Raw genomic sequence first — 121,896 nt, 5'->3', positions numbered from 1 at the left:
ATACTGGACTCGAACTTGACTTTTAAGAAACATATCAAGAAAGTATCCAATACCGTTAAATTCAACTTGCAACATTTTAAACAAATTAGACCTTTCTTAACTGTCAATGCTGCAAAGTCATACCTCTACTGTATGATTCTATCCCACATTGAATACTGTTTGACAAACTGGTCGTTTGCTTGTGCCACACACCTGAAACCTGTAGAACAGCTGTACAAGAGAGCTATCAAGGTGTTTGACAGAAAGCCTTATTCATACCACCACTGTACCATCCTTGAGAAACACAATTTCTTGAGTTTTGACAATTTTAAGTCTTTTAAAAGTATGTGTTTTTTTTATAAATGTTTACATGGACTGGCCCCCCCTCCCTTAGGGGAATTCATCCACAAAAAACACACTGGACGCTGCACTAGGTCAGAAACCAGAGGAGACTGTGAAGTCCCCGTAGACGGACCACTTTCTGTCAAAAAGTTCTATCAATTAAGGGCAGCTCTTTGTGGAATAGCCTCCCAACTGAGTTACGGGATTGTCCCACTTTGAACAGTTTTAAAGCTCAACTAAAAGAATGGTTGAGAAACAAACAAACGTGCAATCACCGCTAAATGCACTTCAATACAGGGGCATCTCCTCTTGCACTTTATGTAGTCCTTTTATCTTCTCCTGCACTTTATATGTCGTAGCTGCTACATTGTACTGCCATGTGGTAAATGCTTATGCTGCTCATGCTCTTTCTGCATATCATGTATTTATTTTGCTATGTATATAAATGTCATGTTATTAAATGTTGTATGTGAGGGACTACGGATGGAAACTAGCTCAAAGCTAAAATCCGGCATGTTTACGTTTTTAAAGCATTATTTGTTTTAAATGTTCATCAATGTGCACTGTCTCGTCAAATAAACGATTAAATGAAAAAAAAGTATGTTGCATTCTAAACACAAATTCAGTAGTGACTTTTTATTTGAAATCAACTTTTTTCTATTAAACAAATATAATGATATATCATTATAGCATACATTAAGTGAGATAATACTAATACTTTTAGTTATTAAGGGCTTAAACACACAAGTTATCATATCAGAACAGATAAGATAGAGTGGCGCTGACTCCCTTACCCAAAACATTCCCCAGCTGCTCTGTCACTCGGCATTACTGTGCATGCACCACCAACACACACAAATTAACTGTGTGCCCTCATATCCTTATACAAAGATGACCCATATAACTAACTGGGCATGAACCTAAGACGTCCATGAGTGAGGTATAAATGACTCCTTGAAAAGTGTTTTTCTTAGATAACAGAGATGTGAGTCTTGCCTCTGGTTCTGTTTTTTACATTGATCTGCCTTTCACAGTAAATAGCTTCAATAGATGACTGCAGTTCCTCTGAATAAGCTGATAAGAACAATGCTTGGGATGCGGGATCTTTCATCTTTTTTGATGAAGTGTAATATATTTATTCATATTTATAAGGCTAAGCAAAAACAGGAGAAGATGGGAAGAAGGGGGATTATCATTGGTTTGATATATCTAAGTGGAAATCTGAAATCATGGACCAATCGTACACTCTGTCAGGATATAAAACACCACGATACCAGGCATAGGATGCAGCTGCTGAGAAACGCCTGTCTTTTAGTTTTGTTCTATTTACTTAGTACCTGTCCCCTCCACCCATCTGGTGTCCGGCCCAAGCCAGGACATTGTAAATGATGTTTGGTAAATGGAGCAGAAGTACAAACACTGCAATCTGCTCATTTGTCCTGAGAAAGCTGCCGGACCGCCGTGAAAAACGCAGTGACCCACACACATTTCCATTCAGGCCAGTCACTCGAACACTGCATGCCTCTGTGAATGGAGCGAGAGGAAAAAAGAGAGAAGTTAGCTATGATAGGAAGTCTGGCGAGCAGTTTTTGCAAGTATTCAAAAACTTGTTGGCCAAGACTTTGAATAACAATATTATTATTATTATTATTATTATTATTATTATTATTATTATTATTATTATTATTATTATTATTATTATTATTATTATTATTATTATTATTATTATTATTATTATTATCAGTGTCTGTTCTTGTATTTGTCATTAGAGCAATGACAATGGCAAAGACCTTACCACTTCATGAATATAAAGCCTTCTGGGTTGAATATCAAACCTCCAGTTACCTGCTGGGCATCATAAGTCATGTAAACAAGAGACAGAAAAACAAAAAAGGAGAACGACCACAAAAAATAATCTGGAAAGAAAGTCAAGGAGGAAATTAAGAGATAGAGAGAGATCAGAGTTTGTCTGAAAAACACAACCAATGAAAGTCAGGGCAGAGGTAGCTGTGCTCATCCCTGTTTCCATGGCGACCCGAATGTGCTGTCAGTGCAGTGACGTCAGTTCGAAGCATTGCGTTGCGGCCGTGCTGACATGAGTCACACGTGCCAATGCCCAGCTGACAGCACTGAGCATACGCCAGCATCTATTCATAGCAGCTAAGTGACACCGGAGAGGGACACAGGCCGCCTGGAGGGTGGACCAAAGATCCAGGTGCCCAAAACTAGGTGGGCACTGATGGCACCTCTTAATGGAGGTGGAATGGTATAGGTTATATAATCTTTTCTCTGATCTCTGTCCACACTGACAAAGTGACATCTGGCCTCAGTTACCACAAAGCTGCCTGCTTTTATAAGGTCTCTAAACATATGCACATGCACAAAATGTGCGTATGTGCATGGAAAACATACCCACAAAGAGAGAAACTAATCTACACCATCCTGGTAGGATGATGAAGGGTCAAACAGTTTAGGGTTCAAGTTTGGCTTTATTTGGGTGCACTCACCAGGTAAGATGCAAAATAGCATATACTGTACAAATTGAGAACATACTGTGGATATGTTTGTGAGAACATGCTACAGAAAATATATCCGATAGAGAACCAATCCAGGAGCAACCACAGCAAGTAAGAAGGGTGTTGTAGTTTTGGGATAGGTTTTTTTCCCCAAAACAGCCAGTTCCTACTAGAATAAATCACGAGTTTGTAGTTTATTTATTTCTAAGGACTCAGCAGAATCATGGGGTGAGGGATCTTTGTTGATTCTCTGTTATCTTGCTCACAGTCATTGCTATTTAACTTTAGTCACATTTCCTGTTTTGTACTGGGATGTCTTTAGTATTTGAGTTGAATTGTAATTAATTAAATTTCATTTTATTCTGTGTAAATATAAATATACATTTTGACGCCCCTCTTCACATCAAAGCTGACTGTCACTTTACAAATAAAAGTATAACATTTAAGAACGGTTGCACTGACAATAATTACTTAAAGTACTCAGAATTCAACAGTAACTCTATAGGAATCCCATGGACTATGCAAAATGTATTTTTATAATTATAACTTAATAAAATAATCCAGATTTTTTCATTTGAGACAGTACATATTTGTGGTATTTCATATTATAAATATAATTAAAGCAGAGTCTCACACTGTTCTGTACTACTTCAATCAATAGAAAAACCTTGACTTTTGCTAGTTCATTGTTATCATCTTTCTGAGCAGGGGTGCGTTTGATGCCCATTTTACTTCACACTCACTGCCCAATATGTGGTACAGTTGGCAAGGGGGTTTGGAAACACCAAGTCAGTGCCTCCTTTGTCAGCGATTGTTCAAGCTCAATTGGTACTTCTGTAACACTGCTTTGTCTGTGAGATCAGGCAGAAGAATAGCAGAGGCTCTGAGGCGTAGAGAAGCTCATTGTGGTTGGTCAGCTCCCAAAGTTAGATGTCATTGTGGTCATTCGATGGCTGGTGTCAAAGGCCATTGTGGCTCCTAACATGCCACAGTAGAGAGTACAGAGTTGAGTGAAATTGATCTGAACGGGGACAAAGATCATCGTTTTGTGTATGTGTGTCGGTGAGTTTTGCATTGTTTATTTATGTCTGTGTTGAGTGCTGTGTCCTGTGTTTGTTTGTAGAAATCTAGCCGACGCAGGCCTTTCACACTGGAATCAGCAGTTTGCCCCCTCAGAAGAGAGACTGACAGAGAGAGAGAGAGGTGAACCAGTTGCACGCACCCATTATGCCCCTATTGTGCCCATTTGGCTGCATCAATAGTGCAATAGCAGAGGACACTGGCAATGGAAAATTGCTGTTCAAGACACTTTGAGATAAAGGTCCAGTCCATAAAGAAGAGAGGGGACAAAGAGCCTAATGATTGAAGAGAAGTGGGCTAAATACACACACACAGTCATATGACCTTCACTGTGTACTCAGTGTCAGCAGAACACAGGACACAAAGTACGTAGAATAGAACTGAAGCAATCACATTAGTAGTGCAGTCAAACGGTATCCATCTTATGGCTACAGCATGTTCCTGGTTAGTGTGCATTTGTGTGATGTCTGCATGCCTGCTGACCAAAGCCTGAGGACAGTTGCCTAGGACTTGCATGCACATTGAGGTAGGAGCAAGCCTGGGCAGGTCGCTCCGTTCCCTTCACAGGACAATGGCTGTTTCAGATGCTTGGCTGAGCAGGAGTCTTAGAGAATCTGTGAGAGACAAAGGGGGCCTCTCACAGCCTGACATTTATGCTTTTGCCAAACTCAAGACAGAGTAAATGCATACACCGAGAACAGCACTTCTGCCTTTTAGAAATGCTGATTAAGGATTTTCTGGCAGCTCAGAGAAACAAGTTGACACTAGGCTGAATTATAGGCCAGTGCTTTTCTCATTGTTGTGTCATTTAACCTCTTGCCCCTGCTTGTTTCTAAGGGGAAGTTTGATACTTTATAATTAGATATGTGACAACTGATTGCATCATTCAGAAGAGAGGCTGTAGTTTTACTGGGAACAATATCACTAACAGAGTCAGAAAGTTTGGTCAAGTTCACTTGTGGAATGCTTCATGTATTCAAATCTGACCTATGGCCCTTTGCTGCATGTGGACCCCTTGTCTGTCTTTGGCTGTATTAATAAAATGAAAGAAAGAGAAATATCCAAAAACTAAACTAAAAAGAGAAGAGTTTAGGCAGTAGTGGATGATTTCAAAACAACTGAACTTTATAGAAATGTTTCGTATTTATAATGATGAGACTTCATGACACTTAAGACAAACTGGGTTACTAAACTGTCTAAATAACAACAGACAGGGCACACACATGGCAGATGTCGGAGTAGTGATTCACTGTTTCTTCTGTACTCCTCAGTTTCTGTACTGAACAATGGCTGTGCGCAGAATCCTCTCTGAGGTTGGGAACCTGCTTACACACAATACATATTTACTAAACTTGTGCATCCACCCAAATAGTTTCAATTGGGTGCGTAGTTGTAATGTAAGGAGAGAAAACAAAGGTGAACAATGCTATTATACATCAGTGAACAAACAAGCAGGTTCAGTAGGTATACTTGATGAAGTACAGTGTGACCGACAAGGAGAACCTGCTATAAGGTACAGAGACGACGAGCACCAGCTCTCTTGAAGTGCGTTTGAGCAATACTTCACATTATAGAAGCCTATGTAAATGTATATCACAGGATATAAAGTTTCACATTAAATTGTGAAAGACAAAAATAAATATATTTTCAAGTAATTATACTATTCTCTTAATTGATCTTGAACTTGACAATGTCAGATTGCTATTTCAGTTTCCCAACGCCTAAGGTTATATCCTTGTGGATTTCTTAAGACGGAATGACAAGTCGCAAAAGATGCACAAATATGAGGCTGTTGTGACACAAAAATCACTTACAGAATATCATAACCCAGTTATATGGCCCTATAGGAATATGATGCAGTGTTTGGCCTGGAGGCTGGCACTGTCTCTACTTTATGAATGAATGGGTGTGGCACTGTGGTGACTAGCAATGATGCTGTCGTCACTGTGCTCGGTGATAGGCGCTGGGCAGGCTGCTGTGGGTGAAGGCTGGTCTACAGAGTAACATAACTGCGCTCTGCCATCGGACAGACAGCGAGAGAAGGAAGGGGAGGAGAGGAGAGACAGCAGCTTCAGCTCATTCCCCATGCGAGAACTTAACTTCTGGCGAGACATTTGGTGAGATAGGATAACAATGGTAGAAGAAACTGACTTTTAAAACAGGAGGTGTTTGTTTTTTTCTAAATATGGGAAGCAGACAAATGAAATACAATCATTAGAGATGAGACAGATGCGATGGTGATGAAATACATGCGAGCTGAATGGTGAAAAAAATCCCTTCTACATTTGTGATGTAAAGTAAGAGTCGATTCATTATTTAAGAAAACATCCTGCAATTACGAGCAGCACTGATGTGTAAAAAGACAGACAAAAGAAAAGTCGAGATCCCCTCCTCCATGTGCTCCCTTCTTGAAGGTGTGACAGACAACAAAGGGACGTGGAAAAAACTCGCATCAGGACCACAAGCGGACACCAGACAGATCGCAGAGCACAATAGCGGGGAACGGCAAACAAGAGCATGTCTGCTGCTTTTGCAATATGCAGCAGTCTACATGTAGCCTAATTACATTCCTCATGGCGTCTCTCGGCTGCAACAGTCGGGAGTATTTTTCTGCTGTCAGTTTTGGCAGATCTTCACCAAACACGCGCATTTAGAAACGAAGCCGATCATTTGAGGACGTTCAAGTCCGGAGCAAGTGTTAACACATGTGAGTTAGGGTTAGATGTTGTCATACAGAGGAGGGCTCTGAAGTGATCGCATGTGTTTGTGCCTTGCAGTTTATTTGGGAGAAACAACGAGCGCTGCCCAGTATTAACTGAAGGGAAAAAAGCAGCGGAGAGGTCTGAACTGAAAGTGGACGACGAGGGGAGAGAGACCTGAACTGATTCCAGAGGTGAATGTCTAACAAAGGTAGGAGCCACTGAATATCACAAATACTTTGTTTAAACTTGTAAACTGTAAGATATAGCACATCCAGGGCAGACCACATGTGGACAGGCAGGCTATAGGGTTGCATAACGGTTCAACAGGGTTGTTCACACTGTTGTTTTTCACTTATTGACGACCCTTCGGTTGAACTTGATTTTAACTTCTGCAACGGACAGCTTATGGGGAAAACACCCCCAAAAAGTCGTCGTAAGACATCTTATAGTTGGACTGCCTTTTGTCAGACGCCCACAGTTGCTAAATCTTAAGAAGTTATCAAAACACATCTTTGCATAATGACAACTAGAAAAACCAAACTTTAAGAAATCAATCAATTTATGTAAACCCAAGACTGAAATCAGCACAACATGAGACAAATCATGTGGTTTCTGATCTAAAGGGGAAGTTTTATTTTATGGCAAGTCAACTTTTATTGCCTGTTCCGTTTTGAGTCTTTGTTTTTTTTCAAGAAGGGAGATATTGAGTTAAAATGGCTTACGCAGAAAAGGATTTTCAAAGGATGCAACACAATAGCACAATGTGAAGAAGTAATAGGATTTTCGAAAATGGGAATATAAATTTGATATGAAATCTTATAATGACATTTTTTGTATTATATTATGATGCAAGTATTCAAATACAGTATACACAGTCAACATTATAGTTGTTAAATTATATCAAAATACTTGAATTGCCTTAATCTCAATATCATATCAATATCAAGTAGTACACGCTCCCTGTGTTTCCCTGTGGGAATATTTAAACAAGGCTGCATTACATGACTTTCTTTGGCTAAGCCCAGGTCTGCTGTACCTTAATTGGGTTTCTCTTTGGAGATGCAGTTATCCATCAGTGAGTAAGTCTGTGCTTTTTTGTAAGTTTAGTTTGCTTTGCTTGGTAAACCACAGCATCAGATATCTCCGCCACCTGCAGCCTGGAGAGGTGACCTCCAGGTTAAATGCATAGCTGAGGAGTGGAGTCACTCAGAGCCAAACAGTGGCTGCTGTATATGCTAAAACACACAGGTCAAAGCATGGCAGGACACCTGGTATCTCTGACGACAGCCAACACAGCATCCAGTTATCAGCTACACCAACAATGGCTACAAGAGTAGAATAATTCCTAATGTTTTTTTTGTTCCTTCCTCTTCATTTTGCCTACACTGCGAGCACAGAACAGATGGTGGGTGTGGGGGGATGGTTGATAGAGCTGACATCAGTTCCTCCGCTCTGTCCCACTCCTCTGTGTTTTTCTATCAGCTGTGGAATTTGAACCATTCTTCCTTTGGGGTGAGGCACGTCCCTCTGTCTGCCCCTGCTCAGAGGAGTAGGTTGTCTCCAGAGGAGGCTGTGATAGAGTCAGTGTGTGTGTGGGTAACTGGGGCTTTCCAGTAGAGTTGCACACCAAACATTCCTGGCTGCTGGATGGCCAAGTCCACACAGCTGGGAGTCATATAAGAAGCTGTGTCTTTGTGTGAGTTAAGCAATATCACACACATTTGATCACATGCATACACATGCTTGCTCTCAGAAACACACACACACATGTATGTGTGTGAGTCTGATTCGAGTCCCCACCTCCCTTCAACTGGTCTCAGTGTGACTGGGGGCGTTGAGATGTGTGCATGGGAAAAGTTGAATTGTTTGTATGTGCATGGATATATGCCTGTATGTATGTTGACAAAGATGGGGAGTTGGAATTGAAGTTTTAAAGCAATCCGTATTGAAAGACACACATCCTGGACACCAACCAAAGAGTCCTCTTTTTTACCAGCACCACATGATGTTTGTCCTCTTAAGTTTTGGAGAGAGAGCAAACATGGTGGGGGGGGAGTAAGAGAGAGAGAGAGAAACAAACCAAAAGGGATATAGAAGCAAGTGATTGCGCTGGTGATGGCAACTGTACAGTTTGTTTCTCTCTTATTGGCTGCCTTTTTGGTTGTTTTTTAAACAGTGTGTCAGTGAACAAAGAATGTGTTTGCGAGAGCAGAAAGCAGAGCGAGGGGAAAGTTAAGGAACGTGTCGCCTTGTGTGTTTTGAGTAAAGGGGCGAAGAGAATAGAAGAGAGGCGAAGATTGTTTTGAAAATGACTAAGAAATATATGAGCTAGGAAGCTGAAAGAATAGAGGAAAAAGGAGTTCAGATCCAAGAGGGACACGAAAGGGGCTTTTTCTTAGGAAAACAGGGCAGGCTGAGGGAGCGAGAAAGAGAGCAAGTAAGAAGGAATATGTCAGCTGCTATACTGCATGACTATTAAAATACAAAATCAGATGGCACACCTCACATCTTTCCCCATTTCCTCTTCTAAATTTAAGACTTAACATTTTAAGGAAATGATTTTAGAAATGTAAATAGAAACAGTTAAAGTTTCTTTATCTTTGTCCCGTTCAATAGCTTTAGAACAAAAGAAACTAATTCCACATGTTAATCTCCTTTGAACATCTGTCTTAACTTCCTCTTATGTTTTCCGCTGCACTCTCTCTGTCTTTACTGTACATATGTGTGTGAAACTGGATGTGATTAGGCCCTTTTACAGTGAGCAAATACATGTCTATAGTTTTGGTCTCCTAAACAATACATTACATTACATTTTAACTAAAAAACAAACATGCCTGCAACAGTTTTGTATACATACTCCCAATGTCATGTATGTGGGAAGTAACACATACCTTTACAAGGCCAGACATCTCATGAGTGAGGCAAAGAGCTGTTTGTGTGTGGTGAGAGAATTGGATAAGAAGGTGTCGTGTCGCCAGCGAGGACAGGAAAGGGCAAGAGTGCGAGAGAGGAGATAAGATAGATTTAGGGGAGCGTGTCTTCTTTGGGTCAGGGCCACTTATAGCGCCGGGTCTGACAGGGGGTTGTGTGCAGAGATCCAGAATGGCTGCCCTGATAAAGAGGCGTGTTACACAATCTCACTGTTGACACAATATAAGGAGAGAGTTCTGGACCTCATTGTTGGTATGATCAGTGCTTTATGCTTGTAATACTTGTAATTTATCACCTTATGTCCTACAGCTTGTATGTCACTCTTCGCACACTAGGAAACTGTGCCTCCTCACATGATCACATTTTGACATTGGATGGCTTCAAAATGACAGATAACCTCAGGCCTAATAGGGTCATGGCCATGAGCTGAAGATTAATGAGGATTTATTACACACATTTACACATTTTTAATCATTAACAGCACACAAAGGCTGACTATTCCTCCCCTTTACCGACACTAACCAACACACACATTACATTACATTACATGTCACTTGTTAGATGCTTTTATCCAAAGTGACTTACATACTCAATACTGTGGGCAATCCCCACAGGAGCAATTTGGGGTGAAGTGTCTTGACCAGGGACACAACGACATGCTGACTGCAGTGAACCTGTGACCCCCTGATCCAAACACGAATGCTCTATCCACTGCGCCACACGCCCCCCCACACACAGTTCATGTCTGAGGGTCTGTGTGTGTGTTCAGAAAGAGACAGCATGTTATGCCACACACAACAAGAGGCACAGCTTGGTTGCTTGGCTGTAGCTCCTCTCTATTTATGTGCATGCTTGTGTTTGTATGCTTCTCTGTATCGTGGTGTGTGGATGTATCACTGCAACACATATATCCTGCTTTGTGTCTACGTGTCATTATGCATGCATACTTTTGTTAGTGTGCATCTCTTTATACAATTTGATCCTGGGCTGTCTTTTTCTTTAGCATCTGGTCCTCATGTTTGTGGCTGAAAGCCAATCCCCTTGGGCGAATTGGCTCCCAAGTCACATGACTAATGATATGCCAAATAGATACTGAGTGTATGTGTGTGTTCTGCACTCACAGATTTCACCCCATAGGAGGTTTTCTGAGGGCTTCTTAAAGGTAGTATATGGCGTGCTTCAAGTGTTATGGGACGATCGAGGTTGTGCTTGCATCAGGTGTGTGGCGCAGTGGACTAGTGCGTTGGTGTACGGATCAGGAGAGCACAGGTTCAAACCCCACTGCAGTCAGCATGTCGTTGTGTCCCTGGGCAAGACACTTCACCCCAAATTGCTCCTGTGGGGATTGTCCACATATTGAGTATGTAAGTCGCTTTGGATAAAAGCGTCTAACAAGTAACATGTAATGTAATGTAATCTTGTACATGAATTCTTAAGCTGACCCATGCACTAACCACTTCCCATGTCTGTGTATGACCAAACAGCCCCATATGTCTGGCTTCTGTGTTGTACACACACATAATCTCTCGCCTCTCTCCTTTTCAATGCCTGCAAGCCTCGTCTGTTCGTCTCTTCATCTTCCTGTTTGTTTTCACATCTTGTCTTCCTGTCTATCCACCTGCCTTCCTGTAATAACTCGCATCCCATCACACACAATATTCAGCGGTGGTGGCTTTTATTATTCGAGAATGAAGAAACCCCAATTAGCACCCACAGCGACATCCGTTTTTGGCTTTGCTTGGCTGTGAGAAATAGAGTTTGTTCACAGTTCATTTTCTTGTTCATCCAAAAAAAAAGATAGAGAAAGAGTGAATGTTCTGGAGTTGCCATTACATGGGTTAATGTCACATAGATATTGGCCTTTATGTCATTTTAGTACTGACTGCTGGTGATAATTGGACACAAATGTGATGGAGAACATTGTGGAAATTATGTTTTAAAGGTTTTTTGTGCCCTTTGTTGTACCTTTTATGTTCTCGTCATTCTATTTTCCTGCCCCACACCCTAACAGCATCACAAGCATGCATCCAAAAATCATCACACCCAAACCCATACACACACAAACACAATGAGTCACACAGAGAAACGCATTATGTCCCGAACCCACAACGCCTTTATATAGACATAAACACATTGACACATGCATATGCTGTCTGCCTGTCTCTGTGCTAGTAAGAGCTGGAGGCTTTAAACTAATTAGTAGTGAGAGAAACGCCCAAGGGTGCCATTCCTGCTAATCAGGGTCAGACCAGTTTCATTGTTAGCCGAGCAACTCATGAAACCACAGAATACTAATCTGTAATTGTGTCAGTGTGTCGGTGTTGTCCAAAGTTTAAGGTGTTTCCCTCCATCTATTTTTATACATTCTTGACTTCAAAACCGCCCATGTGACATTAGATCGAGCGCTGCTTGATTTGCAGCTTCAGGGGACTGATGCAACCTGACTGACACTCTCTTTTTCACACACACACACACACACACACACACACACACACACACACACACACACACACACACACACACACACACACACACACACACACACACACACACACACACACACACACACACACACACACACACACACACACACACACACACACACACACACACACACACACACACACACACACACACACACACACATATTGGTTTGGTTAGCCAGTTTCAGCTTGGATCTATTTTTACCCATTGCATACCTCAGGAAACTTTCCCATAATTCTAACAAATTGAAGGGGAGAAAGAAAATGCTCCATTATGGCTGTTATGGTTTTCTGTTCATTGCTTTTCCCTTCGCTGCAATGATGAATAAAACAGTAGGTACAGACTGTTTATCTAAAATAAATGGTTAAAAGTCATATTTATTGGACATGTTGAGATCAGTATATGTTACATTTTGTTTATTAAAAATCATAGGTTATCTCAGTGCGTCTCATTTAATATTTTTCTTGTCTGAATGACCACTGTTACAGTAAAGTAACATCCACAAGAACTTCCACCCTGTTGCTCCTTGACCTTATTCATATGATAAAAGCATGTGTGGTGGTGCTGCAGCTTGGCAATGAATGACATGTGGTCACAGTGTGAGATGTCAATTGTATGCCGGTTGTATCACCAGGCCCTCTGCAGCAGTGCGGAAATAACCGGACACCAGTATAGATTTTTCCATCACACTATTTTAGGATGCCTCCTGTGCATACTGTATCAGTTGTGTACTACAATGTACATGCATGCATGTGTCTCCTAGTTTTACGATATTCCAGCAATGGGAGGTTGACCTCTATTTGAGAGAATTAAGCAGTATGTAGGGCATTGCATTCCACTGCTTTGAGGCAAAATCGTATCTCTATATTTGGGGATTTTTGTTGCCAGCTGAAGGATTACATGGTTCCTCTACTATCTGAGAAAATGCTTTGACCTCTCCGGGTTATGAAAACCCACTCAAAGCCTGATTGGATAAAATAAAAATGGCATTGCCATACAGATTAATGCATTGCTGTTTTACTCTGTCAGTGAGAGGTTTTCAACTCACAACAGGTTTGTTTTTGTTTGTGCAAGTGCGATACAATAAGAGGAAATCTAACTAACAGCATGGATAAACAACATGCAATTGCTATTTGAAGTAAACACAAAAAAGGACCTTCCTGTTATGCCTCAGATCTCTATGTGGTTTATTTGTCCGTCTGCGTCTCCGTCTGTCTGCGATTTTTGCTTTTTAGACTCCTGTATTTTCCCTCCCCTCCATTTCCTCTCCTCTATTTATGGATCTTTGAGCAACAGTTTTTTTTCAATAGAGGCAGGCTCATACTGTATTTATTCGCCTGATACCAATAAAGATATTTAGGATTTGTCGTGTTGAAAAAGGATAACATATTGGTAAATATTAAACACGTTTTATACATTTGATCATCAGAAAGTTGTGACCACATTAGTATAAATAATTTACCGTCAATTCAACTTTACATTCAAGCAAATACATACTCCAATGTACTACATTTAAATATCTGGCAACATACAGCATTGTATCTTATCAGCTAATAAAAGCAGCACACAAGTGTAGCATTCAGGCTGCAGTTCTCAACGTGGGAGAACTCATTTCTGCTTTATTTCTTCTGAATATTGAATATTTGCATGTCCTTTAACCTCTAAAAGTTATTAATTTGAAGCATTAATAACGTTTTAGTTGAACTTGTTGTCACCACTGGCGGACACGTGATCCCTGTGATGAGGGGTTCCAGGTAAAATTTGCTTCATTTTAACACAGTCACAGGCCAAAAAGGCTCTGAATCCCTGCTATACAGCATGTTGCAGAGTGTTCTGCACTGACTGTGTCCAGTGTGATCTCTGCTTCTCTGTGCCAGACTGAAGTCCAGAGGTGTTTGGTTTGGCTCCAGTCTCTGTTTGATCAGGCTGTTTCTGGAATACTGACTGACCTGTTCCGAGCGAAATGCATCTCTCTCCTTACACACTAGCATTTATCCTTGCTGCTACGTGCCCTTTTTCCTGGTTACCATCACATTGGTCGGAATTCTGCACAAATGTGTGATATTTTTACAGAATTATAAATGTAACAATATTGACGTTGCTTTTGAATCCATGTATTACCAGATGAGTGCAATGTAAATGTAAAGGTTCAATGTTTGAAAGCTATGAGAGTTGATTTGCCTTCCCTAACCTTTTCCTGTTTGTTTTCTGATCTCAACCCCAGTCCAAAGTTTACACTGATACATCCTCACCAGAGTGTGAGAGTATCTGCAGACATGGCTGAGGTTCAGAGAGGTTACCAAAATTCCCAACATCACCACAGGTAGCAGTTGGGTGTCAGCACCCAGCAATAGATTGCATGCATTGTTGAAAACCTCCTGGCAGGTGACAAATTACAGTACTATGGTGTTGACCAGCCATTGATCTGCTATTAATGGGCTGATCAATAATGCTCTTAAAGGAACCTTATGGTATACAGTGCTCGAGAGCATGTTAGGCAAAATGGTTACCTACACTGAAACAGAAATATAATCTGCGGCCTTTTTGGATCAGTTGATGCTAACTTTTTACCGTGTATCTTGTATTTTGAAGTTTTTATGGATTATTCTCCTATTTCTTCAAATGCATAACCAAAGTTGAGTGTGGACTGTCATAAAATGACTATAAATAGAGCATCCATATTGACGTTTAATTGCAAAGTATTTCAGTCATCAGTTAATACATTTTTGTACTGTTATTTGGAAAAATAAATAAATCATAGAATAGGAATGATCTTTTTTATATATTTAGGCAAATGCTACAAAAGGCCACGCTAAAGAAAACTAGAAGAGGCCTGAAAAAATATGAACATCGAAGTTCAATGGTATTATTATATGCCATGTATTTACCTTTTCCACACCGCACTAACGAGCTCAAGGGACAACATATTTAAGGCACATTGCAGGTGGTCCATGGTAAGCTCCCCTCTTATCCCTGTGGATTTGCTGAAAGGCATATTAAGACGTTACAGGTGAATATATCAAGTGGATTATATGTAAATCACTTTCAAACTGACATTGAAGCCACAGTTTATCTGTGGAGTAACTGTCTAATAATATAATCAGATGTGGCATAAAGATCATGTTTGGTGGATTACACTTGCTAAACTTGTAAAAGTCATGATGTAACAGAGATTGCTATGCCCTCGTTGAGTCAAAATACCGCCATCAATTACTAATCCTGGGTCTTTTCTTTATTCTTCAGTGTTCATTGCGATGCTTTGTCTTTGACGTTATTTCTGGTCAGACCTTTGACCTAATCACCTAGCTCATCTTCATCACTATGATGCCCCCAGGCCTGCACAGCCAATGAATCCTCGGAGCCTCCCAACAGGCACTCCAAAGTAATTAAAGTAATCTTTCACTTTGCTGGAGCATTTGCCACATCACTTAGTACTTGTGCGCCCTTATGAGTCAAACAGACACTGTTTAAATCACCATCATTATTTGCTTTCAATTTTGGAGAATATTTTCTCGTGTAAATCCCATAAATATAATGCCTACATGAAATGCTGTCTTTTCTGTGCATAAAATACATTGCTTCATTTACAAAAGAGACACACTGCAGGTTTTTATGATATAATTATAATCAAATGTCATAATTTTCCAGCCAGGTGAACTATCGCTTTAAGAGTTTGGACCCACAGCTGAAGAGAGCCTTAATAAGATTAGCCCTGCCATTTGACAGCCACAGCGTAAGAGGCACCTTTACTGACCTCTGTGTCTCTATCCAGCAGAGATTGTGCACTTGTATTTGTTTGTACCTGTATGTTTTATCAATTGTGTTGTAAAGTGGGTGAGCCTTTTTATTTGTGCTTGCATATATGATTAATTTAATGCAAAACCAGGAGTCAGTCATGCCAAGACTTTTCTGTGTGTATATGTCTGATGTATGAACTTTGGAATAACATGACATGCCTGTGCAGCCTCAAGTCAGAATGCAGAGGGTATTATGTCTGCGTTATGCACAGTTGGTCTTTATCATTTTTGTGCCACTCAAGAATTTAGAGTATCCACTAAACCCTTGAACCTCTCCAAACTCCCTGTCCACCATGTGTATCGACAGGCACTCTCTTGTCTTAAGCTGTGATTTTGGATGAAACAGGCTTAAAATTACAGGCAAGAATGACACTAACAAGCAAAACAATTGTCAGGATCACTGGACATTTTCACCAAAATGTTTCCGACTAAGCACTCAGAGATGTTTCCGACCATGCTGCTTGAGGCCATATCTAGGAAACCGTAGCAACATGAAGGCTGATGGTGGCAGATATGATGTTGTTGGTGGTGGTTTGGCATGCCAAATGCCACATGACTCTAAATGGGCAGTCTGAGGGCAGCTAGCTGTGGACAGTGAGGAATATGCAGCACTGTCCTTTTCACCCCTGTCACTGCCAGGCATCTCACAGGGAAACATTTAAGTTGGCATTAATATCATAATCAGAGGTCTGTTTATTCTCAGATGGACAGCGTGCAGTTAAACACAGAGCAACACACCACACACACACACACACACACACACACACACACACACACACACACACACACACACACACACACACACACACACACACACACACACACACACACACACACACACACACACACACACACACACACACACACACACACACACACACACACACACACACACACTCACTCACTCACTCACTCATTCCACGCTCCAAGCTTCCCTTAGGCTCAGCCATTCCCACTTGTATCCAGCTCCAGGAACTCAAGTCACTTCACATTCCCGACATATTCCACCATCATGATGGCCCATCGTCACCAGCACAGACTTGACCTGCTGTTACCTCAGTATTGAAGTCAGTAAACACAGACTCACAAACTGACCGTCATAACATTTTCTGCATAGTATGTCACCATAAAGTGTTAGGCTCTTTTTCTTCTAGTTTTTTGTTTAATAGTGTACCTCATAAATATTTTTCTTTGAATCCATGATATGTTTTGAGGGCATAGCTGATGCAATATTACAACTGCCTGCACATCAGACCCACCTTTACAATTAATAATTGATTTGTTTCCTCCTTTTTTCAAATGTTGCAGAGTTTGTGGATAAAAGTAATAACTTATTATGGATGTTAGAGAAACAAAGATACTAACATTTGTAAAATTAAACAACTTTCTTTTGGCAAATGTGTTGATTTTGAAATGTTTTACAGTCTTTGGCCTTCCAGTAAGAATAAATAAAGGCAATACCAACAAAATACAAGGGTTAGTAACCTGGTCATTAATAGCCTTTTTATAATGACATACATTAAGCATGCATAAAGAGGTTTTCAAATGGACTTTGTTTTAACAACAAATAAAATGTAAGGTACTGTATGCATACAATCTCCACTGAAAACAAACAAACAAACAAATGTAAGAAATTATTATTATTATTACTGTAGAAGATACAAACTTGAAGAAAACAGAATCATATAAGTACATCAGGTTTCATAGAGCCAAAACATTTCAAGTGCTACTCAACTAGCTTTAGATAAGCCAGTCCTTTATTAGTATATAAGTGCTTTGTTAGTCATTTTATTGCTCGAAGTGGAGTCGATCCATTGTAATGTTTTTTTTTCTGTTGTAAGCAATGGAGTGATATTTGTCCGTTAGGATATAATGAGGCAACAACAGCTGCTCACAAACATGTGACTGTAGATAAGACAATCTACTGATAACTTAGAGTAAACAATCCCTACCTCTCACACTTGCACTCTGTCCGTCTGTCTCCTTCTGTACCTTCTCTCAGGCCTTATCTAATGTTGAATGTTTTTACTTAAACTCACACTCTAACATGGCCATCACCCGTCGCCAAATAGGCCGGCTGTTACAAAACACTCTGTTTCATGCCAGGGGGCGGATTTACAGCACCACATCTCTCCACGTCAAAGTGTGTGTCATAGATTGAATAGATTTGGGTTTCTGTGTATTTGTCAGTCTTCCATGTTCTTATGTGTGTGTGTGTGTGTGTGTGTGTGTGTGTGTGTGTGTGTGTGTGTGTGTGTGTGTGTGTGTGTGTGTGTGTGTCCGGGATGCAGGTAGAATTGAATCTCTGATACTGTTATCAGTATCATGATGCTGGGGGCCTGTTGGGAAGACCCACTGCAACTCTGACCTACTTATATTAGTGTACAGCGCTGCATGTATATGTTTGTGGATTGTTTGTGCATTTGTGTTTGCGTGTACATGTGTGTTTGTTTTATAGTGCTTGGGACTGTGTGTATTTAAGGCAAAGTCTCTGTGGACGTGGGTAGTGTGAGAAGCTGGGTGTTTTGACAGCTTTAGAACAGTTCCAGTACAGTGCTGAGGCAGGGGGTGTGCAGGCCTGTTGGGTATTTGGGCGAGCTGCAGGGGTGAGTTTAGGGTCAGTGGAGGAGTGGACAAGAGGGAATGAGATGAGGGGAAGAGTTTTATTTCAAAGTGCCCTACGGCCATTAAAATGATACCTGATATCCATTGCTTAATACTTCTCTATAGGAATTCAGAGCACATCTATTATTGAGGCAATGCCTCTCAGTTATTAGTGATAGCAGTGCAAACAACTGCAACAGAGCTAAAAGCTGGTTGGGAACAGTTATCAGCGGTAACACAAGTGCAGTGCAGCGACAAAGACTCACGTAACACATGCATTCTATGCTCTGGATGGCATAACTCCACTATATTTACATAGCAAATAGTTGTTTGATACTTTACTAATTCCCCTAATGTTGTGTATCGAACCTTTCATATAACAAAAAACTCATGATATCATCTGAAATCAATCCATCTGAGCCAAAAGTTATTAACGGTCTCCATAACCTGCAATAGTTCGGTTAGAACAGGTTAGAACAGGTATCACATATTTTAAATGATGGCTCATGGATGGCATAATGGGAGAAAGCAGAGATAATATAAAAGTATTTCAGAAGGGAATCAGGAAACCACCTTGTTATTTACTGAACTGGAACCAAATGTTTTCATCGAATTAAAATAATTCAATCTTTCCAAAAGACTTGAGGAATATTGGATGGCGATGAATATACTGCAGACTCAACTGAATATTTGTCCAAGCAGCAGGACACTCCTTGTTGAGGTAGTAATGCCAAAGAATGATCTCAGCTCATTCTCCCAACTTTAATCTCACCAAAGTGTAAAAGCAATGGGAGTAGACTTCCCACACAGTTAATAAAAGAGCGATAAAGCTTGTAAACAAAGCCACTCAGTCCTTTTTGTAGTACTGTAGCTGGAAAGGCCAGACATAAGATCAGACTAATGCTTGAGAGTTCTCTCCCAAGTCTACCTCTCCAACAAAGGTGCCGCCTCTCCCCATTTCTAAGCCCTCTCAGTGCCAGCGCTGTTGAACCCCTGCTTTCCTTAGAAGCATTCCAGCCCATCTTTCATGCTGTTTCATTCTGGCCATGCCAGCCAGGTCAGGGGCCAGAGCTTTCTCAGGGCTTGAAGACAACACTGGACAAATAGATATAAAAAAATACATCTCCACTCGGTTGCAAATTTGAACTTTTGTTCACTTTATCGTGTTGTTGATTCTTTGTTATGCATGTATGCTTTAGCAAAAAACACATGAAAACACTCCTCTATGAAATGTGGGGATAGATTACGGAGCAGAAGGGTCAAGTAGTAGGTTTGTGGTTTGCTATGGCCTTATTCTGCTTCAATAAAATGGTTGCACTGTATGCCTATAGTCTGTCTACCACTGCTGATCGATGCTAGATCTGTCACAAAGATGTAGTCTATTGGTGCAGTGGCCCTGAGTGACAACACTGACATATTCTAGCAAAGTGCTTATACCTTTGATTCAGAGGTCAGTACCACATTCTACCAGTAGATGGCTGTCTTCAGTCTTCCACAGTAATGAAAGGAAAAATATCAAAATTGAATTAGATCTAATGCAATCAAATTCTAAAATCCACATCTAATCTCAAATTCCAGGCATGGCTATAATGAAAGGCAGATGACTCAGATGAAGGTTTCTGTCCTAAAAACATGCCCGGGCAAGGTCTTCAGCTGGATAACATCACATTTACAAAAGTTGAAAGTGAAAATTGTTTTGCTGGCAGAATAGTGAGGTATTTTCACCTCCTGGCAACATGGCAGCATTTTTCCTCTCTGGTACAGCTAAACATTCCAAAAATGAATTCCCAGATATCCAGAGATCTTGGAAAAATGTGAAGGGTAGAGAAGGCAGTGTATTATCCACAGCAATCCATGATATGCCTTTTCTCTTGGCTCCTGCATTGGCTTTTGTTGCAACACACAAGTGTTGCTATGTGTGGTAGCTAGTTGCTATGCCTGCACAACCAGAATAACCACAGAAGAAATATTCTCGGCACTGGCCTTGACACATAACTACACAATTGAATATTTATCTGTATTGAAGTTGGGATTGACGATGACAAACATGAATGAGCAAAGATTCAAAGAGAAATCAATTATTGTCTTTAATATGATGGATATTTAAAGTTTTCCAAAATGTTTTATTTTATTTGTAGGCTATTCTTTTTTTGGTAAATGGTTGCAATCCTTCTTTTGTAACCATCCCTCGTGTTTAAAACATAATGAGACATAATAATGACAGAATCTACAACCAGCACAGCGGTGGATGTGAATGCTCCACTAACAAAAGGCAACTTGCTTTGCAGCATGTATTGAGTTAACAGGACGGAAAGAGCAAAGTTTCGGGGCGGGGATACTATCATTTCTGAAGGATATGATTGGCTCCTGTGTCCTAATCTCTTATGATACATTTAAGTGGTCAATTTCAGCTCCAACATCCAATGCCTTAAATCTTCAATCTAACTTTTTTTGTTCAAGAACTTTTGTCGAGTGATATTTATGTCGAAGAAAGCTACTTGGTGTCTGTCGTCAGCGCCAAGTCACACAGCACAGCAAAACTGACAATACAAAAGTACATTTAGACGCTTGGGGTAGATTTGTATCGAAATGAATGCACAATCATTTTTTAGATAAGATTTTCTCACCATTCATGTCTTATATGCTTTATATTATACTCCAGAATACCACGGCTGTGTGTCGGTGGGGTCTATTACACTAGGGAGGATTTAGGGGCGGCATTGTACCCGAAAAGTATTTTTTCTGATAGCACCTGAACACAACACAAGATGAGCAGGGCTACTTGTGTCATGACGCGCAGTCCTTGGAGGCGTGACTCTGAGGAAATCAGCTGGGGAAACAACAACAGAAAAGGAGGTGACTCAGACCAGACATATATTTAGTCCGGTCATGTTTACATTTTTTTTGTAAAAAGCGCTCCGATTATAAATAGGCTAACAACAGCATCTTATCAGGTCTGCAGCAGCGAGTGTGTGCTTGCTGAGGTCTGAGAGACGCTGGATTACAGAGGCAGCGAGGGGAAGTGAAAGGTAGAGGATGTGACAGGGCAGAGGTCCTGCATTTATATGAGCTCTTTGACAAACAGCTGGACCCCTGCGACCACCTCTGCATTCTCCACGCGTATTTGTCCGGTTTCACAGACCGGCTAATCCCCCAGCAGAGTGGCATGTGGGTCAACTCCGGAACCGTCGGAAGGTAGGCACCCCTCCTGCAGAAATACTGGGTCACATGCTCCCAATGCGATTCTCGATGTGCACAATGCAATCCACACACAGCTTGTAATGTCCTTATCTCTAAAGATACAGAAATCATTAGCTGTAGGTCTATTTCATTCAGTGTGACTTCATCGTACGTAGTGGGCTTTTAATCCCCTCTATAAAGTCTCTGTAATAGTCTCAAAGGCTCTTATATTGACATATATAACATTATTTAAGCAACGAGATGTAACTATGGTAAGTATTACTTTTCAACCCACGCGTGTACACTGCTGCTTCAGAGCGTTTCGATTCAGTGTTGTAGTGCAGCGGATGGGTTTGGCACATTACGCAAGAACCGCATAATTTGGGATGTAGGCTGAAATCAACCTGCCTTTTACAACATAGATATGTGTCAAATGCTTATTTGCCACCGCGCTGGATGCCAAGTGTAGTATAGGCTGCTTTTTATTTCTCCACACAAGGATGCCAAATATAATGTCTGATTTGATGAATCGGTTTCCCAAAAAAATATGAATGAGCCAGGTGGTTATGAATGGCTGCGGGACAAGGCAGCGCACGAGGTGCTTTTCATTGAGGAGTGAAGTGATGCTTCAACCCAGGAACAGCAAGAAGAGGATACATGTGACAAATCAGGACAAAAGATAAAGTTCAGAATATCAGTTTTGAAAGAAAGCATCTGCACTGCACTCGCGAACGCACGCGCATGAATACATGCACTCACATACATACACACACTGTAATCCTTATCCTGTGGCCTTGACGTCATCAGACAGATTGTGTTACGCAGGTGCCTGTGGCTGGTGAAGAAGCCTTTCACTTTTACCTGGATATAGATAAAGTAATAATATTCTACAAGCTGTTTATCAGACTTTCACTTTATATTCATTAAAGGTGGGGTAGGTAATTTCGGAGAAACCAGCTCGAGTGCGCAAGAATTTGAAAATACACAACCGGAAAAAATCTGCCACTTCCTTACAGAGCCCCTCCTCCAACACACACGAACGCGCACATGACCAATGAGGGCACGAGATAAGTTTGTGCACAGATGGAAGGCTGACAGGCAGGTAGGCCATCCAGTTATTTTAGCCGGGCCGGCTAAAATGATTGGTCGTGCTTTTTACAGTACTACGGCTTCCACAGATGAAATGTTTATGTATTTATTGTCAAAGCATTTCATATATTCATTGCTATCAGGATGTTAAGAGCATTCCATGGAATATAACAAAAAGTGTTTCTGAAATAAATTACATACCCCACCTTTAAGCAATTAATCATATATGTAGGATGTGGTTGCATAAACAATTTGGCACACCTGCCTTGCATATTGTCCAATCTTTGTCTTTAGGCCAATGCACTTATCTCCATAAAAGATACCTTTTATTTGCCACCCCATTGTGGCACATCCTTTTGTTAAAAATAACAACCATTGTAAATGTCTTACATTTTAAGCATCACTATATTCTTTCCACATTCTGGTACAAATAATGTTTTAGTTTTGGTTTTAGACCTTCTATAACTACTAGTGTTAATGAATTAGTGATCGGGGCTGTCATTGTGTATAACGTCAGATGGATCTGGGACAGAGCTATTTATTGTCCTGGTTAGGCCCTATGCCCAACGCTGTGTCAACAGCTTTGAGATAACAGTACAGCACTGACAGGCCCACATGGAATAGTCCACCAGCATTTTATGGCTGCCTTGAATGTTCTGACCCCTGTATCAGGCTGTAGCAAAAGGTAAACAGGGCAATAGACCATGCAGTTGTGTGTATATTTTATGCTTTATGTGCATGTCCTGTTCTGAACCCAGTATGTTATTACATGGAGCGTACAGCATTGGTAAAAAGTAGAGAAGAATGTGAGAAAAAGTGGGAGATACGATTGAAAAATAGAGAATATGGTAGATATTAAACAGAGAAATTGCATGGATCAAAGTAGATAATGGAAAAAAAGGGCGTGAAATAGAAAGAGAAAAAGATAAACAAGTTGAGACACAGAGAGAGAGATAGAGAGAAAGAGTAGGTGGAAAATACGGACAAGGGAGGAGGAAGATGGGGAGGGATAAAGGAAATGAGGGCATCAAGAGGAGCCTTCCTGTGTATACAAAACTTTATCGCAGCAGTGAGCAGAGAGGAGGATGGCTTTCTCAAGCAGGCTGACATGCTGCTCCCAAATACCCTCTCATTCATTAGGATTGATGTGTACATATTGCCGCCTGCTACGGGCCATGCAGTACCATCTGTAGTGGGTTAGGCAAATACATGCCGACATGCATGTGTGTATGCATGTCTGCGCTGGTGTGTGTGAGTCTGAGGTCTCCTGTTGTCAGCCATCCAGGGAGCCAAGCAGAGGCTACAGACCACATTATATAACTAGTCTGTGCCAGCTGCGCCTGTGGCAAACCCCCGCATAACACACCCACATTTTCACTTCCATGCTCACCTAAAATCATACAGAAGTGCAAATGAGTAAACATTTCCCCTCACGTTAGCAGACTTTTGATAAAAAAATATAGAAGAATTAGGTTGCACACATGACTGCACATATAGCCTTCGTTTCTTCCAACAATTACACATGGACACTTTGACTATGCAGTCAAGCCTATGATAGTGTAAACCCCATAGCTCTGTGTGAGGGCACAATTGTTAGCCCATGTATAAAGTGGGTTATTGGGGTCATTTATTTTGCAAGGCAGGCTGGAGGGAGCAGAGAGGCAGGCGGGTCAGTCAGGTTGATGGTATGAACTCTTGCCCCCAGGAAGAGGAGAAAAAAAGGCGGATGGGGGCTGTGGAGGGCTTTAGGATGAGCGGTGGCTGCTAGTGGATCAGTAAAGGTGTTACATAACAGAGGAAAGCAGACAGAGGGGGAAGCAAACCGGATGTGGGGCAGCTGTCTGCTTAATGCTGCTCCTTGATGGCTATCCAGAAAAGATTGAGGTAATAGATAGATAGATAGATGGATATACAAATGACCAAAAGGCGAGAGGATGGCATGAATTGGTGTGGTTTAGTGGGCACGTCTGGGATCTAAGCATACAGAGCTAGACAAACAGAAGGATGAATGAAAATATTAATATAAGGGAAGTGTTTTAAAAAAACTAAAAGTAAAGATGACAGGAACTGTGCAAGGAAGTAGAGCTGTAAGCCATCTCCCTATGAAACCCCCTCTGGCCTTAAAGCAAAGCCGTACTGGGACGCACAGTATCCAAATTATGCATGAGTTTCTTTGTCTGTCTGGTCCTCCTGCTCCAAACACACACTTGCACAAAGACACTGACTCAATTTGTGACAATCCAGATTAAACCAGAAGGTCGGCGTATGTGTGTTGAGTGGGTGTTTGAGTTCCTGTCACAGCGTTCCTAGCACTGTGGTCTTGCCTACACCCATCAATATGTCACTATAAGAGTCAGAAATACATGCAAAAAAACTGGGACAGAAACTCATCCTTTCTTCACGCACATAATATGATTTTACATGCCAACAATATTTTTCCCTTGCAGCCTACTGTGCTGCCTTGTTGGGAAACTGACACTGGCCAGCAGATGAAGTCTAGACGTCTGTGTACAGTTTACTATAGGTCCTTGGCTAAAAATGAAACCTGAGCTTTGCAGCTTCTCTTTCCGCTCCTCTGAGCTGCATGGCTCTCACAGACTACTGCTCATCCTTCAGTCAGGCAATTACCAAACATTGTTGAAAGCTTGTGAAAGTTCATACCAATTAAATATAAACCTGAGAGCAGGTGCATATATTTTAGGTGCAGTGATGTGCAACAAAATAATTGTGTTATGGTAGTTGACCGATGCATGACCACACTCTCGCTCGAAGCCCGATGCGTAGCCTCAGATGGAGGATGATATCTGGGAGCTTGGAACTGTTGATCCCCCCCGAGAAACTCTCCACACCACCAACGCCGCCTCCTGGTTACATCACTGCTCACATCATTCCATGCCTCACAGCCCGGCCCTAAGCTCATTACCCGAACACACACACATGCATGCACACACACATACACACACACACACATGCTCATATATGTACTGACTTCCAGACTCCCTCGGGTCAGTGGTATAGAATGTTAAACTGTCCTCTGGTCGATTTTATCTTTCTGTTAGAGAGCCACACATTAGAGAAAAGCAGCATCAGCAGCAACAGCAGGAAAAGCTGTAATATTTCCCCCTGGGCAGCCTTGGTTATTGTCGCTCTTGCCCTTTGATCCCAGTGGCATGACTGACTGATTCTAATGCTGGGTTAACAGTCCCTCTCTTTCTCTCTAAGACTCTAATAATCCCCTCCCTGCCTTGTCTCTATTGCAATCCCTTTTGCTGATCTACTGTTGCATTGGAAGTGCTAGGATTAATACTGTGCATCCTCCCCCTTTACTACATATTGTGGATGTTGCTGAACCATTTATGTATTATGTCAGGATTCATACCTCATACCCTTCATCTTTTGGCTGTTGTCCTAGTGCAGCATTACAGCCTGCTACATTTGCGGTGACCGTCCGGCAGATAGCTGTTAGATAAGTGCAAGGTTGTGGTAACTTTTTATTGCTTCTTCTATCTTTTTACTCCTTCAGTTTGTGTCTCTGAAGCTGTCGCAGCTAGGCAGGGGGCAATGGAAAAAGAGTATTTATAAAAAGGCACAGTCTTTTCTGTTCCATATGGACCATTCGGGAAACGGCAACCTTGACAGACACTTTTCTTCAGCTCACATAGACAAAGGTAGGCTCTCTGTTCTGACATAATTGGGACTACTTTTCACAGGAAATATGTTTTTGTTGTTAACAAGGGAAATCATTGCCTGAGGTCTCTGTGGTAGAAATATGTTATATATTGCAGCATTAGCATTATGTGGTCAGAGGTCTATAGTGACATTGACAGCAGGTCAAGGCTGTTAAGCTGGATGCACACATGGCTCATGTGTCCTATTATGAATGGATGCCATTTTTAGCTGCTGGTGTCTGTCAGTGCCGGACTTAAGTGTTGCACGTCAATGGAATAGCAAGTGAAGGCCTTTATGAATGTTTCAGATGCTCTATTTATGGAGCCTTGGGGTGGGTCTTTGAACTAGTTGCAAGAATGGATGGACTGATTAGCTGGCTACAGGTCTTACTGTGTGTGTTTGTGTCCGTGTGTGTTGGGGGGGTGGTCTGGTTATGCAATACAGCAGATTCTTCCAGGATCTTTTTTTTAAATGGGTATTAACATGTGTTTTGACATGTCAGAAATGTTTGTAAGCAGTTTATAGAAAGGGGATTTTGATAAGCTTCATAGGGTTATATGGTTTTAAAACAGGAAGTCAGTTGAGCTGTGTACATTGCCCCATAACCACTTCTGTCTTGTGTTATGGTTAAGTCTGTTGACAGGTTCTCTGCTTACTGTAAATGTAGTTGATCCAAACGGATGATGCACAGCTCACCCTGGGCTCCTGAAGGACATCCATAATTATTAGAATGCATCTTTTTTTGTGCTGCATGCATTGGATGCCATCCAGAATAGATAGACGGAAAGACTGACAAAAAGAGGAAAGGACAGTGAGCTCAAGGGATGTCTCTCTCTTTTTTGTCTTTCTCTCTCTCAGTGCTGTTACAGAAATAGCTCTGCAGTCCCTCTATTCCTCAGCCTGTAAACCTTGTGTTCTTTGAGGAGTTTGGCAGAAGCTTCCGTACACTGGTCAGTACAGCTATGGGGGCTTAGAGCCTTAACAAAGCTTCTCTGTGCTGGACTGCAAAATTGTTAAAAACACTGTGCCGAAATGCAATGTGTGTCCTGGGATTCGTGATCAATGAGATTTTAATTGACCATGAATATTGAATTAACCTCTTTTCTTTCTCTCTGTCTTTTTTTTTCTACTCTCCAGGGCCCTCTCCATGGATATAGACACAGACTATGAGCGGCCCAATGTGGAAACCATCAAATGTGTGGTGGTAGGGGATAATGCAGTAGGCAAGACCAGGCTAATCTGTGCCCGGGCCTGCAATGCCACCCTCACACAGTATCAGCTGCTTGCCACCCACGTGCCAACCGTCTGGGCCATCGACCAGTACCGTGTATGCCAGGAGGTGGGTGCGCACACACACATGAACACACAGCCAAACACAGTATGGAAAAAAATCACATATAGACAAACTCTGGCACATATTTTGACCTGGTGCTGTGGCTAATTGTGTTTATTGCATTTCTATCACAGTTAAATGCATCTCTTTTAAGGCCTTTGAAATCCAACTTGATAACAAATGTTTACCATGCAGTTCGACATTGTACATAGTCTTTTTTCCTTTCAAAGGGCTTGCATAATTACTTAATTTCCTCTAAAAACTCCAACACCACAATGAAGTGAAGACCTTTTGACCAGCTAACAGGGATATGTGTCTGTGTTTGCAGGTGTTGGAGAGATCTCGTGATGTAGTGGATGAAGTCAGTGTGTCCCTGAGGCTGTGGGACACATTTGGGGATCATCACAAAGACAGAAGATTTGCCTATGGCAGGTGAGCGGATACAAAAACATTTTCAAACATTTTAGCATCGAGAATCTAATTGACCACCTTGAAACATGTTCGAAAATATAGCTTTGTCTTGGCTGAAGAATTTGTGAGGCATATATACAATTTCCTTTGGCCACTATTTGACCAAATTAATTGTTGCGCAGTTTTCGAGAAGTAAGTTACAATGAGAACGGATCTAATCCATCACACCTACGTACAGTAAACATGCTCGCATAACATTTACTTACCCAAAAGTTAAGTTTTTTTGTGTAATCCAGCTGCCACGCTTGAACTCTGCCCTCAATCTGTTACATCCTTCCTCCACCAGACATGATTGGATCATCGCTCTATCCTCTTACTCCCTGTCCTTTCATGAAATCGCCTTTATTGGCATGAAATGCAAAGTACTTATTCCCAAAGCAAAATCAGCAAAAACCAATCCCAACGACAGAGACCAAGCTTGACCACATGACAGTGACATTGAAAAGTGAATATACATTTTATACATTAGTTCTACATTGCTGAGGCATTAAAACATATTTATTAAGTAAAGTGGTACACATTTTTTTGGTTTCTTAATTTCACCCATGTACGATTCCATTGCATCTTTTTTAAGCTACCCTTCATAATTTAATGTGTCTCTTAGATAGTCAGAAGCCATTACCAGACATCCAACATCCACACACATGCATGTAACTCACAGTGTGCAATCTGTGAGTTCTGTCAAGGGTGGGCGGAAGCACTTTGTGTAACATGTCATCCTGTCACCTTTTGGCGGGTGCATCTGCGTGACAGAGGGTGACTTTGCGCATTTGAAGGTTGCATGTTCAGTTTTTGGCTCAAATTCCCTCCCCTCTGTTGTGTTCTCCCACCTTTCAGTTTCTGTACTTTTTCACAGTGATCTGCCTCTGTTTGTGTGTGTTTTGACGTGTGTGTGTGCGTGTCTGTCTGCATGTCCTGTATGCTTTGTCAGCCTGCAGTCAGCTGATAAAGACACAGTGCCAGCTCAGCTGTTTTCGGCCTGCCTGCCTCCCTGGAGTCTGCAGCTCCAGGCATCGTGCTCCACCTCTTCCTCCTCCTTCTCCTCCTCCAGCCTGCCCCTAAACTCCTTTACCTCATCCCACCTCCCTCATCACTGCGTAACTCAACTCCCATCATTAGCCTCCTGTATACCCATGACACTTTGCTGCACCTTAACCCTCTCCACACCTTCCTCCGCTCTGTAGCCTTTTGTTGATATCTACACTCAAAACATCACATTGTTAGACGATACCTAGACTATCACATGCTTTTTTACATGAACAACACTGGCTAGGAAACAAAGCCTATCAAATCAGCCTAAAAACAGTCAGTCAAATCTAATTTAAGCCCTTCTGAAACCATTTTTTCAGTCGGCATAAATGTGTTTAGAATCTAATTCTGTTGCTTAACTTAATAAGTAAAACACTTGCATATTGCACTTGTAAGCATTCGTGAAGGCTGTCTTTATCATACTGTCACAGACTCAGTGACAATGAGGGTTGTCATGCCAGGCTGTGTTGGAAGACTTATACAAATGTTTGCACGAGACCCATTCAATCTATACAGGAGATCTGATTATATGGAACATCTGTGCTGTATTTATGTTTGTGTCCCTGTGTCCAGACAAATGTTTCTTATATAATCTGACAGCTGATGACCTTTGTAGTTTGGATCCACCACTAACATGCATGCATGCATTAATGAGCTGTAAAACAAGCCACTGGTGGAGTTATTTATTATGCATTAGTTGGGGTGGTAAGCTATTGGTGGTAGTAATGTTAACCTGTTTGCCTTATCATTTGACTTACATGCGCTTTCTCATTCAGACAAACCTACATTCAGTATAAATACACATCTTCAGTGAAGCAAACATCCAATGCTATTCCAAACAAGTTATCCTATCCAGATTGTAGAAGGCATAAACACGCCATATACATAAGTACAATTTGTAGGTCATCTGCGTTGAACTGCAGGTTTAACTTGAAAAAAGCTCTGCGGTGCAAAGCAGCAGAACTAATGGGTGATTCTAGTACTCGTTTTTAAGGCATTCAAATAGGTGCTTTCGAAAGATAGGTCAATACTGGACAGGTTTAAAGCCTTCAGGGGCTCTTATTAACGAACAGTGTTATGCTCACGTAGAGGCACAAACTATGGCAGTGGTTGGAAAAAAATCATTTGACCACGTGAACAAAAGCACGGACACATAACATGACCTCAAACACACTAAGCCATTATAACGATCCCTTGACAACGTGCTAATGTGCATTCCTGTGTGTGTGGGTGTGTGTGTGTGTGTGTGTGTGTGTGTGTGTGAGCTGTGATGTAAAGCTTTGGTATTGTATATAATGTCCTTGGGAATAGGAGATTTTCAGAGATTACATTAGTGAGAGTTCATTTGAACTATGGAACCTTTGTCTGCAATTTCAAAAACAAGAGTGATTTTGTACTGTGTGCCATCATAATTAATTCAACTTGTCATTTTTGTAATGCAACTTAAGTTGTTTTATAAAACATCTCCAAAGATGCTCCTTTTTTTAAGATTTAGAAAAACTCGTTCTGACAACACAAAAAAGAGGGGAAATTTGAAAGAATGTTATTTTTAGAAATGTTATCTGATTTAAAAGTAAAGTCATTAAAGTGAAAAAGATAATAAACAATATTATGGCAAACAGTTAAGCTTTTGTATACTCCATATGTAGGCCATGTCTGCTGTAGAACAGGTATTTTACCTGCCCAATGCAAACAGTGCTTAAGTGGTGTGTATTGATGCTGTCAAGTTCAGGATGTTGTTTAGCACCTCAGATCTTCTTGTGTATACAGCATGCCTGACAAATATGAAAAACAGGAAGACACACTTCAATATCTGCAGGCTATCAATGATGGCTTTTGTAGCACACAAGTTACGTAAGTGGGCCTGGCGCTGCAGGGGTCAAAAGCCCTGTGTTGTGTTGTTTTAAGAAGTAAATGATTTAGGAGTTTTAGAATCTCAACTGTCAGCATTGTAATGGTTCTAAATAAATCCATCTCACTGTCACAGAGCTTTAATTAACATTACCTAGAGACACATGCACACACATGCCATGGAAAAAACAGCACCAGATAACAGCTGCAAGTGCTGTCTGCTTGCTCAAACACATTGGTTGAGGAAATGAATTTGTGTGTGTGTGTGTGTGTCTGTGTGTGTATCCTGATCTATTCTTAGCCTTCTTTTTGTGGTCCATGTAGCCTTGGAGGGCTTAGGGATATTTATGTAAGAGAGAGAGAGAGATTGGCCTCCCAGATCACCAGTCCAGAGGCACACACACACACACACACACACACACACACACACACACACACACACACACACACACACACACACACACACACACACACACACACACACTCTTGTGACCCCAGCTTGCAGTAGATGAACAAGCTTCTTTCATAAACATATTACATATTTTAACAAAAACTGACAAGATTTTGAGTGACTCAGGATTGCCCCCGTTTTCTCTTTCTCTCTTCTCTGTTCCCTTTACTCCATCAAAGACCATATGTCTTCTCCCTGTTGACATCTCTCACTCACAACAAATCAGCTCTCTTCTGCCTTTTTGGTCCCACCTTATCTATGATCTATATTAGTATGTAAGTACAGGAAATCAATACTTCTTTATCTCCCTCTCCTTTAGGTCTGATGTTGTTGTGCTTTGCTTCTCTCTGGCAAATCCCAATTCCCTGCGCCATGTACGCACCATGTGGTTCCCGGAGATCAAGCACTTTTGTCCCCGGACACCCATCATTCTGGTTGGCTGCCAGCTGGATCTGCGCTATGCCGACCTGGATGCAGTTAACCGTGCACGACGACCACTAGCCAAGTGAGAAGCCTTCTTCATCAGGCATTAACAGGCATATTCATATAGGAAATGCGCCACCCTCAATATTTTTTTAAGTGAGGGTTGCGTGTGTGATTGCTCCAGTAAATCTAGATAAGTATAAGCTTTGTAACCATTGTTTGGCTGTGAGTAATTTAAATAATTAACTTCCATCCCAATTGTTCCATCATATCAATAAAGTAAAGTTAGATCTTAAAATGTGTACTGAGATGAAGACATCACAGTATTGCTTTGTGCAAATTGTATAAAAGATACTCACTTTCTGTTTTCTTGTACTTCTTTTTTGACTTGCAAACACTGCCTTCTTTTACATCATTATCTCTTCCTGTCCCACAGACCGATCAAACCTACTGATATCCTTCCCCCGGAGAGAGGCCATGAAGTGGCAAAGGAACTTGGGATTCCTTACTTTGAGACCAGCATTGTTGCCCAGTTTGGAGTCAAAGATGTTTTTGACAATGCCATCCGAGCCGCCCTCATCTCCCGTCGTCACCTGCAGTTCTGGAAGTCCCACCTGAAAAGGGTCCAGAGGCCTCTTCTCCAGGCCCCCTTCCTGCCTCCCCGCCCACCTCGCCCCATCGTGGGCATCCCAGACCCCCCTCCCACAGATGGCGAAGGCCCAGATTCCCTTTTCTGCCAGCCACTGTGTACAGATGTTCTTTTTCTTCTGCATGGTGGTGCCACTCGCGTATTTGCACACAAAGTATATCTGGCTACTTCCTGCTCAAAGTTTAATGACCTCTTTACTCTTGATCTTGGTGGATCCTGCATGGTGTCACGGGGGGAGGAGCAGGAGAGGAAGGACAACTTGGAGAGTGGGGAGGAAGATGAACAGAGCAGGAGAGGAGCCAAGGAGCAAGCTGGGCGCACCAAGAGCCTGGACATTGATAAAGACGGGGCTGATGGAGGGGTTCGCGGCCTGAATCGCCCCCAGCTGCTGCAGCAGGGCTCTCTGAGGACTTCCCAGAGTGATAATGCACTCCCCTCTCGAGCCCACTACTCCCTGGGAGCACTAGGGACTGGCCGTGCACTTTCAGGATGGGGAAGGGGGTTCCTGAGTGTGTGTCTGGAGCATGTTGATGATCCCATGACTGGACAACCACGACTCATGACTGTGGTAGCCATGGATGCACTTATACAGGAAGAACCATTCAAGGTGATAGACCTAAAGATGACTAAGATATATTCATGCATTATTGGGTAAAATAATATAAATCTGTTGATGTGATTATTACAGATGTTTTTGTTGGTGTTTCACAGTTGTTCCAAAGCTGTGTGTTTGCTCTGGTTTCAGGCAGTGCTTCAGTACCTGTACACAGGCAGTCTGGATGAGGGCAGGGGGGATCTGATGCAGGTAGCCACCATCGCAGAGCTGCTTGAGGTGTTTGACCTCCGGATGATGGTTGCCAATGTTCTCAACAGAGAGAGCTTCATGAACCAGGAGATCACCAAGGCTTTCCACGTCCGCAGAGCCAACCGTATCAAGGAGTGTCTCAATAAAGGGACCTTTGCTGGTAAACCAGAGTGCCAACCATTCAGCGCATTAATACTTTCAATAGCATTAGTGTGTGTAGATGTTTTCCATATATGCATTAGTAGGTGCGTGCATGTGTGGGTGTATGTGTGTGTGAATAGTGGAGGATTAAGAAAAGCTGATGGAGTGAATGTGCATGACTGTTTTGCTAATTTTCAGCATTCTTTCAGTCTCTGAAAATGTACACTCTGTACATTTGTATACATGTTGTGAACATTTTGATCATATATTTGACATAGAATATTTGCTATAAAATATTAACTGTTTGTTGTGGTCGTGGTTTGCCAGTTTTTTACTTCCTTTTAAAGCCATTAGGTGATTTAATGAGTGTCGTTTAGTCTGGTCATTTGTTCGCTCTTGTGTGCTTCCTGTGTCTTGTGTTTGTGGGGTATTGTCTGTCCCACTAAGCTGTTATGTATGCATGTTTTCACAGTATTTGCAGGCAGAGCCAAACATCAGCTGTCTCAAAACAAAGCCCGTCTCACATTCACTTCTTTCTGTACTTTCTCTGTTCATCTTTATGGTTTTAACAATGGGATTCTTTCTTTTAAAATGCTTATAGGAAATGATATTGATAAACAAAAATATCAGAACAATTCTATAATGAGATCTGCTTTATCCAAACTTTATTCAAGGATTGAATAGAAAATATATAAAATCTTTGCTTACAGATTTAGCCCATTATGACATTTTAACACTAACAGGGTTGTTCTCTATCAACATGTTCCCTTCCAAAGCTCTAGACCAGAGTCCACACAGGATTTACTGCTTGACCTACTACCCTGCGCCTGCTCTCTTTCCCTTACTCTGTGTCAAAAGCTGTTCTGTCTTTCTGTCAATTTATCTCTCTGTCTGTCTACCTGTGTCTATGTCTCTGTGTGTCTGTCTCTCTGTCTGGCCTTCTGCCTGCCTGTGTGTGTGTCTGGACGTCTGCCTTGTCTGTCTTTCCCCCTCTGTAGCTTGGGCTTCTGTGGCACTCCACGAGATGAATGCTCTTTTCCACCCCGGTTTTAGATGTGGTGTTCCGCCTGGATGATGGCTGCCTCCCGGCTCACAAGCCCCTGCTCATCTCCAGCTGCAACTGGATGGCTGCCATGTTCCGTGGCTCTTTCATGGAAAGCTACATTGAGGAGGTGAGTTAAGACAACTAAATTCATTTAGGCGAGTTACCTTAAGTTTTGAGCAGGGATTTAGTTTCTGTTTCCTTAATCTTTGGAAGAAAACTCACGTCAGACTTTAGGGGACATCGCACAGTAACATATAATAAAATAAGAGATTAGGCAAAGGTGAAGGGGATAAGGTTGTACTCTGGAAATGTCTGACCTTCAAAACATTGTACAACCTGCACATGTGTACTTCTGGTATGTAAAGGTTTACTGCTCCGGATGCCTAAGGCCTGTTATCAGATTGACGTACAAACCATTGTTTTACCTGCAAATGTGGTTAATGTTCTGCAATTACTAGACCCCAGGAGGTCATGCATACACAATTAGCACATATTGAATGTACCAACAGGAACATTTACATGTACAAAAAAACACTTATTCACACACCCTGTGATAGCAGATGTTGAACTAACCCAATCTCAGTACTCAAAGTAGGCCCAGAATAGTACTTCTTTTGAGATCAGAATCCTGTAAGTGGCAGGTCTGGTTACTTCAGGTGTGCTTTCACCTGAGGATAAGCTTCAGGTCGTCTTCTGCCTCCTGCAAGGCCAGTGCCTGTGCACCGGACCTGACCTTGTCATAGAGGAAGTTCATGTCTCCGTCTGTCTATAGGTCGGAGCTCCCCGGACTGTGTTGCAGAACCAGATTCCCTGGGGTATGGTTACTTTCGAGGTCAGCAGGATTTTGGTTACATAGATTCAGGCCCTCAGAGGGATTGGAAGTAATCAGAGAGAGACAGACAAGTAACACAACTGTTGCATGGTCAGTTTAAGTTTAAAGCTCAACGTTATTGAAGGCATGTGAGAAGAAATAAACCATTTTGTTTTCATGCGGATGGCATGGATGGTTTTTCTAAGACACACCATGCTAGTGGGAGTGAAAAAAGCAATTGCGGCTATTGTGGACGATGGTGAAAACAGGACATCAGCATCAGTGAGGGGGCACAGTGTTTTCTGCCGGTGGGCTGCCGGTGTCTATGGTTACTCTAAACGCTTCATGTCAGTGACTATTGTGGCATTGTTTATGGCCTGAGGCTGGCAAAGAAGGCAGGTGCCCTCGAGACAAAGACTGAAAGGCAGAATGCACAACAAGCTGTGGGCACTAGTATTTATATTTTCATGTACATTTTCTTTGCTAATTAGTGAATGTGATTTTTATATGTAATCCAAAAACATGCCAGATTACCAGATTGTAAACTGGCATACCTATCATGTTCACTATCAGGCACTCATCTTATAAACCAAAGCCATGATTTAATATTATTGTTTAACTTCCATTGGAATCATATCTAAATGATTGGTTTTACAGTTATTTCAGGTAATATGTTAAAGCCATCTACCTCTGAACAAGCAATCAGTTTTATACAGGAGAATATTCTTAGACCTATTCCAAATAAACAAAACATTTACACTTCCATAGAATTTATCAAATTTAACTGGGCCTGTTTCATTCATTTTAGGACAAGAACATGAAGAATAAAACGTCATTAAACAAGGGTTAACATGGTTTTATATATGTGAATGATCTCAACAATAATAAAACTGTTGCTTTAGGTTCAGGAAGATTGTTATTTAAATCAATTATACAGAAAATGAATAGAAACTGTAACTATAACTGTGAAAGTAGCATGTGATCAGCCAGCGCTATGCTATTTCCTGCTCATCTCACACTTCCTTCCCGGTATTTTTAGGCTCACACATTTCAGTGTTCATGCGGTTGTGTGATAACAAGACCAGTCTAGTTTTGTGCAGAATTGCATTAAGATAAGTGTTTAAAAGCAGGATTATCATCAGAATAACTTGCAACATTATAGACACATTACCAAGTAATCATCTTTCTGGATATCAGTCATAGTTAAAAAGGTGTTATCTATGGTGTCATAAACCACAAGTCAAAATAAATGTTTACGGTTTGTGTGGACCGTTGTACAGTCTCACCACTGAGTGTGTCATGGTACACCCCTGGATTATGTTCCAGGTGTGTGGTTTTGTGTTCATCATCGAAGTGTGCGTCCCAGTAGGGTGTTACAAGTTGAGAAGTCTGTTCCTTTCTTGTTCTGCTCAAGAAAAAAGAAGAGACTGCAAATTTGACAGGATTTTTTAATCTCTGAAGACTTTTTTCACAGTAAAAGAAGAATAAGTCTCATTCTTACTCCTTAAACCTTGTACCATCCTTATCTTTGGTGGTGGCTGTGTGACTATGCTTCTCTCTCACCCACACATTATTTTAAATATTTTCAACTCATTACGTCTCTAAATGTTCAATTGCGTTGAGTTTAAAGTTTTTTAAAGCCTAAGTGATGTCCTTGAAGGGCTAATCTATTGTATCTGTTGTTATGCAAATAAAATAAACTTGCACTAAACTAGTTATTGAGCTCTAGTACAGCAGACCAAGAGAACAAAAGAACACCTGTCAGCACAGCTCATTGGTGTTATCCATAAATATCCTTTCAATGTGAATGTATCCACTCACTGTTGCTTCCTGGCCTCAGCTGGGGCTTCATGCTCTAGAGACCACCCTTGTCTTGGTGTTGTGACTTTTCAGTCATAACGAGAGGTTGCGCCAGCTGACATTCTCTTAATTGGCTATGGTAATGGAAGTTGAAGAGCGTCTCTGTGGGGACACTCGGAGGGAGAGCTCCTGGAGGGGGGCCGGTCATCACTTGCCTCAGCATTAACCTTCCTTTCACCCTTCCTGGGGTTAGACTGCATTATCTGTCGCTGAAATGCCCGGCTATCAGTAATTAGGCCTGTATGAAGGTCAAGCTGTTTTTTATGCATGTATGTATATCTCTACCAAGTGGAAAAGTGGGACAAACAAAAGAGAAGCATGACCAGGGGGCCTTTAGTAGCTATGGTCTAAATGATGGTATGGCGACATCTAGAGGTCATTGCCTGTGATTGCTTTTATGTGGACTCGAATTTGGCCCTTTTTACCCACTTTTAAATATATGTTGTATTCCCCTTTACTGACTTTAACTCTGTGTGTCTGTTGTAAAGTCATCACTTACAGTTGCTAACTTTTTAAGTACATCTCTAGACATGCTGATGCATGTATCTCAGGAGAACAACGAGTCTATGCGAGTGCTTCCAGGGTCAGATAACAGGGTTGCCTTTGTCTGCTTTGGGCCATATTGACAACATGCTTTCCACCAAACATCACTTTTATCTGAGTCTAGATCAAAGAAAATGGAACCAGAGAATGTCTTCTGCCCTTTACCTCCAAATACCCACTGCACTGGTTTCTTTGATAGTACTCTTTTGGACCATACACCATTTCTAGCCATTACATTAAAGCCTACATTTAAGTCCATTATTTCCACATTGACCTACAGCTCTTCATTACTCTTCATTTTTGTTTTGTTTGATCTTGGTCTTGTCTTCAGGTCTCCATCCCTAACACCAGCGAAGCCTGTATGCGCGGGGTGTTGGAGTTCCTGTACTGCAGTCTGCTGACACCCTCTCCTGGGCTGGAGCCCATGGAGCTCATTATTCTCGCCAACCGTCTGTGTTTGCCCCGCCTTGTCGCCCTCACAGGTAAAGACTGCATCTGCAGTAATAGAAATGTTGCAAAGAGAACTACCTATTTATTTGTCTATTTCTAACAACATGTGGCAGGACATGGTTTTGAAAGAGCTTTATTTCTGTTTGCACAAAATGCCTTTTATCAATGGCTTAAAATATTGGAAGTGCAGAGAGTAGTGTTCAATGCAGACTGCAAGACAGACCCAGAATGTATGACTGGAAGATACAAATGTGTCATGTCAGTGGTGCATGTAAAAAGTTATATTGACATGATTATGAACATTTGTGCATTTTCAGAACAGCACGCTGTGGATGAGCTTCTCCAGTTGTCAGCGAAGGGAGGTGACATCGATGGACAAGTGTTGGCTTACCTCGAGCTTGCACAGGTTTGTTCATACAAAACTGTCTATTTACTTTTATCCCATTGATCTTAATATGTTCAATCGTTTTTTTCTTACCTTTTAAAGGCTTTTTCTTCTAAAGCTGTAAAATAACATCTTTAACAAGTATTTTTCTTCTGTTTTTGCAGTTCCACAATGCCAAGCAACTATCAGCTTGGTGTCTCCATCACATCTGCACAAATTACAATAGCATCTGCCGCAAGTTCCCCAAAGAAATGAAGGTCATGTCTCCAGGTAAAGTCACCTCCCCCTGATAATCTGCCTTTCACACATTCAGCTTTCCCCTCAGTTCATCTGTTACACATTTTGAAACTTGTTGAAGCATTTGGTTGGAGTGGGAGAGATGTTTTTTTATTTGTTTGGTAAAACGAAAGGAAAACATAATAAAAATAGTAGTTGAAGAATCCCTCATGAGCTGTTTTCTGTCTAACATCAGGTACATTATAGACCACATCAAATCAAACATTTCATGAAGGTGTGAATTCATTTTACTATTAGGTTGTAATGTGTTCCCAAGGAAGCAGAACTACTGCTCGAAAGTAAAACACTTTGATCTCATGGGTTTAATGCGTAAAATAATCTTTAGTGGCCTCACCTTATTCACTTGTCCTCACACCTTTATTGCTGTTGTGCCTTTGTCTCGTCTTTTTTACGTCATTATTATTTCTTTAAACTTTTATAGCTTTATTATGTAGTGGCTCTTTCATCCACTCTTTTACGGCATCAATGGATTATTGAAGTGACACCTGAAATCCTAAATCCTTCATCTTTTTGATCACCTTTTCTGTACATGTCTTTGTCCCCCTCTCTGTAGATAACCAGAGGCACTTTGAGAAGCAGCGCTGGCCTCCTGTGTGGTTCCTGAAGGAGGAGGACCGCTATCTGCGCTCACAGAAAGAGCGCGAGCGTGAGGAGGAGATCTTACGCAAGCAGCACACCAAACGGGGCTGGTGTTTCTGGAAACATCCGTCCTCCTCTCCCCACGTCTCCTAAATGGTTTCTCCCATACTGTTCTTCATCCTGACCCGGATCATCCTACCCCTGAATAACTAACCCCCTCTGTAACACATACAGAGGATGTGGCTTTGAGTCCTCTAGCAGTGGCGAAATGACTCTCAGTGCTACTACGCCTGAATGTCAGCATGTTTGGGGGAATGTATGTGCCTCTTTATAATTGTGGGTGACTTCATGAGTGCATTTTGGTAAGCTTGTGTGAAAAGTTAGGATTTAACTAAAGGGTATGTGCGTTGATGTGTGAGTGTATGTTTGCGGTTGGAATGATTGAGTAATGCTTCCGAGTTTATGCTTCCCAAACGCCCTGATCTATAAGGGCAGCAGCGTTGCATTGCAGCCCCTTGTCCCCTTCACAAGAGCTCCGCCCCCCCACCAGCACTCACAGTGTCCCAGCCTTTGAGTGATTGGACAGGGACCAAGGGCTCTTTATCTCTCTCAGTCTCCTTCCTTCACATTGACCTTAATGACTATACACATTAACCACTGCTGCTTCTCTCGGGAAGCTTACCTCTGCCTTCACTTCTACGCAGACTGTTAGCTTGCACATGCAGACTGGTGCAAAAGATCCTGCGCTCTAAAACCAGCACTGGAATCCCAGGAACTGACACTTAACAATGTAATTATTATAATTTTGATATTATTTGGTCTTTTTATCTGCACCTTCTTGGACACTTATCAGGGGAAATGACACACACTACTCCCAGGAAGTGAACCTTGATTACCATTGCAACGATGGGACTGTTCATCTGGAGCCTAAGTTTGGTAACCCTAAACCTGTTGGCAATTCGGGATGCTCCAGTCAGAAGGCTTGATCATAGCTATTAGCCTCCAGCCTAGTATTGAAGTGGTCCTTGGTGTCCATCATCCACCCCTGCAACTCCCACCGCCTCCTCCTGCACACCACATGCGCATAAATGAGAAACACAAGCTCTCCTTGGTTGGATTCACCAATCTGCACTTCAGAGACATTCAAAGTGACCACTCTATAGCAATGATGGGAGTAAAGAGGGCTCGCCTTACTCGATGCCTCTGCCATTGAGGAATGATGGATGCAGTATTAAACAAATGTGCGTGTTACGTCCATTGCACCTCAGCCAGCCTGCCTTTACACCGCTACACCACTAGGGGCAGCACTGCTCAGGGCCCCGGCACTAACCTTCACACTAACAGGAGTTTTTGTGCCTGCGCTTGCGTCACTCTAGTTTAAGTTATTCAGTTTAGTATAACTTAAATCCTTGCAGAGTGTTGAGAGAAAGCTAAAGCCCAGTGTTAATAGTGCATTTTAAAAACGGAGTTAATGTGACTATTCATTTTCACGTAATTCTGAAAACCAAAGCTGTGATTGTTTTGATCGTTTTCTTTCTCACTTCCCTCTTTTCTGATTCCCTGCTTCCTATAGGGATGGAGGAGAAAAGAGAAAGTGGCTTGTGGGGGATGGAGGCCGTATGGTATTTGAATCCCTTCTCGTGGTGTTTTCAGCCTGTGGTGTCAGGACAAATGTATAACTGCTGGACATTGCCTTCCATTTCTTTTGCTGGAATTGAAAATGGTGCTTAAGACACAATAAGACAGTGTGCACATGAACAAACACACAAACATTGGATTTTATGTTCACAGTTTAAGCGTCTATCTAGTTGTTTAGTGTTGACCTGCGATTAACGGGCAAAATATTAATGATGGTATTCAACTTTGTCATTGTTTGACCTTACATTTTCTTCTCCAAATGCTAACAGTCTCTAAGAGGTCTAATAGGTTGTTCATTTTAGAATGTGCAGATTTCTCATTTTACATACAGTGGTAACAACTTGAAAGGGTTTTAAATCCTACTGAATTCAAAAACATTGGTGTGTTTGGTTATGCTTCATTGTTAACCAGGAAAATTATATTACCTTAGATTGAATTTGAAATTGTGAGGTTCCTCTCAAAGGATTTGATATATTTCTGCAGATGAAAGCAAATATGATTTTCTTGTTAAGGGTGCTAATTTCTTTGGGATTCATCACTGAATGTGAAAATGAGACTTTGCGGCGGCAAGTTTTCTATTAGCATGTTGTTCTATTTGTGGGTTTGCACCCCTCAGCTTTAGCCAGGCAACGGTAGGAGATAGAGAGATGGTGTTAGACATGTGGTGCGTTCTGACGATCACCATGGGAGGTGTGTTAAAGTCATTGTCAGCTACAGAAATAGAAGTCAGACAGGATCCCACGAGACCCAAGTGAGATTGAGCTGATTCCTTTCAGAAAAGAGTGAAAGTGGTGGAAAAATTGAACAAGTCTCAGCCAGCATTACATGCAACCTACATAATTTGGATTTACTACTGTTTCAAATTCATCCCATTGCAGTGCTTTGGGAATTAAGAAATAAAATAAAATAAAGGCTTGGACAGTTTCTGATTGACTTCCATGGGCACCTTTTAGTTTCTAATAGAAGGGGTGGCTATTAGCTTTGGCTTATTGATGGTTGGTATGACCCATTAAGACTCTTCTTGTGGTCCGTGTGCCTTATAGTTGGACAAAACAAAAATTAGATTGGGATTTTAGCGAGATCTTAGTTTAAACACGCAGACAGGTGCTGCAGTGTTTGACATGATGGATACAGTATACAATGTACACGATAGTTCAAGAGCTGTAAAATGGATGACCGTGTTGCTATATGCACTCTTAGCCATTATAGTTCCTGAGGGGATTTTTGAGCCAACTGGAGCCATGCCTGTGGACAATAGTCAGGCCTGCTGCTGGTTTATATGCAGACAAATGGCCTTAAATGAAACTCTTTGTAGAGTGTAGTACAGTAGGTTTGACTAATCATATAGCCTTGAATAAGCATGTTTTCCAGATTGGTAATAATGTGGATGAACAATGACACCATGGTTGGAAATTTCCACTGTTGATTGAGAGGTAGTGATACAATTGAACTTACAGGTTGATTCCTATACTGTAACTTCAAAACCACTGACTTTGAGAAAACAAAGCTTTTTAATGAGCACTGGCTGGCCTGTGTGCTGGAAAAGTGCTACTACTTTAACATTGTGGTTAATTTGCATGGTGGCCTAACTTTGTCATTATAATGACACTTGGTGTTGGAATGCACTTTCTTCTTTTTTTGTATATGACTATACCTTTCTGTGCTTAGCATGAATTGTTCCTTATGTAAGATTGTTTTTAAACCTGATGATTGTAGCATGATATTTCCACTTAAGTCTTTCAGAATTTCCCACAATTTGCTCAGTGATGAGCTGAAAAACACGACAATGTCCAGCTTCTTTACTTAAGTAGTTGATAACAAACCCCACAGTAGCTGTGGCTTTATGCACAACTCAGTGTTAAGAAATAAACTCAGCACAGCTCAAGGTAGCATCACTAATTATAAAACATGCTGGGACATTTGCTTGAAAAAAGGTAATGCAGAGGATCTGTTGCTGCTGTGCAGCTGTCCCCATTATGCTGTTACTGTATTTACTGCAATCAATTAAGCCTGTTCTTGTGATTTGTAAGATATTGGGTACAGGGCCAAACCTGAAAACCATCATAGCAACATTTAAATTTAAATCATGCTCTGTTATGCAAATATTTTTAAGAATTTCCCAAATGGCTAAAGGCCAAGTGTAATGTCTGGGTTTAGCCTGTATGTATTGACAGATGAATGGGGTAAAACATGATGTATGTTTCTGCTGTTAGACAGATGCATGAGTATATACAGCAGCGTTTCTTAACCTTTGGGTCAGGACCCTATTTCAGGTCACTTGGTATGCATTTGATGTCGTGGGACATTTCTTAAACTAAAATTATATTATTTAATAAATTATCATAATCAGTATAATATTTATTTTTAGAGATGTTAACCTCCAGTTCATGACATCTTAAGAATTCTCTAATAAATATTGTACATTCAAAATGTTGGGATAAAGAGACGGGGTCATGGGCCAGAAAAGGTTAAGAAACCCTGATATACAGAGAGGGAGAAACAGAGATTCTACATTTGAACTTTTAAACCTTGTTGGTTTTATTCAGCCCTCAGTTTATGCTCCACACTGACCCCTACAGGCCAAAGCCACACAGAGAGTGGGAGATAAGGTTTTGGTATTCATCCTGATTGTCTTGTTCTATCCTATCACATCCTTTTTACTGTCACATTCTCCTCATTTATTTTAAGTGGAGCTTTTCTTCCTTCTCCGCAGGCCTGGCCTTCCTTTTTAAATGTCAGGCCTAGTGATTGAGAGAACACCTTGTTTGTAGTCTTTGGTGTGTCCTTTCCTGTGCCTTCAGTGAAATCTCACTCTTTTGGCTCTGTACAGGCTGGCGGCGCTGCACCTGCAGCCTCTTGGGCTCAAAATAAAGTTGATCAAGCCAAGAAATACCCACCTAAGCACAGAAATAAAAGTAGGCAGCTTTCTTTAATGTACATTATCTTAGCACTGGCTATTTGGGTCTTAGTGAAAACTTCCAATTATGACACAGAAATGGAGCTTTACAGCATGGTATTTCATCTATGCTAAAGCTGCGCAACTTAAATCATGAAATGACCAAGAAACCCAGCAAACCAGCAGTTTTAAAATAATGTTTTGCACTCTTTCAGGTGCCTGCACTTTCTATTATGTAGCTTAATACATCATTTTTGATAAGTATGTTAAGTCTTTATATTTACCAGTTTTCTTCATCCAAGTAAAAATATATTATTTCTTTTCCACTTTTGTGTGATATATTTCTCTCTAAGCCAAATGTAATAGTTTACCTTAATGCTTCCACTATTTAGCAGCAATGTATTAAGTTGCAATCCGGCATAACATCAGATGGGGATCATATTTGGACTACTGGTTGGATAAAAGGCAGATATTAGCTGTGACAACTATATATATTATGCTTTAATTATGATAGTTGTTATCCAAAGTACAGTACACTGTTGTCATTTTGAGTCACAGCTGGATTTAACCGTTCACTTTCTAACTGCCACCACACTGTATTGATATACTAAGCTAGTGTATGCTGTATAGGATTGTAAGCACAGAAAGGAGAGAGAGAGTGTTTGTATAGACACACGACATGTGATTAATCCCAGGTCTATATACTGTCATTCTGAAGTGGAACGTGTAAACTGTATGTATTGTTACAAACTTTAGTTTCCATTGACTCGTACATTGAGTTGTATTAACATTTACTGCTTATATAATTGTGTGTATTACAACAACAGGCAAAAGAAAGAACACACCACACTCACAAAACTATTAAGGGCTTTCAAGAAAACATGCAACAATCAGAATGTTTTGCTGCTGTTGCAAAAATGTTTTGGAACTTCAAATTTGTAATATTTTTCAACCACTGTGATTTGTAAAAAATTTAAAAACAAATAAGTTAGAAAAAAGTTGTTTTCCTTTTATGCCATTTCAGTATTTTGATGTTTGACATGGATTTTATTAAACTGTTAATCTTTTGAACTTGTCTGATATTAGTTTTTATTGTGTTTTCTGTATAATGTATTTCTTTCTGATATAAAAGTCTGTTCTTTTCTGGACTTAATGATACTCAATTTCAAGATGCAATTCAATTGCATAATTTAACCTTTATTTAGGGTAAGACCCACAAAACAATATAACACATTAACAATCAACATAAAATCAACTATCAACTCTCATATCCTACATACAGTGTGTTAAAATCCTAAAACAAAAATAAAAACACCAACCATCAATAATCAATTGTAATATTGACAAGGAATAACTATTTAAAGCATTCACAGAACTCACCATCACCTTTATTCATTAAGGAGGAAATGTGAAATGATAAAAGTAAATACAAAATAAAACTAAGGCAAGTTACGGTACAAGTGATGATGGATTTTTGGCGAAACTATATTGCAGTAAGTGTCTCTTTTAACAGTTCAACATATCAACGGAAAGCAGGACACAGTATAGATCCCCCTCCTGAACCCAAAGTCTCCCACAATGCATGCAAACTTACACATTTGATGCAACTCTGCCACCTAGTGGAAAGAAACTGTACTATGATTCATATAATACATTTTTTTTTGGGAATAGATTCAAAACCTATTCTATTTGTTTTGTGTATGTATTGCCACCCAGGGTACAGCAGTTCAAGGTCTTCTGGCAGCCTCTCTACGATAAGCAGGGGATTCTTTGAATGATTTACAATACCCAGAGGTTTAGGCCCTCTGAGATGCCCAAAAGAAGATCATTGATGGTAAATGTTTTACTTCACAAGAGTTACCTGAATTAATTCATGTTGAGGTGTACATGGATATACGCATGTACATCATCATGCTTTATTGATTGATCTTGATTGTAATTCAAATACAATTAGGATAAACATGTGAAACACCACAATCATCTTCTATCTTATCATCAATGCCTTATTTTCTCAGTAGTCATTTTAAAAGATGTCCTCGAAATATTCTAGGAATTGCACTGTTTTAAATGTTTATACTTTGATTTTATTTTGACATTTTCTTGAAAACGGAATCAGATTGAATCAGCAACTCTCATGCAGGGGTTCCTTCAGCACATGCATCATCAAGATCAACATGCTGTGAGCAGAGACTTTTAATAGAGCAAATCTGGTGAGGGATCCCAGAAAGCCACAGAAACATGGGGGAGTGGGCCGGGTGTTCCCATGGTGATGTTTAGTGATGTGGCTGATGATGAGAAACTTGATGAGGTAAGATGGCGGTTGTGGGAAATTGAACATGTGTGTCCATATGCCATCATAACACATGTGTTTGCATGTGTGTTACAAGACTTCTGGGAAAACACAGCAGTAGACCTGCATTAATACGCCTTAACAACCAATGACGTACACCAGTTCCCTCTTACTCTAGTAAATTGAGATATTTACTAGAGGGTGTTCTACAGCGGAGACCTCAGCATCATCCATGGTCACGAGCATCGGTTTGAACACTGATTACAGACCTTTATGCTGGGTCAGCTGTTTGATCTGTAAGCTGTGTTCAAGTTTCCCAACAACCTTGCCCCTCCTCTCGCACTGCAGCATCGGAGAACACAGTTTAAGATTCACAGACACGTGCTGACATCACAACATCTGGCTCTCATTTAGCAGGGCTCCCCTGGGAGTAGATAAGAAGATCTGAATCTGAGAGAAAAAGAGAAAACACTATCCAACAGTCCAGATTGTGAATGTGTTAGCATCTTCATTGACCATACAGATACGATAGAAGCTAAAAATAGATGAATCTTCGACGATGCTTGAGAAAGAATATGATGATTTAAATATAATACAGGATGTTTGATTTTGGACAGCACTTTTTTATGTTCACAGTCTTAGCTGATCAAGGGTAGGATTGTATTTGAGCAGAGCTTCAAAGTTTCCATGGCCACAATCATAAACCTTACACACATACAAAATCACACACATTTCGTGGACATTTTATAAAAAAAGTGGACCAAACTTAGAAATGAGGTCAGTGGGTTAAGGAGTGACCGACACATTCCTTCCTCTATTTTACCGTCCTTTAAGTGTCATCTAATCTCATCTGCTTGTTGTTGGTCCAGACCTCCCGAAGCTCTGCTCCATAGACAAAACTGTCTGCCCCCCCCAGCACGCACACACCTCTAAATCAAGGCCTCTCAGAGCAAAGTTTATGAATACCTTATCATCCTGACACCACGGTCTAATTTAAGGCCTGTTTCGTATAGGAGGCGGACATGGAGTTCCTTTTTTAACAAAGATTTGTGGTCTCTTTCTTTTTCTGCATAACCCTGCCATTTGCTTATGCTTGTCATATTTCACTTTAGCAAGGCAACCTCAAAGACTTGAGGCGGTAAAAAGCTTATGTTTATTAAGTTTGAAACAGTTAAGGTGAGAATGAAGCAGAATGCTGTTTTCTCAGAACCATTGTTTGTGTTTACAAAGAAAGTGCACAAACACACACACACACACACACACACACACACACACACACACACACACACACACACACACACACACACACACACACACACACACACACACACACACACACACACACACACACACACACACACACACACACACACACACACACACACACACACACACACACACACACACTGAGGCTCAAGGGGAAGATATCTCAAGTGTGTGAAGGCGCATAGCTGAGCAGTGATCTCACCTGGCACCCGATGAGAAGACACCCAAATTCAAAGAAAATGTGCAGACCTCTCTCTCTCTTTCTCACACGCACACATGCACACACTCTCACATAAAAGTGCATCTATGGCCATGTATTAGTGCATTGTGTCTTTTCCCCCCCTCTTTCCAACAAGTATCTTTGTTTCCAACTTTGCCACATATCTCTGATGCTTCTATTTCTTGTATCACGCCGGTCTGATCTAAATCGTTTTTTTAAATCCAAGTCATCTGCTGGTACGTTTGTGAGTTCAGCTATCAGATAAATGTTCACAAAACACTAGTGACACACTCCTACTCACTTGTATCATTGCCACTTGAGAGCCTCACCAACATCCATAGTTTTGAAAGATTTGTCAGGCTAGTCGAACACTTTTTACTCAGTAACAACATCACATAGCAAACATACATTTTCTGTCCTGAGCTTGACCCTAAAAATCTGCCATAACAAATATTTACTTCCTAAAACAGAGCTTTATTTATTATCTATTTAAAGTAATTCAAAAAAACAGGAAGGCAGAACAAATGTACTGTGTAATAAAACATAAAATAGTTACTATAATGCTAAGGCGGCAGGTTTACACAGGCGACATTGCTTGATGGTCTCCATGGGATGAAAACATAGTATATGCAGCACGGTCTGACTTGTTTGAAATACAACTGGCACATAAGGTACTCAAAGGTCAGGACACATTCCAGCTGTTCATGCTGTAAAACAGTAAATTCACAAGACGATGGGTTAATGTCATAGGAAAGGCTATATTTATGACAACTTGAACAGAAGATTACAACTGTTCATACACGCAAATATGAAAGCACATGCTCACACATAACGAGTAGGTCAATTCTGGCCTTTCATGCAGAGAGGAGAAGTGGAGAACATGTTATTAGAGAAGTATTGGACAACAAGGGGACAAAGCTCAAGCTGTGACCCCTCAACCCAAACAGATCTCTGACCTTTTGACCCCACCCATCAGGCCTGAGCACACATAAACCTGCCATGCAAGCCACGGCACATGGAAAACAAGATTTGAACCAATCCATGCCTAAGTGGTTAGTTCAGAGGTAAAAAGTTATTTTGTATGGTGAAATGGAGGCCAAATATGGATAGCGATAATTTGTTGTATGATATGTAATGCCAAGCATCATTAGAGCAACAGTCACATGTAATATAACTTGTTCAACAACTCAATGAATTGTCTCAGGGACTTGCTGATGAGTGGAGATTTAAAAGTGGTCTTAGAGACGGTGGGAGGATGTTGCGTGTGACTGGACCACTCAACACTTTGTCACCCACACTCTGTTTAGACTATGTCAGGAAGGCAGGAAGCTGAACAAAAAGGCTGTGACAATTAGAGGAGTTTCAGTAAATAAGGAGAAAATCCCCACTAGCACACACAACACACACACACAAACATCTCCAAATCCCCATTGGACATACAATCATTCCCACATTTAGACCCCATCTCCAACAACAGCTGCCACCGCACCCCAGCAAAGGAAATGCCAAAGTCCTCTGAAGTGGAGCATAACAGCATTGCAGTTCACATCCACTGTGAAGAGCTAAGAGGCTGGAAGGGCAGGAGAGCCTCTAATAGCAGGAAGTTGTAAGAATAATAGCGGCATGGGGATGTCATGCCCCCTGTCCCTTTGGCATGCAAGCTTTGGCCCAAACACAAGAATCTGTGTGCTTGCTTACACAGCTAGTGTAACATTTTTCACACAACTTACATTATAAGAGTTTACCAGACGTGAGCTCAAAGGAAAAAAATGTTTACTTTTCCAAACAAAATAAGTTTGGCTTTACAGTTGAACAACATTGTGCCAGAGTTGTGTCACAATTTTTACTTTTTTGAAAAATAACGTTACTTTTATTGTGTTTTGTAACACCAAAGATATTCTTTATTTCACAGATGCTACCCTTCTCTAATTTATGTTTAAAAAATGCTTTGTATTTGCAGTCTATAATATTTTCCCGGACTCATCATTAAGAAACTGTTATAATCTTAAAGATGAATAATGTACCAAAGGGAGGTGACTACAAAGAAATGGAAACTCTTTGCCATAAAAGGAAATAGTTATTTTCACAAGAGATAGTGCCGGGTGATTGAGTAAATCCAATATTGACCAGAGGATTACTCATGAGCCACTGTGAACTGTTTTCAGATCAAATTGTAGCAATACAAAACATGGCATTGTGTTTTAAATGTTAGGAAAAGAGATCCGAAATCAAATGTCATTAAGCCAAATAAAGCCAGAGTCTGACACACCAGATATCTGTCCTGGATTATCTAAAAATGGCTGTTAAGTAAATTACAGAGCTCAGGGACATTCCCATAATCCAAGACCTTAAACCCCCATGCCACTGACCCACAGTCCAACATCAGTGTCAGTGTACATGTGCAAGTATGTGTGTGTGTGTGTGTGTGTGTGTGTGTGTGTGTGTGTGTGTGTGTGTGTGTGTGTGTGTGTGTATGTGTGTGTGTGTGTGTGTGTGTGTGTGTGTGTGTGTGTGTGTGAAACAGCCCTGTTTTTATGTGCAGCCTGCTTCAGACTCAGTTCCCATGAAATTGTTCCTTCTCTGGCTGGTTCAGAGATTGTCCTGCACTGTAAATGGCTTGTCTGGAGTCTGCCAAGGGCCAGTGGGGGCCAATTCAAAGGTAAAAGGAGACAAAAGAGACTGACAGATCCTAAGCTGTTGCTCTGTCCCTGTAGCCTAACACACATCAGCAAATAACATTGTGTTTTGACCAGGCACGGGCACACAAAGTGGGCTTGAGCCCCTGCCCTTTTTCTTCCTCCAGAGAAAGTGCCCTTTTCCCCCCCTTTTTTATTTTCTTTATAAATGAATATATATCTACTGCTGTTTGCGCACAGTTTCCCTTTCCAAAAATATATTGATTGAATACAAAATATCAGGCAATTTATCATGGGCATACAGGCTAATGTACTTTAAGGGGAGACACTTAAAGTGAATACAGTAAAATGTGTCTCTAATAACGTCATCACAATCGCCACATTGATATGCAAATTAGGAGTTAACTAGGCCTAATTCAAATGCGCTAATTTGCATGCAGTTACCAAGGCATTGCAGGTGAAAAGGATCAAACTAAAAAACACATCACCTCACAACTTCCCCAGATAGTTACTTACGTCAAGTCAGTATTTTCACCGGAAATGTTATGTTTAAATGCAGATTAGCTTTAAATCTATAGATGAATTCAGACATGGTAGTAAAACGAACACAATTTATATGTGTTTCTTGGCAGTTTTATTTCCATTAGAGTGAAAGAAAATATGGAAGCAAAATAGACCAAAATAACAAGTACTGTATAGGCTACATGAAAAAACGATCTTTTTGCCTGTAATGTCTTAAACAGTAACTTCATAATTTTGATTGTTGGCTGCTCATTTAATAACTATTAATTTTACTAGTTTGTTGTCTGCTCTTGTGCATTGTGAATACTAAATAAGACCATTGTCTCTGTGTTAGCTGATTATTTTTGTAGAATTCTGCTGAGTATTAAACAATTACGTGAGTTTGAGGGTATTAAAATAAATTGGTCAGTAAGTCAGAGATGTGCAACTATATTTAACTTTTTGTTTTAAAACATTTTTTTATAAATGATTATGGGAAGTGCCCTTTTTCTCACTTGAGCACCCGCCCCCCAAAATGTCTGTGCACGTCCCTGGTTTTGACTCAATCAAAAGCTCAGCCTTTAGAGTAGTTGGAAAAATAACCATAACTATAATTAGCAAAAAGTAAAATAATATTTTAATCAAATGTTTTTTGGGTGATAGAACACCAGAGTTTATTAAGTGAATATCAAGATAAGCAGGATGCATGAGACAGTTATGATCTGTACGTTTTGCTGAGCAATTGCGTTTCCCTGCAAATGACCCAGCTAGTGAAGTCATTATGCTTTCCACTCTCTCAACGGGAGGTGGGGCTTTATAGTGAAAACGTATTCCACCCCTTGCACAAAGACCAGTGTGCAGTCACAGTCTCCTCCACGCTGTGAGTGCGCAGCGTCTGCACAGATCGCTCCAAACTGGAACTTAAACTCACTTTGCATGAACCTGCACAACTTTTCTGCTGTTTTCTCGGCTGTGAACGACCCTCGGTGTTCCGCTGTGGCTGTTTTTAATCAGATATTACGACCCGAAAACCGTCGGGACAAGTGAAGATAGAAGCAGCGGGAGTGGTCTGGAAACTTTTGCCATCATGAGCAAGCAGACGGTCAACCTTGATACCTACAGCCTGTCGTTGCTCACGGCCAAAGAGGACATCCTCAACCCCCGTTCCTCCGCCAACTGGTAAAACATAACAACTAAATTATTTCTGCCTGCCATACCAGAATGCTATTTGCATGCATCTTGATTTATAAGATTTATAGCCAACTGTATGCGTCATTATAATGGGAAATTAGGATTCAGTAACTTTAATAAAACTCTCATGTTCTCCATCTTGTTTTACTGAGTGAGTAGTAGCATTTTAAGCAGGTTCGCTGTTGCGTAAACAGAGTCTTGATTACAATTAATCCAATGAGGGAGACGAAGGTGGCCATGCAGGGACAGCACGCAACCTGGACTTTCTTTACAAGTACAGTAATGACAGATGCATGCACTGGGGTTAAGACTCCCCCATCCACTCGGAGAGCTGGTGTGTGAGGTGTGGATTGCCGTAGATTACGCACGCCAGGCGGCTGGTGGTGTGGCTCAGAGCGCAGCACCTGGCCGGCGGCTTGCAGTCCAATGGGTCGTGCTCTCCATGACTTTGCTATTCTCCCCCAGGAGCTGTGAGGCTTCATTCTTTGTGCTGAGGATCATGTTTCCGCTGATGTGCTGATCTCTGACAGGAGTTGTCTTTCAGGGAGAGGCTCTTTACATTTGACAGACAACATAGTACACTATGCATGCATGCATGAGTACCATCCACATAATAATAATTGCAATTTTGAGCAACTACTGAAATGTGAATTGGTAAAGGTTATGAATGAAAACAATATTAAGAATAACCATTATTCAGACTACAATCTGAGTATAAACAACACAAAAAATAGCTAACTGTTTCAACGACTATGATTGGTAGACATGGAAACCTGAAATGTTTCATTCATTTTGCTCTGGCATAATGTGAGACCACGTCCTGCTGTTACCCTATCACCTGACACCTATCCATCTTTCCAAACATTACCAGTCTCCCTGTCTCATCTCCTTTCTTCATTTTTTCTCCTCTAGTGTGTGGGGTATTCATCTCCAGCTATAGACATGATGTCATTGGCTATTCTCTGCTAGCACAGAGAGAATAAGTTATACAATGACCCCGCACTTTCCATGCATCTACTACACTTGATGTGGAAGAGGACTGATTCTGTCCAGCTCAGTTTCATCTTCCTCTGCTTCATATATCTCACTGCCACAGGGTTTTAAAGCCCAAAATCTTCCTACCTTCTTCCTTTTTTCATGACGTCATGCAGGCTTGAGTAAATAGTACTCAGAACACTATGGGTTAACTTTTGACAAGTTTAAATTGGGGTGGAAATAAGTTCCCCATCCAGGCAGAACATGCTTAGTTTCCATTCTTTCTTGCATTTGGAAAATGTTAAAAAGTTTCCATGTTCAGTATCACTATGGAGGTTTTGTCCCATTGCAACATCTCATATTGATACTTCACTGATCCAGCAGTTTCTCATTGGAGAGCATTTCCCTAAAGTTTCAGGGAACAACAGATCTGCATTGTGTCTTTGCCAACCCACAGCCTGTGAAACACATTGACACAATACACACAAACAAAAACACGTACATGTGCTTCTATCCACCACAAGCACGTGTTTGGTTTAGCTTACAAGAGAATAAAAAGAAAAGACGGAGAGAAATCCCCCAACATTTACTCCGCCCACTTTAGAGGGTGAAATAGCTCTGCTGGGACTGAATAGAGAAGTGGGGGGACATGATGATGTCATGATTCCCACCGTCAAACCCCCGAAACAGACAACAACCAGGAGTGTGTTTGTCTGAGTGAAGGGAGTCTTTCTACATGCATGTGAGTTTGCATGGGCAAATATGTGTCTGTGAATGTGTAAATGCATCCTGCCGAGACTATTAAAGAGAGTCAAAGGCGTAGAGAAGTTTGCATGGAGAGGGGTGGGAGTCTTGTTTTGTTGAATGATCCCGCCCCCACTGTGTGGCCTTGAGGTCCCTGTGTGTATTATCTAATGACCTTGTGTCTTGAATGGGAAACAGACCCATTGTGGGGGAGACTATGATGAAAAGAGGAGCAATTTCAATGCATCCTTCATTCAAACCTCTCTGCTCAACATACAGCCTTGGAGGTCTCTCCTCAGACTTCCAGACCATGGAGGACTACAAAGTGTCTCACTCGTAGGCTGGAAATGTGCACTGTCTGCATGTGTTTTGTGTTAGTGTGTGCTTTGAGACACAGAAAGAAAGAGAAACATGTCCCCGAAAACATTGTCTAATAACTCAACAGGAAATACTTTTTATTCTCAGCTGTAGAAATTATGATTTAGGTCCAGTTTACACCAAAATAAATAGCTCAAACTAGCACTTTAGTGGCAACGGACACACAAATGTTTGTAGTTTGTAAAAAACTACCCTGACATCTTTCATATAAACATTTCCTTTTCGTTTTGAATGAAAGGAAGTTGTGTAAAACTCAATTCAATAAAATATTTCAGTGAGCTGTTGTACACAGTTTCGTAATAGCCAATAAGACCAAAGCTACATGCTCCACCGGATGTGTCCTCCTGCCAAGTATCAAATATAGTGCAGCACCAACTTAGCGAAGCATGATAAAGAGGGGGAGAATCAGTTTGGGGTATGTTTACAGCATTGTTTCAGCCTTGCAAAGCATATCAGATGTGAATTTATATTGAGTTGTGGAGCAATTTGACCTTTTTTGACTTGGGTGTGTGCTGTATCCAGACATCTTTGGGACTTTGAACACACCTTTTTCATAAACCCTTTTTCTTGCTGTCCACACTTTGATAATGTGTGCTGTAAGTGTTTCATTATGTTCTCTTGCAGGAATTATACAGTCAGCAGTGGGTGACACATAAAGTAAATATCAGATTTCATTGTAGTAACTAGGGATGTCCCGATCACCTTTTTTTGCTCCCGATCCGATTCCGATCATTTGATTTTGACAATCTGCCGATACCGATTTTTCCCGATCCGATCTTTATGCAATGCATTAAGAGGAAAAAAAAGGTAACAGATAACGGCTGGTCATCCAACGCGATGAATTCAGCTATCTTGGCTGTTCTGGGGTAGTTTCTCTTTCCTTTTAAAAGTCTCTGAAAGTGTCGGTTGTTTCAGTGCCGTTACCTGAGTGGCCGCTGTGTACTCGTCGTGTTGTTGTTGGTGGTGTTTGTATTAGATTGGTCATGTTGAACGTAGCTCTGTTCTTTCCACCACGCGGAACCTCCGCCTTGCAAACATTGCATCTGGCTGTTACACTGCCTTCGCTTTCAATTTTATAATACTTCCAAACTCCTGACATTTTCTCTGTCCCGACTCCCGAGTCACCAGCTGAACGTAGCCTCTTGTTAGCTTACTGCTACTATTAGACACTGCGCCCACTCTGTTGCCAGATTTGAGAGAAATAAGCAACCAGGTCTATGAAAACAAGCCCAAAAGAAGCAACACATACATGATGTTGTGTAATTTTAACCCAAAACTAAGGCCTCAGGATGACTTTAAGACGTGAACATGGTCATTTTTGTTTTGTAACATTAAATAAAATGTATAAAAATATTTTATAAAAAAAAAAAAAAAAAAAAAAAAAAATTCCGATCCCCGATTTTTTTTCTCCCGATCCCCGATCACGTGAAAATCACGTGATCGGCTCCGATCCCCGATCACGTGATCGGATCGGGACATCCCTAGTAGTAACTGAGTCATTCAGTTTAGACAGAGTATTAAGAGACCAGTCAATCTTGTCTTCATTCAGTCCAAGTTAAAGTCTACTTCTGTTTGAATGAAATGTTCTGTAGCCATATTTAATAAAGAAAACAGGGTACTTACATTGCACATTAGATTATCAAAGGTTGTCATATAAGTCTTACTAGATTGTTGAAAGAGAGAATACAATTTATATATATTTATATAATAGTAGTTACTAGCCCAGGTTTAATTTTAACAGGTAAAGACAGTTCTTCATTGATTTGAAAGTGTAATTGCTTTCATAAATGTTAGGAAGAAATAGATGTTGGAGGTTAAGAATTGTTTGTGATGGTCGTTACTAAGTAACATAAATGCCTAAAAGGTATTATTTAGAAAAATAAATTCACCTCTGACAACTTAATTTCAGAAACACTGTATTTCCAAATTGTTGTTCTTTTGCAGCTGTTCCAAAAATAATCTTAGAGTATAATATAACATATAATTTAGCCCTCTGAATTCATAAATTATCTGGCTATAGATATTTCTTTTTAATTTGTACATTCACTGATCTTTTTTTTTTTTAATGTTGTGTCTTAGGGAAACCTAAGTAATGACTCTTACCCAATTTCATTGAAGAAGCAACACAATATCCTCTCCTTTCCAGGCGCCTGATATATTTTGAAAGCACCATCCCTTTGATAAATGGAGGTGCCTTTATTTCAGCGTCGGCCCGGGGTGTTTGTGCTGCTGCTACTTGCCAAAATGTCCACAGGCTCATGCATGATTTACCAAGACCTAAAGAGTTCCTGGGTCTAAAGTTACGCGCTACAAGGGAATACACCTGTGGTTGTGGGGAGAGGACAGGAGGGAGGAAAGTACGCAAGCTGTCATTGTGTGTGGATGCACATGCTTAGTCTTTCTGCTTGTGTATAGGTGAGGTACACACAGTATTGTTGGGCCTATTAGTTGACACTAGAATGTTATTGTACATTGAAACTGTATTATTTTCTTATGGGCTTATTGATTTTGTTGTATTTGATTAACCTGTCATCTTATTATATGATCTCATATACAGTATGATCATGTGCAATGCAACTATTATATTTAGTAGGTTCATTTATGGTCAAGCTCACTCAGGCAGTTAGGGCAGCTCAGGGGTCCTACAGGTGAGACGCAGAACGGGGCAGAGGCATCAGTAATTAGACCAAGCCGAAATTATCCAGCTACGTTGCAGTGAGGTGCTTGTCTTTCTGTAATTCCAGGTAAGCAAAGATGTATAAAACTAGTGACACAGATGTGCAATGAGCAAGTAAGTGTAATGAATGAGCGGTAATGCTGATTTGAGATTTAAATCTGAATTTTTTTCGTCTATCTACCAGTTGAGAGTGTCCAACAGTGGTCCACCTGTATGGATGAGTAGTGTAACCACGTATGTATTTTTGCTAAATACTGTCAGTCATTGGGTTTTTCGGGTTAAATTACACGTGGACATGATATTTGAATGTTTATGCAAGTTTAAAAGTGTAAGGCTACATGAATGTTGATACAGGCTTCATTAATTAGACCTAGCCGACAGCGTTGCACTGATGTGATGGCGTTTCTGTATTTCCAGAACGAAACAAAGTAACACATGCACATCAGGAAATCATGTTATGTGCAACATGTGTACAGTATTGAATACAGATGGAATTTGTGTCAGTTATCTTGTTTGTAAAGATAAACAACCATTATCATCACACTGTTATCAAGCAGTAACTCACTGTCTGAACTTCCCTGCACTTGGTTCTGCTTTTTGTTCAGTTCCCTAATTATCCACAAACACTGTCAAAAAGACGCTCAATGGCCTATCAAGGCTAGCTGTCGAAACATGAGCTGTTGTGTAAACCTTATCTAGCTTTGTAAAGGTTATCATAGCTTTCTGAGTTGAAGAAAATTCTTCTGATCACCTGACTGTGGAATCAGACGAAAAACAAGCAGTCTGGTTGGTTTCCTTTGGCTGTCAGGATAAGGCTTCAAAGGCTGCACGCTGTGTTGTTGTCAAGCTGAAAGAAAAACAGTACGTTTGATCGATCCTTGATATAAATAGAAATATCTGTACATATGAAGTCAAAGGTTAGTTACAATGCCTCTCTCACTAAATCTCTGTCTCTGTGTCTGACATAGATCTGCCATGGTTCCAAAAAGGCATTCATCCTATTGCTTATTGTGAGAGAACAGCAACACAAACACATGGTTTGATGTATGTTAGTTGAAATATTTATTGGGCCTTAAAATCCCAAAATGGGACTGCTTTTCACAAAGCCAAACTGTACAGGAACTTGGCCGAAACTTGGCTTTTATTCTTGCTTGACACTAGGGCACTTGAAATCCAACTACTCCTGACCATAGTGGTAAGCCATTCAAGGCAATACAATGCGGACAGAAATAAAGCACTTTTTCGTGTCCCATCAGATCACAGACATATCCTTGTTACATAAATGTTTAAAAAAATGCATTTGCACAGAGCTAACAGTTTACATTTGAAAGATTCAAGGTTTGCGCCTGACAACAGCCCAGTGTAGCTTTTGCTTTCTGCAAAGGGTGCCCTCAGCATACAGTAGCTGCTTGTGTGATCCTGTCTGTGGGTGGCATGTGGAAGATGATAGCAATGATGGCTATAATGGCTGTTGTATCTATTTACATGGACTTAGAGAAAAGCTCCAACAGTAATCACTAAACAACTGCTTACTACTCCTTTAAACATTGTTTAGGTTCATTGGGAAGATGAAGCTGCAGTGTAATAGTAGGTCTCATGCACGAGGAGACATGACTTTAGAAGCTGATATTGTATGTGTTTATTGTGTGTGTGTTTCTAAATGTTTGGGTTCTGTAGCATTCAAACTGTTGGTTGCAAGACCACAAATTGAAACTGTGTTGCAGTGTGACTTGTAGTTGCCCCATAGAAGTAACACAGTGTATGTAATTAATGTTTCATGACTTAGTGGCACTGCAGTTGTCACTGTTATTATTATTTATGTACATTTTCTATCGTTAAAAACATAACTTCAAGATAAACACAAAATAGCTTCTACCTTGAATAACTAATGGTATCCAGGAGGTTTAGCATCCCTGGTTTTGCTATAATAAACGTTTTATGTAAAGATGCCTGTGAACAATAACGCACAAAGTATTTTGTGTCGTCCCAACATCTGACCTTTCTATGAAATACTCCTTTTGTTTGTTCAAGTTTCTCAGAACCGTTGACCTTAATTCAGATGCCCTCTGCACATTGTTCCTACTGGAAATGGGTCCTTTATATGCCTACAACAGTGAACACAACAAATACGTTATTGTTTCTATTTGCAGTTCAAGATCTAGGCTGAGACGCTCTGCTGGAAAGTGTTGGCTAAGTGTTTGTAAAGCCAGTTGAATCGCTATGAAAAATGTCTGGATCGAGGTGAATTGCTTGTTTAATCTATCTAATGGGCCTTGAGTGTAGCAGATGGAGTGGTATTTCCAAGGGTGTGTCAGATAGCTGTCTAAAAACATCTGTATTTTAGTGTTTCTGTAAACCTTGGCAAGAGTGTGTGCCTGTGTGTTTCTTTACTGTGTCTGTGTGTGCATGAGTGGGTGTTCCTAAACCAGCTGAGGCACACTTGGGGATGTCTAAGCCTTAGAAAATGAACCAGATATGTAACCTCTTGTCTGAAATGTCAAGTTTGTCAAAGATATTATCCCTGAAACCAAGCTTTAGACACTCGCAGTACATTGCAACTCATATTCTAGCATTGCAGATATGAGGGTTACCTATTAATGTACGCTTGAATTGCAATGTGCTGAAGCAGGAGAGTGCTCTCTTGTGCTTTGCTCCCACAACATTCAGAGTAGCTCCCACACAACTTTCTAATTAGTAAAGATTGAACTCAGGAAAGATGGTCTTAGAATAACATCTTAAGAGGGTAATGTCTTTAAGATCCTTGTGGGAGGGATGACAGTGCTGTTTCCTTTATTCCGGAAAAACAAAAACAAACATGTGATATCTAAAAAAGGTTGTATGAGTTCTAATGTCCATAACTTATTTCATGCATCTTCATCTCTAAGTTACTGAATTAGCCAGAGCCTGAGTGAATGTTGTGAAAAGAGTAACCAAGGGCACGCTGAAACGTCTTGTCATGTTCTGTGTTGCTGTGTCTCGTCTTCTTGCGAGCTTGCACAACACCAGCAGAATCTGACAGCCAACCATTTTTTTCTCAGACAATAACATTTATTTGACTCTTAATAACACAGTTATGAGATTCTCAGGCCTACGCATACTGGCACTTTCATACATAATGAATACAACAGTGCATTGACACCTTTAATAAGGACGCAACCGTCTCTCATTCCCAGAGCTCTCCTGACGCTGTGAGGTAGCTAGACAATTTCTCCCACTTCACCACAGTTACAAAGAAGGACCGTGGTTAAAGTCATGACATTCTTAGGGTTAACTATTTGGGCCTTGAATGGGAACTTTCTTTTTTGCTGTGTTGTTTGTTCACTTGCTGGTGGTAGAATTGTGTTGTGGGTGGGAGAGGAGAGTTGGGGGTGCTCTGTTGTCCTGGCGACTCCGGTGGGAAAGCTATGTTGTTTGTTAAGAGAGAGTGAATGAAGTGGGGGAGATGAGTGCAGAGGGACTGAGGAGGCTGGAAAAGGGGGTAACATTGAATGGGCAAGGACACTCGGTAAGAAATATAGAGGAATAACAAGATGAGAAAGTACAACACGTGAGAGGAGAGAGAAATAATGGCAGTGAGTGTAGAGAAGTTCAATGGGGTGGTCTTGACAAGAGGTTGTGGAAAAGAAGAATGATTGAATCTGGAGGAGTGACAGAGCTAAGAGAAGGGAAATATGAGAGCTCAGGTGGAGGGGTGACGAGGGAAGAGAAGAAGATCAAAGCGTTAACGGAGGCACAAGAAGAAGACGGGCCAAATGAGGTCTAAGTGGGTCTGTGATACTTGAGAGTTGACTTTGTTTAACGGAAGGAAATGGTTGACGATAAGAAACCACATGACTTTAATGGTCCCATAACAACTGTGATATAGTGTGTGTGTGTGTGTGTGTGTGTGTGTGTGTGTGTGTGTGTGTGTGTGTGTGTGTGTGGGTGTGTGTGTGTGTGTGTGTGTGTGTGTGTGTGTGTGTGTGTGTGTGGGTGTGTGTGTGTGTGTGTGTGTGTGTGTGTGTGTGTGTGTGTGTGTGTGTGTGTGTGTGTGTGTGGAAACAACATGCACAGGAAATGCCAGACTGATCCCAGTGGACCACAGATTTAGAGGATTTATTGTCCCTCATTCCTTTTCTCTCCTCTCTTCTCCGTGTAGTCTTCCCTACTGTATGTCAGGTGTAAGAACATGTTTGTTCCTTTTCACTCCACACTTCACTTCACAAACCATAAACCTCCCTGTAAGAGTCATAACAATTTACCCCATAAGGACCCCTGGTAACTCCATCAAGACACTTGCCCCCAATAACCACATACTCTTCTGCCCCCTTGGAAACCTCTTATACACTCTGGCTGTTTACCTTTGTGCTCCATTGTTAAAAGTGTCCCACTTTCTTTACTCATTGATATATCCCCTGGTGCTTTTCATTGCCACCCCAATGTGAACCCTATCTTTGAGTAACCTTTCTCCATCCTAAATAGATTTGTCATTCCTCACCATGTGGCCCATCACTCTTGAGCACACGCCCGCATGACACGGTACTTTACATACCCATCTATTATTAAACCCTAAACATTGATGTCACTACTGTTTTATCCCAGACATAATGCTGTATTTACTGAACAAGAGGAAGAAAGTGGTTACGTTTTGAGTCTAAGCATACTTGCATCATTTAATTATCAGCTCTTGTATCTATGTAGCACACACCAGCAGAGGTCTAGACTGCTTCCTCTTGATATACATCCTATACCTTTGAAAAGGAAGAGGCGATTTCTGTGAATCTCTAAAAAACCAGTGAGACTTAACTGCTCCAAGTGTCAGTCTGTTCAGGGTTTAGGAAATAGTGCAACAAGTCATGGCCTATTAAACACATTGTTTGCATATCCTGCGTCTTTCTTATACACACACCTACACTGGAACTAGCTTTCTTCAAGTTTGGTATTATATTATACAGAGAGAACTGGTCACAAAGAAATTGCTACATGTGCTCTCCATTTTTCACCGTACATTTTAATTGAATTCCCATGTATCTTTATAATAGATTGATCTTATTTTCAACTCTCTATTTGTGCAGTGTAGTTAGAATATAAAGCAAAACTATTTGTAGATGATGGGCTAGTGTTATCTGTGGATTCATGGCTGTAAGACGGGACACACTAAGTGTTAATGCTGCGTTTTGTCCTTATTTGTAGTTGTTGTACATTATGAACTGACTAACGTCTACTTTACAGCAGCATGCTTGTTGTCTGTCTCTCTCTTTGTCCATCCCCCGCTCTTTTCCATCTCCCTCAGCCCAGAGAGGGCTGTTTTCTCTCACTGGTCCTTGGCACTGATTTAATTACTTATTTGTTTAGTTTGTCATATTCTAAACTTCTCTGGCTCCGTGTTTTGCTGAGAAAAGAGATTTCCCTCCCTCCCATCCTCCTGTCAGCATTCCATACAGTCTCACCCCCCACTCACTGATTGTGTATGCATGCTCTGTTGTTTTACTTTTCCATCCACGTTTTCCTTCATTTAATTTAGCAACACTTTCTGTTCTTTCTTATAATTTTGTACTCCATTGCCTCTGTCATTTTCTCCAACTATTTGCCATTCCCTTCAGGCCAAATAGCTTCAGTGGTCTGTAATAGTCTCCAGGGAAGTCTGCTGTGTCCTCCACCCAGTCAAATGTTGTACAGATCAGTCAGTATTATGCATTGGGTGGATCTGAGCAAGTATTTTAATGGAAACTTTGGCAGTAAATGACCATACAGAATACCATGAGTAATGCGGTTATGTTATATTGTAGTTTCCATAAAATAGTACATTAGCTCAATGGCACACCTTCTAATGGGAAATGTTATCCTATCAAATCAAAAGTATTAATATGGATTCACGTTGGATTTACAGTTTAATTTTGGTCGGAATGGTCAGAGCCTAATGTGGAGGTTTCTGTTTGTTGCCTTTGTGGTCAGATTACTGCAGGCGCCTGAATTAATCACAAGTTAAAGATCAGGATTGTTTATTTTGAAATCTCATTGAAGCATAGTGGCTCTTACAGATGCATTGTTCCTTTTGATATTAAAATGAAAGCGTCCTGAGTGTTTATTCTCAGAGAATATAAGCCTTTCATCCACAGAACCATTGGTATAAATTATTAAACCAAATTTTGACTGAAAGAAATCTGTGTGTGAGTGTTCCCAGTATAGGATATCCTTACAGCTTGGCCAGTATAAATGCGGTTGATTGGGACTTGGCACCCATTGATTATGGGATGGAGGTTTCTGTGCTGGGCACCACCATCACATCATAACCCAAATGTAGAGCCTCTGCCAGTGGTTTACATAAAGCCTCTCCCTGAGCCAGCTCGACTGTTCTGACAAAATAATACACATGAATTAGACAGGACATTATATGGTGGACTGGAGTTTGAAAGTATGAAATTATGCTTCTGATTATTTGTCTTGCACAACTAGTCAGTTTCATATACACACTCCTTCTCATGGGGCATTGCTTGATTGCAATCTCAGCAGGAGAGGGAAATGTTAAGCATTGTCTTCAGTTGAAATGGCAGCAAAGGGATATTACACTTTACCTTATAAATCACGCTCTGCTTAAGGATATTTGGCTTGATCATCTGTGACTCCACCCCCCAAATCATTGCCAGTATCCTCAAACCTCAAGTATTGTTTTTTATTTCTGTCTGCTCTATGACTTTATCAGCAGTTCACCATAAGCAAAACATTTGAATATACATTTTGTTTCTCCATTTAATGAAGAACCAATATGCATTTAGGGTAACACTTTATATTAAGGTACACAAATTCACCATCAACTAGTTGTTAATTAACTTGCATATTAGCAGTATATTGGCTCTTTATTAGTCATTATAAAACACTTATTAATGCCTTATTCTACATGACCATATTCTACAAGTAATAGGCCATTGGTTGAGAGTTTTTCCTCGAATAGTAATTCTCCCATAATAACACTTAACAAATATGATCTATTCTTATGTAACAAGACATGAAACTATAAGTGTTAATTAAGTCTAAATAACTCAAAATAAGATTTTTATATCTAAGGACATGTTCCCTATTTTAAAGTGAAGTCTTGTTCATAACCAATAAGCTAGTAGTTTGACTCTAATTGACCTGAACAGGTTCCCTATTCTAAAGTTGCCACCTCTTCACACTTTGTAAATACATTATAGCACACAACTACTGAAATTAACCTCAACAGTACATGAACAAAGTAGGCACACGTTGAAATATCTGTTTTTATTAATGAACCACTAAAGAGAGGTTCAGACACATAAAAACAGATTTTATGTATTTGTGATCATACTGTGTGACCTGCTTGTATGTACTTACACAATAGGTGTACTGTTCTCTCTATGTGTTGTACTGTCTCAGTGTGAACATAGATCAATGAGCCAGCCAAACTCTTTTGAGAGCCAGGGAATGAGCAGCCATGCTCCTTTATTGACTTATTTGCAGTTCACTGACATTCAAACGGAGCGAAAGTCAAACTATAAAAAAAGAAGTTACAAGTTTAATGATCTCATACATGCAAGTGTAACATACACAGATTCACACATAGGACCGCTAAGTGTAAACAAGGTAAATATAGCTAATGCTAGCTGTGCAATAAGCCAACCCAGTCTCACGGCATTTCGTGTTATAGTCACGCAATTTATTTAATCTATTGATTCGTGTTCACCACGTCTTTTTGTCCGGTCGGGTCTTGGAAGACCAGAAGCTGTGTGGTTCATAAAAACATTTTCTTACTCAATATCTTACCCTAAGCCAAACCCTAACCCTTTTATTTTAAATTGTATAATATAGCCTATACGTTTTTTTGCCGTCCGCGAGGAAAATAAATGGGGCTCAGAGCCTCAGAATACTGAAATCTATATTTAAAAAATACATTGCTTCTAAAATCGTTCTGTGTCAGAATACTGAAATTGAAAGGATTTTTATCTCTTTTTCCTTCAAATTTGTTATTATTTACATTGCTTTTAAAATCGTTCTGTGTGACACAAAAAAAATGCGAAAATGGTGTTGGTGAACACGAATCAATAGATTAATTTCGTGACTATAACACGAAATGCCATGAGACTGTGTTGAATAAGCATGTATACAGGCTAGTATGGCTAACGCTAGCGTGCATGCTAACGCTAGCGCGAATGCTAACGCATTTTCTCATTGAGTTTAAACATCTCCAAATGTCATCACATAAACACAATACACAATTACTAATCCTTACAGTGTAAGTGTAAGGCTTACACTTACACTTACAGTCATTGCTTTCTGACGGACTTGACCCTTTTACTATTCAGGTTGCATAGGGAAAATTAGTAGTAGTCTACTGCCATGCTATTCAGTTCACTTTCTCCTACTTCCTGTACCCGGTTTCCTGTCTAACCTTCAGTACAAATTTTACAAAAATATAAATGTGCAAATATGAAACATACAGGTCAATATCACCTTGCTATTGGTAGCTGAACTGTCAATACCCCAAAACATATTCTTAGATAGAAATACCAAATATTTTGTTATTTAGACACAATTAACACTTATAGTTTCATGTCTTGTTACATAAGAATAGATCATATTTGTTAAGTGTTATTATGGGAGAATTACTATTCTTGTGGTACTACTGCCTTATTAGGCCCATATTGAGCAGAGCATATTAAGACCAAAACTCATGTACATAACTTCCTTACTTGCAATAAACAAGCACTAATTAGAGGGATATTGAGGAAAAACTCTCAACTAATGGCTTATTACTTGTAGAATACGGTCATGTAGAATAAGGCATTAATAAGTGTTTTATAATGACTAATAAAGAGCCAATATACTGCTAATATGCATGTTAATTAACAACTAATTGATGGTGAATTTGTGTACCTTAATATAAAGTATTACCACATTTAGTTTTGGAAAGTAGAGGAATGACATTTCACTTAGTTCATTTTAAGTTGTCCTTAAAGTTTAGGAGACTTGGTGCCGTGTTTCAATCCCCTCCTTCTCCATCTCGTATTAAGGGGCCCTGTTGCTCGGTCTGTGGGGATTACAGTGCGTACAGCCCACCCTCTGCAGGGCACCTGACTGAATCCTCTGCATCTAGCCATGAGAATGAGAACCAAGACTATTCCTTTTTCTTCCAGTGTTGTTTTTTTATTCGTAGCTTTTCAAGAGACAGTGTCACATCTTTATCCTTTTTTTCTCTGGCACTCTTTCTAAGCACTGAGAGGTTTTCACATACACAGCATTCATCAGCAGCAATCTTTTATATTTTGACATCCACACTTCATCACTTAATGAAGGACTGAGAGGGTAAAACGTATCGGGGTCACTGCAGTTTTAAGTATAGGAGGGGAATGTGGAAAATGTTAGACAAGTCTTTGTGTAAGGGTTTGAAAACCAGAACAATGTCAATCTTTATGAAAATGTCTTTATTCTTCCTTTTTGTTTATGCTCCCTAGCAACATCTGTCACCACATTACAATTTCGAACGTGCCTGTGGTTTACCATGCCACATTTTTCAGTCCCGATGTTTACCGTGATGCATCACCTTAGCACACACTGTACCACACTGTACAAGCCAGACACATGTAGTGGCAATGGCATTCTCCCTTTTCTTCCTATTCCCAGTTTATTCTGCTTTAATGCTCGAAAACTCTCTCATTCCGTCACTTTCTCGCTATTGCTCACATTTCTGAACCCTTACCCATAAACCTCCACATGTCTCTGCAGTCCAGACGGACGGAGGAATGTGTGCACCACTGGGGTCGTCGCATGCAAACTATATGAGTAACATGCCGGACGGGGGGGGGAAAGAATGACTTTTTCAGGAGCGGAGTCTGGCTGGACTTTTTTTGCCCATGTTTGGCGAGAGGATATGAGCGCTGTGTGCTCAGGGGACGTCTCTGAGTTACCCCCCCCCCCTCCTCCAACAAAGCCAGAGAGGTAGACGGAGAGACTAAAAATAGCACTGGGAGCCCAGGTCAGCTTCGAGCCAGGAGTAAGAAGTTGGGGGGCGATGGGGGAGGGGAACAAAAACATATGATGTAAAATTAAATGAACAGAAGGAGGCTTGTGGAAAGGTAGATGTTATGAATATCTGAAAGAAGTTAGAGCATGAAGTTAGCATTGAAAAGACTGCATTGTCAAAATCCCAGGTCTTGACAAACGCCTTACACAAGTTGGTGAGACCACGGGGGGATGTGTGTGCAATATCTTGAAGAGCAGGGGGAAAAAGGAGCAAAATAATGATCTGATGGAGGGTGTAATCTGGGCAGTGAATTCTGGTGGGAGCTCCCAGCCTCTCATCTATTTTCTCATATCTTTCTCTTCATGCACAGTTTATCATATCGCTACAGCGTGCATAACCACAAATCTCTCATATCTCCCCCGCTGGCAAACATGGAATGAATAAATGACCTGTGAGCCCACAAGATCTTCCTGTCAGAGACACAGAGGGTATAAGTGTGGAGTCGAGGGAGAAAAGATGAAGATGAGATATTGCTCTGGTTTGTGAAAGAGGTATGTTGTGCCACAGGATTTAAAGTAGGAGGGGAAGAAATATGTGTTGTAGGAGACGAGGGTCAGAATAATGAATTCCGCGAAGTAATGATGGTGAGATATCAACAGAATATATGAAGAGTGTAGGAATGGTGAAGTGAACAAAGGAATATGAGAAATATATGGTTGTGGGACTCAAGATACGGTTTTATGGTTTACTTTTTTCTTATTGTATAACAATGCACGATTAAAAGAAAGCATGAAAACACAATTGAATAAGAACACAAGGAATGAAAAATCTCTTAAAAAGTCTCTTTAGAAATGACAATACAAGAAAAGTGTGTACGTTGTGTTCAAGTATTTTCCACATAATACTACACTTTGATGGTTCTTAGTTTAGCCTGGTGTAGTGGAATGCCTGGTTAAGTGAAAACAAGTCCTTTTCCAGTCACAGCTCACCATCTGCTTCTGTTATATCCATCTTGAAATGGTAGAGCGTAGCATGTTTGGTGGTATTTCAGAGGCTCAAGTAGTCCAAAACAAACAATCCCTATTGTTACTGGCATATAGTATACTTTGTGTGTGTGTGCATGACTGTGTTTATGTATGGGTGCCTTTGTGTATACTCTCACATGTCTGTTGGCTGTTTATTTGTTTAATATCTGAGTGGCAGGCTGAACTAATTATGCACATATTTGATAGTTACTTTAAAGCAAGTTGTTTCAGATTTTGCCACCATTGTTTTTTCTCTTCTCATCTCTTCCTCCCCCATCCCTCCCTCCCTCTCTCAGAGCTGAGGTCATATTTGGCTGGGTTTGGTGTGGGCTGGAGTCTGTTTTTCTCATCAGTCAGTGTAGCTCTCAAGAATGCTACATGTGTGAAGGAAAGGGGGTTTATCTGGTCTGTTGGTTATGAAAGTCTGATTTTAGTACGGCTGCTTCATCATTACAGACACAACGCTAATCAAATGGAGAGAAAGAGAGAAGGGCATGCAGTTGGCTAACTTGGGTGTGACTTGTAGCTACACAGCTTTAATTGAACTATTCATATATTAAACTGCACTGTAACTTTTATTCATGTATTTCTTCTTTTAATGTTTATTTTATTATCTTTGCTTTTAATGACTGTTTTGAAATGCCATCTTCTTAATGTCTTTCATTTTTGTAAAGCACTTTGAATTGCCTTGTGTTGAAAAGTGCTATATAAATAAACTTGCCTTGCCTTGCCTTACACATGAGGGACTGTAAAACTGTTTCTGGATTCATTGTCTTGCTCAAGGACACTTCAGCAGGGTATACACTTGTGATGTGAACCTGAACACTTACCGTCTTGTGAAGTGAGAACTGTCCCTCTGTGCTCATTATACCACACTGCTGGCATATCTTTAATATCGATCAGTGGTTTCCCACAGAATTAGATATTTCCCTCTCTTTCAGACAGTGGCAACATAGTAGAAGAACATTAAAAAATATATATAATATCAAGAACTCTGAAAACTGAAAAAGTAGAGCAGTTTCAGGATTGTTTCTTGATGCCATCATTACACTTTATTTTGCCAGTTTATTTCAGTGATACGTGTCCTTCCTGTGGATAGAAAAGAGAAGATTTAACAATGTCAAATAAGGCAGGAATTGTAGGAGGTGATCAGCTCTAATAATACATTTAAGAAATATATATATTTTTCAATTTTTTCTTAACTTTCTATTTTGTGTTGCTTTTGTAAAATCATTGCTTTTGAAATTCCCCTCACCTTGGTAATGTCCAAGACAGGGATTAAGTCAAGTCCTGTGGAGACAAATGCCTGAAAATAGGATATTTGCAAATCCATCCCAGTGAAAGCTCTGGCAGAACAAAGAGTCTCCCTCAGCACAGTGTACCTCATGTGCAAGCCTGTTCCAGGTGGGTGGAGAATTTGCGCATGCAATTAAGACTCCTTCAGAGGCATAGTGACCTTTGACCTTGACGGCTCGTAAATGGTGACCTTTAGGAATGTTTTGAGGACCAAGGATTGGTAATTGTGGATTGGTGTCTGAGCTCTGGATGCCGGTAGGCCTAATGAGGGAATAGAGTGTGTTGTTTATATAGTTACTGTGGCTAGACTAATCTCTGAGGAGATATGTGAATGATCCGGGCGACACAAAGCTCATATAATGCCTGGGAGCGCTTCAGAAGGTTTCCATGACTTTTTCATATTCTGACGAAATCTTATTTAAAAATACTTGGTTTTGCTTGGTGCTATAAGGAATTTTAAGGAAACGCCTGTTCGCATTAACTGAAGAGGCATTTTTAAGTTGCTCACACATGCAGGGTCAGCTTGCAGATGGCTCAATTGGGCACACAATATAGTTATTGTGTCCTCAGCACACTCACACACATACCGATTGACTTTTGTCGCTCTTTGCTCTTTGGACAGACAGAGACTTGTTGTGTCAGGAAAAAATAACAGAGTGATTCAGAGATCCTAACTGAGTTAGCTGTTTTCTTGTCAGCCTCTTTGCCAAACTGCTATTGTTTTTAATGTAGATTTTTGTGAGAGTAGGCCCAAACTTTGTTTTCTATTTGTGTCTCATTCTCACTGTCTCATTCACTTCCTGCTTCAGACACACATCCATAAACACAGACCAGTCACCTTTGGCCCATTGTAATAGCTGCTCATGGCCTTACACTCTTTCCACCCCGCTCCAGATGTTATTGACACACCCCAGGAGTCCTGCAGAGAGAAATTTACGGAGACACGCAGCCAAACACACACACACACACACACACACACACACACACACACACAATTCTTCTCTCTGCATGCCACCTCGTAAAGTTACTTACACACACACGCACGCACGCACGCACGCACGCACGCACGCACGCACGCACGCACGCACGCACACACACACACACACACACACACACACACACACACACACACACATTTGCCCCCAGTTGTGCTTCAAACACACAGATAATTCAGGATGATGTTAGAGTCATGTCAAACAGCACGTGGGTTCGTTTTGGACTCTGAACTGTTGGTTTTGATAACATGCAGGGAGACGCTTGGCCTTACAAGCCCCAAAGTAAAAATCCTATTTATCTTTTGGTTTGTTTTTCTTTGGTTGATTATGAGACCTTGGAGATTCTGCAACAAAGCTAACATCTTAAAACAACACTGCGCTTAGTTTGTTCAGCAGTAGAGTTATATCTCACTGATCTCATGGTAACACATCATGAGTTGTTGAGTTGCCACGGTGACCTGCAGTTTGACTGACTGCAGGGTGCGGTAGGACAGGTTTTCACCTGCAAAATGTCAAAAACCCTGTAGCTGTGAACAGTACTGAATGCATTTGTTTCACAGTCAGGAGCCATCCATCTGAGTCAAACACTGAATGAAGGTCATTGTGTTGACCTTCCTGTTTTACGCATGTACTGTAAAGGCCTCTGGGAATGGGAAAAAAAGTAAACGTATGCATGTGTCACAGCTGAAGATAATTCATATTGGTTGGTGCAATGTAGAGAAGTGTGTTATGGTTAAGACAAAATGTGTGCGGTAAAACATCTGGCTGTGCAGGTCTGTGTGTCCTCTGTGAACAATAAAAGACTGAACACATGGCGTACGCAGCTCTCTACATCCTCAAGCTTGGATATTGAAGTTTTAGGAACACAAAAATCAAGCAGTCGTTTTGTTCAACCTGTGTTTTGTTGACACTCATCATTACAAAGGTTTCTGTCATGTCTATGTCACTCATATTGCTCAGTAGCTGACCTGTGTGTTTCTCTGTGTGTCCTCAGGGCAATATTCACATATGATGGAGTCACCAACAAGCTCAAGCTGGCTGACTCAGGAGGTAAGATGGATTGTAATAAGTGGTGTGTTTGTAATGCTAACTTTGTATTTCTAAGCCCTGCAAAGAATGACACTGACAGGATTTTGACTGTAAGCCTAAAAGGAATACACCTCACCTCTTGTGTTAAGAGAACATTCTTACAACTGTTGAGCAAAAATATATCATGTCATTGCATTTGTTCCCTAATTTCTAACAGCGGGTGGTGTGGCAGAACTGTCCGGCAAATTTCACATCTCCAAGCCTCAATACGGACTGTGCAAAGTGGGAAGTGTGGAGACAGGAGGCCCCCGGATTGCTATGATCAACTGGGTGAGTGGCAGGCTGGCTCCTGGGGCTTAGCACTTGTAAGCACAAGCTTATCATGTTAAAGAAACACACACCAGCACAAATTACAGGAAGACACATAAACCTATGAAAACAGCAGGTACACCGAGGTGCTCACAGACTTGCATTCATAAAGATTCAGCAATGACATTTAGCAGTTGCAAGACAATGGGTTTAACATCTTAAGTAGTCACATACTGAAAACTCTATGGACTCATTAATCTGTTAAATGCTCTGTAGAAAATCCTAAGCTTCTTGACTTATTCACATTCTATAGTTTTGTTTTGACATGGGCTTATTTGGCATCTGACATGTGGTAGGATGTATTATAACTTAATTGTATGACATCCAAATCTTTGTGAATCGCAGAGCATGTCTAATATTTGTATTTATCAGTGTACTGCACTGAAATGAATCTATTGAATTAACATTTTTTGCAGGTCTGTAACCTTGATTTGTTAATAATATATATATATATATGAAAATAAGTCCAGTAAAATAATTCTGAAAGGGTTTACAATGACACCAATCTGCTGTTATATTGGTAATATCGCAGCCATATTAAAGGAAATCAGTGTCAAAGATTATTTTCATATTAGGTTTGTAAATACTCAAAACAATACCGATGCTTTGAATTATACTCCATAATGAGCTAATATTTGAGCTTCTATGTTTTCATTATCAAAATGGGGAAACAGAGATTTTACCACAGCAATGTGAATCCCATTGTTTTAGTGTTATTTTAGTCCACTCCAAGAGAGGTATGATATGAATGTAAGTGTCCCCATCCTGTCTTTGTCTGCAGGTCGGTCAAAATGTGGATGACTTCCGAAGGACAGAATGTGCCAGCCACATTCCAGCCATCAAAAACTTTTTCAAGGTGCAGTACATCATGACGTGCAAAATCCTAAATCACTAACCCTTGTGCGCTTCATCCATTAGTTTGTCTATTTGTTTAGATTCCCATTAAATGTGCATTAAAGATGACAGAATTGCAGCTTTGATATTTGCGGTCAGGGGTGAGACTCAAGTAGTCATGTTCATGAAAAGAATATACCTGTCACTCAGTGTTTTCCGAAATTCCTGCTAAACAAAAAACATTTCTGTCCAACTTTCCCCCCCCTGGACTCTAGACGTTGTGCTCACAAACTCTATATTTACTCACGGGAGTTTACTTTGTATTGTTTTGAGAGTTTCCTGTCCTCAGTCCACTTCCTGTTCTGTTGCAGTGTTGGTCATGTGATTGGTCTATCTGCCATGTTGCTATCAGGGAGAGACAGCTACATTTGGGCTTAAAAGCTCCATTGTTTGCGGTGCTACCTGAATTCACGTCACAAAATCAAGTCGTGACATGAAGTGGAGGGAATAGAAAAAAGCTAATTCATCTATATTTGTTATGATTCAGGTTCATGTGTTTTTTATGAATAGTATATAAGCAACTCTGTCCAACTCAATGTTAACTGCAACTTCTGTCAGTGTGTGCTCCTCAAACTGTTTATTTAGTGTTGCAGCAAACTATGAGAGGTTCTAATGACCCCTAGGTTTACTAGTTTCCATATAAAGGCATCATCCAGTCAACTGCAGAAGCATCTGTGGAATGTTTGTTGTTTCTTGTCCCTTTTTTTTTTAAACGGTGAAAGTCAAGACTGGGATTATGTGAGCCTCTGACTGAAAGCGCCTAACCCCTCTGTGTGTGTGTGTGTGTGTGTGTGTGTGTGTGTGTTGTGTGTGTGTGTGTGTGTGTGTGTGTGTGTGTGTGTGTGTGTGTGTGTGTGTGTGTGGTGTGTGTGTGTGTGTGTGTGTGTGTGTGTGTGTGTGTGTGTGTGTGTGTGTTGGTCCTGTGTGCATGTCATTACATTGCATTTAGCATGTCCTGTGTGCATATTCATTTGGGATTAGAAAAGTGTACAGAAATAATTACATTGTAAATATTACTTAGATTAAAGAAATGTGTCTATCCTTCAGAGAATTGTGGGACCCTAACCTTACCACACATACATACACACAGCCACACACACTACTCACTATTGTCACCACTACTTCTCTGCGATTACGGCAAAAAATGGAACTCAATCATGACCAAACTGTTGTTCTGAATAGTTTACACTTTGAGAATAAGAAAGAAACGTTTCTTAGATTTATTATATATCTGGTTCATATTAATAGACAACATATTATCACCTTGCACCATGGCCATCCCTGCCAAGCATATGGATTGCATTTGCCAAGACTGTAGTGACATAACTGTGCTATCCTGTTTCCTGTTCATTCCAACTTTACGAGCAAACGTGGCGTTTTCACACATTTTTAAGGCACAGTAATCCTCTTGACTCATCTTTCCCATCAAGTTCATTGCTCGTAAAGAGAAACAAATGTTTAAACGTGCTTCATACAGTATGCCGGTAAAGAAAGCATTGTTGAAAACGTGTAAAGCACAGCTGTCTGCGTCATATCTCGCTCTGTAAAATCATCTGGAATTGGCGTGTGATTAATTCCTGAAGAAATATTACTCACAGCAGTTGGATAATAATTTATATTTATCTTCAAAAGGATTTCACATCCACATGGCAACAATTAGTACACCAAGAAGTGACCCACTGTATAGAGATTCAGTAATTGTAGATACCTCACAGATTTCTCATGTTTTAAAGATAACAGGCATCAATTACTCCAATCGCCGGCTCCATGTATCTGTATCTTGACAATTTTAACTTAAGAAGCAATGTTTATTGATTAATTTAAAAAAAGTCGATCAATTAATACGTTTATTTTTAATTCAAAGTATTTTTTGGACAATAATTGTGAATCTGGCACTTTTAACAATGGTCTATTTTGACAAAAGGAAATCCAAACTTTATCAGCCAATGCTCATGCCAAGTCAAGGACATGGCATTACAAAATACATTTTGTGAAAACTCAAAGGCTTCTTGTTTTTAGGCCACTTCTACATAATTCTTTTGTGAATTAAAACATAATGAAACCGTTTTTATATGTTCTCAGGGGATGTTGGAGGGGACGTTGGATATATATGAATATTACAGCAAGGGAATTCAAGGTTGTATTTAAATGTTGTCCACAGAAAATAAACAGACGCCACAGCATAACAATCCTGACTCACAGCTAAATTCATACTTGACCTTGCAATGTACGGGAAACAGAACTACTGAGATAACCCATATACATAAATCGACTGATGTGATGATAACTGGGGGCTCAATTAACTTGTTTTCTTGGAGTCTTGGCTTTCATTGCCTTGGATGCAGTTAGTTAGATTTTCCCTTGGCACTTAGTTGGTGTGTTTTTGTTGTTTGCCTTTTTCCTCTTTCAGTTCTTTCACGTTGTGTTCCTGGCTTGCTATGCTGCATGTCCCAGCTGGCAGTGAGGGGCTTTTGTTAAGGCGAGTCTGCAGCGGCAGATTTGGAGACATTACATTCTGTACTCCTGGGTGGCGTTAAGTAATACAAACTTTAATATGAATAGGGTGCAGCTGATTTCATTGTTCTCCGATTACACTAGAATAATAACTGAATAAAGTGAGTCAGAAGGGTGTGTGTGTGTGTGTGTGTCAGATCAGATGTTGGTGTGTCAGATCAGATGTTGATACTGTGAGTGATACACTGGAGGAGAACATGATCTAATACAGTATTATAAAGTGTTGTACAACTGGAAAAAAGCAACAAGTGAAGCTGAATAATTTTTCTTTAATTTAATCAAATCTATACTTTAATTAATCAAACATTTCAGAAGCATAACCATATTTGTCCACGAAAAGGCCTGGCAGAAAAACGGTCTTTTTCTGTGGAGCATGAGATTTGGATATTAACAAAGAACAATAATGCTGCTGTAAACGTGGAGCAAAGCAACTTGTGCAGGTCGAGGCACTAAACCCTGAAGCACTTCATCATTCTCGTCTGTCCTGTCGCCCTGACACACACTTAAGATCAGAGGCTTTACTTTCATGTCAACCAACATAGGCCTCTTTGCTCCTCCTGTCTTCATTAAACTGAGGAGCTGTCACTACCAATGTGGAACATTATGTCATAAATATACCAATGCATAATCGAACTGCCCATGAATCACCTAACATTATCTTTTTATATTTAAAGAAACTTATTCAACACAGTGATGTACACAATTTAACAACATTTTAATGAGGAATTCTTTGTGCAATAATACAACTTATTATAATTCAGTAAACTGGGTCAGACTTCAACTTGGGACGCTTGAGTATCCCCACATCCACGTACTGCATCTGCCTGAACAGACACACTAACTCCTGAGGAGGAGACAGTCTGTGTGATTATATTTAGCCTGTATTTCGCAACCTGTCTCATCACCTTGGGATCCTTAGATTGTATTCTTATTCCCATCGTCATTTTCATCTCCAAGGTTTGCTACAAATACTTGATTCTAAGTCAACATGCCCGTTGGACGTTATGCAGAGATGTTTCCTTAGATATGGGGGATTATGCCTCACGTGCCTGAATAAAGCAGTTTACTGTTGAAGCAGCAGTAAAACATCTTGCCAATTGGCATGTGTGAATACTTTGCATTTACAGCAAACCACATGTAATTGGGTGGAAACAGATGGAAAAGAACATTTAGGGAATTGTGAGAGACAATCTTAGGGACTTTATTTAAACTTTAACACTTGTGATTTACATCTTGAATAAAATAATACAAAAGGAATCCAGGTCCTGAAGTGCCTCAGTGCTGTTAAATGACTCCACAAGAGTTTTAAAAAGTAAGGTACATATTTAGAGATCATTTGCGTGAAGAATTGTCGAAGCATGGAAGAAAATATCTTATTTGTCCTGCTTTTTCATAAACTATGAGTATAGTGACACCATCACTAACCCTGGCAGTGTTTGTACCTCCTGTACCTCATAAAAAACAGTTCATGAGGATAAAGGGTTGGTGTCATGTGTAATGGGTAAACTTGTTCTGCTACTGTGGGCTTTTTGTGTAGATTGTGGCTCTGTCTGTTTCCATGATTTTCCAAGACTCCCTGGCAGAACTGTGGACTGCTTGTTTGGTGTGTGTGCAGTTGGCAGTGACAGCTAGAGTGATACGGATTATACACTGCGCTGACATGTATTATAGGGCACATTGAATGCTCTGTTCAGTGTCAGTGTCAGCGGTGCCACTCAGATAAAGCCGTGGTTTCCTGTTGGAGGCAGACAGACCTGGCTCTCCATCAGAAAAGCCCGGACTTACTATGAAAGGAAATCATTCTGAGGTCCTGCCCACATACATGAATGAGTTCAGCTTATGTCTAACACCTATCCATCCCATAGAAATAACATAAGTAGAATACTATGTTATTGTTCTGTGGTTTTTGAATATGATCTGTTGATAGTGTTTTTATTTGTTCATTTAATCGTTTATTTGAACCGGAACAATGCACATTAATGAACATTTTAAACAAAATAATGCTTTGAAATGTAAATGAGCCGGATTTGAGCTTTGAGCTAATTTCCATCCGTAGTCCCGTCACATACAACATTTATGAACATAACATTTATATACATACAAACAGAAATACATGATATGCAGAAAGAGCATGAGCAGCATACAAGCATTTACCACAAGGCAGTACAATGTAGCAGCTACGACATATAAAGTGCAGGAGGAGATAAAAGGGCTACATAAAGTGCAAGAGGAGATGCCCCTGTATTAAAGTGCATTTAGCGGTGATTGCACGTCTGTTTGTTTCTTAACCATGCTTTGAGTTGACCTTTAAAACTATTGACAGTGGGACAATCCCGTATCTCAGTTGGGAGGCTATTCCACAATGAGCTGCCTTTAACGGAGAGGACACTTTGTCCAAAAGTGGTCCGTCTGCGGTGGACTTCACAGTCTCCTCTGGTTTCTGACCTAGTGCAAAACTCAAGAAATTGTGTTTTTCAAGGATGGTACAGTGGTGGTATGAATAAGGCTTTCTGTCAAACACCTTGATAGCTCTCTTGTACAGCTGTTCTATTGGTTTCAGGTTTGTGGCACAAGCAAACGACCAGTTTGTCAGACAGTATTCAGTGTGGGATAGAATCATGCAGTGGAGGTATGACTTTGCAGCATTGACAGTTAAGAAAGGTTTGATTTGTTTAAAATGTTGCAAGTTGAATTTAACGGTATTGGATACTTTCTTGATATGTTTCTTAAAAGTCAAGTTCGAGTCCAGTATGACTCCAAGATACTTGAATGTCTCTTAATCTCCCTTTAGCTTGATTTCCAAGTATTGAGCAACTATTGCATGTTAAGTAAGGCCCTTTCTTTCTCTACTTTTTTGCAAAAGCACAAGCTTTCACACCCTTGTGTTCTTACTTTCCCCATATCACACCCTATTTCCCCCTACTGCCATCAATAACCATCCAAACCAATGCATTCCTGTGCTCATTCTGAAGCCAGGGAGTATTTTCACTCTCTTACAATCCTTAAAACTGAAGCAGTTGCACAACTGTTTGGCTCTGAGTTTGCATAACTCCAAGTAAGACCAAGAGAAAACCACCAGAGGGACTATGTGTACTTGTGTATGGATTTATTGTGTCTACAGAATGTAACGGTGGAATAAATTCACATATGTCTAAATCTATGTGCCGTCTCTTTCTCTTTCCCTTCGTGTTTCAGGAAGCTCATGTGTTCATTAGCGCAGAGAAAGTGGAGGATGTGACAGAGGAGAATATACAAGCTGAGCTCAACAAGGTCCAGGCCAATGCTCCCACCCAGTGGGCGAGAAGGAGCTCCAGGTCCGCTGACAAAGAGGACTTAGTGGTGAGTCTACTGCAATACCGCGTCGGCCCATCAGATGGAGACAAAGACTTTCATATACACATTATGACATAATTCAAGACAGAAACGTACCTCCTTAGTGACTTCAGTGTTTTACTTTTGCTATTAGTATGTTGTTTAACCATGCTCATGAAAATAATAATCATTAAAAAAAAGCTGTTCATATTTTGACATTTTAAGAATGTGTGGCTCTGCATTCACTATTCCTTTGTATTTCATAAAGGGTACCAACTACAGAAAAACTAATGCTGCCATGGAGATGAGACGTATAAACAGAGACTCCTTCTGGGCCCGTGCAGAGGTATGCTAAAGTATCCATCTGTTTGGCCACATTTTAGAGGCTTAAATGTAGCTACCCTGCCGTTTACTCTTTCATTGTTTCCCATTGTTTTTTGCAAGCGTGAAGAGGAAGAGAGGAAAGACGATGATAAGAGACGAGCAGCAGAGGAGAGACGCCGCATTGAAAGAGAAAGAGTTTTAAAAGAGAGGAGGGATGCAGAAGAGAGAGACAAGAGGATGAATGAGAAGCTACAGATGATTGAGGAGCAAAGGTGAGAGCAATGGCTTTCAATACTGTCCTACAGTATAGTGGCTTTATTTTGTGTAAATTGAAGGAGCAAAGTCAATTAAATTACACAGTAAATGCACCAATGATTATTTATTATTTATCTTCCTGTCTCGCAGGAGAAAACGGGCAGAGCAAGAAGAAGAGCTAGGCAAAAAGGAGAAATTAAAATGGGTGAGTGAAATGATGTTTAGCTAAACCTTTCAATGATCGTCTAGCTTTGGCTTGTAAAATGATTGCAAATGGTCCATCAAATGGCTTTGGGTAGTGGCAAAATGGACACCTGCTTTTCTGCCTTGTGGCTTTCCAGTTTGGTCAGATATGTCTGAAGTCATTGACCGCTGTGTAAGAACTGGATTAACCTTTATCCTTGAGACGTTTGATTCCAAAACTATAATTGTTTCTGAGGATATTATAACTGAACCTTTAATTCATGACCCCCTTCATCATCATATAAACTGCTATATGAACAAACAGTGGAGTTATTAAAATGTACAGGGGAATGTGGACTATGTACCCGCTGCTGATCGTTCAGTTCGTAATGAGACATTTAATAGATGCACAGTTGATAAGAACATTATCATTTAGCTAATTAACTTGTCACCGATTCCTTGCCGCACGCACTGAATGGTTGCTATGCATATTCACGGCTTGAAATAGCGAAACATGAGAGACACAACGATTATAGAGTATTATGAATGCCAAAACATGCCAGGGTTGTTGGTAGCATGTTTAAACTGTGCAAATAGTAAACAAGAAACTGAAAAGAAATCTCAGTCTGCAGGTGGGTTGTTTGTATGATCATAGTTTTAGAGGCAGAGTTACACATTAACCTCCGGTATTTGGTTCAGACTGTATAGTAATACCTGTGCGAGGTGAGAGTAATGGTGGTTTTACTTGTGTGTAGTTTAGAGATATTAGATGCCTAAGAGTAAAGCAAAAGAAACTGCTTCGGATATATTGCTTTGTGTCAGCAGTTTTCAGATCATTAATTCAGGACTACATTTTGAAACATTCAAGTTACACTAATCTCAGGTGTTGTCATCTACTTTATCAAATAGTTTAAAATGAAGAGAATGATTGCTGTTGTGTTTGTGCACTGACAGGAGCATCAGCAGAGGGAGCATTTCGATGACATGAGGGCTCGTCTGAGAAGGAGTGAGTCCATAGAAAAAGCAGCAGTAAGTGAATCTACTTTATGTTCTACTCTGTCAAAGACCTGACCTGTCTTTAGAATGCAGTTTTTTGTTGAAACCTTCTTAAAAACTGGCCAAGTCTGTTTAAAAATGTCAATTTAATTCTTATTCTGTATGTTTCTTGACCTGCAGGAGGCAGCAGAATTAGTGTCCCAGCGCTCCATGAACCCCAGGGAGTTCTTCAGGCAGCTCTCATCATCATCATCACAGAGTCCCACCAGCCCTGGATCCTCCCGCTCTGGTACGTTCACTGTGTGAGCTTCAACAGAGAGAAATGCTGAAACTGTTGAAGGTCCGGACGAGCTTATTAAATCACAAAGATCAGCCCAGACAAACTGTTTTCTCTCTCTCCAGGCAAACCCTTCAGACGATACCAGCGCAGCCTGACAGACACAGCCTTCATCTTCACTAAAGCAGAGGACAGCACGTCTTCCTCCCCTTACAGCTCACCCCTGGTCTCCCCATTCTCTCGGGCTGCTACCTCCCCCATCTATCGTGCCACCTCTCCCCCTACAAGCCCTAATTTCCGCCCTGCCACTTCACTAAGGCCCAGAGCCCCCATGTCACCGCCTACATCACCCCTTCGCCCGGCCCCTCCGGTCTCGGCCCTGCCCAGCGTTCCACAAAGTAAAAACCAAATTCAGGCTGTTGTTGAGCCCAGACCTCCGTCACCCACAGAACCCTCTGCACCTCCTGCTTCCCCTGATCTCTTGGCTTCATTGTCCTCCTGTTTAAACAAACCCTCCCACTCCCATGCAGACGCCCTCCCTTCCTCCCCCCCAAACACCCCAAACCAGCCCGAGGACTCAGCTTTCTGCTTCGAGCCTGCTCCTGTTCCCGAGAGAATCACAGGTAAGCGAGATGGGACACAAACAATTATATTGGGATCTGATAATACAATGTTATTCCATTTATTAGGTAATTATTATTTTCTCTCATTGCAAAAACAAAAGGGTCGTGCTGCAATGTGAAGAAGAGCAAATCACTCTGCTTAGTACCTTGCCGAATACATTAATCAGCTGACATTTAGAATTGATATGGTAATATTATTTCATTAAAGGCTTAAGTGACTTAAACGCTTTTGAAATAAATGTATTCCACCTACTCTGTGTAAAGCAGCCCGCAGCTTTAAATCAGTGGCCTGTTATACAGAAGGCTTAGCATATTTTTCCAGTCACAATTAAATATTTCTAGAATAATCACACACATATATATATATATATACACTTTCATTCTACCAAATCTTCTCTGTAATGTGCACCCAGAGAACCAGTCTTTTGTATTCCTTATAGTCATAGTGTTTCAACCAGTTCATACACTGGGTGTTTCTCAATCGCGAGTAGGCTTGCTTGGTAGCACATGTCTGCCGAGCATCTTGCTTCAGAAGCGAGTCAAGTATACTTCCTGCCATTCAGAAAACAAAGAGTGGAACAGGCTAGCAAGTGTGCAGGTGTGCGTCATATGAGAGGCCCCGCCTTACATTTTCCGCCACAGATTTTGGAAATTGGTCCGTGCGCAAAGCATTGTGGGGATTTTAAGACCGCGGAGTCTACTCATGTTCAGCCTCGATATTTCTCCAAACGGAGTACGCCGGGCTCGGTAGATTTCCAAGTATGCTGGAGATTGGAACAGTACTTCGGCGGCACTCGATGACGTAGTATGCTTGAAATAGTGGCTCTGCAGCAGCTTTACTCGCGATTGAGAAACACCCACTGCCTTTGTTTTTGTCTTTTAAAACAATTTACAACCTTATCAAATTCCGATATCACTTTCCAATCAACAGACCTCAACACATCCACTCATGGGCACACTGAGCTGGTCTCAGAAATTGCCTACAAAGTACAGGCTGTACTGGTGGAGGAGGACGAGGAAGAGGAAGAGGAGGATCACGAGGAAGAAAAGGCTGAAACACAACAACAGTCTTGCACTATCATCGCAGAACCAGGCGAGACTGAGGATCATGAGGAAGAGGTAGAGGAAAAGAAGGAGGAAGAAGAGGAAGAAAAAGAAGTAGAAGAGGACAACAAAGAAGAGAAGGAGGAATTACAGCTTACAGTGGACCATCCAGTGGAAAAGCTGCAGGAGGAAGAGGAGGCAAAGGAAGATGAAGAGGAGAATGACCAATCAGAAGACGGCCAGGATCCCTCTGACATGGCTGTGCTTTCAAAGAAAGAGGAAGAGTCAACAGCTACAGGTAGCCCTTTTTTCTTCTTCACATATCCTGTTATTTTGACGGTATTAACCTTTGTGATACGCTGTCAGACAGCATTTATATTTAAATGATGTCCCTGCAGCTTTCCATAAGTTGAAATGACATTTGTATAAAGTGCACAATGACCAAAGGTTACAACCATTATTTCAGATGGCGAACCCATTTGTGAAGTAAACAACCACGAGACTGTGGTCCTGTCAACCAATGGGATCACAAATGGCGAGGGCACAAATGGACAAAATGGAATAGGTTTGGCAAATCAAATGTTCAAACAATATTATACAATGTAGGGTTATTTAGCGATAACTAAATACATTAATTACCTGTGCTGATGGATCTTTGTCAATGCTTTTTCCTCTGGTGTTCCTCAGGGCGGTCTCTGAGTCCCTCTGACACAGAGCTCAGCTCACCAGAGCTGACTGGGAGCTACGATCTCCATGGCACTGCAGAGGAGGACGACGTCATTGAGGAAGAGGACCAGATCATCTCTGAAAATGGACAAGAGGTACTGTATCTACAAACGCTTTGTACTTGTACATTGTTAGTCCGAAACTCAACATTTATTTTTAACGGAAATTTGCTATTAGAAAAATGTATAGTTGAATATTGACTTCTAAGTCCAAAGGTCATCATTGATCATATTTTTCTTATTTTCAAAAATGTCCTATGAGAAAAACAAAAGTCTGTCCCTCAATACTTTCCTAAATAAGATTTAGATATTTACAAATAAGTGACAAACATATTTTTACTTTGAAAAGGTTCATTTAAGTTTTTTAATTACTTAATACTGTAGTTTTCAGCGAACAGAAGTATATTGTACATGTGTTTGGGACAATTTACTACTAGTTGGTATTTAAAGCACCAGCGTTTGTGGGATTTAAAATTAACTGCAATGGGATAGTGAATAACTTTTTGAATAGGCGACTATTCAGTAGTTTTGTTTAAAAATATCAAATATGACAAGCTTTAATCTTTCAAATGAAAGTTAATAAATACCAATATTTCCATGTTATTCATTTAGTTTGCCTTGTTAGTTAATCAAGAGATGCCGTAAACATGATTACAGCTTTTTCTGATTCCATCTTCCTCTTCACTTCAGGTTTCAGCCGAGCGACAAATGTGTGTCCGAGCGTTGTATGACTACCAAGCAGGTAAGCTGCCATTTACAGGATAATCGCCACACATGTGCAAATAAAGTGCCTCCACTTAGTGTAATTACACTGTGATTAGTGGGTCTTCACCATGTTATCTTGCGGTTCCCACAGAGGACGAATCTGAGATCTCCTTTGAACCCGGTGACATCATAAAAGACGTGGAGACGGTGGACAAAGCTTGGTGGAGGGGGTGGAGCAAAGATGGACGCCAAGGCTTATTCCCTGCCAACTATGTAGAGACCATATAGGCAGGCAGAGAAACACACACACACACACACACACACACACACACACACACACACACACACACACACACACACACACACACACACACACACACACACACACACACACACACACACACACACACACACACACACACACACACTCAAACTCAGGGAAACCATCTCCCCTTACATTTGTTCATGTTTTTATCTTAATCCTCCCACTCAAACTTTGTACTCTCTGTTTTGTTGGAAGGATAAAGAACAATGTGACTCTGTTTTGTAGAAAGCATAAAGAAACGTGTGACTCTCTATTTTTGATGTTTTCTGAGCAAAACAAAATATACTCACAAGTATGCAGAAATTACCCAGCCTTATTTTCTTGGATGAAATAGCGGAGACCTTTTCTTGGACCAAAATAACTTATTTCCTTTTGAGATAGAGCAGGAATGTTGGTGGGAGGGATGCGATCACGATGACAAAGGATCAGAAACGTGCTTTTCTTGTGACAAACACAAAGAGTTTTCATAGTGTATCGTCGTTTTTTTTTATCCAAACATATAACAAGCATTCCATTCTGCTCACATTTTGCTTTGTGTGTTACATTGCTAAAAAAATAATTGTACTGCTCTTGACTTGTATATATAATCAAGATACATGTATCAGACATCATCTTATAATCACATTCCTGAGTTATTTTGTAGCACTGTTTTGTTACTGTCTCACAGAATATTTTAATTACCAGAACAGATAAACAAGCAGAGGAAAAAAAGGCACTGTGTTGACATCAGTGTTTTGTTCATATGGTGATGTCCGTCAACAAATTGTGTTATCACGTCTCGTCTTAATTTTTCCTAGATTTAAAAAATGAAAGCATTCACTCGACACACGGATGATGAGAGAAAATTATTTCTATTTTAATCTCCTGTAATATCTTAATAATCTACACTGTATATAAGAATGTATAAAAAGCATCAAAGATCTTCTCTTTTCTATACTTTGCTTGTATGTTGTATGCCTGTTTGATGGTGTGTATGTACTTTGTATTTACTCCAAACTTACAAATATACAGCATCAACAAACTCAGTTTTAAAATGTGTGCCTCCTGTTTGATTCTTCCTATTCACATTTTTGAACAACCAAACAAAAAACTGTAACCGATATTATCATTTTTGTCAGATGTTTCTGAGTGTCCACGACCTTTCCAATTTTTATTTATAGCTTCTCTAATATGTTGTCATGTTAATGGGCCAAGACCTCTCCGAATTTAATTCCCAACAAAGAATAATTCCTTTAAACCTTCAGCAGGAATTCTACAATTATTCAACATTGCACATAATAAACCCTAAATACGTAATTTACATTAGATGCTAATTACTTTATAAAGCAATTGAAAAACAATAAATACTATTTCCATAGCACAAAAAAAGTAATTTATAATTATAACTGTAAGAGCCATCATAAGCAGGTGTTAGCTGGTCTCAGATAACGAATAGCACACATTGTGTCCAATGCAAAACAACTGTAAATAGCTTGTTTGATGATATCATTTTCAGAAAAAAGTACAGTGCATAACTATAAGTACATTTTTAAACAACGTTTTTCCTGAGTAAACTTAATTTCAATGAATGTGTTTTTCTTATTGTACTCGACTATTGCGTTGATTCTTGAATACATTTGGTAGATGAAGAAAATGTTGTGAATTGTAGTGCTGTGTTTGCCCCTATAGGTGGAGACATAGCCTTTTCCAATAAGTCTGTGGCAACACTATTTAGAACAAGCTTACTGAAATGAACAGATTCCTCAGGACAAAAGGCAAAATGTTTTGACAGGCAGAGAGGAGGCTCATTGTTACATACATTTTAGAAGCGGGATATCCAGACATTTCCAAAGCTAAAAATTGCTAATGCTGCTACACCTCAAACAGGATTTTCCCCTTGGTTAATAATGATTGATTGAATATGACATTAATATTTCTCAACCATACACCTTTAATATTTATGTCAGGGCTGGGTTACGCTCTTGTAGTGCCAGTTCAATAACAGTATTTGGCAGATGTGCCTCTGTTCTGAAATAGAGAGGTAATGTTTGACATGGGTCTCATCCTGCGTGAACTGATTCCTGTTGACAGACTAACTAAATCTATCCAGGAGACTATTCTGTCGAGGTTATCCCACAAGGCTAATCATCAGTGATATGTGTGAAAAGGTGATGAGCCTCTTATGAAATACTAATTGGGTTGCCAGGTGAATACCGTGAAAAGCTCAAATGAGCAAGATTGAGAGATAAACCCTAATTTAAGTTTTTAATAAGGAAGCAAAAAAAACATCAATCATATAGAAAATATAAATTTAAATTGGTGTGCATGAGATAGATAAACAGCCATAGAGTAACTGGTAGAGAGAGGCAGATGTGCACAGAGAATGTGAAGTCAAATTGATCTCGACAGTTGTGTCCCCTCTTCTCTCTCTTCGTTCCCATGGTCATCCCATCAATCCAAGAGATCCCTTGTCTCTTCAGATTAAACAGAGTGATAGGGAGACACCAGCTAATGTGCCAGTCGACTTTCCCCTTCCCCATGCCCCTTTGTCTTTAGGCTGTTCATTCCTTCTGTGACCCTCATCAGTAACAAAAACCCTTCGACTGGGGTGCTAAACTAACAGAGAACACCCCCCTCCCTCCTCCTGACTTTCCCGTTATCTCTTATTTAACTGACAGAGCCTATCTGACCAGTGGAGGACTGACAAGTGTGGGACGGCCGAGGTGAAGTGGTGGTAGGGAAGTGCCACTCATTGTGGTGTTATCAGCACAAAGGCCAACGACAGACACCTAATCTGACCTGGCTGCTGATGGCTCGTGGCTTATTGGCCGGGTTTCTGCTCTGAAGCAGATTCTGGCAAACCTTGGAGGGAGGATAAGCTCAGACACACACAAACATATCCACATAAAAAAAGGTTACACACATACATGGACAAACAACAGCAAACGCCCACTATTCTTAGCCTCCATTTCTGAGGTAACCTCATTCTCCTTGCCACTCCTGAACCCCTGCCTGTCATCGTCTAACGTATAGTTTGCTGCAACTGTGATTAATTATGTGTCAGTTTACAAGAGACAAACATCTTACCACAGCAGTCTGATAACTCTGTGTTCAGCCTTCCTTCTTTACTGTACTGTTGCTGCAAGGAAAAGTGTGCAAGGGTGAGGAAATGGGAATTTCTTAATGACTCATTTTGCAGAAGGAAACATGAAGGTCACCTGTCTGTCCTAAAGGCTTCAGGTTACCATTCCAATATGTGTGCCATACAGCTGCCCAGTTGGATCTTCTTCACTCCTAAGAGCTTTGAAAGTTAAAGTACCCACAGCTGTCTTGTGTTCACAAAGATTTGGCAGAACTCCGGCATAGCATGTTTATTTTTAAGACTTAAGAAGCTCCTGTTTCTGTCTTCCCTTGCCGAAATAAAGATCAGTGTTTGTAAGCACCTGAACGTCAGAGCATTCACTGAGAAAATGGCTCTCATTTTCTTCTTGGTTCTTTGTTCTGCAGGGGCAACAGTTACCACAGGCAACATCTCATCCATCGGATCAAACATCACCCGCAGGCAATAGAAACTCCATTGCAACCCTTGGTGCGATATCAAAATGTGAATCCACAACTGATGCTGTTTGCTTTTGAGGCGATCTCAAGGCTACAACTGTTATCTGGGATAGAATAAGAAGAAGAATTTCTCTAAACTGTTATGCTTCCTCACGTAAATCAGCTTTAGCTGGGTGATAATTCCATCTAGTGTAAATCTTGATTAAACCTTTGCTTTTAGACATCTCTCTTGTTCTTGACATTGTCATTTTCTGTTTTCCCTTTAAAGATAATCTTCAAAACCGCTGAAGTAGATAACGCCTCGGAAGCTCCTGATGGCTCCAGCCAAGATTTTACTGTCAGCATATTAATCGGCCCATTAACTTCTGAAGCCCTCTTTGGCAAAGCTCCCTTTCCCCTCCATTGCCATCAAAAAGCTATTTCCCTCGGCCAGTCCCACACAACCCTAACAATGAACAGAGGATTAGAACATCTCTCTGTGTTGAAGCAAAAAAAGAAAAAAATGGATTTTAAAGAAATCTCTTTTCACCAGTCATCGGTGGAGACTAGTTGGCAGCATTTCCTCAGAGGGATTTTTCTGACAGGATTCCCAAGAGGCGCTTTTTGCTTTTACGATACAATTCTTGAGCTTACAATCAGCTAACATGTGGCATTGTGATCCAATCACAGATATTTTTTTCCCCCCTCAGTTCGTAAATGGTTAAGTCTCTTAGTCTATTGTGAAGGATTCTTCAAAGTGGTTGGGAACCACAGGGGAACATTGGTAGTTGTTAATTAATGCAGCAGACTCCGTACAAATGCTTTATTTTCCTGATTCGAAAGATGAACAAAATAAACCATGCTTGGAATCTATAGCAACAGGCGCGTCCAAATCGCTTACGTCATCTCCAAGCCGTTATCCTGGACAATAAAATGCTGTTGTTTCTCTAAAAAAACATAAGTGATTTCTATAAACCCTGCTGTGGTTCCAGAAGAAATATCACCCTTTCTGGTTGAGGTTTATTGGATTTTTTTTCATACCAATCATTTATGTTTCCATTGAGTAAATTGACGTAAGATGTGTTTTGCTTAAATGACATTTTCTGGTCTTTATGACTATCATTGAATTTGAAAGAAATGGGAAACATGACAGCAGCTGTGGTAACCGCTGAAAGGCATCTAGGCAAAATGGTCCAAGATGAATGATGGATAATAGGGTTTAATCTTAAGATTTTCTAAATTGCTTTCAATCCAGTAAATGACTTTAAATGTTCTGGATTGCTTGTAATAGTACACATTTTCATATATTTTGTTAATATAAAAGCAATTTTAAACCGTTCTTTGAAGAAAAAGTGTTATATTGTCAAGTAAATGATGACTTTAAACTGAAGACTAAATCGCTTTCAGAAGTCACCAGTCAGCATGTGAAGGAGGGTTAAGTCCTGGTGCTCAATAATGATGTGAGCTGTCCTTTAAGACTAGGGGTGAAAGCCCTCGTTCTCCTGGTGACTCACTCAAATACACACGCACACACACACACACACACACACACACACACACACACACACACACACACACACACACACACACACACACACACACACACACACACACACACACACACACACACACACACACACACACACACACACACACACACACAGGGTTTCAACACACACACTGCCTGTGGCACGCACCACAATCACTGCCAGATGCTGTGACTTTCTTTAAGACAATTCATTTCACAAGTATCTCTGAAGGAGCAATGCCGATGGTGGCATTTGAGGGAGACAAAGTGCATAAGTGTGTGTGCGTGTGCGTGTGCGTGTGCGTGTGCGTGTGTGTGTGTGTAGTGTGTGTTGGTGTTAGTGAATGATGGGGATATGCCGGTGGCAGTGCATGAAAAGGACACATATGAGATCAGATTGAGTTGATACTAATTCACAGCCTGGCCTGAGGACATTAAGCAGGATAAAGTGAGACATCTTTTCTCACACCACTTAGGCTAAGCCCATGGGGACACGTTGTTTATTTCTTGGCCGAACTACATGATTTCAGGCTACAATTGTGGTTAGAGACACAGAAAAAATATATAAACAAGTAGCTGCAAAAAACAACACAGGGAAAATTACTTTGAAGTTTGAAGGTAACGGACAAAAATGTGTACAACCCAATCAATTTACATTTTTAACCCTGCAATATAGGACATGTAGAATAATTTGTGCTTACACTGCTGTTAGGATGATTGTGATGTTAACCGTGCAGATTTATAGTGGATGAGACACCCAGAGCCAGCCCTTGGCAGGCCAGGCGCGGTGCCCGCCCCAGGGGAGGTGGATGATGGAGAGCAAACAGCTAATAATTAATACCATGATTACACAGGCTGCAACAACACAGGGAGACAAACCTTCACACACCCAGGCAGGGACCTGACCAAGACTGATAGCACAGGAGCACGTAAGTACACACACACAGATGCAGATGCACAAATATACAGACACAGAAATGCATGCACTGTACCTGTCTCTCTCACACACACACACACACACACACACACACACACACACACACACACACACACACACACACACACACACCACACACACACACACACACACACACACACACACACACACACACACACACACACATACACACACACACACACACACACACACACACACACACACACATAGTAACAGCAACCAGAGGCAGCACTGACTCAATTAATACCACAGCATCTAACAACTGTGTGTTCAAATTTAGATCAATTAAAAAATGTAAAAGACACACTGGAGCATTAAAGGAAAAAACATTAAAATAAATCATTTTATTGTTCTGTTTCAATTTTACCATGAGTGTCCTGCATGGAAGTTAAAGCCTAACTTATATTATTGTTTAATTTTTGGAGATGTACTGGTGCTTGACTGTTAACAGGGCACCAGTCGCTCTCTGTCAGTTTGGCGGCTTTAAGACATTTAAGGTAAATAAATCCCCTTTGCCTACCAACCTTTAAACCCTACCTGCCATGTGTATAGCCGATACTATAATTCAAAGGCTAAAAGACCATAAAAATGTGTTTAGGCTGTAACAATACCGCCCCGACCCTCCTGTATGTGTGTGTGGATATTACCTCCCAACCTATGTATACAGCCATTACCCAAGCCACACAGTAGGATAACAACATAAAAACGTCACAGTCACCCTCATTAGCAGCCAGCCTGAAGTTCTTTTGATTTGTACGTGCATGCCGTGGTCTGCGATGGCTTCCATATGGGCACCCCTTCATTTTTTAATTTAAACAGCATCACGTTACTCTGAGATGAGGTGATCCCAATTTCTCCAAACCTCAAGTATGTTTCTAAATGTGCTAGACATGTCCAGGATTTCCTACCATTTGAGGGGATACAGGGGCGGTGTGTGTTTTCACTACAATGCGGCTTGCCGAACTCCGTCGTAGAAGGAGCGTGTGTGTGTCAAATCCAGTGGGAGAGAAAGACAGGTTGTGCACAGTAATGTGTATGTGTGCATGAGAGAGAGTGTTTGAGTAAAGAAATGCCAACCATGGAGGAGCAATGCAAGGCCCAGGACTCACAGCCCCTGGCCACCACTTCCTCCCCCTCCGTGCCACATTGACTCTGTTTCCATTACCACAGTGGAAGGAACAATAAAGGGCTGATGTGTGGATGTGTGGTCTACACAGCAGAGGCCTGGTCAGCCAAGGACGGATTTGTCTAAGCTATTGAGACCTGTGTGTGTGTGTGTGTGTGTGTGTGTGTGTGTGTGTGTGTGTGTGTGTGTGTGTGTGTGTGTGTGTGTGTGTGTGTGTGTGTGTGTGTGTGTGTGTGTGTGTGTGTGTGTGTGTTTATTGAGACCTGTGAGTGTGTGGCTGTGTGTGATACAGTTACATGTGTGCATGTGAATGGTCTGACTAAAAGACTAAATCCCAAAGTGCCCTCCAGAGTGAGTTTCTCTACCACACACTCCACCCTGCCTGAAACTCCTCCATTGGACTCCTTTGTCTACTTCTGTAACATAGTGACATCACTATGTAACACTCAAGCTTCTATTTGCTGCCGCTCCGACACATTTTGCGTGACAGGTTAAGGGGCGGGCGGGTGCCAGCTGACCAATCAGACCAGACAGGGCTCTGTTTTCAGACAGAGGGTGAAAAGAGGTGCTGCAGCACGGGCAGTATGAGACAATTTAAGATTTTTAACATTAAAGCATGTTACCATTTCACAGCAGAGGCACAAAATACAAATATGAACCTCAACATTAGCATAATATGTCCTCTTTAAGTTAAGTATTGACATCTACAGTATGGTTTATCTTTGATTTCATATGGGTCTGGATTTGGTTGTAAACCTGCTGCTCTATTGAATTAGATTAGAATTTTAACTGGGTGTGATGACAAACAAAAATTAGCTTATGGTACAATGAAGAGTTTCTCATCCCTTTGTTTCTTTGTTTGAGGAGATGATGACACATTTGATCCTGTCTCACAGTGTCACATGTCAACCTCTTCATGCCCTGTCATTCTGACAGCTCACAGCCCGCGAGGCAAAGGATCATGGGTGCTGTGTCAGACACAGCGGGGAGGTCGGAGGAAGGCAAGCTAAATGTACGTTGTGTGTTTCCGTGTGTGAGCCTATGCGTATGTGTCTTTGTGCGACTATGTGTGTGTATGTGTGTCAGTCTGAAGGGATGGATGCATGCCAAAGGCAAGAGCAACACCATGTCAGAGTGCTAGCAGACGATGCCCATTTCAGATACACTAATTCAAACAGTCAGCTCAGCCATGAAACCATTTCCTCCCATGATTCCTCCGCTCCCTTCCTCTCTGCTCCATGTGCACCAGCAGAGTATTGCAAGGTAAAGCATTATGTTATCTTAACCTTTTCCACAAAACAAAAAACTTGCTCTAACAGCTGTAAGAGCAAGCTTTTCCATTACCTTATGATTAACAGGTTGTAGCCGCCATTAGAAGATTGAATATTGAGCTTCATGGTTTTTCAACTTTTAAACATGCTGTATAGAATCAGATGGAAAACATCTAACGTAATAGTCAGTGGAGAATGGGGAGATCTAAAATGTTTGTATTTATGCCCAAAGGTTTTGTGACCCATCTCAAACATCTTTTATAACAAAATACCAATATCTTGTGACGTTGCAAAACTGTCCTCAGAATTAGTCAGCGTTAGCGAGTTTAGAGTTTTGAAAGCAAATCATTTTTACGAGCTTGGAGTTTTGATGGGGCCTGCTGTATCTTTCTGAAGATCCCTTCATTGATGTGAAAGCCCCCTCAGTGGATAACCTATCAAAGCTAATGACCATGACACTGACGTTGATAGGGGTTGTGGGGGATATGCATTTCTTGACAGTTTCTGCATGTACCCTGCAGAAGACTTTTTCCCCTTTCAAAAGTGCCTCAATTTTTGTATTCATTTTTTACTTAATATTGATGGATGGTTCTTAAAAATAACTGAGATTGCAGATATGTTAAACTATGAGTGTAAAAATGTATTTATTTCCATATTTTAATCAGGTCTGATTCACTTTCCATGATAACCTTTTAACTTAGCTAAGTTTGTCTGTCATAAAGTTTCAGCTGTAACCCAAAATCCAAATTTGAGCCTTTTTCTATTTATAAAATATGCTGGTTTGTCCTTAGTGTCTGCTTGTTTTGCTACTGTTGTTTAACCTCAGGTCCAGCTCCCAACCCATAAGGGGATAACTATCACTTAGACTGACCAGCTTCTTACATGGCACACAGCCTTTTACTTCACCATGACCATCCATCAAAACATATTTGCATATTTCTATTGGCTGAACATTCTTTTTTCTTCTCCACACACACATACATACACAAGCAGCAACGGAAAAGAAAGAACCAAGTCATTCATTTTTCCCACTTCATGGCAATACTGTAATCTGTGGAAAATGTCTTATTTTGTAGAGTTGATGATGCCGTATACAAATGTGCGAATAGAGATATTAAAATAAAAATACAATTCTGAATGACAGCATGTTAGAATGAATGAGACAAACGTCATTTCAATGGTAGCAATGGTATTAAATAATAAATGGCCGGGCCTAAAGCGTAATTGCCCATCAGAGCCTGGAACATTGCACGATTATAAGATCGGTCCAACAAAGACCATTCTGTAGTTTAAACCAGAGAGCAATCATATTACATACAAAGCTAGTGTGGAAATTGTGATGGCCTCATACAAAGATATGAATAGTAGGCCCATAATAGTTGTGGCTTTGCCTGAATGATCCCTTTTGAACCAACAGTTGGTTATAGCATTGCCTTCAAATTGCTTTAGCTGTCCGCCACTGTCAGACAAAAAGAAAACCACCTACTTTCAGTGTTTGGTCAAGATATAATGCGTTTCACAGGTGTGGGAGTCTTGGGGTAATTGGTTATGGGCAGCAGCAACTGGGGCCCCTGTGTACCACCTGGAGAATCATGTTACCCTGCCAACAACCACCCATTTACTCCCAAAGCACCCACCCAGAGTTACACACATACACACACACACGAACACACAGTAGTCACAGAAGGATGTTCCTTGAAAGCAGAAAGAGCGATAACTGGCTTTTGATGTGGTGGTATAAATAGTCCTCACACTGCACAACATGTTCTGTTTTGATGTAATTATGGCGCAGGAAGAGCCTGGTTTAGCAGGAGCGCTCTTGGGCAACCGTTGTTTGGTCGTAAGCAAGGGATTTGGTGAGAAAAACGGTTGCACCTGGCTGTGCTTGGTTTGTTTTGGAGTAGGGAGGAAAAGGAAAGACGTAAGGAGTGTGTGAGACAGACATAGAGCAGGAGAGAATGAGGGACACTCTTTCTAATAGCACATAAATGCACACACACCAACTGTTTCAGGAACACCTGGACTAAAACCTGCTGTAAAGTGGAAAACAACGCCAATTTAAGGCTCAAACAAGCTGGGGCTCTCGTCCGAAATGGATCATTTAGGCCCCGATAAGTCACTAAGACTCACTTGACAACACATTAAATTGATTACATTTACTCAAATCCCCTGATCGCAATAGAAGAGGCTAGTGAAAAAGATGAGGAGATATTTAATTGGAAGACCTTTATAAGCTGATGGAGGACAAAATTATGTAACGCTTACTGTGCTAAGAAGAAAGGAAGAGGCCAAATGTGACGTGAAATACTTTCCCCAGGTATCCACAGTGACAGAGAGCACACTATTTTAATGTGGCCTACAGTTACACTGTCCCAAAGGGTATGATCCCAGTTTATGAAACCTGATTGAGGTCTTCAGGAAGAAATATGTGTGCTGAACACAAGGGGGAGCACTTATCCTTTCCCTGTGTTTCCCAGGCCCACAGCCTGCCATCACTTCAGAGCAAAGCAATCTTTTCCAGTCCATTGTTCCCTCTTATAAATCATAAAGTACTAAGTATGTGTGTGCCTGTGTGTGTATGTGTGTGTTTGTGTGTATGTGTGTGTGTGAAAAAATACTGAACAGAACCAGTCTACTCAACCTAATCACACACACTGCATACATATGGAATATATAAAGAAGCAACAAACTTAAAGTTTGTTAAAAAAAATGGAGCACTTGAACAGACCGAAAATCTGAAAAAATACAATAACAAAAAACAAACACTCGACTGAAATACTGGAATGAAAGATGTAACCTTTTCAGGACATGGAAGGCAACTGTTTTAATTCCAAAACACAATGGAGCTCAACACGCTCCCTCTTAACACTTGTTCAGGCCTGTGGCATTGAACGATTTGAATTCTTACTCTGGTGAGTTTCCCCCCTTCGTGAATTAATTAGTCTTTGCCAAAGCGGGCCACATTTGTCATTCGAATTTATGCTAATGAGTGCCGAGGTCTCGTGGAAGAGCTGATAGGCCAGAGCAGCTGCTCTGTCCTTGCGGGGCCTAACTGTCTCCCCCTTTTTAACTGCTCCATCTCTCTGTCTACTCCTCTGTCTGGCTCCTCATCCCATTTCTCTCTTTCAGGTTTTGTCTGCCTCTCTGCCCCCTCCCCCTTTCCCCTGTTCTCCCTTCAGCTCCTTCTCCCACTCTCTCTCTTACTTGTCTCTCCTCTTGTGGCCTTATCATCCCACCTTCTCCTTTTCTCCAACCTCCTGCTGGTCCTGGGCTCCATGACCTGTCAGTGGAGGGGAGACTGCCCGTGTCCCAGGCTGATAAGGCAGCTAATTATCCAACACTTCACACACCAGGGGAAGTGGATCGGCAAACAGACAGCGTGCTATATGGGCTGCAAAAACAGTGTCAGACTTATGCATGCACCACTAGGAAAACAACACGAGAACACAAGTTTAAAACCTACATAGATAGATAGTAAAACAAATTGTAAATAACTTGAAATTGGTCAAGAATAAAATGGGGGGAAATGATTCAAAGCAAAATCAAAAATACCTAAACAACTGGTTGCTCCTATTTACTCCTGTACTTGTATGTAACTGAAAGCTAGTGGAAAAGTCAACGGCATATCTTGGCAGCAATTTTAGGAGCTGAGCACTCCAATTAAGCCTAGAAATGGGCAATTTGGTGCTCTTTCTGCAAAGTCCAAATTGGTACCATTGAGGGAGAGGTCCACATTCTGTAATGGTCTATTTTGAAGTTTGCTTCAAGTTTAGTGGCGAAGCGGTTGAGAAAGTGTGTTCGAGGACAATCCAACCAGGAAATATTATGCATTTTCCTTTTTTTGTCTGCGTAGCAAATAAAACACTGTTTCTGACCTGGGTTTCAACATGGTTTTGTTTGGTATGTTACATTAAAGAATAACACATTGAATAATAATGGGGCTTTGATAAGGCTTCCTCCTATTACATTTTAGTAACCAACAGAGGATGATGGAAAGTTTAGCATAGTAACTGTTCACTATTTTAGTGAAACTATTATATGGACCAAATTTCACATACTGTAGAGCTTCTAATTGGCTTAGCATGGGATGCTGAGCAGACACCATATTTATATTTTTTAGACTTAATCAAATTACATTGGGAACTTTATGTGTTTATCATATCGTTCCCAACACCCTAGAGTGTCTTCAGTAATTTGGCTCAGATACCATCCACCTACTCAAAGAGAAGAGTGAAGACTAATGTCATTTCGAGGGGATTATTGTGATCTTTCAACACATCTTTGGGGGGTTAAGCATGTTGTTAAGGGGAGGAAGGGAAAAGCAAGAGAAGTGATAAAACCCTCCGCTGTTTTAACTTTCACATTTTCTCCCCTCTCTCTCCTCCTATCTCTCTCATTTTCTCCCTCACAGCACCATAAGACATATTATGTGCTTGTCAAGATGGATAAACCCCTCAGCCAAATGTTTAGATGAAAACAAATAAGTAGGAGACGTTCATGTAATCGCTTCTGCCAGAGAAAGGCTTTAAGAAGAACATAAACACTTTCTGGAAATGTGCCTCGCATGTACTAATTCCCTCACGCTTTTGTTTGAGTCTCATTCAACTTCAGGACCATTTCATACTGCGCCATGATGAGATGTCACCATCGGAGACACGCTTAAAACTACTTTGCAACACGGTTAGCAGCAGTGAACAAAAATACGAGATCATATTACCTTGCTGCTTGTAAAACTGTCATGATTATGTTCTGGGGAATTAAGGAGAAAATTCTTAAATAAACCTGGCTACGATCACGAGTGTGCAGAAAAATATTTTTAAAAACAGGATAAACCGCCACTACTTTTGAAAATGATAAAACTCAGAGAGCTACATTATCAGTTCACGGATGCTCTTTGTTTGTTGTGTTTTTCTATGGGATGGCTGGGCCCTTTTCTCATGAGAAAAGTTCCCAAACTCTCACAATCCTTCCGTCCAACCCATCTAGTGAAGTTCCCATGGTGGTCCTTAGACAGCTCACAGACGAGTGCTCCAACTGCTTCAGTCAGATGGGGACTTTGCTTTGGTCGGCACACCATAGTGTGACTTCAGAATTATTGACCAACTGCATGCAAACTACTGTTTATAAAAAATCTAAACATTTTATTTCTCAAGCATAAATTATAAATGTTACTTTAGTCAAGGGTGAGTGAGAATTTGTGGTTCAAGTCACAGTTAAATAAAGAAAAAGTAGGTCTCAGCTAGCTCCCTTTTCCCTTTCTACACTGGGTCTGATGCACAGATTGTTTTCTGCGAGAAAAAATAAAACAGATTGAGCAGGGAGCTTGAGAGAGAACGATAGAGAGATAGAGAAAGAGGGAGAAAGAGAGAAAGAGATAATAGATGAGGAAAAAAATATAGTGACCAAGAGGATGCTCACGAAAGTTCCTGAGAAAAAGCTCTCCTCTTGTTAAATATTAAAGCAGTAGGACACTCAACTTTCCTATCAACTTCCATGAGCTTCTTGAATCCACTCGGTGCGTCAATGTCTCTCCTGAATCCAGGCCTGCAACTAAAAGGTCTGTATCTTTACCTTGCTTCAGTGCTTACAATTACAGCTTTCATGCAATGTCTGTATCAAATGTCACATCTATATCAACAAAACAAATACACCTTACATGACTTTTTAACACTAAATCTACAATCAGTTTCTGTTTATACAGTGAAATGGCGCAGCTCGAGAATTGATTTCTCCACGGCAATCAGACGACTAAAAAGAAAAAGAAGTCCATTTGATGTGGTTAGAATTTTAAGGAAAACAGTTAAGCCTGATAATGGGTAAATCCCCAAAACTAACACTGAGCTTGTTAAAAGGGAGCACTGAAAAGTCGATGCTTTGGACTAGCCTGATTTCAAGGTGATGTAATGCACACAGAGCACAAATAGCAACTGGATGAAGGGCTGCGGCCCTGACCTCTGTGTCTAGGGAACTCATTTTCATAGTAACTAAACACCAATGAAATATCTTCCCTAGGATGAGCCAAGCCAGAGCACCAACCGTACAATAAAAGGGACGAAAACATGCTGAACAGGAAATCATTTTGGGGATGAAAAAACAACATGTTCTGATGACCCATTCAATTTCCTCTGAACAACATTCAATATTTTACTTATTAATTTAGAAAACTCTGTAGTACATTTTTGTTGAAATGTTAAATAAATAAACTACATGTATGTGAACGTGCTTCGTATATCAGTGCAGTTTATAGAACTGATAAAAAGCTTTTTCTATGAGCTTCATTTGGTAGTGCTGAGCAACTGCCTTTATACGATACGCAGATTACCTGTCGGAAAATATCTAACAAAATTCCAATCAAACAAAATCATCCTGAACTGTAACTAAATCACACATCGATTCAATTACTCCTCAATAGGACAGATCCAATAATTGAGCTGTGGACAACCATGTAAGCCTGGTTTTAGGCCTGTGGCATGTTAACTAAAAAGCAGGCAGAGCGAGTGAAGCCTGCGGGCCAGCTGGCAGGGCTCTAGTGTTTGTGTTGTGCTAGTTGGGATGTCAGGGCTAGAGTGGGCTGGAGGGGGCTGGAGGGGCAACAGGAAGACCAGGCCTCCTCCGGACTTGGCTGCTCCGACTAAATGGACCAGATCAATCACATTGGACGGCCCTGTGACAGTGAGTTAAGGTTCTGCAGCACGGCACAGCGTTTTTGGACGCAATGGCCCTCAGCATGGCTAGCTGACTGGCTGGCAGACGCACACGCCCATTCCTCTCGCTTTCCTTGGGCTCACCAAGCAGATGGCGATGGCAAGGACGGAGGCAACAAGCCTGCCGTCAATCCCAAACCCCCATCCATTCAGAGACAAGTGATAAGATGGATTAGGCTGTGGGAGAAGGATGGAGTGGATGGTGTGGGTGGAGGGTGGACTGGTGTCAGCCAGGCCTGGGCTCGATCACACAGCTGGGCAGGGATGGCCTGGCCTGAGGCTGGATCTATGAGGCGTGGCACTGGATAGTGGTTTGGGGATACAGTGTCAATGGAGGTCCCAGACAGTGGTGCAGCATGGTAACATGTCTGAGGTCTGCCTGGCACGGCCTCTGTCGGAATGTGTGTGTGTGTGTGTGTGTGTGTGTGTGTGTGTGTGTGTGTGTGTGTGTGTGTGTGTGTGTGTGTGTGTGTGTGTGTGTGTGTGTGTGTGTGTGTGTGTGTGTGTGTGTGTGTGTGTGTGTGTGTGTGTGTGTGTGTGTGTCCCTCGAGGTAGTGCCAGCTCTGTGTTTGGTGGCATCCAGAGACGGGGCAGGGCTAGCCTCATGCTGTGACACGCAGAATTGGAGAAAGATATGACCTACATTGCCATAAGAGAGGGAGGATGCTTAGCTTTCACAATGTACACAGGATTAATCTGATGCTTAATGTGCAAAATAACTTCATGTACAATTGTATTTTATATAAATGTCTGACCAGCCTACCTTTTTCCCATAGAAGTTATGGAATAGATGACTTTTTTCTGCAAAGTTGTTGTTCAGCCTATTATATTTCAAGGTTGGTAGCATTTATTTTCATAAATGGTATCAACACCACCAATGGTAAAAGATGCCATACGTTGGATAATTTGACCTGATTTCCAGTGACTGTGTCTAAAGAAAAGATCAACAAAGCCCCATGGTTTTGCAGAAAAAATAATACAATAATTCAGTTATTCCAGATTGTGTGCCGTGGTAAGTATAATGCTCTCAATCCATACTGTTGAAAGGCGCATGAAATGCCATAGGCATTTTATTCCTAATCCAGATTTGATCTGATTCTTTGTTGTGTTACACAAACTGGGGGTTGGGTGGTTGGGTATTGGCTTGTCAAAGTGCATTGTTTACTTTCTGACAATGCATCCTCCCACTTATTTCTATGCAAGTGGCACAGATTGTTTTTATTCCTGAGAAGCCACATTTCAAAGCTCCAACATACTCCATTACAACATTACATCGGTTTCTGTGCAAATATGTAATGTATTCATGCAATGCAAGCGATTTTGCTGGGTTTATTGATTTTTCTATAATAATGTTGTCAAATTTGTAATTATTATTCAATCCATGTGTATCAAGATAATCTAATCCAGTTATTGAGCATCCATCATTGCTTTCAATGTGCAGTACATCTGTTTCACATCATTAAATGGACTGAAATGAATGCCGTTGCAAAATGATTTTAAACCATGCTCAGTGGTTATATTATTGAATTCTGGTAATAGTTCTGGCCCTGCAACATGAAAATACAAATTGGCATCTATGATCTGTTTCATGGTTAGAGACAATTATATCCAGAAAAAAAAGGAATTTCAAAAGGGCAATGTTAAAGAACATAAACAGACTGTTCACTGAATGTAATTGCAATTTACATTGAACAGATCTTATAGAACTAAGCCTTTATTGTTTTTTCACTCTTTCCAGCTCTGTAGTTTACATTTCAATTGAGACCCTATGGAAAAGTATTCAACTCATATCCACCATTAACTTTGGATGATGACCAGCACAGACCAATGGGTTCTAAAACACATAACAAATATTTATCAGAACCGTCACAGTGTCTCGCCATGCTCTGGACACTGTAACTAATTGGATATCCTTTTTTGTTATCACTTCTCTCTTGGTGGTTGAAATGTAAACAGGGTGTTATGAAAGTGCCCTTATGGCGTGGAGGGAAGCGAGCGAGGCCGCTCTGGCACTTACACGGCATGCCTTATAAATAAGTAATGGTACTGGACGTGTAGCGGTTAGTCATAGAGGAGGAAGGTCTGCGCATCAACCCCACCTCTGTTTGCCTTGTACATATTTCATAAGATGCTTGGGTGGAGGGAAGTGGGAGGTTGTGGGGCATATGGGAGGGTGGTTGAAATAAAAGGCAGCTCGCACAGGCTCCTCTCTGTTCACTGTCATGGGTCTGTTACTATTAATAATACCAAGTGTCCTCTCTTTTCTACTGATACAAGTTCATGGTGTTTTTCTCCTCCCTGCCTTCCTGTATTTGACAACAAAATAGAGCCAGCTGCCGCTGCACCCGATGTAGCCCAGGGAGAACACAGTACAGGTTGCACAGTGTTAGTTTAAACAATTAAGACAACGTTTCCTTTACAGACTCCAGATGACCATTTTCTCAAGGGCTTTGATCAAAGTTGGCATGGAAAAGTACACACAAGCATTCATAGTTCATACTGAGAAAGCCATACATGTGTTGTATGATGTGTATTTTTTGGGGTGTCACTCATTATGTTTACCCTGTTTATTCTTATTTGTATTAGTTTACAAATACTAGCTCAAGAATTTTTTTTCCAGTTTTGGTTACAGTGGCATGTATTGATTAGAAACTGTAGTCCATTTTCTTACCACTCCATTCACAAACATGTTGTCAATTAAATGGAGCTATGAATCAGCTTGAAAGTTTCTAATGATTCCCCACCAATCAATGACCTTCGTGATAACATAATGGAGGTCATGTTATCTAAATAGATCAGGTTTCGTTTACAGTTTACTCAATGCTCTAAAACACCTTGAATTATTGATTGGAAGAAAGGAATTAATTCTTAAGATCAATTTTATTCAAACAATAACTTAACAAAATACTACACGCAAAAAGTAGGAAGAAAGCAGAACAACATTCATTGAGTGGCCTCTCTGTGGAAAGAAAATATTACGGATGTGACACCAGTTCACACAGTTACACTTCTTTAGGTCCTAATAATCCCTCTGACACCCAGAGAAATATATATTTACAGGAAAATATGTCAACAAATACATCTACAATCATAGCTTTTATTCCCTATATTTCCATAATGAAAAAGATTGTGTCTACCTTTGTCTCCAGCTCTAGTGCTCTAATGCTGTCCCCACCAGCATGATTAATGGCTATGCTACCGATCAATCCCAGACAAAAGCATGCGCTCATAAAAATGTTGATCTTGAGTAATGTTGAGGATAGCATCCACTAGTAGAGTAGAGACAATGAAGCTAACACAAACACATATATGAACACTTATTCTAAGTAAAAGTCCTCATCTAGGCCACCGTTTCCTTATCAGAGGCACACGCAAGAATCCACATTTCCTCTTTCCTTCCTCTATCTAATTTTTCTTGATTTAATTTGTTAAGAGTCTTTTACATACAGTTTCCTTTCCTACCTGCCCGTTTTTCTACACAATTTAAAGTATTTTTGCTAGAAGAGTGAGTGAGTTTACCTGGCTTTCTCTACTGTGGTATATATATACATTAAAGCACACAATCAGGGAAGATTACCTAACCTGTTGCCAGGTTACTGCTAGCCTGCAAACACTGCCTCTCAAGTTGGAACAAAGACGGAACAGATAGCTAGCAGAGCCTCAGCAGCACACCTCTAAATATAAAGTCTTCATCTCTTGTCTGTTTGCAGTTCTCCCCCCCCCTCTTTGGAGGAGGTTAATGGGAGGCGATGGTCGCACGGTCTGTTGCCAAGGGCAAGTAAGCCTCAGGCCAACATCTGACTGTCCTTTATGTGTGTGTCTGTGTGTCTGTGTGTGTGCTTACTGTATGTGTGTACCGTGAGCGTAATCGACCAGTATATCTACAATGTGAGAAATAAATCTACTTTGAGGACAAATAAAGCCCATTTTATGCAACTCATAGAGACTAACTAGCCCTAATAATCACAAATTACACACAAACAATGTGGATAGTCATGTTATAAGTTCTTAGGTCATGTGAGGACAGCCTATATGCAATCCTTAGACTGAATACAAAGGGGATACTCACAGGATACTAACAGGGAACAAGATTTGCCCAGGGGCCACTATTGCAAACTGACACAAGGCCAGGGGCCAGTTATGACATTTGAGGCTTGGCCCAACCTATGCCAGTGGGTTTCATTCCCAGTATACTGTATATGTATGCCATGAATACTGTATGTCTGTGGTAGGCAGATAGCATAAAGGGTCTTTATATTCCATTTATGAATCAACAAGATTTATTGGCTCTATTTTAAAACTTATTTCATACAAAAATCCCATTGTGAATCATCTTATTTTCATTGTGATTTAGAAAATGGACAGTGTGCCGTACCTTATCTGGCTCACAGGACGTAAGTTTAAGGCTCAAGTAGCTGCATGCTGTTCAGGGAACTGCAGTGTTTGGCACCTTCCAGTTGGATTGATCTTGTATTTCAGTTCTTACCTTTTTTAGTACAAAATGTTATTGTTTGTGTACTGTTCATCTGAGATAAAACTTACATTTTATCAGAGCATCAAAGCTGGTATGTTAGGTAAGTCAACAGAAGTGTAAGTTTAAGTAAAGTGCTGTGAAACTTAATGTATGCTGTTGCTGTACTGTACCTAGCGTCGAGCTATGTGGGTCAGACATTGTGCTCCTGGGGGCCAATTGTAGCCTGCAGCTGAGGGTTTGGGCTGAGTCAGCATCTGCAGTCCACTCTGGGACCAGGATACAGCGCTGTGTTCCGCTGTGACTAGGCAACCAGCCTCAATGTTATGTGCAGACATGCAACTGCTTTGCCTCTCTCTAATTTAAGTCTGGCTGTGTCCCACTTTTACTACATGCAGTCAGGAGGACAATACAGCTTCATACAGCTGCGGCATTGTTTTATCAAGACATCCTAAGACATTCACAATAATATTAGGATTTATGAAAATGTAATAATATATTTTTTTTGAAGAACTCATCACACTATTTCCTACCTTTTTGTCCTTTTCAACCATGTCACCTAAATTCTTCACATGGTCCTTTGTTAAACGTTACATTCTAACACACAGTGTCCTTCACACACACACACATACACACACACACACACACACACACACACACACACACACACACACACACACACACACACACACACACACACACACACACACACACACACACACACACACACACACACACACACACACACACACACACACACGCGACCAAGTCCTCCTGCTACAAAAGTTCAAATCAGATGAAAAGTGTTGTCTAACGGATGCAGAGATTTGAAAGGTGCGGACGAGAGCTCATATTGAGTTAAATTCTTAATGCTGGGGATGACAGAGAACTGAGTTGTTAGGGTGATGAAAATGGATATATTGTGTTCAGTATCTTGCACTGCCGAGCCTGTGATTAATAATAAAGTTTTATTCATTTTTCTCCATCTATGCTTCCATGTGATGAAACCTCACACTGACGTTTCCCCATTTCTTCTTTATGATCAGATACATGCAGGTGTCAGGAAGTCCAGCAAAAGGGTTTTGGGTTTTTTTCAGAGCTTTTTTATAGTCATCAAAAACACAGAGGTAAGGGCAAGTTGCAGAGCCTTTGTGCCTATGAAGAGACAGAGGCGTGTGGCAACATCTCCATAAAGCCAGGACGGTGGTCAGAAACATATTAAAACCGAAGAAAATGTAATGAATTAAAATTGAAAACATACTGTAGATAGTATTGTGTATAAAGAAACAAGAAAAATCGCCTTTCTCTCTTTCTGATCAGGTAAGGCCACATTATAGAGATATTACTTTACTTCTGAAAGGTTACTCTGGAAAAAAGGCCATTACTTTATCGCTCAGCTTGTGGCATTTTGAGCCACCTCTGCCTACCCTACAATTACTTAATTCCATCAATTCCATCCATTGCTCTTTTTCAGCTGTGATTTGAATAATTGTACAGTGAACAATTTCTGAGCCAAGTGGAGTGCCTTGGATAATGCTACGGATCATTGTGAATGGTGGGTAATTGAGAAAGCTTTTCGAGTCAATTGAGGTTGATAGCATTGGCTGTCCATGGTCATTTCTCTCTCTCACTGAATCAACACATTGGTTATGATGGACACCAGGGAATCATAACGTTATTTAGCGACCTGTGGCAGTTATTTGAGCAATTTAGAGTTCAAATATTCAATCTAACAGGGGCACTGACCTGTGCTATCAAGTATCTTGAAACATCTTGTAGACTTTTTCAAACATGTCTACAATCAGATTTCTAAACCTTAAATGTGAAAATGATTGTCAATATTCTTAACAAATACTCAAACCTTGTATCTTTCTTACACACACAAATGACCCACCCACACAGAGGGAGGAAAAAAAACAAGCTATATAGATTTGTCATCTTGAGCACAATGCGATTAAATGAATCAAGACAATGACACGCAGCAGTGTTTACAACATTTCATTTACAACTGCCACTCCATCAGCATGCCTTTATGAGCCCTGGAATTCCTTTTCCGTGTGGCTTTGCTGATGCCTTCGTTTTGTGTGTGTGATAATGTGTGAATGAACAGATCACATCTCAGAGGCCGCCCGATTTTTACAGTTAGTCCTGATGACAATGCTGTGGTACATAAATTACAAACATATTTTTTCCAGCCCTCCCCACCGGAAAAACAATTTGTTTCGCCCAACATAAACACAATGCCATAATAAGAGCTCATTATGAGGCGACCAGATTCATTTTGTCTGTAACAGGAGAAAATACTCCAGAGATTTAACATGACAGGTACTTTACAAGGATAAACATTTTCCCTTGATGCAGTGCTGATTTTCTACATGCAGTAGTTCTATTATCAATAGCATTTTACTGAATTATTAGACAGAAAAATAAACTATGTTTGTGCCTCTCCTTTGATGATAGATGAGAGTCATCAAGCACTTAATTCAGTTCCTATGGTTACATCTCAGATCAGTCTTACTCTGGGTGATGTAGTGGACCAAGGAAATATTTGCATGTTGATTTTCTGTATGAAATGTACGGCTAATTGCTCAAATATTGTGATAGGACTGTATTGTGACAACATATAATCAAAGTAACCCAGATATAGTGAGTATTAAATGCTCTCAGTAGACTTAGAGGTCTTTGGTCGATTAAAATCAAAGAAACTGGCGCTTTCCTTTTGCACCCCCTCTGTGCCTTTGTGTTCCTCTAAGCCCTTGGTAGTCCTCAGCAGACAAGTGCAAAGGGCCGCTTGCAGTTACTTAATGCTCTTCAGTAGAGAATTTATTTTAGGAGGAATAAAGTGCATCATGCCAAAAGGAAGACTTTCTGACCCACGATCTGCTTAAGCCTTAACCAAGGGCACAGTGAGTTACGGCTCCCCACAGCATGGTGTCATGAAGAGAAGCATGGAGGAGTAGAGGTCTGGGGAACAGCGAGGCGCGTGGCAATCGATTTCTCTTTGGGAGAATCCAACACAGACACTGTTGTCGCCTTACCGATTCCTCTCTTGCACCTCTCTCTGCCCTCTACTGCTCCCTAGTCCTCCTCACTTGCAATTTATTTATTTTGCCTCTCTTCATCTGGATCTCTCTCACCTCAATCAGGCCCTCCTGCCAGCTGCAGATCTGGAGGGGTTACTTCACAGTATCTTCTTGCTAGAATTCAACAGCCTAGCTTTGTGACGCTGGCCTGACCCAGCCCTAATTAAACACAATTAGAGAAATCCAAAGGACTCTGGCATAATCCTCTGGACTGCAGTAGGAGCAAGAGAAAGCACAAGCAAGAGGGATAGTCGAGGGAAAGAGGGTGACTTGGCAGGGGAAGGGACAGCACATCCCTGCAGAACAAAGCCAAGCGGAGCGTCTAATGTATCAAACACATGGATTAGCGGTTAGCTGGGAGAGCTGGGGCTGAGCGAGAGCCTGTGGTTTCCAGCTTTCTTGGAGGCTGACTTGGCCCAGTGAGAGACAGGGGGCCCTGGTTAGTCTTGTGGGAGGCTGGAAATCCATTTTTGAATGTGTAAATTGACAACTGTATAAAGATAAGTAAATATATCATAATTCTGTCAAGGAGGATTTATTTTAGTTTAAAAAGACAGGTGCTGTGATTATTAGTTTACCACATATATGTAACCAAAATCCCATGATGAAACACCGGAAAAAGGAACGACGGAGAAACAAGGAAGGACTGCAGATTGATTCATGCCACGCTGAATAGAGGCACACTTCTTAGTCCGCTTTCCGTGAAAAGTAACATTAATACATATTTTCCTTTCCACGTAGAGTTACTCCACACTTTTAGATGGATTGAAAATATTATCTCTCTATAATTCAAGAATCCATGACCAAACGGGGTCACTTACGGACAACCGTTTCAGAAATAACTTCTTAAATTTCAATGTATTAACGAGTAGCTCGCACAGAACAGTAACTGTGAGCCTGTTTCTTATGATCATCTTCTCACCTCTCCTATTGTGTTACAAAGGCTGCAATATTTTCATAACCGTGGAAAGATAATCTTGCACTTGACTCCCAGTATTGAGTCATTTCAACAGACCCACTTTTGGCCATGTATTATTCACGGGTATTCAAGCCCCACTCTGGCCCAGGGAGGAAGTGCTCCCTCCCAGTCTCCGTCACAGGATATCAGCCTCTAATTCATTATTCAACATGCTGGAGCAGGGCCACTCAGTCTAACTCTCTGAGAAGCTGCCTGGACAGGAGAGGATGGTGTGGGACTGCAGAGGCTGGTCTGAGGCCTCCAGTGATTTCCCTTTCTAGATGGACGAGTGGATGGATCTTTCTATCTGGGTTTCGGATCTTGTTACAGAATTGATGCTGTGTTGAACTCAGCAATCACAGTTGTTTACTCACCTGATGAAGACGATGATGATGCTGTTAGTGATGATAATGATGCTGCAGCTGTGGCTGCTGCCAGAAATGATGGCGATGATGATGAAACTAATGACAGAAATGTTAAACTTTGAAAAACGTTACAATTAATATGTACAATGTTTTTCATCGTATTGCGATCTTAACTTATTCTGCATCTGCATCATCATTTACCAGTGTGAACGCAGTAACACAACTTCTCTGATAAGCATTGCCAGACAGATAAACTACGTAATGTCTTCATTCAACTTTTAAAGGAAATTTGGAATCTTTTATAGACTTTTAAGGTCAGACAGGCATTGAGCAAAATATACTTCCTCAGTCCCTTTATGTTGTGTTTTAGGAGGCAAGTGGCAGGTTGTACTGATAAACTGATATGATATAAAGAATTTCACAATATTTGAGTTTTGCTTCTCCAAAGATGTTATGTTGCATTGTGCAAACATGTTGCTATATTTTCATACAATAATCACTACATCATGTTAATCTCATTGAGATTGAAACAAGGTATACAAAATGGATGGATTATATTGTACTGTGGTAATATTGTGACTGCCCTTTTTCCGCAAATTCTCTAATTTACTAAATACCTTTTAATTGGATCACCAAACGATGAAGTGAAATATCATCAGACAAAGGTAAACACAACATGTTCCTTTAGAGGTTATCACAGCAATTCCTGAAAAAGCAGTACTTCTTTTCAGCACGTTGAACCTTGTTAAACAATAACAATGCCTGATCTTACTGCAGATTTTCTCGACACTGCTATTCTCTTTTCTGAATCTTTCCACTCTTTTGATATTAAACTGCTTTCTCGCTGTCAAGAAAAAGTAGAAGTACAAATAAATAAGACAGTAGTCAGATAGAACTGTTGGTAGATAGATTCACACTTTTATATGCATCTACAGTACAAACAAAAAGGCAAAAAATATCCATTAAAAGCCATAACAGCCTACAAAATGAAAGTTTCCAATCCACTTTTGTTAGTGTGAGGAAAGTGGTTAAGAGGTCATATTTGAGGGCTTGGAAAAAGATCAATCAGTCTGAATTAGGTCAGTGCCATGGAGGTCTCGAGAGGTGGACGACAGCAGGGAGAGTATCTAGTTTTGGGTCATCTGTGCCCCTGACATAGCTAGCTGCATACTAGTGGGCAAACAACAGACCACCATTCATTTCTGGGCTTCCTTCCTTAGATTTTTCTCTCTTGCTTTCTTTTATAGAGCTTTGCTCCATTGCATCGCCATCATCCTTCATTCATCCTTGATATCTCTCACTTCCCATTCTCATTTCCCTTCTCTGTCCCATTATAATCACCCTCTCCATATTTTAATCACTCCCCACTAAAACCATTAAACCTCCTCTGTCATTTGTTGGAACAATACATTAAGTCAATTAATATACACTCATATATTTCTTACACTCTCAGACATATTTGTGCTTGACAGTTTAAGTCAAAGTGATCTTTAAGGAAATATATAATACACAATTTTCAACTTGTTAAATCAGTAAAAATGTATATATGGATACATATGTGGAAACATTGTCTACAATTCAAGTTTCAAAGTTGGCTTTTACCATGACTGATATTTAAGAGTTAGTGTTGCTAGGAGACTCCTTCACTTTTCCTTGTGTGTTAACAACAGGGACATCACCCTCTTATAAAAAAGGCACACAGCATCATTGGCTATGTTTCATAAGGAATTTAGGATATCTGCCTCATTCCAAAAGACATTCTTTTTTTATAATAAGTAAAAGTAAGTCTGCCTGCTAATGCTTGCACACATTCTCACTAGGCCTTTTTTGGGGCATGTTACCCCAAACACCTGCTGTTGGAGTCATTTTAGCAGCTCCTGCACACAGTGCTGTGTCCCCCTCCAGGTACTGCAGGTGTAGGTTACAATTTTCTTTTTTAATCTATTTTTTACCTCCACTGTAACTTTATGAAGGAATGAAATGTACACACATTTTTTTCCGAAATTAAGCATAGTCAGGTAGAGAGCTTGTATTGGCTAATCGGCATCAGCTGTTGGCAATATGCTATAGTGATTGGCTCATGCAAAACTGTAACGTCCAACAATTCACGAAGGTGTATTGTACAGAAAATAACGTCACAGTTTTGCGTTGCTTATTGAAACGTTGGCTGAAAGTACGGTTTATCGTTTTTTAACGACTTTATGTGAAGTGAATAATCGCGGTGCATTGCGCATCTATTGCAGTGGTCAGTTTACTGTAAAATCTCCATAACTCAGACTCCAGGACAGAGGCCCTTATTCCTGTGTTTGCTGCGGAGCCTCGACCATATTCCTGGAGATGGTTCACCTGACTTCGACTTTGAAACAAAGTAAGTGGGCTTTTCGCTGCTGTACTGTCTGTGTTTTTATGTATTACTAATGACATGCCATGTGTTGGCTAGCTACATGTTGTGTTAGTTTGGGTTTGCCAATACGCTAACCATGGCTGCGTTGTTGTTATTTCTTGGGTTAGCTTTGCTGCTGTGCTGTTAAGGTGAATTGGTGATCAAATGGGCACCTGTGCCATGCTACATGAATGCACACAGAAAGATTCACAAATGTATTTCAGGATGTATGTGAATGACTCTCAACAATAATGCTGTATAGTGTATAGTTATCATTGGAACAATATTAAGTTAATTACATGTATTTCTGATGCATATAGGCCTACTCATATTTTTGTTTAAAATATATTCACAAATCTATGTATTTTAAGTATATGCAATTACATATTTTAATGTTACAATTATAGGCTTTACAAACTTTTGGTCCTGCATTTGGTAACAGTAACTCTACGGTATGTGTACAGTGAAGGCCGCTTAGTATACATCCTGTAAAACACCTTACATTCAGTTATTATTATTATAGTGATCTGGCCTAATATGAACAGAAATGTTTTGGCATTTATGGCTTCTGCATGCTGCAGGTCATGCTGTGCTGCTGGTTGCTCACTATTTTTATGCTGCTGAATGTCTGTATTATTTGCAATGTATAAGTGGAATCATTTGCAATGAATGTGCATTTAAAATCCAAATGGTATTATCCAAAAAATGTAGTTTATGTAGTTGAGTGTTGTGTTGTTTGGCTTATGCTTGCCTTTTTGCTTATGTCCACAGAGACATTTTGAGTACTCTGCATGTGTTGTCTTGGTTTAGGGCAATTCCCTTTGGGTTTTGGTTGTTCACATCAGAATGAAATAGCTGAACTCCTGCGCTTTGCTCTTATGGTTAAGTAGATAGGAGAGAAAGCCTGGCTTCAGCAACATATGTTTTATTACAGTCTAAATACATTTTATTTGTTAAATCTATTCCCATAAAGATACCATGAGTGTAATAATCTCGCTCAAACATCAGACCTTTTTGTTTTGCTAAATGTATGCTAACTGTAAAGGCTTCCCATTTGGTATTACATGTTCAATCCCTTGAAGGGCCTCTGACTAAAAGAACTGTAGTTCAGAAGTTCACAATGTATAGAAAGTAAGATATTTGTTTGATATGAATTGATGCCGATGTGGTTACAATTTAAGTAAGAAGGAATAGCTTGACAATATCTGGAATATGCTGATTTGCTCTCTTACATTGAGTCAGATGAGAATAATCTCCACCGCTCTTAAGTATGAACCTAGAGCCAGGATAAAAATAAGATTAGTTTAGTTTAGCATGAAGACTGGATTACAGAATGAATAGATTACTAGTTACTGAATATACATAAAAGCTGTTAAACCCCTGTTTCCAATAAGGGAACCTAATAACCTGCTTGCTTTTAATTCTTCACAGACTTGAAAGCGGTGATGATCTTTTAATCTAAATCTGAAATAACAAAAACAAAAATCTGAAAATTAGGTCTTAGTGTTTTTCACATGTGTAATAGATGACATTCAGATGGGTACAAATGGCACGGTTGAGGTAATAATTGTGGTTTGTTTCACAACTGTCCCTGAGCATCTAAAGCACAGGTGCAGTAGGGATGGGGGCAGGTACCAGATGTGTCCCAACCACAGCCTGTTTCTGAATAGATAGGGATAGGCATCTCCACTTGCCTCTCATATCATTCATGGCTCATTAAGTCCACATTGTACACTGGACATCTGCTCTGCATTTGTGTGTACAATCTTTTACTCTCTGTATTTTTTATACACACTATAAACTATTTAATCTCTTTCATCTCTGCTCACATTTCAAAACACAGAAAAGATGCTCTCTCATTGCATTTTCTGCACACGGGGGTATTTGATGTATAGCTCTAGCCTCGGATAAGTGCATAGAAGAGATTCAAATGGGATTGACCTAATTGACGGTTGGGATAATTAAACCTACACTGGTTTAAATGATCCATGTCTTAAGTGGGAATGATCTGAAGAAGATGTTTCCACTGAATGTGTCTCTGTTCTGAATTTTGCAAACCTTTCCTATAATATAATTTCTTCATTAATAAAGTACTGCATTACAAGTTCTTGTTCCACACACAGTCTCAGAGAGGTTGTCGGGTGGCTAATTAACTAGCTGTAGGGCTTTGACACCGGAGAGCATGTGTTGTTTTCTTAGATTCAGATACTTTAATGTTAGAAAACTGTTTGGATTTAGGTTGAATATTAAGAAGGAAAACCTTTTGTATCCTCTGCTTTATGCCAGCTTTGACTTGTCCAGTATAAAACCAACACGTACATCTCCCTAACATAACTATGTGTCTTATGTTTCTTACTTTTCAATTGTTTGTCACAAGCAGATATTTTAGAAAAAAATAACTAAATGTGTTGACCGTGAGGGTTTTTTAGATGTATTTAGGGCGAAGTTAATCTTATGTTAGCTGAGCTTTTGAGGGGTTCTTGTCAAATAAAACTGTTCATTCCGGTTTGAAAGCCATTCATTTTATTGACATCAGCATTGTCCTCACAAAGCAAGTTGCTCAATGTGCTCTCAATTATCCAGTGGGTTTATGAGGCCCCTTAAATATTGTATTTTTTGTCATGAGAAGCTATTACATGTTCATCTATTTGATAGTCAGTCTACTTGTTCAAAAGAGTTGATTATTCACAGCTGAATGACTGTCCTTTTGTTGGAGCAGGTCAGTGGTTTTGAAACCCCCAAATATATTAGTGGCCGCATAAGTATATTTCTGTTGACATGTTTTGACATTTTTATTTGTATTATGATATCATTGTTTTCCTTCTGTGTTGATGGAGTTAGTCTATGCAATAGAATCACAACCTATCAAGGCAGTAACGGATCATAAACAGTGTGTTGTCGAGATTATTAAAACATGGCTTGCCTTTGAATATGTTTCTAGTCTGAGCAATGGCGTAGGAAGTGGAGAATAGGCCGCTACCCCGCCCCACCTTTTGCCCCTTGTCTGATTCGGTGATGCTTCCTAAATGAAAATATTATGCAAAAGATAATATTAAAATAAATTATATAAAAACAAATCTTTACAAACATATATAATATACCCATAAATAAAACCAATGGTCAGTAAAGCAACAATGTTTTATGAGAAAAGCGTTATCTTATAACTCACTTCTCTAAGAAGTTAAAAGAAATGATTGATAATGTAATTTCCTCACACAAAAAGTTTCAAGTAACACCAATCCATTCGCCATGTACTTTATAATCTTCCCAGTGCTCATTAAATAATCATTGCTGTGATCTTTTTTTTTCAAGCAACATGTTCAATTAAGTGCAAATAGACTGTGAAATCATAAATATTTGGAGTTCTTCAAGCACATGATAATTAAATACATCAGCCATACATTAATAAATTGTTTACTTGCCTTAGCAGGTTCCTTATTGCGCTAATAGGGCATGACAGATTTTGCTTGTTAATAATTCTGCCTGTTGCCTGCTAGAGATGATGGATGGGGTGCAAACAGCTGTGGTATCAACATGCATTTCATGTAAAACAGGGACATGAAGACATGTGGTGTCTGTGTGTGTGTGTTTGTGTATGTGTTTGCACTATGCGTTGTTTGGCACATTTCACGGAGGGGTGTGTGTTATCCTTGTCTTTTGGAGTCAGACCCGAGGCTATGTCTAATTGGAGTCTTCACACTTTCAGGCTTGACTCACACTGACACGCTCGACCTTGGCTCTCCTCTCTTTGCCATGAAAAGGGAAAACAGTGACACAGAAACATTCCTTCTTTTTGACTGAGAAGAAAAACTTTGCCGCTACTTATTTCTTTTTTTTCTCTGCCTTTCTTCTGCTCTTGTTGTCTGCTTCAAGAGACTTCTACACCATCTTTTTTTTTAATATGAAGAGATGAACTTTTCAACCATAGAAGCATGATCTAAGAGACGTGCAAAAGGTCATAACTGTTTTCAACACCGTGTTGCAGCTGGACAGATTCTTTATCTTAATGACATGTATTTTACGTAGCACATCACTAGTGAGATAAAACACATTCATACAGCACATGCGCATTACGATAGGGGAAAGAGCTATAGGGTCAACACTTCTACTTCTCGGAACTTGGACATCAATATACCTCTCACCATACATTTCAATCGTCGGTCCCTCAGGTCTCACTCCCCTTTTAGCATCCAAGGGCCTGTTTATGGGCTTGATTTTTCTCTTCCCATCAGGCAGCATTGATCAAACAGCACACTTAGGGTTTTTCAAGGTGGACATTACTACTGATGGCAACCAGTACTGGCGGCCACGGCTAAAAACTATGGCCATTATTCACCTGATTGGCCTCTCCTCCATCTCTCAGTGGTAGGCATTTCATGATTCGGCTGGTATTTATATCCACACAGGACCAAATCCGCATCAAAGTGTCAACTGTGAAGTGCATGCTTTCTGATGGTATCAATTTACTTGTTTAGTACGACCAAGGACAGGGGTTGGGTAGATGATTGCAATGATGTGTTATACAGTAGCTCAGCTAGGAAGTCGGTTTCACCTGTCGGGTTGTCTGCCAAGTGTTTCAATTTGTCAGCTTGGTGGCTCCTTTTCTAACTTTATAAGTAAGTATAATTAAATAATGCGTTATTATAAAATTAATTTTAAGGTATGATGCATTGTAAAAATATATAAACATTTCTTGGAACTTAAGTGTAGTTTGACTGAAGAAATACAAAAATGAAACCGGGCTTTATATTTTTGTATCCTATTATTCAGATTTGAAAAAAAGTTCAGAGTGAGAACTGACGCTTTTGTTGAAATGGAAACCTGTTAATAATGTATTACTGCCAAATACTTGGTTAATGTGCCATAACCACATGTGGCTTTGTGTTGTTCATCAATGCCAATTATTCACCAACACGCAATCCTCTTTTCCGACAAGAATAATTGCTGAACTGCTTATTCACATGTTTGCATTGTTGATGTAATTGTGTTGATCATTTCACTGATTAAAAACAATTTCATAGTTGAGATTGGGCTTTGGAAGAAGCGTGATGTTGCCAAGGAGACTGAGACTTTTACATTCCTTTCCCTTGTCAGTGACTGTGACTCTCTTTCTGAGCAGCAAAACAACAATTCCTTGCACCCCATGTCTGCTCCTACTGTAGTCCAATTGGCCATATATACTTGTTCTGCATGCATAGATACACTCTGTAAATAAAGGAGCAATATACAGATGTGAAAGTCTTCATCTTTTAATGACAGAAGCAGCAGAGGAAGTGGTAATTGAACAATAATTATGTGTTTCTCTTGTGGCCTTCAGGCCTGCATCTTAACATCACAGTCAAGACATCATGTGTGAAAGAGATTGACAGACAAGCAGCTGCCTCCTCAAGCACTGCACATGCATAAACCATGTGATGTAATTTAAATCAACCAGGAGAAAACGATTTATGTATGCAGAAAAACAAAGTTCTAAATATCCTCTCTTCTCCATGTCGATATTCTTCACATAATATTGTCTTTTTAGGAATCAAGCTGTAAGAGGCCAAACATTATAGCTAGTGGCTGCTGATGTCCGTTGCGAAGGGGTCACCCATACCCCTTGTGTGTACTTGCGAGTGAGACTCTCATTAGCACTTAATAGAGATGTTTCACAAGTGAATGGACATGTGTTCAGTTAGATGTGTGTCTGTGTTCGAGGGGGGAACACGGGTAAAAAAACCTTTTCTGTCCTTCTATCTCTTCCAGCCATTCAGGGTGATTTATTCATTCCAAGCTGACATCCGCTGTGTCCCTAAATGTGTCCATGTAACCAAGAGTTGGCATAATAGACCCTCCTCATTTGTTTCCTGGGCTCATAGTGACATGGTTCACCATGACCTCTGCCTTGACATGTGCTCGTGCCACGAACTGTCCTTTGTAGCAGGGGTGTTTTTGAAGGGTACCCAATCTTTTCAGAGGGCATTGTGACAAAGACTAACATTGTAATTCTTTATATGTGCGCGTGTGTGTGTTTGAGTTTTGTGTAAGCAGAGAAAGCTGTGTAAATGTCATGGCATCTGTACAGCGACCCATGGTTGTGGTAAGCACCCCTTTAACACCTAGAAGGCAGAGATAACAGAGGAGCAGCCCTATTTGTCTGTGTCCACCTTTTGTCAGATACGGCCATTTAAGGACCTACACACATCATTCCACTCATACAGTCCATGCACACATTCAAAGGGACAACATCACTTTTTCTTCACTTGTCTTAAAAGAACAAGGTTAAATAAAATGTTTTAAAATGGTGTAACATGTTTTATTTATAGTAAAATATTGCATATATACACCTGTTGAAGAGATACAGTGTATATTTATGTTTGTGTATAACAATGTTAAAACAATGCAACCATTCTACAAGGACTTTACCACATCTTGTTAGAAGTTTAACATTTGAAGTGTCAAAGTCACATTTGATCACCCACATCAGACTCCAGACAGAGAGCAAATTAAAGGGTAGTGATGTTCTGCTCACATAAAGTCTCGCATAAAGGCTTTTCCATTTCCTCTGAAAATAGTGAAAATTGAGTTAACAGTGTCTCATTACATTTCCGACTAAAGCAAGGGACCTTTGGGGTCTGATCCATAGATGAGTATGAGCACTCTTGTTCTGTCGTGTCTCACAGAGATGCACAGAGAAAAGGTCCTTAAGAATATCTTCCTCGCACTTGGACAGGAGGCGCAATTATGCCTGCCACGATTCCAGCAGAGACGCACGGATACCCGTCATGTTGAGTGGGTTTGCAGGCTGTGGGCGGCGTGCCAGGGGAAGGTCAGAGTGCCCATCTTGTATCCAGATTTGTCGGCTCTGCTCCTACATGTGTTTTGTCAGTGCTGTGCGGTCCAGAGAAATCCTGAAATAAGAGGGCTGATTGCTGTGATTGCTGCGTTGCCATACACCTAGTATGACATTTCTCAAGAGATGTGGAGGTAGAATATCTTTCTTTATTATTTTTTAAATAGGTTTCATATCATGATAAAGGATATTTTCACATTTGCAACATTTACGTAACGTCCACACGGTTCCGTCGCGCGCTTCAACGGAGATGCTTCCCATTCACTTTGAATGGGGTGACATCAAGCTTTGCCGAACTGCATTGTGGTTCCGTCGCATCGCTTTGCCTCCGTTGCTCGCTTCGAAAGTTGAGAAAAGTTCAACTTTTCAAGCGTCGACGGAAGTGCCAGCCAATCAAATCATATGCCAGTACAAGCGCTAGCCAATCAAACCGCGAGCTTGTGTGTCCGGGGCGGGAGATTAATGTGATTGGTTGTTGGTCGCGCGCCAGACACGCCCACCGGCAAGCTTCAACGCGACAGAACCGTGTGGACGTACAGTTAGATCTACAGTACAACTTTCTTTTGTAAAACATACTAAAATAAGCTGATGCTCAAAGAAATGCAAACTACTCTATCCCAACATAAAACACTTGGTATTCAGAGCTTTACACAATCAATCTCTGAGCCTGTTCATAATTCATACAGAGCAGGGCACTAAACACACCATGAAAGTGGGTGCCAGAATGAGGAGGGGGCTCCCAGGGGATTCCCATTCCTGCATTTGTACCATATCCATACCTTTTCTCAGGTCCCATCTGTTTGCCTGCTCAAATCCCTCTGGCCTGTTCTAAACACAGTGCTGTACACTCCTCTATGATTGGGGAGGGATAAACTAATGGGCAATATTTGGTATTTAAATGTGGTCTCTGTGATGCATGGTGTTGCTCTGATGAAGCTGTATCCCTAGAGTCACATTTAGCTACTGCTGAGCAGGTTACACATGTGGATTGGTGAGTTAGCGGCACCCACACACTGTAAGTTGAACAGACTGGGAAATGAATAGCAGAGGAAGTTGAGAGGGAATAAGTAATGCTTTACCAGCAGGCTCTAGTTGTTGTGTATATGAGTTACTTTGTAAGACAGATTTTCCTCTGAGGATGCTCATTTCCTCGTGACTCAATTCACTTTGTGAGGCAATTACCCTTCTAAAACCCCAAGCACCCAATCTCTTCAGCTTCAACACAACTCTACATACAGGCAAAAACACTGCTTCTGTCAGGTTGAACGACTGATTACAGATCTGAAACGGAAACCATGATGATAACTGTACGTGTACACCTCAGGAGAGAGGCGTTCCTCTCGTGTTACGAGTGTGACACAGTCAAACCACCTCCCTGTGGTGCCTGACAGGTGCAGGGAGTTGGGGTTTTCTGGATCCTCAGCAGGGGCATTGGACAGGATATCACGCCCTCTGATCCCACACACTGTGACCGAGAAGATGCCTGCCTTTTGTCTCTAACCCACTGTTGACAAGTACCTCTTACTGCCATGTGGTCTCCTGGGGCAGCTGTCATGGTGAACAGAGCCCCCCATCACAGACTACACTGTATTAGTACCCACTACTCCTTTTTCACCCATTCATAACATGGGATTCTATTCCCCAAGGATGTGTTCATAGCTATAGCAGCCAAGATGAATTTGAACATGACAAATGAATTCAAAGAAGGTTCATTATTTGACCAATTAGAGAAGCAGGGTTTATCTCAGTTGTCTGAGTTGTAGTAAAGCTTTGCTATTTGGTTGCACTGCCTTTTTTTGTGGTCTCTAATCATCATTTTAAATGTAACTGGGGCCACTACTAAGACATGTGAAAGAGAAATATAACCCACCATGTGTGTATACCTTTTTTCTTTTACACATTCTGTCAAACCAAACAGAGACCTGCTTATAGTATCTTAATAAATAGACAACACCCCAAACATAGCTGGACTGATACCTATCACAGCCTTTTTAAAAAAACGAACACTCTTGTGTCAATTCTCTAGCTGAATAACAGTAATGCATTTATGTTCGCTGTTCCCAGTTATTGGAAGCTAATGAGGAGGAGAAGGAATGTAGTTTCTGCCCATCTCTGCAATCTGCCTCTCTGCCTGCCTGGATGTCTCTGCTGCTCAGGGTTGTCACGGTGCTCTGAGCTCCTGATGTAGCGTATTAGGCAGGACAATCGTTATTAAGCACATTTCAGGCTCAATTACCACTCAAATGCACAGCCATCAAGGCTCCACCATGGGCTCCCAACAGATGATTGCGGGTGTCGGATAGACAGGACTGGTGATGTCTTTGTCAGACTAGGTGCTGTAGTGTAAAGGAGGACCATAGCAGCACCAGAAGAAGCTCATAGCCACTCTGTGCTGCAATTTCTCTTTTACACATTCATCTCATTATTCATCACAATAACTAGAATTATAACAAATTGTAGGACACTGGTCTTCAAATCACTACATTTTGCAGCCTATCTACAGCATCATGTGCTTTGCCTATATATATTTGAATGACTGCCTCTGTGCTCATCAGATACCAGATACTTTTCCTTTCACATAATGTCACTCTCTAGATGCTACTATTTTTACAAGTTACTTTACTTTACACAGGGTAGCTGGGTTTTATCGCATGAAAGGCATGTGCTCATAGAAAGAGTAACAAAGTTAATTCAATAGGTTTTTGAGGCGTGATATCGCTTTCTTTGCAGTGCATTGTGTGAAAATGCATGTTTTCTGTTCAAAACAAGTATTTAAAGGTCAACATTTGATAATACAAATGGCCAATATTATGTCCAAAACTAGTATAGTCTAGATGCGGGTTTTAAAAGTCATATATTTTACAAGCAGATATTTCTATATAACTGATATATTACTTTGCATTCGTGCCATGTGAAAATAACATATTAGACAGCCCTTAAGTTTTACCCAATAAAAAGCCTACTTTTATACTTTTCTTTTAAATGAAATATTACTTGCCACTTGCTTTAATACTTAGTGAAAAATACTGTACAATGCATCTTCATTTTTCCATTTGAAATGAAAATCACAAAGCATTATCTCTGTACTGGAGCTTCACTGTCAGTCCAAGGTAAAAGTCCAGTTAAGGCTTTGTGTGCTGTGCAGTTTAGAGAAGAGACATTACATAGCCTTGAGATATAGTGACTCACACTCTGCTTTACAGACAGCCAAATTATATAAAGATTATCACGTTCAAAGATAAGCCAGTTGCAGTTTCCCCAGTGCACGCAATGTTACTTAGTCACTTTAGCCTGTCAGGGAGAATTACCCATGGTAGAAGTGAAAATGTAAATCTATAACTTAGGGCAACATTTTAAACCTCTTCACTGAGGAAAATACTTTGTTGTCTAGTATCAGCATATGACTTGTGGGCCTCCAGCAAAAGGTTATCATATCTATGATTTAAATTTGATATACCTCAAGACCATAGGATCATTTTCAACTTTCATCTTTAAAGTCTAGATCTAAATCTCATCAGAACCAAACATCATCCATCAAAGTGTATCTGAGGGTGGATTTGTGTTTGTTTTGATTTAATTTAAATTTATCTCGGCATGTTTTGAAGCTTGTAAAGAAGCTTTACTGCCAATACTGTTACAAAACATCTAATGAAATCAAATATTTGATTTATACACATCCATTCCAAAACGCTTTCTTGTGATGCGGCAAATATGAAAATAACTCTGAGCGCTGGATGCTTTGGATGATTATGATAATGCTGATCTGCTAATGTCATTTCGACTCTGAGGCTGAGGGAGCTATCGTAGTAAGTAACAGTCATCCCAGCAAATCAAATCAAGAGCTTTGGTTTGTCTCCAAAACAACCTAGAGATATAACAGTGACGATCTTTGAACTGTAAATTACATTTACAAAGCTCTTCACGTCTCCAATTTGCAGTGTTTTAGCTACTTATCAGAATATCTCCCATGTGAAAGTGAGTGCGTTAGAGATGCTACAGTTAGCCTATTTAACCACCCACCTGGGCCCATACCACCCACCTTAGCATCTGAGTCACACTCTGCCTTCTCTTTCAGATAGGCTGAGCAGCAGAATTAACAGCGCAGCACAGGACAGCTCAGCTCGGTATACGTGTGTGGGTGGAACAGCCTTATGGCTTCAGTCATTCAACCAACCATGAGGGCATCAAAGAGACACAAGCAGAGAGAGAGAGAAAGAGATAGGCCGGGCAGAGAAACAACAACTCAAAACGAGATGTCAAACAAAGAATAGGAGAATATGAGGGGAAGTGAGGATTCATAGACAGAAAATGAAATAAAAAAGCAAAGAAGGAGCAGGACAGACAGGCCAGACACCAGGGGAGCAAGCATATAGAGAGGAGAATGCACAGCAAACAAAAGAAACATGACAAACATCCTCTTCTCTACATCCATAGCCTGACACACAGGCAGCCACTGTTGAGAGCGGTAATATTACCTCCACCACAACTCAACTCATATTCCCAAGAACTTCCTTCGGCAGGATTTTTGGCATGAGCGCTGAAGCTTTTGTTCTGCCAAATAACATTAGGAGGTGGGCAGGCAGAAGAGACAGGGCCCGCTTCTGAGATGGCACAGATGCCGGCAAAGAATGTGTGAGACCAGTTAAACACAAGGAAGGGGATTGTACGGAAGTGACAGAAATGACAGTGAAGCTTCCCGCTGTGGACACTAATGCTATTGAGATTTTGTCTCTTATGCATATTTTAGAGATTAACAGTATGTCAGCAATGTTCATAGTCAAGAGATGTGATTTGGGAGTGGTTATTACTTTAATGACAATAAATGTATCATCTACTTATTGTGAAAAGCACCGCGAAGAAGTCATTAAAACTAAGAATTACTGTTTCCACAAGTTCTCGTGATCAAACCCTGCTATATATTTCAAAAGTTTATGACAGTCTACC

The 121,896-nt window shown here is 40.5% G+C and overlaps 2 protein-coding genes across 4 annotated transcripts; both read left to right on the top strand.

Annotated features, from left to right (window-relative positions):
* Positions 1–5,965: 5,965 nt before the first annotated feature.
* Positions 5,966–45,101, top strand: rhobtb4 (Rho related BTB domain containing 4). Of its 3 annotated transcripts, XM_034117784.1 has the most exons (12): positions 5,966–6,034; positions 6,695–6,827; positions 27,511–27,712; positions 28,035–28,138; positions 31,828–32,013; positions 32,368–33,187; positions 33,326–33,545; positions 34,580–34,698; positions 38,117–38,267; positions 38,553–38,641; positions 38,785–38,890; positions 39,471–45,101. In XM_034117784.1, exons 3-12 carry the CDS (start codon positions 27,521–27,523, stop codon positions 39,647–39,649), a joined length of 2,166 nt encoding a protein of 721 aa, XP_033973675.1. In that variant the 5' UTR covers positions 5,966–6,034; positions 6,695–6,827; positions 27,511–27,520; the 3' UTR covers positions 39,650–45,101. The 3 variants fall into 3 exon arrangements, with proteins under 3 accessions (XP_033973675.1, XP_033973676.1, XP_033973674.1); XM_034117785.1 differs by lacking the exon at positions 5,966–6,034 and having other exon boundaries at positions 6,405–6,827; XM_034117783.1 differs by lacking the exons at positions 5,966–6,034; positions 6,695–6,827 and adding an exon at positions 21,262–21,630.
* Positions 45,102–51,807: 6,706 nt separating this feature from the next.
* si:dkey-40c11.2 (drebrin) lies at positions 51,808–83,800 on the top strand. Its single transcript, XM_034118470.1, has 16 exons — positions 51,808–52,122; positions 71,177–71,232; positions 71,429–71,541; positions 72,362–72,436; positions 78,184–78,327; positions 78,569–78,646; positions 78,745–78,896; positions 79,030–79,084; positions 80,017–80,091; positions 80,239–80,347; positions 80,461–80,958; positions 81,890–82,300; positions 82,469–82,567; positions 82,690–82,823; positions 83,418–83,469; positions 83,584–83,800. The coding sequence occupies exons 1-16, from the start codon at positions 52,031–52,033 to the stop codon at positions 83,718–83,720; spliced, it is 2,280 nt and encodes a 759-aa protein (XP_033974361.1). The 5' UTR covers positions 51,808–52,030; the 3' UTR covers positions 83,721–83,800.
* Positions 83,801–121,896: the final 38,096 nt, after the last annotated feature.

Source organism: Trematomus bernacchii, unplaced genomic scaffold (genome assembly GCF_902827165.1).
Source record: "Trematomus bernacchii unplaced genomic scaffold, fTreBer1.1, whole genome shotgun sequence".
Taxonomy (NCBI): Eukaryota; Metazoa; Chordata; class Actinopteri; order Perciformes; family Nototheniidae; genus Trematomus; species Trematomus bernacchii.
Note: the sequence above shows the minus strand (reverse complement) of the source record. Positions and strands in the feature narration are given on the sequence as shown.

What these genes read in the sequence shown, in the direction of transcription:
- rhobtb4 (XM_034117783.1), top strand. Translation starts at nt 21,602, where the DNA reads ATGTGGGTCAACTCCGGAACCGTCGGAAG. An exon ending in TACAGGAAGAACCATTCAAG is followed by an intron (nt 33,188 to 33,325) that starts GTGATAGACCTA and finishes CTCTGGTTTCAG; the next exon opens with GCAGTGCTTCAGTACCTGTA. An exon ending in CTTACCTCGAGCTTGCACAG is followed by an intron (nt 38,642 to 38,784) that starts GTTTGTTCATAC and finishes CTGTTTTTGCAG; the next exon opens with TTCCACAATGCCAAGCAACT.
- si:dkey-40c11.2 (XM_034118470.1), top strand. Translation starts at nt 52,031, where the DNA reads ATGAGCAAGCAGACGGTCAACCTTGATACCTACAGCCTGTCGTTGCTC. An exon ending in CCATCAAAAACTTTTTCAAG is followed by an intron (nt 72,437 to 78,183) that starts GTGCAGTACATC and finishes TTCGTGTTTCAG; the next exon opens with GAAGCTCATGTGTTCATTAG. An exon ending in TCTCTGAAAATGGACAAGAG is followed by an intron (nt 82,824 to 83,417) that starts GTACTGTATCTA and finishes TCTTCACTTCAG; the next exon opens with GTTTCAGCCGAGCGACAAAT.